We start from the raw sequence: 121,896 nt of genomic DNA on the forward strand, positions 1-121,896 counted from the left end.
TGTAATGCGAATCCTCGAACAGAGCTGGTTTATAAATTCTGTGGGGTGGAGCAAGCTGAGAATGTTTCAGAATTCAACCAAAATTATGCGAATGCAGTTGTAGCTATGGAACCCGAGATGAGATCCAACAAATTCTCAATTTATGGAGAAGGGTTTGCTCCCAATCGAATTTATGTTTTGGCTCAATGTATGGATGATCTCTCTAAGGAAGATTGTCAGATTTGTTTTTCTACCATCAAAACCCAATTGCCTGGTTGTTTTCCCCATACCAGCGGTCGCGTTTTCTTCGATGGCTGTTTCATGAGATTCGAGAACTATAGCTTCTTTTATGAATCCTCTTCTCCCCATGACGTTAAAGTAATTTCTCTTTCCCCCCTTTTTCCTTTTCTTCCTAATTTTCTTATGTTTTAGTGAAGCTTATCTTATGTTAAATGTGATTTTCCGGTAAAAGGGATAATTGAACCGCCTTGGCACTCCATGTAGCTCCATCCTTGATTAGAAATGTTTTCATCTGAATAAGGCTGTGTATGGTCGGGTCGATGATCGTTATCGATTTAACTATTAAGGTTTCATACACACAAAAAGAAATCACTTAGAATCAAAGTGACAAACCAAATGAACCACGCACGTGAGTTGACAATTGCATTTTGTTCAAAAACAAACACTGGCATCTTGTAGAATAATCAAGAGTGACGGACAATCAAAAATAAAAAGTATGAAATTAAATCTCAAGTCAAGGACTTTATATACCGAATGATATTAATATTTTATTAATTTAAACCTGATTAACCCGTTAGAGCTTATAATCCGATATAAAAAATAAAATCAAAACCATCATCCAAACTGCTAAATAAATAACTCATTATTTAGATTAGGAGAAGGTATAGTTTTATATACTTAATTATATCCTCAACACGCTCTCTCACATGATCAAATATTGAGCAAAGCACACGGAAATTCTTTTAGAGAATGGGTGGCAGTGTGTGTCTGTTTTGATTCCATACATGTTTGAAGTGTGACCTCATCTAAAAGTTAAGCTATCAAGGAAGGTTTCACTTTTATTTAACTATATGTTTAACAAACTTGACAATGGCTAGCTTGTTTTTGGTCCTCATGGTTATCTTTTTTTGGTTAAATTTGAATAAAGAGATGCAGTGATGCAGTGAACTTGAAGAATGATCAATTTAGGGATGTGGCTACCAAAGTCATCAAGGATGTGGTAACCATGGCCCCAGTTCACAGTGGATATGCAGAAGGACAAAGGAAAGCTTATGGCTTATCAGTTTATGGCATGGCTAACTGCTGGAATACTTTGGATGAAAAATCATGTTCTGATTGCCTATCAAACGCAAGCACAGCTGTTCTTGATTGTTTGCCATCCATTGAGGCACGCTCCCTTAGCGTTGGCTGCTATTTTCGTTACTCAGAGTTTGAATCTAGCGATGGTTCAAATTTCTTACTTAATACTAAAGGTCAGGTGTACATCTCATGCCTGCTCTTGAGAAATTTTTTCATGGGAATTTAATCATGTTGTGTATAGTATCTTTAGACAATCAGCATATTTCATCTTGTTACAGCATGTTAAGTATTCTTTCGATCTCCAGGTAACTATATTTGACCCGCTTTAACTAGTTAACTCTAGTTATCTGTCTTTGTAAGTAAGTTAACCAAATAGTGTAAAATAATTGTACCCTTTTAGTGCACAAAAGCAAAACTCACTTAAGAAGGAATTCATTTTGCAGGAGCTATTTACATGTACCTTATATTTATTGTTGTTGCTGTTGGTGTATGCATAGTGGCTATTCTGGTTGGATATATTGTGGGCACAACTCTCCATGAAAAACGAGTGAAACACCAGACGAAACATAATGGTAATCCATCGGATCTTGAGTCATCTGTTATGAAAAGGAGTCTGCATTTCAAATATTCAACACTGGAGAAATCCACAGACAACTTCAGTGAAGAACGCAAGATTGGCCAAGGTGGATTTGGTGAAGTCTTTAAAGTATAAAAGCATACTATTTCCTTTTCTTTTCTTTTTTCTCACCCCTATTTTGCTCCTCTGCTTTGACAATGTTAGTTCTGCTAAATAAGTGTTGAATATTTCTGAAGTAGGGGACTTTGCCAGATGGTAGAGAAATTGCTATCAAACGGATGTTTTTAACTACCAAAATTCAGAATGAAGAGATATCGAATGAGATAGACATTATTGGACAAGCCCAACACCAGAATTTGGTTCGTTTTCTTGGTTGTTGTTTCACTGATGATGATAGCTTTCTTATCTATGAGTATCTGGAAAATAGAAGCCTTGATCTGATCTTATTCGGTATGTATTTTGTTCTTAAGATCTTTAATTCTTCTCCTCCTTAAAAGGATAGAAACAATGCTAAGTCATTTGTAACTAGAAGTTAGGTATTATCCTACTTACTCCATTTTCTTGACTATATGCATGGAAGAAAGATCCAAAGAAGAAGGAAGACTTGGATTGGAAGAAAAGGCTCAGGATAATCGAAGGGACAGCTGAAGGTTTAGAATACCTTCACAATGATTGTCAAGTTCGAATCATTCACAGAGACATCAAACCTAGTAACATCTTACTAGACTTGAAATATCGTCCCAAAATTGCAGATTTTGGTCTTGCCAGGTTAGTGCATTTACTTTATGCATTGCTTTCTAAAAGTCGGGTCTTCTTAGTCGTGTTCGAGATTTATTTCACCAAGAAGTATGGACGAGCTTAAATGGAGCAACATGGACAATGAGAATTCATATATCTGACTTCAACTTGCTTGGAATTGTTGTTTGTTGTGTTGTTGGGCTTGCCAGGTTTAATATCAGGGACAAAGGAAGTGCACCTCTTGTCATTGCAGGCACATTGTATGTAATGAAGCACTTTAATTTAGATTAACCTCTTACCATTCTTCGTTTTGTCCTAGCCCGTGCTAATCCATATACCTGCAGTGGATACATGGCTCCGGAGTACCTTGCTCAAGGAAAATTAACAGACAAAGTGGATGTTTATAGCTTTGGAGTTCTTATCCTGGAAATAGTAAGCGGAAGGGAGATTAACAAAATTCCAGCTGATGACACTCTTGACACCCTTGTAACCATTGTAATTTCCCCTCAACACTTTCTTTTTTCGCATTTACTTCTAGAGTAGTAAAAAGTGTATACACAAAGCAGGTCTTTTATAAGGTAAATACACGTAAATCTCCATGATAATATTTGTAATTGATGACTAACCTGCTATGACAAGTTCAACTACCTCGATCATGTAAAAAAATATGGATTTCACTGGGTATGTTATTGTTGTTATATTTCTAAGTTTGACATTACTTGTTAATTTAACGTGCAGGCTTGGAGACATTTCAAGGAGAAAAGGGCATCTCGGATAATAGATCCGAGCATGGAGATAGAAGATGTGGATGAAGTACTAAGGGTGGTTCAAATTGCCCTGCTATGTACTCAAGAGTCACCTATTATGCGTCCAGATATGACAACAATTATTAAACTACTTACACAAGAAAAACTAGAAGTGCCTCTTCCTTCAAAGCCTCCTTTCATTGAGGATTCATTTTATGGTTCCGAACGAGATAACTCTATTCATCAGCATCATCCCTCTGCATCATCAGTTGATTCTTGCAGATATTATGACACACACCAAGATCATGGCTCTTTTCATCGTCATCGTCATCATCCCTCTGCATCGATTGATTCTTATTATGAAACGGAAAGTGTTTTAGGATGACAAGGATACTCTCTTGTTTGAAATTTATGGCCTCTGCAAAGACAGACTTAGCCATTCGATTTCACGAGGAGAATGAAGAATTCTTCAGAGCTCGGATCAGACAATTTCGGAGCTTATTATGAAGCTATCCGCCTGTAAAATGAGCCTATTCCTTTCCCAGCTATGCGCTAGTGCAGTGCTTTGATCAATAACGGCTAAATCCTGGAATGCTGAAAAGATCAGATAACTAGATAATAAGTTATGTATACTAACCGTATAATGTTTTTTTTAAAAAATAATGTCACTATATAGCAATGGTAGTTACCAATTTTTACAAGATTACCGATTAATGTTTATAATAGAAATTTCACTTTTAATACAAGTGACCTTAATGGTATTTTACCTACAATGATACATATAGAACACATCATAAAAGGAAAAAGAAAATCAAAGGAGACTGATTTTGTAGTTCAGTACAAACATTATTTTTGTTGTATTGGTTTGAATAAAGAAGAAAAATGTTTAAATTGTGGCATTTAGTTAGTGGAAGTCGAGAAAAAAGACTAATGATTTTCACACATTTTATTAAATATGGTGGCATAAATGTGTTAATAAGCACCAATCATAACTCTAAATTGCCTATAAATAGGCATCTCCACCATGAAGACATAACAACAAAAATATAGAGAAATAAATGTGAGATTTAGAGAATTTTCTCTTGGAGATCTCTTGGGTGTAATATTTTAGGTATTTGAGTGTGAGAAAAATATTGTGTCTTATATGGTTGTAACAATTTTCATACAGTGAATATTTTTCTAGGTGGTCTATGGTTTTTATCCAATTGGGGAGTTTTTCATGTTAAATTTTTGGGTTGTTATTCTCTTTAAATTTCTCTATTATTTTCTGCTTGAAGGCGGTCCGGAAGGGATGGAAAAATAGTTGGAGTTTTACCCAACAAGTGGCTTCAGAGCTTTGTCTGATCTTCCACTTCAGAAAAAAAATTTGAATTAGAATTATTGTTTTTAAGCAGAAGTTTCGTCCTGGTGGAGTAGCAAGTGAAATCTGATTCTAGTGGAGTTTGCTATTCTGGTGGAGTTGCTTTGGGGTACTTGTATGTTTGGTAATAATGAGAATAAGTACAATCTAAAGAGGTTTTGTCTAAAGAAAGACTTAGTATTTAAGTGTATCCATTGTGATCCACCTTTTTTTTCTAAAACTAATTTAGTGGGTACTTTTCATTGCTATTGTTCATTTATTAGTACTGATTAGCAAGATGGGGACAAAATTTGAAATTGAGAAATTTGATGGGAGAATTAATTTTGGTTTGTGGCGAGTGCAAGTCAAGAATGTGTTAGTCCAATTTGAATTACACAAGGCGTATAAAGGGAGACCAACTAGCGGAAAAGATGACAAGTGTTCAGAAAAATCTAAAAGTAGTGAAGACTCGAAAAAATCCAAAATTATTGGTGAAGAATGGGAAGAGCTAGACATGAAAGCGGCAAGTCAGATTCGCTTGTGTTTAGCTAAAAATGTTCTTGCTAATGTGATTGAATTGCCTACAACAAAGGAGTTGTGGAAGAAACTTGAAAAATTGTACCAAACCAAAAGTATTTCAAATAGGCTATATTTGAAGGAGCAATTTCATAAATTGCAAATGGATAAAGGTACAACTATTTCTGATCATCTGAGTGTTTTGAATGAGATTGTTTTTGAATTAGAATCAATTGGAGTGAAAATTAATGATGAGTAGAAGGCATTTCGACTCATCTGGTCTCTTCCATCTTCCTATAAGCACATGCAACCCATTTTAATGTATGAAAAGGAAATGTGATTTTCTCGAAAGTGACGAGCAAATTGATTTCTGAGAAAAAAAGATTGAAGAATAAAAAGGCAAAAGGGAAGCCCGGTGCACTAAAGTTCTCGCTATGCGCGGGATCCGGGGAAGTGTCTGACCACAAGGGTCTATTAAACACAGTCTTACCTTGCATTTCTGTCAGAGGCTGTTTCCAAGGCTTGAACTTGTGACCTCCTGGTCACATGGCAGCAACTTTATGAAAAATCTCAAGAAAATTCAACTCTTGTTGTTAAAGAAAAATGGAAGCAAAATAAATTCTCCAAGAAGAAGGTCGTTTGTTGGGATTGTGGTCAACCAGGACATATTAGGAGTAAATGTCCAAATAATGGGGCTAGTTCGGCTGGAAGCTCCAAAGAAAATGCCGCCAATGTTGTCTTCCTAGAAAAAGGAGATGATATTCTTTTGTAAGAAAGATGAAAATCCTCATGGCATAAATGCTATCTTTAGAATTGTCATGGAAGATGATGTTTAATTGGTAGCCGGTCTACAAGTTTACACATGGACATTGATTGATAGGTGATGTAAGGTGTGTGGTGGAAAGGATGTCGATGGCTAATGAACTCTCATGAAATCAATAAAAGGGTTGTATCATAAGTTATTAGCAAGTTTTTTCGACATGAGCCGAAACTAAAATTCTTGAAATTGGGAAGTGATTTCAAGTGAAAATTCTTGGATTGGTGATATTCAATCTGAGTGGAGGTACTCTTTATGGTGAGGATATGATAATTCTTGATATTAGAATTATAATTATTGGTAGCAGACAATGTGAAGGTTACAGTTGTGCATGGTTGGCTGAGTTTAGAATCAGTTGGAGAACTCATTCTGTTATGTGTAGCTGGACAACTGTAAAAGCCAACGAGTTACATTTTTCTTCTTTCTCAAAGGTGCAGATTTGTTGTATTTGTTTGAATAAAGAAGAAAAATGTCAAAATGTCAAGAAAGAAGGCTAATGGTTTTCATACATTTTATCAAATATAGTGGCATAATTGTGTTCGTAAGCATCAACCATGGCACTAAATTACCTATAAATAGGCATCTCCACCATGAACACATAACAACAAAAATCTAGAGTTACATTTGAGATTTAGAGAATTTTCTCTTGTTGATCTCTTGGGTGTAGTATTTTAGGTATTTGGGTGTGTGAGAAAAATATTGTGTATTATAATATGATTGTAACAATTTTCATATAGTGAATATTTTTCTGGATGATCCGTGATTTTTTCTTCAATTTGAAAGTTTTCCACGTTAAATCTTTGTGTTGTTATTCTCTTTAAATTTCTATGTTATTTTCTACTTGAAGACGGTCCAAAAGAGGTGGGAAACAATCCGTGTTTTTCCCAACAATTTTAGTTATACGAACTTTTCCACATGAGATCTTAGAAGGGAAATTTTCTTTCTTTTCAAATTACAAGTGCCCGACAGAGACATCATTTAAACCACAACTACGTAAGGGCAGTCATTTTCAGCAGCTCAATTAATGGGGATAGCTTAATTTGGTAGCACTGTCAAACTACAAAAGGAAATGGGACAAGTATGCTTAGAAATTGACTTCATTTTGTTTGGTCCTTCCATTAATAGACGTAGATTATTTTCCTTTGAAAATCCGTGTACGTATTGTTAAGGTGACTCAGGTAATACTGAGGAGGGTCGGACCCTTTTTCTACTTGTCTAAATAGCGCATAGCTAACATGATCATTTTTTAATGCATCGTTAATCAAACAATAAGTAGAAATAAGTAGGATTAACAACATATTTTTATTGTTAAGCGATAGAAGTATTTGGCCAATATGAGAGTACTAAGTGCCCGTTTAAGTTAGCCAACCCATTTTTTCAAAATAAATAGTTATGTATTTGAATAAATGTGTTAGAAATAATAATCAATTAATGTGTTTAATAAAAAAATATTGATAAACACTTTTTTATATTTAAATGAATGAAATGTCTTCAAAACTATTTTCAAAAAAAAACATAAATTTAAAAGTATTTTTATATCGAAAAGGATGAAGAACAAAAATAGATTGAGAAATAATTAAATATATTATAAACTCCTCAAAAGAGTATTTTGGAAATTACAAATAAAACAGAAAAGACTGGACCAAACTAAAAATGCTTATAAGTTATAAACATTAAGATTGATTTTAATTGACAAGCACTTTTGATATGTTTGCTATACCCTTTCTAAGAATAACTATAGCCATAGTAAAGATTGTTCTTCTTTCCAAGTGTTTGTTTTTCCTACTCATTATGTTTGCATGTTTGATATTTTCTCTCTTGAACTCTCCATAAGCGTAAACCAATGTGATTTCAAAGGCACTACCTTTACCAAATGTGTCAAGCTAGTAGCTCTCATTTCAACATCAAGAATTAGTAGGAGAAAAGATGGACATTCTATTTTCCGGTTTGGGCCCTTAAATGACGTCCAAGAAATTGTGTCCATATATTCATATCATACCAAGGTATCTTCCTTTTTATGGGATATGTCCATATGGTGTTTGAAATACAGAGTAACCGTTTTCCCTTTCGTCAGAGAATGTCATTGCACTTGTTAGATTCTCCGCTCTTAAAAAAAATAATTCAACAATTAATAATATATTTTGTGTATTCCCACAGAGTTAGGTCTGAAGAAGATAGAGTGTACGCAGACCTTACTTACATCTCAGAGATGAGGAAGCGAGGTTGTTTTTGATAGACCTTTGGCTCAAGACAAAAATAAATTAAAGAAAGACGTAACTAAAGTACAAGAGACAACATGTAGTAACAAAATAACAGATAGTAGTTGAACATTACTACAATCAAATAATACTATAATCGAACTACATGAAACAACAATATCAATAAAATTGAAGAACAAGAAACTACAAGCATAGCCCTAAGACTACTAGTCATTAAGCGCACCAAGATAATACACTCCTACTTACTAGCATGAACACACTTGTACCTACTAACCTTCTATCATAATTCGTATCTTTCACATCTTCCTATTAAAGGTCATGTCCTTAGTAAGTCGCAACTGCACCATTTCCGGTCTAATCACCTCTCCTCAATATTAATTCGATCTGACTCCGCCTCTCTCGAATTCATCCTTAGCATCTCTCATACCTCCACACTGAAGCATCCATGCTTCTTTTCATCATAGACCCAAACTATCTCAACCTCACTTTCCACATTTTATCTTCTACAGAAATCACTCTCAAAACATAATTTTTTAAAAGAACTTGTGTACCAACACTCGTGTTTGTATATGAATATTAGCTATTTCATTTTAATGAGGCGATTTACATGATTCAACATTATGTTAGAGCACATAATTTATTTTTGATTCAAGTCGATTACTATGTATCCCATTTAAAAATTTATGTGGTCGGACCAAAAAGAAGAAAACAACTAAGATTCTACATTTCTCATACTCCCTCCATTCCATTTTAGTTGTCATGTTGTGTTTTTCAAGAGTCAAACTATATGAGCTTTGACTAATATTTTAAGATATATATTTTTATCATATTGATATAAAAAAAATTGTAACTTATAGTACTTTTAGTATAGTTTTTTAATACCTAATTTTTACTTTATAATATTGAGTTAAAATAATATAATTTAACTTTAAAAATTAGTTAAATTGACATTCGAAAAGCGCAACACAATTAAAATGAAATTGAGGAAGTACTATTAATAATAATAATAGTCAAAATAGAGATGCAAGAATCAAACAAATTTAATTCTGTGAATAGAATAATTCTTAAGACTAAATAAAACAAGTTGATGGAGTCAATAGAAGATTACAAGTTTAACTCCTCCATGTAACTTTAAATCCATCTTCAATCCATTTTGCGGAAGAAAAGTCACAATAGACTTGCTACATAGGCGCATGCAGCATCACGAGTCACAACGTTGAATTCATTTAATCGAATAAATTTATGTGTTTATACTAAGTGGACAAATCCTTTTGTCCATGAAAACTTTTTAGTACTTTTTATCTAAGCTTAATTTAAACTATCATGATTGACTATAAAAAAAATTCATAACCAAATATAATTTATTTTTCAAATATTAATTTTCACTTAGAAAGTAAAAGTTTTTTTTTAAAAAATTTCACAATTTCACTTGTAAGCTCTGTTTTCTCATCCTTCACTACTATTAATACTTGATCAATTGTTCCAACTTCAATTCACTCTATAGCGCGCCATGGAACAAAAGCAATCACAGTCGAAAATTGATCACTCTCTTAATAATTTCTGTATAGCCGTAGATTCTGATCACAAAGCCACAGAATTTCGCCCATTTTCATTATCTTCACCTCACATGCGAGCTTTCCACCTCGCATGGCTCTCTCTTTTTTCTTGCTTCTTCTCTACTTTCTCAATCCCTCCACTTCTCGAAGTCATTCGTAAGGACCTCAATCTCAACCAAACAGATATCGGCAGAGCCGGAATCGCCTCTTTCATCGGTTCCATTTTCTCCCGCCTCGCTATGGGACCCGCCTGTGACGTGTTCGGTCCACGTCTCGCCTCCGCCACCCTGTCACTCCTTACTGTTCCGGTAGTACTCTCGACTTCTCTAATCTCCTCCGCGAAAAGCTTCATATTAGTTCGATTCCTCATCGGATTTTGCTTGGCGAATTTCGTAGCGAGTCAATTTTGGATGAGCTCTATGTTCTCCGGATGTGTTGTTGGGCTTGCTAATGGATTCGCTGCTGGATGGGCAAATGTTGGCTCTGGCGTTACTCAATTAGTCATGCCGCTCGTATATACTCTGTTCACTACCTGCTTTAACATCCCTTCGTTCATTTCATGGCGTATTGCATTTATTTTCCCAGCGATATTTCAAACGGCGACGGCAATTTTGGTACTCGTATACGGCCAGGACTTGCCTGATGGGACCTACAAACGTAAAATTACAAATAACCAAAGTGAAAATTTTCTCAGCGTGCTTTTCAACGGGCTAAAGAATTACAGGGGGTGGATATTGGGATTGACGTATGGATTTTGCTTTGGAGTTGAATTGACTACGGATAATATAATAGCAGAGTATTTTTACGATCGGTTTCATGTGAATATTGAAATGGCAGGGGCGATTGCGTCGAGCTTTGGTCTAGCGAATTGTGTGTCGAGGCCTGTGGGCGGGATTATTTCTGATAAAATGGGGAAGAGATTTGGGATGAGAGGGCGGCTGTGGAGTTTGTGGACGGTGCAGACGATGGCTGGATTGTTGTGCGTGCTGCTTGGCCGAGTGAATACGGTTGGGGTGTCTGTTCTGGTTATGGCCTGCTTTTCTCTGTTTGTTCAAGCTGCTTCGGGACTCACGTTTGGCATTGTACCATTCGTATCCAAAAGGTAAATTTATAAATTAACTTTAAACTTTTCATTTGACATTTGACAGCGACAGAAACTTTTTTATGATATAGTATTTTTAGATCACAAATAAACTCCATTTCCAATCAAACGTTTCCCATAAATTGATAGCCAGTTAAACTTTGAACAGCTTAAGAATTATGGTAAGTCCTTTTAAGTGTGGGTGACAGAAGGGAAATTGAAGTTCTCTTCCTCTTTGTACTGCAAAAACTAAGTTTTCGACTAGGACAGGAGAGGGTTGAATCCTCTTATCGCGATGACAGAAGAAGCGGTAACTCATTTGAATATTCACCCGAGTTTATACGTAGGAAGCAAATCCAAAAGTGTAAGAAAAAAATAAAATATTTTCATACTTATAATCTAAAATAAATTTTGAATATATGTGTTCATAGACGAGTTTGATAGCTCAATTTAGTAACTTTAACTTAGATATTATATTTATATTGAATTTTTTTATCTTATACATATAAATAAAAAAAAATCAAATTTAATGAGTTTTTTTTTATTGATTTTCAAAACATAACTCTATTGCAATAGAAAACTAAACAGGAAAATAACTTCAACCACATAGTTGTTTATTATAAATATAGGAGAAAAATGTCAAAAAACATCTAAATTATTCCCCTGAGTTTTATACCTAAACTATTGGGAGTGTAAGTTTTGGTGATGTGGGATAATAAAAATATTTTATATTTTATTTTATAATTTTTAATTTCTAATAATTTATTTAATTTTTATCAATGTGGAATGTTTTGTCTATGTGGAGTGTGATGTGACAAATTTTTTTAGATGAAAGAGAGAGTGCAGTACACACACAATGATGAGAATAGAATAAAAAAAAGGTATGTTTCTTAAACTAATAAGTAATAGTTTAGATATAAAACTCACATTTTCAATAGTTTAAGTTTGAAACTCGTGAAATAGTTGACACTTTATCGCTAAATATAGACAGAAAAATAACTTTAGCGAGAGCCAACTTGTAGCATAGGCTTAGGAATCTCTTAACCTATGTTTATTGAAGTATGTGTCAAAATTCAAATTGATGAAATCACAAGCGTATCTATAAATAATCTATAGACATTTTAGTAGAAATATTAACCTAGAAACTTTATAATAAAATATGATACTCCTAGAGATCTTTCTAAAATATATCCTTCAATCAAGAAATTTTTTAGATATGTATAACTTGGAAAAAAAATTAGTCCATTGATTTATTATTTTACTTTATATTCGAGCTAAATATTTAATTATTAAATATGTGGGTCACCTTAAAGTCTAGAAGGAATGTGAATATTTCAATATCTTTCTATAATTCAAAACTTATGAATTCAAAGTTTTAATTTCATTTTATGGAAATACTAATAGGAAAAACTACACAAAATAGATTAATTGAAACTATTTATCTAAATTGAATTCAATCTAAATTATTTACCCTTAATAGATTCATGACCCAAATTATTTAACCTCTTAAACCACTTTCTCTCTTTTAATTCTCTGCATGACATCATGCTGACGTCGGCAACACTGATAACACTGCTCCTCTTTGATACCATGAGAGTATATATATATTCTGATCGTATCAAGCAGTTTCGCTGAAGCACTGATTCTTTCTTCTTGATATTATCAGAGTATATATATACTCTCATGGTATCAAACGTGTATTTACATCAGTGTTCCTTGTTTGTTCCTCTTTGATACCATTAGAGTATATAAAATACGTTGATGGTATCAAGCAATCTATCAAGCAGTTTCTTCTTAATATCATTAGAGTATAATATGCTCTGATGGTATCAAGAAGGAAGAAATAGTGCTTCAGCGAAACTGTTTGATATCAACAGCGTATATTATATACTCTCATGGTATCAAATGCGCGCGATAGTTAAAAACAAGACGTATAAAAGTAATGGAGTATCCAATGGTAAATAGTTTTTTTTTTGGTATAACAATAATTATCCCTTACTAATATCCTATTTGGATATGATTTGAAATCATAATTTGAAATTGTATTGATTTAAAGCGGAAATTAATTTATTTGGACATAGAATTCAAATTTCCTAAGTTATAATTTTTTTCTTATAAACATGAAACTCATGATTTATTAAAACTATCAAAACTTTCTATTCCTATACAATCTTACTAATAAATTATAGTTCATAAAATACGCATCGAAATATGGCGAGAACTAATAAATCGCATATTTTTATGTTCATATAAATATTGTGATTACATATTATTATAAACTTTCAAGTATATATACATAAATTTATAAAATTTTACTAATACCATAAATCAACAATAGTAATAACTATCTATTATTAAAATCCGAAATCACATGATGCAGACCGTCTCTTTACATCGAGTATGAGTCCTTTTTTTCCACAAAATTTAAAATTATAATTTTATTTATTTTGTAAAATATAAATTTATAAGTCAAATTTTTATATATATTTTTTAAAAATAAAATCTCAATTTTAAATTTCAAAATTCCACTTTTAGAAAAGTTTAAATTTTGTGAAAATTTTATAAATAAGCATTGATTTAAATTTAAATTTGAAATTTGACACCCAAATCTTACCGTCAAGCGCCTACCAAGTATCTTTGTAGATATATCATCTTCATTAGTTAAAATATCCTAAGAGTGATGACTGGGAGACTCGATAGCGGCATGTTACGTAGAGGAAAAGGTCGGTAGGGTTTAAAAGTTGTGAATGGAAAATGAAGAGTCGTAGCTTTTATGAAAAATTGTGACCTTTTTAAAAGATTGTAATTTTTTGTAAAGGGTAGTGACTTTTTTAAATGGTTGTGGTCTTTTTGATAAGACATAATAAATACATATTCACACTATTATTTATTAATTATAAATAGAGAATTTTTCTCACATTTTTCAACAATGAATTTCTGGATTTCTTTTTCTACTATTAAATCAGTATTCTAAGTGTACTTTATTGCTATTGCGTAATTCGTTGACCTCGTAGTTTAAGGTATCGATATACCGATGAGTAAGATCGTTTTATGCTGGAATGATATATTTAATTAACTTCAGGTACTTGAGGAAAATAATTTCCTTAAGAACACACTTTGTATTTAGTGGGCTCGATTTTCTTCTTTTGAGAAAGATATTTTGTATATTATTGCTAATTTGTTTCAAATTTTTATTTCTTTAATGGTTTTAAGTTTCTAATTTTAAAAATATTTTTTAAACTTTGTTATTTTTTACCAAATTATTCAAAATTATTATTTTAAATATTTTAGTAATACAGGTTGAGCAGCCACAACAGCACCTACTGAAGTCGATTTTAAAAGCTTAGTCATACTAATTATGATTCAGAATAGGACACGTAGAGTTAGAAACCAGCTCAATGGATTAATATCCACATGCATTTTTTAATTTATAGCCGTAAAAAGATCAACTCATTTCTAAGTAATTTGTCCTGTTCTAGTTGATGTATTTGGAGTGATCGATTGGTACAGGTCCTTAGGAGTGATATCAGGCGTGACAGGAAGTGGAGGGACTTTAGGCGCAGTGATAACACAGCTGCTGCTATTTTCAGGTTCCACCAAATTCTCAACCCAAACGAGTATATCAATCATGGGCCTAATGATGCTCCTCTTTACTCTGCCAATTACACTTATCTACTTTCCTAGGTGGGGTGGAATGTTTTGTGCTTCTTCAAATATTGATGAAAACTACCACCTACTACATTAACACTCACGTTGGATCCAAATATTAAATCGACTACTAAAGTATATATGTGAAAAGTATGTTATATATATAGCTAGGAGTTTAAATAGCAATTTGTATTGATTGTGTTATTTATATTGTTATATATGAGTAGTTAGTTATTGGTGATATCGGTGTTTGGAGTATTGTTTATAATACAAAATTATTAGATATCATATACAATATTTTTTTGGGGTAGACTGCAATTTGTTTACGAAAAATATCGAGCAAGTGGCTTATAAATATCATGGAAAAACTCCCTTATAGATATACATCCTTATCATATTTACTAATTATTTCGTATAATTTGAAATAATTACATATTGTCTGATTAATTAATAATTCTACTAGACTTCAAGTCAGATACGCCTAAATACATGTATTTTTACAATCAGATACACTGAAATAGGGAGATAGGCGAGCGAGATAGGAGGGAGTCGAACGAGATAGTCTATGTATCCCAAATTCATTTGAATCACACTAGATATATGTATCTGGGATACCAAATACAATTTGAAATACAAATACGTGGGGAGAGAGACGAGCGAGAGAGGGAGAGAGGCAAGCGAGAGAGTCAGATACATGCAAATCTACTTGGATACGGTGTACCTGAAATAAATTACACCTAAGTTTGACCCCATAAATTCGGGATACATGTATCTGGAAGAGGAAGATACACGTATCCAAGGCCCAAAATATGATAAGAAATGTAATATTGCAAACTAGCATGAATCTAAGTAATTAGCTCATAAAATAATGTGATTTGTGTTGTTTACCCAAATATCATGACAAAAGAAGGAATATTCAAGGCCCAAAAAGGTTATGGACAATTATATTGGGCCATCAAGTCTACCGTTACTTCCTGGACCAATGTTGAGGACTCAATAAAGTTCGGATCAATATAGCCTCCAATCTGCTCCGACCTTGAGCATCAATTCTAAGGTCAAATACTATGGATGACATTGGCTTTGAGTACACTTTTTTTTCTTGAGGATGTTAGCCGGGGCGGAAGGAGAGTGTTAGCTATGGGGGATTTCGTACGAATTCTTAATTTATTTTAAAATTTTATTCAATATATACAGATTATTAATTTAAAATTCAGAATTCATAAAATTCTAAGTACACGATAATTCTAACATTAGAAAAAAAATGGAAACAGTAAAGATCACTTTGAGTTTGAATCTTGTTAACGCGTCACTCATCATAAAATACCTTTGTGTGCTTAGCTCAAGAAAATAAATTATATTTTCTGAATGCGTAAGAATAGCTCAAGAAAATAAATTATATTTTCTGAATGCGTAAGAATGTACAGCGGCCCTAAAATAAATAAAAATGCCTTATATATTATAATAGGTTAAACTTTTGGGGAAAATGATTATTATTACCAGACTCCAAATTTTGGTACCTTTAAATTGATCAGCTTGATGAAGTCTAAATTATTGTCCTGAGCTACTACCAAACGTCCAAACCCAAAATATAAATAAAAGAAAAGAAAAGAAGATTATTCCAAAAAGTGGATGTGATCGGGCTAAAAAAAAAAAAGCAAATCTTTTAATACTCTCCTTATCATTGTATATGACATGTTATTAGGGTTGGAGCCGCACCTAGAATCGAGGGTGTTTATTCGAAGTCTCTTAAGATGAAAATTATTGTTGAAGAATGACAAAAGGTTTTAATATTAGTAATTAATGAGATGTGTAGACTCTTTATAAGGCTGGGCAATTTCCTCTATTTGATCTAGTTTTTGGGGCGTAAGTTAGGCCTATGACCTAGTTTAACATGGTATCAAAGCAAGACTAGTTTCACCCAATGTTGGGCCCCTGAAATTAAAATTATCCGCGCACAAGATGCTAAACACTGGACGTGAGGTGGGGTGTTGAAGAATGACAAAAAGTCCACATTGATGGTTAACGAGGTGGGTGGACTCTTTATAAGGCTTGGACAATCCTCCTCCCTTTGAGCTAGCTTTTGGGGTGTAAGTTACGCGTATGACATAATTTAACAATTATATTATTTATTCATAATTTAAATTATTTTTTTTATGTATATATGATAGATATTGGATCTACTATGACTTCTCTGTGTGTTGGCTCTTCATATTTTAAACCCCTTAGTAAAAATTTTGACTCTGTCACTCCATGCCATCATATTAGAATTATTTGTTTCCTTATTTGTTTGTGATGAGCTAGGTACCTCCTTTTATATCTAAACACACAAACAAAAGAACGTGAGCTTATAATTTGCATAGGTGGTCGGCGATTATCAAAAGCATATTTCTTTATGTTATATAGTCTCTATATATAAATTTTAACCAACTTTCAATCGAAAATTCCTTAATGACGAGCTAGAATTAATAGGTTTATTTAAGCCCCACCTTTTTTCTATTATTCTTTTTTTAAAAAAAAACTTCTAAAAACTAGCAGAAGTAATACTTTTATAAAGATGCTAATTGAAAGTTGAAACCATCATATACAGAATCTAGGGTATATCTTAATTCCTAAAGCTAGCATATATATCAATATATTATGCAGGAATTCAAATAAAAATACAATAGACATAAAATAATGAAATAAATTGAAAATGTAGTTGGGGTCAGAGGCATATACTATATAAATAATAAAAAATTAAAGCTCCAATAATCCACTTCCTAATCATTAGCAGCACATTTCCTTTGACCTTTTGTGATTACTATATATTTTTTCTGCAGCCCTTTTCTAAGCTAGTGTCTATTAATTTTCTTAAAATTTAATTAATTACAAACAGCCTCTGGCAGAAATGCAAGGTAAGGCTGCGTACAACAGACCCTTGTGGTCGGGTCCTACCCCGGACTCTGCGCATAGCGGGAGCTTAAGTGCACCGGGCTACCCTTTTTTTTTACAAAACACACAAGATGTGTGATAATTGATGATGTATCTCGAGGCAAATTCAAAATTTGAAGGTATAAATACTTTATTCAATTATTCAATTTAAGTATATACAGTGAAGTGAGGCTATAGTCTGTGATTATATTTATATGGAGTAATTGATGTGATGCGATGTCATTTTATGTATATCGACACTTGCGAATAATAATAGGCACAAACAAATATTTATATATATCGATATAAACTCATATTTTAATTTCTTGATCTGTCCCTTGATATGCGATATGCAATGCAACGGGCATGCGTGTTAGGTACTTTTCTTTTCTTTCAAGATTCGATTTTATATATATAGGAACCAATTAAATAGCGCATCAGTAAGATGTGACAATGATAATATGGAAATTCAATATTTCTAAATTTTTCTTATCTTAACTTTATTAAAATAAATTATGAGCTAAATTTCAATCGAAATGGATATGGTTAACCTTCACAATAAAAAATTGGCCTCAATAATTGATTTCCTTTGATTAATAATCTATAAAGTATGGATTCATGTATCTCAAAAATATGAAAATGCTTACATAAATTACTATTTTATTTACGATGATGAGAGATTTCCACAATCAGAATGGATTCCCACCTCCCAAAAAGAAGAAGCCCTTAATTAATACTTCATAATTGCGACTCATTATTTAATCCCTTCACCACTAACTTAAGCACTGCTTTGAAAAATTAGGAAAAAAACAAAAAATAAATAAATAAGGAGAGGAGAGGTGCTTGATAATTGAAATGTCCCACGTTAATGAATGAATGAATTCTGAATTTTTTATAAGCTTTGAATAATTTTTTTGTTGTTTGAGTTATCTTTTGAAGTATGTTAAATCAAATTCGACATGATATCAAATTTAGGTCCAATGTGAGACCCTAAAAAATTAAAGAGTTGCGATGGGTGAAAAATACCCTTAATCCATTAATATGCACGCACTAGTCCAGCCAAGTGGAACCTCTGATGTTTGGATTCGAGAAAGGTGATGAATGGAATGTGCGCAATTCTTCTTATTTACGCTAATTTTGGGGCTGTGAATTACGTTCAAGACCTAATTAAATGATTCAATAAAATAAATATATTTATTGTTAACCATAATAAAGTGATAATTATGTATATTCATACACATGACAGTTATTGTATACACATGACATGTATTTATCAGGACGTCAAACTAAAATCACCATCCATCCATACAATTAACAAAAAAGATTATTTTGTAGTTTCTTGCTATATATTTCAAGAAAGTTAACTCGATTAATCAGAGAATTCCTTTTTGTACCATATATGGCGGAAATAACTATCTAATTCAATGTAATCTCGAATTGGCATCGGACACGTGACCATTTAAAAGTTAGCTACTAGTACACTATATGTACCAAAAAAAAAAGAAGAGGAAAGATAAAAACAAATGATTTTTTTTCATGATGACATGTGTTTTCTATGATTTTTTGTCAATTTTATTATTTGTATCTTAATTAATTTTCTATGTTAGTAAATACATAGTTCTTAGTGGTAGTATGCAGAATTTTACTTCAAGTTTGTATCAACATTTCAAGAAATAAGCTAATAAATAAATTCTATAATGACAAGCTGCATCATTTTTATTATATTTATATCTAGCATTTTTATTTTTCATTATTATCTAAAGATACATGTCTAAAAAATAAATAAATTATAAAACTGGTGTCTTTTGACACCGCTTACGACGCGACAAGGTATATCAGTGTGTTGAGAATATAATTTAAGTAAAATAAAAGTGCTCAATTTCACAAGTTAGGTTTTTAGATGAAGATCAAACACTTCAACTGGCATGGCTCATGAATATAGAATCAAGCCCATGTACATAAAAAGACTGTTAATAATATAATTAAGTAAATAAAAATATGTTTTCAGCTTTTCACTAATAATTGTGATTGTCCCTTTCCACCACACTTATTTAATTTGTATAGTACAAAGTGTTACTACAGAAATTCAACTTTTTTTCAGACAACTACTGATAACATCCTATTTGTCTAGCATTACTGAAAGGGACAGATTATTGAACTATTCGTGTAAATATTATCCGTCCTCTCATGAAAGATTTTGGATCAGTGAATTGACATTATTGTTCACATGGACACAAAAAGATTGTAAGACTTCAATAATAGAGGCTATGATGTTTTTAGGTGAGCTCAATAATACAACCTAATGTTTTTTTATCAACTAGATTTGAGGAATATCCATGTATATGGTAGGTGGAGTGATTTTTTTCTATATGAACCTTCGACAAGAATTTTACTTTTCAATTTATATGATTTAATTTGGATTTACATAAAATTTAAGAAATAAAAAGATATTTTTAAAATTTATGGTCTAAAATAAGTCATTAATATTTGTATGGTTATAAATCATTTTATTGAGGATAAAATAAATATTTTTAAAGTTTAATCATTATTAAATATAAAAATGTGTCTTTTTTAGATTGATTATTTGGGTGTCTTCCTTTAAAGATAACATACACCAATCACCCACTATCAATAAAGTGTTAATGCAACATCGAGCACAAAATTAGCTCAATACCACGAACACTCAGGTCTTTGATTCACCAAAAATGGACTATGACATTAGAAAAAGAGTTCTTTCTTATATGTAAAGACATATGGAGAGTTTCTTTATGTGTATTTCTGCCAAAGCTCAAATGTGTCAATCGGAAAATCATACTTATAGGCTATATATGCTAAACAATGAAACTAATAGGAAACCATATAATCAAAAAGACACAACTCATACGTAAATAGAAATGTATCATTCTTCTTGAAATATAATTCTTTTTTCAAACGTCTATATATCACGTATGCATGATTTAGTCAAGTGGAAAAAATAAACAGTAAAAGAGTATATGAAAATAGTAAGCGGCACTTGTTATGTTGTTGTAAAATACTATTCCTAATTTTCAAAGAAATGAAAGTTGAATTTGCTGAACCAAACAAATAGAATGAAACAAATAGCATAAAAACAAAAAGGACAATATTCACAAATCGTATGACATAATTGACTCTGCAAGCCTGCGTGCTTCGGTTTCTAATTTCCTGTTCATTTGATTATTTATTTAAGGAAGATAGGGTAAAATTGAAAATAAAAATTTATCTTAATTTATTCAGTATAAATCAAAGACATGTTTTATACTATGCCTTGTGTATTTCACTTTTAGTACAATGAATTAAACATCTATCAATAAAAATACATCATAATTTTGTCATTATTTAATTAACTTGTTTCGCTATTAAACAACCCCTAGTGATTTAAGCTACATTTATGTTTAGTAACTAGTAATATCATTTTACATTATCGGTATAATTAATCAGCTATAACAGTTTATTACTATGTATGTCAACAACAACAGCCTACCATGTGTGAAATTTCACAAAGTTACGAGGTTTGAGGAGGATAGAGTGTATGCAATTATATCCCCACCTCAAAGGTAGAGAGGTTATTTCTGACAATCCTTGGCTCAAGAAAAAATAGTCTAGCAAAAGAAACAGATAATAGCAAAAAACAACAAATAGTAATATAACAAAAATACGATAATCGAGGTACAAGGAATCAACATATAGTATCAGAAATCGAAGGTCAAGAAACTACAAAAGCAATAGTATGACTACTAATATAAACGGATAAAATAAGACAACAGACTGCTACCTACTAACCTTATTTTATATACATCCTAATATGTGTCTATATCTAAGATCGTGTTCTGGTAAGTTGAAATTACATCATGTCATATTTAATCACCTTTGTCCAATACTTTTTCGGTCATCCTCTATCTCTCATGAAAACCATCTATAGTGAACCTTTAACACCTCCGCTTTGGGTCATCCATCCAACTTCTCTTCACATGTCTGAACCATCTCAATGTTGCTTTCTGCATCTTATCCTCCATCGAAGACAGTACATTCCCACCTTCTCCCAAATATCTTAATTGCTATGTATGCAGTTCAACTATACCAGACTTATTATACAATGTATCTACGATTGTAGGTTAACTTAATATGTTATCAAAGCCCAAATTCAATTGGCCTAGTATAACGAAGGCAGGTGATAGTGTTAGGCTTGGTTTACTTCTCCTTACGATCTTATAGACCCACACATACAAAAAAATCTAGTTGCGGACTTTGGTTGCAAAAATTGATATCTGTATCGTGATGGACCACAAGTTAAGGAACTTAGTTTGATGGCGAGATTGTTGGGTGTGTGAGTAAATTCCCACATTGGTAGCTGAAAAGATTGAGAAGCTACATATAAGGTGTAGGATCTCCTAATGGTGTGAGGTGTTTTGGAAAAAACTTTGCAGGTTTGCCCCAAGCGGACAATATCACATTATTTTAAGAGTATTTTAAGATCATTTTAGCCCAACAACTGGTATCAGAGCCCAGTTTCAGTAGACGAGTATGATGAAGTCAAATCATGGTGTGTGACTCGATTTACTTCCCTTACGAGCTTAGAGACTCACACATACAAAAAGAAGCTATTTGCGTTCTTTGATTGCCATAAAATACTCAGATGATGTGGGGGCATACAGTGGATGATCATGATGATGGATCAAAGACTCACATTGGTGCCTGAAAAGATTGGGAAAATATATATATAAGATATACGATCTCTTAATAGTTTGGGGCCTTCTAGGAAAAATCATACGGACTTCGCCAAAAGCAGACAAAATCACACTGTATTAAGAATATTTTGAACCACTTTAACCCAAGAAATTTGAATTACCCAAAAAATAATAGTATACTTTTAATTAATTACTAAATTAGGCCTACAATACTATACCAGTCGCATCCGTGCTTCTTTTGTTTGTTCTTGTTCTTCTGAGAGGGACAGTAATTAATTTTTGAAGCATCAAAAGTGTGGTATTGTTTTGTATGTACTCAAAAATTGAATGTGAAGCAAGAACATATCATGACAGTATACAATAATCTCTAATTAAATTGGAGTATAATTAAAAGTCGGCAGGGGCTTTACAGTCACTAATATTGTTAATTAATTATTGCAACCCCGTCCCTATTTATTATGGTTGGTCTTTTTGCTTTCCATTCACTTATGTAATGTTGTAATATATACTTATTGCCTTCTAGCTCTTCTTTCTCTCTCAACTTTTTGTTCTAGGGTTTTCTTCCCTTTCAACTCTTTTTTTTTTTTTTAAATCTAATGGTGAAATATTCTTTAATCATAGGAGAATCAAGGGACAAAGCTTGAAAATTTGTCACAACACCAAGAAGATCAAGAGGTATCACAAGCTCTATATAGTTATCTTCTTCTTTTTTCCGTACTCTTTAATATGTTTCCCTTTCAATTTCTATATATATGTAAGATGTAGATCTATATGTATATTACCTTTAGACGTTTTCATATATATATATATGGATGTGTTTAATTGGCATATTTTGATAAGGAGAGTCAAATGAAATAACACTTGTGTAACTTTTAGATTTTGTACGTATAATTTGCTCTAAAAAAAAGTCTTGTTTTGCGGAACTTTAATTTGCAGGTGGAATATATGTCAGAATAAAATCATAAGAGACTTTAGAAGTAGTAGTAAGTCCACATGTCATGTTCACCACTAGAAAGGGAATCAATGATTGATAGAATTTTATAGCTAAACAATAAAAATTTCATGTTAATTTCATTTAATAATGGACTATAAGAAACTTCAATGAGGTAGAAGTTTTTTAACGATGGATTACCTAGAAATTATCGATAAACTCCGTAGCTAATTCTATATTTTCTTGTAGTGATTTGGCTAGCTATTGATGACTTAACTTCCCCAGACGCCAAATTAATTAGAGGCTCAATTTGAGTGTGATTTTAGTTTGATCCGATCTCATAAATTGGAGGATTTTTCCTGGTTTAATATGTTTAAGAAAATATTAATGATCACCCTTTTTGTAATTATTTAAATGTATAAAGCAGAACTAGCAACAAGGGAAAAAGAGGCTGAATATATATATATATATATATGATCAAAACTACAAGTTTGTTGCTGATTGAGCCAAATATATACAAAAATATACGAGTAGCTAGTAATTAATTTAAATTTAGTACTCAAGCAACTGCACGACAAAACACTTTAATTAAGGATTAATAACAATTAATTAGGTGTTTCTCATCACACTTTTGAGAAGATCTATCTCCAGTAGAAGGAAAATGGATGTAAGTTTGATGTTAGAAATAATGTTACCGAAATATTTTATCCTCGTGTTTTTCCTTTAATATATATGTTCCGGAAAAAAAGAGGGGAGTATTTCATTAGCTTCAATCTTTAGTGTGTATATAGGTATCATGTATATTTTGATTGAATTAGTGACAAAAGAAAAAATGTCAGTGGTTATTATCAGTATTTCAATTAGAATATGTTGTTCGCCATGCGATGTTTTTTCAAATAGCTAGTTTGGTAGAATTGAAATGGGAAAATCATATTTTATACCACAAATTTTTCATTGATTCATGATGAAAACAACCTATATTTCTAGTGTTGCGGATGAATTTATGTTTTGTGAACTAATAGTGTGAAACAATTTATTTGACTATCATGTTGTGTTAATCCGATATAAAATAAGAATAAGTACCTCTACATATCAATTATCAAGTATGCTATTGTAACATGAAAATAGAGTAATAGAATATCACTTAACATATTAGAATTTGAAATTTAAGTTTTTGCACTGACATATATATAGTATAAGATTCTTTAATACCATCATGTTAATTCAATCGACATACAACAATAAGTACTTTTAACTCTTCATAGAACGCATGATATGGCGATAATTTCAAAAATAAAATAATCTATTATAACATGTTAAATTAATCTAATGATGCGAAAATATGACTATATAACTTAAACTCATTGCGAATTAACACAAATTCGCAATTTCTTTACTTAAGCAGGATGTCTTCTACCTGCAGCTACTCTAATCCTCCATGCGCGGCTTGCAAATTCTTGAGAAGAAAATGCTTGCCAAGTTGCGTTTTTGCACCTTATTTTCCTCCTGGGGAGCCAATAAAGTTCACAACGGTACACAAAGTATTCGGGGCCAGCAATGTGAGCAAGCTCTTGAACGAAATCGAGCCTCATCAGAGAGAAGATGCAGTCAATTCTCTAGCTTATGAAGCTGAGGCGCGGTTAAAAGATCCTGTCTATGGATGTGTAGGAGCAATTTCAGTTCTTCAAAGGCAAGTAATTCGCCTCCAGAAGGAACTCGATGCCACGAATGCTGATTTAATGCGATACGCGAATTATGAACAAGTTAATAATAATCAACAAATGGTAAATCATCAAGAAAGGAATAATTTTCAATATGGGAGAAAAATGGTTAATCATGGTTACTATAATTATACTTCTGCATGGAACAATGGTATTTCAGGAGATCACAACAATATTGGTACTGATAATTGTACTGATGGTGGAAGGTGAGGAATTGAAGTCCAGAATCACTAATTAAGTTGATTTTGGTAATTAACTTTGAATGTACAAAATAAATATTGTATATTTGGTGGATTATTGAGTGTTAATCGTACGTTATATAGGTGGAGATATATGTTCGATTTATGCTAAAATAATGTAGGCTTAACTATCAAGGTATTGTTGTATTTGTTCCAATCTTTGAGGCCCAGAGTTGATCATCAGTTGAATTCTTGAAACCGCATGATGCCTTTAACTTTTTTCTCTCATTTCAATGTGAGGTCGACTTAAAGACAACACGATGTGTACTGAAATAGCGTATGAAATTAAGATCATATATACATTATCCCAAAAATTCTTACTTTTTTGAATCTTTTTTCTTTTACCTTACTACTAAGTCAATAGCGTATGAAATTAGTTGTCTACTGTAGCAGGATCCGGAAAGCAAAAGTTGTTCATGTCGGGAATTATCAACTTGAACCCGCCTTTAATTTACCGTAAAAAAATGTTAGATTGAGTTAGGTCCAAGATCTATCATAGTATCAAAATAAGGCTTTTACTATTACGTCTCCAAATAATAGATTGTTCATGCATTGAATACCAGACACTATTTGGGCGTGCCGGGGATGATGAATGAAATTAGACCCTTACGATAGTTTGTGCACGCATTCAGTACTGGATAGTGTCTAGGTGTGCAAGGGGTGATGAATTATTCCCACATTAAAGATAGATGAGTTCCTTGAACTGTTATATGATCTTGAACAATCCTCCCCTAATAAGCTAATTTTTGAATTAATTAAATTACTTAATCATTTAAATACCTAGTAGCATTGTTGAAATTACTATCATATGATCACCAAAGAGAATGATTTAGGGAATTTATTAATGTTGATGCCAAAATATGAATTTCAAATGCACAAATGAAAGTGAGACGCAGGCTCATGTAAACGAAAATTGGAAAGTGACGATCGACCGCACCCTTCCTTCAAACAATAAAATAATTAAAGACAGAGGATATGAACAAAAAATAAAAATAAGCAAGAGTATGATAGAAGTCATCTATTAGGAAAATGTTTTGGGGGATAATTATTGGACTGAATAATTCGATGGTCTAATTTATGAGATATGTACAAAGTATATTAGATAGTAATATATACCTTATATTAAAATATACATATAATATGTATATTTAAACAAAAATATACTTTGGTGATGTTTATGTTATCAAAAAAATAATTTAATTTTTTTAAAAAAGTGACTTTTCTCCTTCGAGGGCAAAAATATGTTATCCTTTATATATATAGCCGCCCCTATACTAACAAAGATTCCAATGTCCATTTTAGTGATGCTTAGCGCCCGTTTGGATCTGCCTACTTTAGGTATTTTGTAACAACCCCTAAAATGTTGTATGTCGGTATTTCAATTCTCGACGAAAATAATACAGCCTCTGTATTTTGGGCATAACTTTTCATAAGTTGGTCCAAATTAGGTGATTCAAATTTCTGGGTAATCACAACATCCTTACCTACAACTTTCATGAAGAACATAACTTCAAATTCGGAGTATAAGTAGGTCAAATAAATTAATCTTTGCAAGATATAGTGCTGTGACGGAATTGAGTGTTGATAGAAGAAAATTCATATCTCACTGTAGGTTGCTCCAAATTGGTTGATTCTTGAATGATATGAAACTAGACTTCCATATCTACAATTCTTATGAAGACACCAAATCCTAATAAGAAATTTATCTTATTTAAACGTAGCTTCGAAAACGAGTATTCTGTTAAAAAGAACTCATCTTACCTACCATGGAAACATCTAGATGCATTTGACATCATGCATGACATAAATTGTCCTCCATTTAACATCATCCATGACATCAATATATTCCATTAAATTTTCAGATTTTTCTTTATAATTATTTTATTTATAGTTAGGTCCCTCTTTCCCACCTATAAATACCCACCTTATTTCCTCATTTTATTCATCAAGCTTTCTTAAGCATTTCTTCTCTCTATATACTTCTTCTCAAATATAGTTTTAGTTTTAGTAGTATAAAAATACTACTCCGGTGATTCTTATACTCCGGGTAGTACACAAAACGCTCCGGCGAGAAGAAAAGGCTAGGGGTCCAAGAGTGTTCCAATTCGGAGTAAACCTTCGGATTTAAGGTATGTAAGGCTTTCATACCATCAGATTGAGTTCGTCCATGCGCCCAATATTTAAATTCATTATAATTGAGTTATAGTTGAGTTTTATCCAAATCTTGAATTCTAAATGAATTAATTCTTCTTCTATTGAGTTAGATATATTTATGCATTAATATTATTATTATTGTTATCTCTCATATTATTGGAATTATTGTTCATGGCTACTTTCCCATGAATCCTAATTGATTTGATGTTCATGAATATTTTTACACATGTTTTGAGTAAAGATGTTGGCTTTTTATTATTTTTATTGATAAAAAGAGAGTTATATGAATTAATACTATATATGTATTTTATTGAGTTTTGAAAGAGCAAAAGAGTTGAATTTGAATGAATTTGAGAAAATGATATTTTGAGCAAGATGTTTTGATGAGATGTAAATGATGTTTTTGGAAGTATAATGATTGATGAACATGAAATGAGATGAGTTTGATGATTTAAATTAAAGTCCAATGAGACTAGATGATGAGTTTAATATGAGCACATATTTTGGAAGTAGTATTGAGCACCGAGTTGGGTAAGAGTTTAATTGACTCAAACCTCATAACTACGTAGCCAGCGTAGGATGGAGGCTATGCCTCTTAAGTCCCAAAAAGAGGACTTTGATGAATGGATCCAAGATGGTGATGTCCTTTACCCTGGCAAGGTATTGGATGGATGTGGCAACGACATCGCTTCGTTGTATCATCGCTAGCTCATAAGTGATGGTTGTCGGTTAGAGAAACTCCCACTGAGTAAGCATTGCTTATTACTATTATTTTTATTATTATATTTTAAACTTGCATTACATATTCATGTTGAGATGATGTTGAGTTCTGGGCTGAGTTTTCTTGAGAGGAGTTTTTTTGATATCTAACATTACCTTCCTGCCATTTTACATACTCGTACATTCCACGTACTGACGTCATTCGACCTGCATCGTTTTATGATGCAGATACAGGTGTTAGAGATCCTCAACAGGCGCATCGTTGAAGATCATTTCTTTTCAGCTATTTGGTGAGTCCTTCTTGTATTCGAAGGAACTCCTTATCCTTTTATTATTGTTGAGTGTGATGTTTCTTTTGAGGTAGCCATGGATATGTCATTGGCACCATCTAAGAGTATTAGAGGCTTCATAGACAGAGTCTGATGATGTAATCGGAGTAGTTCTCCTTAGAAACTACTTCTTATAAGAATTATCTATTTTTCCTTTGATTATGACAAGCCCACATTAGTATTCTTAAGTCTTCCGCTGATGAATAAATAAGAAATGAGACCAAGTGGTTCTCTCGGAAGCCAGAAATGGTTTCTGAGTGCCGGCCACGCCTAGGGTACCCTCTCGGGGCGTGACATATTTTTAAGTCAAAATAAATTTTAAGCAATTTTGAAGTGTTTGAGTAATATTAAAAAGTGTTTATAAATATTTATTTTTAAGCCAAAATAACAAAAATAAGTCAAAAGTCATAAATTAAAAATTCTAACTTATGATTTTTGAGTTATAAGTCATAAGTCAAAAGTCGGTCCAAACAAGTCATTAGTCCGTTGCGATTGTGTGCTATACAAGCTAGTGTCAATGAGTACGGACAAATCAATTACTACTAGTTCCTTTCAATTTATTTGTTTCAGTTATTATTTGGACGGTTAAAATATATATTTTTTAACAAGTAAGGCGATTAATAGTACTTTTTATATAGTTTCTAAATATGTAAAAAATAAAATAGTAAATTTTATAATTGAATTCACATCAAACATTAGTTAATTTGACTTTCTTATATATATGTAGTTAAAATTCATTAAAAATTAGCACGACCTTAGGGCTCCCACATGGACATTTGCACTCCATCTTGCAATTCAGATTGGGTTGAAGGGGCATAGAATTGAAATGATGGAAATAATATATTGAACTATTTTAGTCCAATGACTAGTATCAGAGTCTAGATTTAGTGAGACGAGCATGACGGAGATTGCCGATGATATGAGGCTTGGTTAAAGTTCTCTTACATGTCATGCCCCAAACTTAAAAAGACGTGATAGACACCCGGTGTCTCGAGCAAACCATACATAACTCGCTTAATTATACTCCTGAACCTCTTGGGCTGACAAGGCCTCTACATAAACAAATGCATTCAATTCATTTTTTCCCATTTTTTACAAGGTGGTTAAACCCCTTGCTATGGACTTCATCATTTCTGTACATAGTTTGAATTCTCCAACGCCTAATCTTGCTCACCAGTTGCCTGTAAAGCTCACGTCAACAAATTTTCTGCTTTTAAATATATAATTATTCAATTCAATATTTCAAGTTGTCTTACTTTATTTTTTAGTCTGTTAATTAAAAAAGAATATCTCACTTCTTTTTTTGGTAATTCTTCTTATGAACACCTATCATAAATAGTCTCTTAACTATAGGAGTAGGTCTAAAATGGTCTCTTAGGTACACACTTATCGGATTTAGTCTTTTAACTATTTAAAAATTTATCATGTTTGGTTCCTTAACTATACACTTACCGATTTTAGTCCCTTAACAATACACTTATCAGTTACTGATTTTAGTCCTTTAAGTATTCAAATAGTTATCAGGTTTGATCTCTTATCCATTTTTACACAAATTTAGATATATATTAACGGAATTTATGCATCAATGAAATTAAATCATTAACCTATTTTTCAGTTGTTTCTCTCTCCCGCTATTTTTTCTTCAAATTACTCTTATGAAAAGAACCTTACCTCAACGATTCAAAATAAAATTCATGAGAAAAGAAAATATAAGTCATAGTTTTATTCAACAGAGAATAAGATAAATCATATTATTGCTATTAACAACTTGAATATACCAAAATTTATTATAAAAAGGAAAAAACTACTACCCGTTAGGTGTGGGGACAGATTTATTTATATTTAATAGAAACGAATTTCTTACCGTAAGAATAAAATTAAAATGTCTATTCTCACATGTTTTTATTCCAAATTTTGTACTCCAACGACTTTATTGAAGGAAATTTATTTAATTATTCAGGAATTGAAATTTCTAAAATGGTAGATTTGCAACTTTTATTAGTTTTTCTAAATTTGAAATAGATCGATTTTATTATTCTGTTCGCTTTATTTTACGTAGAGAAATTTGAGTAATAAGATAAAATCTCTTATTTTTCTTTTGTATGAAAAATAAAATTAAAAAATTTGTGATGATTATGTATTGTTGCTAAAGAAGGGAACACAACATATTCAAGTCATTAGCAACAATAATATGCTTCATTTTATCCTCCATTGAATAAAATTAGGACTTATATCTTCTTTTCTCATTAATTTAATTTTCAATCGTTGAGGTTATTATTCTTTTCATAAGGGTAATTTGAAGGGGGGGAATGTAGCGGGAAGAGAGAAACAACTGAAAAAATGGGTTAAAGATTTTATTTCACGAATGGATGAGTTCCGTTAATATAAATCTAAGTTATTTGTATAAAAATGGATAAGAGACCAAATCTAATAACTATTTAAATATTTAAAGGACTAAAACCTGTAAGTGTATAGTTAAAGGACTAAAATCGATAAATATATAGTTAAGAGACCAAATATGATAAGTTTTTGAATTGTTCAAGAACTAAATCCAGTAAATGTATAGTTAATGGACCATTTTAGACCTACTCTTATAGTTAATGAACTATTTATGATATTCAGAAAAATAAAATGAAATAAAGGGAGTAATATATATTCATATATATTACTGTCTAGAGCTGGTGAACTGATTGGATTGATGCATATTCTTCAGAAGCAACATCAATATGCATGCATTAATTCAAGTACAAAGCAAGTATTTGTTCTGATGTGTTTGTGCTTTTATCTCATTCTTTGTTTCCTAAAATACAACAATAGCCTAAAAGGTATTTTTTTTTATAAAAAAGATAGAAAAAGAAATTAACCAAACATGTTACAAAAGTACTATACATGTATTCAATATTCATAATCAAACAAATAGAGATGTCTTGTTCAGAACATGACATTAGTGTCAAGTGTCACCTTCACTAGGCCATGGACTTGTCTTCTATTTTGGATGAATCCCTTATGGTTTGCTCCAGCTTGATTCGATTAGTCTTAATAATTAACTTGTACTTTAAGCTTTTGCTTTACCAACTCCTTGATATTTGACAGTTTTTATTTTAAGAAGCTATTCCAATATTTTAAAAAGAAAACTTGTTACATCAAAGGAGAAAAAGGATCAAAAATGGAAATTATTAAGCTACCTTCGTAACAAGTTGAATTTGTACCATGAAAATTATGAGTATTAGAAAAAAAAATTGTAATCAAAGTGTAAAAATGATTTATGAACTGTGTTTGGCCATTAATATAAATTGAAGTTGTTGTTTTATCTTTTGCGAATAATTTAAAGTGAAAACAGTTTTTTGGTGTTATTCAAATTTCAAAAAAAAAATGAAATTCAACTTCAAGTTGAATTTTGAAATGATATGATCAAACGTGTTTTTCGAGAGTTCTAACTCCCGGAAAAAAAAGGTAAAAATATTTCATGGTCAAACACCTCCTAAAGGATAAGAAAAAGATGACTTGATATATAGTCTAAAATTTAATTTCATCCTTACACCACAACTTTTACTAAATATGAATAATATATGCATGCATGCCAAAGAAGCGAATAGCGACAACAACAATAACTACACTTCAATCCTCAAATAAATTAACGTCGACTAATGAGAATTCATTATGAATTAACAAGTTTAAAACTAATACACAAAAAAGTCTTTGAAGAATCATTTTCTTCTCGTCAAATTATAAAAAACTACTATACTTATTTTTTTGCTCAAACGTTTTGTATGTATAAATGCAATGGACCAGCAGGAATGGGGACGAACACTAAGAATAAATGAAAAGGATATGCTGACTATTAATTCATTTAATTAATATTAGCATTTATTATTAATAATAGATAATATTATTATTATTATATGGTCAACAAGGGTGGGCGATACGGGCCCGATAGTGTGAAACACCCATGTGTGATCAAAAAGAAAACAAGGTATCCGAGGCTCAACTATAACATTTTACCTGAAATTTAATTAAAGAATGAAAAAATTATATTATTTAAATTTCAAATTTAAAAATAAAAAGAAAAGGAAAAATTGTCAACATATATTTGGATATGAACATCTTGTATGACTTTATACTATTACGGAATTATCAATTGACTCACGAACTTAAATAAAAATTAAGGATCACTTATAATGATTTGTGGAACTTGACTTGACATAATAAAATGAGAAACTTGGGCATTTTCACTAAAAATTCATTTTTAAGAGAGAACGATTCCATTTGACAACCCTTTTCATTTAATCTATCCTCATTTCACGCTGAAAAAAAAGACACTCAATTTAGTTACGGAACTACTACATTCATTTCACATTTGAATTTTGTATATGAAAAAAAAATCGGTTGAAAGTGTCATTTCTAAATAGGCCGTGCAGTTTGCGATTTGAATTTAGTTGAAACTCCAATGTGATATCTGAACACCGGATAAAAAATTAAAATTAAATTAAATTTAGTATGATAATTTTTTTAGTTTACCACTTCTAGAGGATGTTAGAAAAAAAGATTAATGCTACCCAATCCGTTTCAATTTCTTTATCTAGTTTTTATTTGATACAAAGTTTTAAAAAATAAAAATTTGAATCTTGTGTTTATAAATTAAATATGTGTAGAATTGATCAAAATATCTTTTAATCTTAAATATAGGGGTGTTCACGGTTTAGGTAAAAATTGATCCGAATCGAAAAATCAAACCAAACCGTTCAAATAAATCGATTTTTTATTTGGTTTGTTTTACATGTTAAAAAATCGATAATATTTGATTTGGTTTTGATTTTGTTAAAAAAATGAAGAAATAACTGAACCGACAAATTATATACATATTTTTCTTATAATTATATATATATAATATATATTATTTTTTATGCAAAAAATACAACACGTTAATTTAAAATAGTAAAGTATGATACGTCTTTTTTTGTACAACCATATCATTAGCTTATGTATTATTCAGTAAGTTTATGTTGTTTAGTACATTGGATTAACTAATAAAATAAGCTGAAAGTTAAACATAATTAAAGTTCCGGTATAAGATTCAAAATGGCAAGAAGACAATTTTTTTTATTGAATTATTGTCTTTTTTTTCTCTTTTGAATTTATCTTTTATTTTATTTTTGTGTATGGTTAATAACCGAATAACCAAATCAAACCTAACCGAATAACCAAACTAAACCAAACCGAAACCGATAACAGCCAAACTGATGGATGTATATTTTATTTGATTTGATTTGGTTATAATAGTTTTTAAATCGATTAAATTGGTTTGGTTTTGATTTTGACCAATAACCAACCTAAACCGATTCTTGAACACCCCTACTTAAATATACTACGTGGAAAGTGAAAATTTAAAAATTACCAAAAAAAAAGTTTCTTTTAGAAATGAATCTAAAAAGGTGAAACGAATAAATTGAAATGAATAGGGTATAAAATACTACTCCCTTTGTCCTATTTTATGTGGCCCCATTTGATTGGGCACGAAATTTATGAAATAAGAAAATATTTTGTTAGATTTACCAAAGTGACCTTATTAAAGCTTCCGTTTAGTTGACTTTTATTCACAATAAAACATTAAATAAGACCCAATGAGCACAAAATGGGAATATTAGTCATCAAATAAGTAAATATAACATTATTTTTGAGATGAAGTAAAACAGAAAGAATGTTTGACAACCTTTTTCTTTTAATCTATCCTCAATCCACACGAAAAAAAAACTGAATTTATTTACCGGACTGCTACATTCTTAATTAAATATTTCGGATTTGAGTTTTGGGTATAAAGAAAATCTTGTTGGGAGTGTCATTTTCGAATAGATTCTACAGTGCGCGATCCGTATTTATTTGGGACTTCAAACATCGAATAGGAAACCCCAAAAAATTAAATTAAGTTTGATAAAAAAAATTAGTTTACCATTTCTAGAGAATCTTAGAAAAAAGATTAATGCTACTCAATCCGTTTTAATTTCTTTGTCTAATTTTTACTTGATACAAAGTTTAAGAAAATAAAAATTTTGAATCTTGTGTTTATAAATTAATTATGTGTAGAATTGATCAAAATATCTTTTAATTTAAAATATACTATGTGAAAAAATTAAAATTAAATAATTACTAAAAAAAAAAGATTCGTTTAGAAATGGATTTAAAAATGTAAAACGAATAAATTGAAATGAACAGAGTATAAAATACTACTCCCTATGTCCTAATTTATGAGTCCCCATTTAATCGAGCATGAAATTTAGGAAATAAAAAAAGCCTTTATTAGATTTACCTAATTGACCTTATTAAAGCTTACGTTTAGTCCACTATTCTTCACAATAAAACATTAAGTAGGATCCAATTGCACAAAATGGGAATAATAGTTATCAAATAATTAAATATAACATTATTTTTTAGATGAAATAAAACGGAAAGAGTGTCATACCTTTTATTTCATTGTACGTGAGACTCTTTTCTCATATGACAAAGGATAATGATAAATTTTTAATTTTCATATTTAAAAAATAATTACATTTTTATTTATTTTTCTTACCTTAATAGCATCTCTTTACAATCACAAATATCATGAGTTATTTCTAAAAGTCTTCACTTTTTTTTTTTGTTGGGGAGAGAAAATTATAGACATGGCGGCTGAGTGGGCTTGGGCACAGTGGGTATGTATCGAATCGGAGGTTTTTTTAAATACTATCAATTAAATTTATCGATTTTTGGTTTTAAATACATTAAATCGATAATTAAATCAATAAAATATTTGTTATTAATTTTTGATTTTCAGTTTTTGATCTTTAACGATTCAATTTTTGATTTACCTAATAAGAAAAAAAAACTCTTAAAACAAATATATAAATCCTTGAGTTGCAGTCGTAGCAAATTACAAACTCTTGCCGTTGAACCTAAAGTGGCAAAGCCTAAAGGATAAATACTAAAATACTAAATATTAAATAATATTACATAGTGATTAACTCATTATAAATTTATATTAATATTTTTTGTTTGATATTTGTGTATGAGTAAAAAACTAAAAATTAAATTAGTATACTATTATAATTTTAATGAGTTATATCGATTTATCCAATAACTCAATATTATAAAATCAACACCGAAAAAATAACACAATAATTATTTTTTACAAAATCAATAAACAACGCTTAACCCAATAACCAAATAGCAATAAGAGCCCATTTGGATTGGCTTTAAGTTGGTCAAAATCAACTTAAAGCCCCTTTTTAGCTTTTGAACGTGTTTGCCTAATGCTAACTTTAAGCCATAAAGTTCTTAAAGTCAGTCAAAACTGAAAAGTTAGGATTTCTAACTTTTTTTTTCTAGTGCTTAAAGCCATTTTGTTTGACCATGGAAATTACTTTTATATCCCTTATATTTTAACTAAATTCCCAAACTACCCTTTTTATTCTTTTAACCCTAAAATTCAAACACTTATTTTCAACATAAGCACTTTTATCCAAACACTCAACTGCTTATTTATAAAAATAACTTTCAGCACTTCAAAGTTCTAAAAGCACTTCATACCTAAAAATTACTTTTTTTAAGCCCATTCAAACGGGCTCTAAATCAATAACACTTTTTTAGATTCGATTTATTGATAAGTTCGATTTTTGCACACCCCTGGGCCCGCGGCTAGGGGCATCCGAAGGGAAAATAATGATACAAAAGATGGGTAAAACCGGAAAGTAAAAAACCAACAATGGCGGGAAAGAGAGCCGTTGCTCTTCTAGACACCAAAAAACTAGCGCGAAAAATCTAAAATTTCCAGTTGCCCATTGCCCGAAATTTTACGGGCAGCCCACTCTTTTTTCTGTCCCCTTCCCCTTCCCCGCCCCCCCCCCCCCCAAAATAAATAGAAAAAATCTTTCTGTATATATTTATTAAGATTCTTTATGAATCTCATATTTTTTCTCTTAATAATAATTGCTTCAAAGTTCAATCTCCTCTAACTTTTTTCCCTTTCGTTTTAGCGCCTTTCCCCCCCAAATTTCTTTCATTCAAAGTCTTCAAAAAAAAAAGGCCATTTTTAGTTACTTTGAAATCCTCTGTTTTTCTGTCTGCTTTGCTTGGACAAAGTTTCAATCTTTACAGAGCTTAAGATCTTTTTTTTCACAATTTGGGGTTGTGGGGTTTTGTTTAAAACATGGGATTTTCAAAAAAAATTAAAGTAGAAGGAAACAAAGAAGAAAACAAGAAATGGGTAATTGCTGGAATTGCGATTCTTGCTCCTTTGAGATCAATTTCAACTAAACCCAGAGATGATTCTGAAGATGAAGAGGAGTTTTCAACAACTCCGACGGCGAGAAGTTCAAGGATACCGGAAAGACTTCAATGTCCACCGGCGCCGATGAAACGCCGGACAAAATCCATGTGTCATTATAATAGTGGTAGGGAGTTTTTCAATCCACCTGACCTTGAATCTGTATTTATACGCCATGTTGAGAGAGCTAATTAAGCTAATATGTGTAAAAGGGCCAAAAACCAAAATGGAATTAAAAAGTGGCCCTTTTTGTTTTTGTTCTGTTTCTTTCTTCTAGTTTTTTTTTTTTTTTTTTGAGTTTAGTAAGTTTTATTAGGTTAGTTTGTTAGGTTCAAGTTGATGGTGATAATGTAATATACAAACTAGATATGTTTTTTTTTTCAAAGTAGCTAATTTAGTTTGTAGTTCTTTTTTTTTTCTTCCAATGAGAATATGAAAAATCTCAATTTGCAAGACTCTTTGATTTCTACTTTTCTTGTTTCTTTGCGAGTGAAACTGGTTCACATTTTGCACAACTTTTGGCTTTCTATTTTCCATTTTTCTATATGTAAAACAGGTCAAAAAAGTTTATCTCAATTTGCAAGACTTTTGCTGTCTACTATTCTTGTTTCCTTATGTAAACTTGGTTTAAAAAATGTATCCCAATTTGCACGACTTTTGCTGTCTACTATACTTGTTTCTATATTTTCAAATGTTGACATGTTGTCATTATAAATTAAAGATATATAATGTATCAAATTGTTTTTTAATTTTAAGAGAGAAGTATTGAAAACACATCTAAATTTGTTGTAGATTATTAGTTTTATTTTCAAATTATTGATAGTTTTAAAAATATACCTTAGTTATACTCAATTTTGCAACATGAGTGAAGCATACCTTTAAATTTTAGCTAAGTTTGGGAGTGTTTTCAACATTCTTTTTGATTTTTTTTATTAAGAGTCTTATGCTACTACAAGAATTGAAGACCACTTGTTATGTTATGTGGTAGATTAAGAGTGTATCTAAATTTAGTTAGTCAATAGAAAAGTGTTTTTAAAGTTGACAATAATTTGAAGACGAAACTAATAATTTGCATCAACTTGGGGTATTTTTTCAATACTTCTCTCTTAATCTCATAATCTAAAATATGGAAAGTTGAAACTAAAAAAATGTCAAGTAAAATAATTCAAATAAAAAAGAGTGTCATCTATTTTATTTTATGTGACACTATTTTGACTTGATATGATATTTAAAAAAAAATTTGAAATTTATAATTTAAATAATTTTAATATTTATATCGTTATAAATTATTTTATTTCGCAAAATCATACTAAAAGAAAAGAGTGTCATATCAAATCAGATGAAGGTAGTAGCAAGAGTTTTGCGCTTTGCTTTCCTTATTTCTATACTTGTATACAAATACTAAAGTTTAAGAAAAATGATATTTTTATAGATTTTATCTTTACTTTATAAATGGTGTGAACTTAGAGATGTTATTTTTAAGATAGCTTTGAATCAAATAAAGCAAAGCAAATTTGGGTGCTTTATGATAATCTTCTTATTCGTAGTATTCTTATTTTTTTCACCTACTTCAATTTTGCAACTCCATTTTTCAAATATAAACAAACAGATGCACGTGGATTTTAAACAAATAGAGGAAAAAAACAAAAGTGGCCGAATATATCTATAAATTAACTAAAGGTAAAATCTTTTTCATGGCTGTACTGCACGGATGCTGTCTTCACCAAATTCACTGACCAATTTTACTCCTATGAAGTTGTACTTTTTCAGCACATATCAAAAATATATTTTTATAATTATAAAATATGTCATTAAATAAAAAATAAAAGTTATAAAAATTTAAAAAAATCAATTATTTATAAAAGTACTACTTCTACCTTTGTCCTAATTCATGTGTCATCGTCTTTTTAAAAATTTTGTTACAAAAATAATACTTTATCACTTTTTTATAACTATAAATACTTTAGCTTTAAAATTTTATTTTTTACACTAATGATATCACCACATAAATATTTAAGATTTCTTTTAAAAATTAAATTTCAAAAAAGATTCTCGTTAATTTTTTTTTTATATCAAGTTAAATACCTATTCACAATAAGTTATATATCTTTGAAGTAGAGATAAGGTATATGTTGAGAATGAAGAAGGTTGACAGCTGGATCAAGTGACATGGCAGCTGACATAGTCCAGTGTCTAAGCACAATTATGTTAGCTAACTAATTATGATTAACAGAGTTAGTTAGTAGTTAGAAATAGCTTAATGAGATTAGTTAGAAGATACTTGTATATATAGATGTCCAGATTCATTGAATGATGAAAGAGAAAATTTTCCAATTCAAAGCTCTCTCCTAAAAATCAATTCCCTTTATTTTGAGTTCTAGCTCAGCTGCAGATTTCCTCCATAAATGGAAGTGATGTATGCACATGAATTCTAATATAGTATCAGAGCTACGGAAAAGTGTATGAACAGATCTTAAGTCTGGAATCGAGAAAGTCGACTGATAGGCATCATCCTTTTTCATGCTTCATCCTTCTTCGTGCTTCAACAAATTGTATGATAGGTTGCAGAAATGGTGATCGAAGAAAACACTATTTCTGAAAGAAATTCGAACACATTACCAGTTATAGATCATCATCATCCTTTGCACCTGCAGGCATGTGACACTCCAAGTAACAATTTGATCTCCTTTACTTTGACTGATCCTGAAAAATATGTGATTTGGATTAGATCGATGAGAATCGATTTAGTAGGCAAAAGTAAGCTAGAATTTGCTGATGAAAGACATACTAAGGACAAATTTTATGTTTCGCTGCATAAACTTTGGGAAAAATGTAATGCAATGGTTTTACCATGAATAATGAATGTTGTGAGCAAGGAGCTACTGAGTGGAATCATGTATGCATCTAGTGCACACAAAGTTTGGACAGACTTAAAAGAAAGACTAGATAAGGTTGACGGATCAAAGGTGTTTCATTTACATACAGAAATTAATCACTTAACTCAGGGTACTTCTTCTATATCAAGTTATTTTTCAAAGATGAAAGAACTCTGGGAAGAATTTGATGCTCTTATGTCATGCCCTAGGTGTGAATGTGCAGAGTCTAAGAAATATGTTGAGCATTTTGAGTATCAACGTCTGTTACAGTTTTTGATGGGGCTCAATGAGTCATATAGTCAATGTCGAAGTCAAATTATGACGATGGCGACTCCAACTCCATGTTTGAACAAAGCTTACTCTATGATAATATCTGAAGAAGGTCGAAGATCTCTGGGAAAATCAGTGCATGTAATAGATTCAATTGATACAACAACTTTGTTTAGCAATAGAGTAACTAGAAATAATCACAATCTTGATAACAACTTTCGTGATTCAGAAACAAATTTTAAGCCAAGAAGGAACGATGATATATATTGTAAGCATTGTCACATTAGAGGATATTCAAAGGCTCAATGCTGGAAGGTGCATGGGTACCCTGATTCGGAAGGAAAGAGAAGAACAAATGGCCACAATGGAAGTGGTTACTCATTTGGGAGATACAATCTTGATGTTAATGTGGTAGCACATGATGACCAACAAACACAGAAGGAATCAACTCTTCAGTGCATGGTCATGAACATGCTACTGCAAATTAAAATACAGGGATCTTGTTTACTCAAGAACAATATGAACAATTATTAAAGTTTATCAATAAGGATAATGTGACAGATGAGAAACATGTGACAATATAATCTACTCCTTTCTAGATAAACATAACATTGATTATGTTAAGTAGATAGTAGATTCAAGTGCCACATATCACATGATATACAATAAAGAGTTACTTAGTAAAGTAAAAACTATAAGTGCCACGCATGAGCAAGCCAAGCTACTCACTAAGACTGCCCAAGCTACTCATGCCAAGCAGAAGACAAGTGCAACTTCCTGAAGGCAACACCATTGAGATTGCTTGTATAGGTTCATGTAATATGAAGAATGGAGATAAACTTACTAATGTCTTGTGCATACCAAAGTTCCAATATAACCTGCTATTAGTTTCAAAACTGACCAAGGACTTAAGGTAGTTTATCACTTTCTATCCTGACTTGTGCATTATGCAGTACCTTCACAGTGGAAAAGTGAGGGGGATTGGTAAGATAGTTGATGGATTGTACAGGATGCAGTTGCAGCTGAGGGACTACCAACAAGTCACAATAGCAGTTGTACAATCAATACACCATGGTTAGATTGAAGACTTGATCACTTGGCACAAAAGACTAGGACATGCTCCTACCAAAGTATTGAATAAAATTTCTAATAGGAAGTTTAGTACAAATAGCAGCACAATAAAAGGTTGCACCATCAATCCACTAGCTAGACAAGGGAGATAACCATTTCCTAATAGCAATAATAGACTTACTATACCTTTAGAAATGATATGGGGACCCTATAGGGTGTGTAATCATGATGGCAGCTGATTTTTTCTTACTCTAGTCGATGACTATAGTATAATGACATGGATTTTTTTGCTGAAGTTGAAAAGTGATGTAATTGTCATCCTGAAACATTTTTTTACTCTAATAAAGACTCAATTTGGTGCAAACATTAAGGTGTTTAGGAGTGATAATGGTACTGAGTTTTTCAATGTTGAATGTAATGCTTTATTCTAATCACATTGGGTAATTCATCAAAGCTCTTGTGTATATTCTCCTCAACAGAATGGTTTGGTAGAAAGAAAGCACAAACACATTTTACAAATAGCCAGGGACATCAGACTCCAGGCCCATTTACCTCTTAAATTTTGGGGTGAATGTGTCTACAATGCAATATATGTTATTGACAGAATTTCACTGTTTGTCCTAAATGGGAAATCATCCTTTGATTTATTGCACGAGTCCCTCTTTGTTACATATGAGGACTATTGGATGTCTATGCTTTGCTACTGTAGTACCAGGTGGAGACAAGTTTGGTCCTAAGACAATAGGAGCAGTCTTCATGGGAGACTCTACAACCCAAAAGGGATACAAATTATACAACTTATTAACTAACACCTTCTTTGTTAGCAGGGATGTCATTTTTCAAGAAACTATATTACCTTTTCGGTTACTGAAATCTAGTCAACTACAATTATTCCCAAATGGAGTCTTACACATTGATTCAGAGCCTACTCTTTCACCTCCTATTGTTGACATCACTGCAGATCTGCCTCCTACTCATGCAACACCTTCTCCATTAGAAGTTGTTGTTGATTTAGTTTTTGCTCCAATACAGCCTCTTCACATAGATCCTCTATTTGATGGGAATGTTAGAAGATCATCTAGATAAAAGTTTAAACCACAATGGATGCGGGAGTATATATGTTCCTACACTAATCCTTCTAATATTTGTTTGTATTTTATGTCTAACTACATCTCACATAGTGGCATGTCTGCTCTATATTAGTCTTTCTTAACATCCATGATTGCTTTACAAGAACCTCCAAATTATGCTAAAGCTTCTTTGGATCCACAATGGATCTTGGCCATGAACAAAGAATTTCAGGTATTGCAATCCAATTAAACTTGGTCCTTAGTGGATCTACCACTAGGCAAGATTCTCATTAGATGTAAGTGGGTATATAAGATCAAGTACAATACTAATAGTGAGGTTAAAAGATACAAAGCTAGATTAGTGGCTAAAAGTTACAATCAGAAAGAGGAATTGGACTACCAAGAAATATTTTCTCCTGTAGTAAAGATGGTTACAGTAAGAGTTGTCCTTGCTCTAGCTGCTGCTCATAATTGGGTACTCCATCAAATGGATTTTTATAATGCATTCATGGAAGGGGACTTACTAGAAGAGGTCTATATGCACATTCCTTAGGAATTTCCCAGTCAGGGGGAGAAGGTCTGTAGACTGTACAAATTCCTAGATAGTTTGAAACAGGCCTCGAGACAATGGAATTTGAAACTTACTAAAGCCTTGATTAGTTCTGAATTTACTCAAAGTCACTTTGACTATTCATTATTCACAAGAAAGTTGGAAGAAAAGGTGGTGATAATTCTATTCTATGTAGATGGCATCCTGATTACAGAAAATGATCAACAGTTGATTGTGGAGGCAAAGTAGGTGTCACGCCCCGAGAGGGTACCCTAGGCGTGGCCGGCACTCAGAAACCATCTCTGGCCTCTAAGAGAACCACTTGGTCTCATCACTTATTCGTTCATCAGTGGAAGACTTAATAAGAATACTTATATGGGCTCTCCATTAACAACATCTCATGAAAGAAGAAGTTTTTAGAAGAAGTAGTTTCAAAGGAGAACTACTCCAATTACATCATTAAACTCTGTCTATGAAGCCTCTAATACTCTTAGATGGTGCCAATGACATGTCCATGGCTACCTCAAAAGAAACATCATACTCAACAATAATAAAAGGATAAGGAGTTCCTTCGAATACAAGAAGGACTCACCAAATAGCCGAAAAGAAATGATCTTCAACGATGTGCCTATTGAGGATCTCTAAAACCTATAAATGCATCATAAAACGATGCAGGTCGAATGACGTCAGTACGTGGAATGTACGAGTATGTAAAATGGCAGGAAGGTAAGGACAGATATCAAGATACTCCTCTCAATAAAACTCAACTCAGAAATCAACATCATCTCAACATCAATATGTAATGCAAGTTTAAAATATAATAATAAAATAATAGTAATAAGAAATGCTTACTCAGTTGGGAGTTTCTCTAACCGACAACCATCACTTATGAGCTAGCGATGATACAATGAAGCGATGTTGTTGCCACATCCATCCAATACCTTGCCAGGGTAAAGGACATCACCTTCTTGGATCCACTCATCAAAGTCCTCTTTTTGGGACTCAAGAGGCATAGCCTCCATCCTACGCTGGCTACGTAGTTCTGGGGTTTGAGTCAATTAAACTCTTGCCCAACTCGGTGCTCAATACTACTCCCAAAATATGTGCTCATATTAAACTCATCATCTAGTCTCATTGGACTTTAATTTAAATCATCAAACTCATCTCATTTCATGTTCATCAATCATTATACTTCCAAAAACATCATTTACATCTCATCAAAATATCTTGCTCAAAATATCATTTGCTCAAATTCATTCAAACTCAACTCTTTTGCTCTTTCAAAACTCAATAAAATACATATATAGTATTAATTCATATAACTTTCTTTTTATCAATGAAAATAATAAAAAGCCAATATCTTTACTCAAAATATTTATAAAAATATTCATGAACATCAAATCAATTAGGATTCATGGGAAAGTAGCCATGAATAATAATTTCAATAATATGAGAGATAACAATAATAATATTAATGCATAAATATATCAAACTCAATAGAAGAAGAATTAATTTATTTAGAATTCAAGATTTGAATAGAACTCAACTATAACTCAATTATAATGAATTTAAATATTGGGCGCATGGACGAACTCAATCCAATGCTATGAAAGCCTTACATACCTTAAATCCGAAGGTTTACTCCGAATTGGAACACTCTTGGACCCCTAGCCTTTTCTTCTCGCCGGAGCGTTTTGTGTACTACCCGGAGTATAAGAATCACCGGAGTAGTATTTTTATACTACTAAAACTAAAACTATATTTGAGAAGAAGTATATAGAGACAAGAAATGCTTAAGAAAGCTTGATGAATAAAATGAGGAAATAAGGTGGGTATTTATAGGTGGGAAAGAGGGACCTAACAATAAATAAAATAATTATAAAGAAAAATCTGAAAATTTAATGGAATATATTGATGTCATGGATGATGTTAAATGGAGGACAATTTATGTCATGCATGATGTCAAATGTATCTAGATCTTTCCATGGTAGGTAAGATGAGTTCTTTTTAACAGAATACTCATTTTCAAAGCTGCGTTTGAATAAGATAAATTCCTTATTAGGATTTGGTGTCTTCATAAGAATTGTAGATATGGAAGTTTAGTTTCATATCGTTCAAGAATCAACCAATTTGGAGCAACCTACAGTGAGATATGAATTTTCTTCTATAAATACTCAATTCTATTACAGTACTATATCTTGCAAAGATTAATTTATTTGACCTACTTATACTCTGAATCTTAAGATATGTTCTTCATGAAAGTTGTAGGTAAGGATGTTGTGGTTACCCAAAAATTTGAATCACCTAATTTGGACCAACCTATGAAAAGTTATGCCCAAAATACAGAGGCTGTATTATTTTCGTCGAGAATTGAAATACCGACATACAACATTTTAGGGGTTGTTACAGTAGGCTTTACATCTCAATTTCAAATTAAGAATTTAGGTGAAATGAAGTATTTCCTTGGGATTGAGATAGCAAGATCAAAACATGGGATACTAATGAATCAAAGGAGGTTTGCATTAGAGTTAATTACTGAGTTGGGACTTTTTGGTGCAAGACCAGTGACAACACCAATGGAGTTCAATAAAAAGCCGGCCACAGCTGAGTTAGATGAACATATGGGGCTGCAAGATGATGACAAGCTGGAAGATGCAGGACCATATAGAAGATTGGTTGGAAAGCTCTTGTATCTCAATATGACCAGGCTAGACATAGCATATGCCATTCATACACTTAGTTTATGCATTGTCCAAAGAAGTCACACATGGAAACAACCTTGATTGTTGTAAAATACATCAAGAATGCTTCAGGCCTAGGAGTTCTTATGAGTGCAAAACAGTCAAATGAAATCATAGGTTTCTGTGGTGCTGATTGGGCAGCTTGTCCCATATCTAGGAGATCAGTCACAGGTTATGTAATGAAGCTTGGAGACTCATTGATATCATGGAAATCCAAGAAGCAAATAATTGTGTCAAGGAGCTCAACTGAAGCAGAGTATAGAAGTATGGCATCAGGAGTATCAGAGATATTGTGGTTAGTTGGTTTGTGTAAGGAGTTGAATGTGAAAGTACAATTACCATTTACTTTACACAATGACAGCAAATCAGCCATACAAATTGCTGCAAATTTCATATTCCATGAGAGAACTAAGCACATAGAGATTGATTTCCATTTCATAAGGGACAAAATACATGATGGAATCATCAAGACTAAATATGTGACATCAAAGGATCAGGAGGCGGATCTGTTCACTAAAGCTTTAGGAAAGGGCAGCATAACTATCTTGTAGGCAAGCTAGGGATGCTTAACTTGTTTTCACCCACTAGCTTGAGGGGGAGTGTTGAGAATGAAGAAGGTTGACAGCTGGATCAAGTGACATGGCAGCTGCACATGGTCCAATGACTAAGAACAATTATGTTAGTTAATTAATTATGGTTAAGAGAGTTAGTTAGTAGTTATAAATAGCTTAATGAGATTAGTTAGACGATACTTGTATATATAGATGTCCAGATTCATTGAATGATGAAATAGAAAATTTCTCAATTCAAAGCTCTCTCCTAAAATCAATTCCCTCTATTTTGAGTTCTAGCTCAGCTGCAGATTTCCTCCATAAATGAAAGTGATGCATGCACATGAATTCTAATAGTATGCGTATATTTATTTTCTCCAAATCTTACTTTTGTGAGATTATATTTACTTATTGTTATTATTTCTGTATATATCAAATTAAATAGTGTTACATGAGATAGTAAGGAGGAATTATCTCTTTTTTCTCTTCAAGGGAGGATTTGAAAAGGAAAAAAAGAAAAACTTTCCTTGGCTCCAAGTACTTTTTTGTAGCATTTTGAAAATAGCCTCTTTAGTCTTTCTATGTGTCCCACTTATGTCCCCACAACACCTGAAAATGTATATTGGCAAATCCAACTTCTCCTCGTAAAAATGTCACACTGGTAATTAAAAGACAAACAGATGCATAATGAAGATGTACTGTAAGAGAATCCTATGTGGGGTAACTATACAAAAAAATAATTGTTTGTTATTGAAATTAATGCACACCACTTTTATGACAAGAAAAAGTTTCCCTTTATTCTATTATTGAGTAAGTTTCGCTTTTATTGTCAATCATGTATTAATAAAAATAACACATGTATTTGTTTTATGTATTAATATTATTTTGTTTAATATATTTTTTTATGCCATGAATAACTAATGCAAGGGATGATCGGGCGCCCGATAATAGATAGATGACTATATAGTCAAAGTCTCCAATCTAAATAGAATAGGTTAAGTTACACATATGTAAACATCAACTAGACTTCAATGGTTAACAACCACCTATTTCTTTGAAACATCAAATCCAGCATAGGATGAATTCTACGTTAGTAAACGAAGAAACATTGGCATTAGTTATACACTCAATGGTGTACAATCGCGGAGCCACCTTGTGGTTAGGGGATTCATTCGACCCCATTTCGACAGAAAATTATATTATTTATACATGTTTAAAATAATTTTTTATGTATAGATAATAGATGTTGAACCCCCTTCGACTAGTTCGTGTGTCTACTTTTTCAGATTTTGAACCCTCTTAATCAAAATCCTGGCTCCTCTATTGATTGTGTACTAAGATGTGTATTACTAATACCATGAATTTTTAGGTACTAGTAATGTAAGAGGGAATGTAATGTATGCATTAATATGGTTAAAAACTCAAATACCCCTCAAAACACCTTTTACATCTTTTTCACCATAATTATGGCGGATATCTTTGTAAATAAATATTTTTATACCATGCATTTTATTTTTGGTACACCAAACCAAATAATGCGTGAGAAATATCTATGTATAGTTAATACAATTATAACTAATACAAACATTACTAATACACTCTATTTCACATCATTTTTATACATTCTACCAAACCACTCTAATAGAGAGATTGACAAAATTCAAAAACTTCAAATATTATCTCGCATGTCCAAATGGGGTCGTTAATGTATTGTTAAATCAACGCTCTTTAGGGAAATGACTTAACCAGCCAATTAAAGTGATTAATTAGTGTATCAAACTTGTCTCCTCCCAATGTAAGGTGGTAATTAATTCAACCTAAAATAAAGATTAAAGAAAGTATCCTAGGGATCAGAGAGGTTTAGCATAGCAAATTCATAATCTGCAATCGTAACAAAAGTTGGGACCTTACTTTGTCAGATAACTAAAACATTGTTTAATTTAAAAGAGTTAACAGTACAATTTTTAAATTTTTTGGCATTATCAAGTCACCTAATATGATATTGGAAGCAGAACCTTATCAAGGGTGATTAAAAATAATAGTAGTTTATTTTTGTATCTAGACAATTCAATAATGAATTATATATACACAATTTTTCGGCTAATGAAATTAAAATTGAACTCTTTCGAAAATAATATTAAAATTAGGTTAGTGTAACAAAATAAAATATATTTATTTTGATTAAATCCAATTTTAAAAGTGCAATAGAGTTTAATGAAGTACGCAGGGCATGACGTTGATTGTTTTCACGGGAACGAAGAATAAAAAGAAGTGTACTTACCTTAGGATAAGTGTGATTTGTTATCAACTGGCATGTGGAGCAGTGGTGGACTATTTCATTTTTAATCAGAGGTCTCGAATTTAAAATTTAGATATGAAGAAAATTATATTTAAAATGTTATCTTTGAATGAGCAGGAAAACACGTAATTCAAATTTAATCGAAATTTCAATTCAGATTTCAAACACCACACACAAAAAAGTGTGAATTGTTACCTCGTTGGGAGCACCTTTTATTCCCCTCTTTTTTAATCTTATCTTCAAACACACACACACACAAAAAAAAAAAAAAAAAAAAAAAAAAAAAAAAAAAAAAACTCTAAATTATTGAGCATCTATATAAGAGAGATTAAGTGAGCAGTTTGAATATAAAAATTATAAATTTTGAAAGAAAAGAAAAGGAAGGAGTGGAATTGAGTACTCATTTTTAAATTAAAAATAATATTTGAAAATTAAAATTATATTTTGACATAATTACAAATGAAGATTGTTTTTGAAGTGAAAATAATTTTTATATAGTATTTTTATATAATTTACGAACATTTAAATTTTAAATATTAAATTATTTTAATTTTAATTTAATTTTAAAAATTAATCAAATTAACTTTCATGAAATCTGAAGTTAAAATTTGAAGCTTGATTACCTTTTGATTTTCACTCATTTCATCAAAAGAATTTACGTAGTCCCTTTGTGGCACATTTTCTATTTAAATTTGTCTCAAGAAATATCACTTCTCAATAATTAAAAATAATTTTATTTTATTTCTTTATCTTTAATGAAATAATTTATAATAACATAAATATCTAAAATTAATTTTAAATGACAAATTTCCAAAGTTTTTTTATTATACTTTGTGTCAAATTTTACGAAGCCATAAAAATTGAAATGAAAAGAGTACTCCCTCTGTTCATTTTTACTTGTTCGCTATTCTAATAATAAATTTTTACTTTTACTTATTACTTTTAACATATCAAAAAAAAATATTTTTTATTCTTAGCACTAATTACTTATTTCTCAAATTATTTTTCTAAGACATAATACTAAACATTGAAGGGGGCCTTGGAGTAACTGATAAAGTTGCTGCCATGTGACCAGGAGGTCACGGGTTCAAGCCTTGGAAACAGCCTCTGGCAGAATTGCAAGTTAAGGCTGCATACAATAGACACTTGCGGTCAGGCCGTTCCTCGAATTCCGTGCATAGCGAAAAATTTAGTGCACCGGACTGCCCTTTTTATAATACTAAACATTAATTAATTGGTGTAGTATGATAAAAATATTCATTTCAATTATTTATATTGTTAATGAGTGTGCCAAATTTAAATATAATAAATAAAAAAGAATGAAGAAAATAACAATATTTTACGCAGAGAAATTTTTTTAAAAAAAATATACTACATAAAAATTAATTCATACATTACTACTATATCCATAACTCTAATCAACCACTCCAGTTGAATGATGAACTTTGATTAAAATCAAGATAAGATTTAAATTCATCTCATTTTCATTTGGCTATTGCCAAATTTGTACAATGGAAGAGTTAGTGTGTTTGATCAATCATTATCTGTTTTGGTGTGGGGACACTGATTTTATTAGTCAATGAAGAAAGATATATAATTAATTTGAATCTACTCAAATATGTAAACTACAGTAGACATATAAGGGTTAAGATTTCTATTGATTGGCCTAACATAGTTAAAATTTAAGTTTTAAAAATTGGCACAGACCAATTTTTGAATTTTTGGGACTATACCATACACAAGACTTTAAAAAGAAAAATCCAAGTATAATAAATGTCAAAGCACAATTTCAAAATCTCATTTTTTTTAAGTTTTAAATTTAACTTCATGATCTATGACTAAGCGGGAGCTAAATATGTTATGAGATTTGTGTTTAGAGGTGTGCATTCATGGCTATCCATGCTCTCTCCTAAAACCATATTATATCAATGTTATACTAATATCTATTCAAAGCTACTTATATAGTGCAACGATTGTTGGATGTATTGCCCTCTATAATTGAGTTTGAGGATTCCATTCTAATGTCGATATTAATCTTTTGTTTAATTAAATACTCTCTTCTAATTTGTTTCATGTTGGTTTGGTTTGATCAGACAGAACATGATATATTTGTAGCGTATTGAATACGTGATTCTAAATAGAAAGTTATGGAGGTTGCGAATTAGACTAGCAGGTTAGTAGATAGTTGAGTGTCACCTAATTTCTTCTATGTATTGTTATTATTTTTCTTCTATGTATTGTTATTATTACTTTTTTTATTATCTTACTCTTAGATTTTAGTATTATTCATTGTATCATTTTCTTCGATTATCATAGTATTTATTATGGCCACTACTTCTTTCTCCATTATTTTCATACTTGATTTGATATGTTTTACTTGAACCGGAGGTAAAGTTGCGTATACTCTATCTTCTTCAGATCTCACTTGTATAATTACACTAAATATATTAATAACAAGAATAAATTAAAAATTAAATTATAAATTATCTCTTGATTTTTCAAATAGGAATCCAAACAATATCTTAGTGAAATATAAGAGGAATCCAAGGGAAAGTGTGGAAAGAATAAGGAGGGTATGTATGCCATTGTAAATAATGGGCCTTAAAGGAATCCTATGGAACAATCGCTCAGAAAATGATGTGTAGAGTACATTGTTTGTCAAGTGTGAACACTGAACACAACAGCACACTTCCCAATTTTCAAAAAAGCAAAACATTTTCTATTTTATTTTATAGATAGATAAATTTATGTTTATTTAATTACAACTCATTTGGCGGGAACCTGAAAACATAAACTTTCAATGTTATATATGCACTATGAGTAACTTGATTAATATTGAAATTTATGTATTTAATATTACAATTACGTATCTGATAAATATATATATATATATATATATATGGAATATTCTAACCAACCGGCACACGTAAAGAAACGAAGACGATGATAGATCCACAAATGCACTCCCAATTCCATTTTGCTAGTATATAAATACAAAAAGAAAGGAAAATTACAGTGCATCAACAAGGATACACTAGTGTATGAATACACAAGACCCAACATGGAAGATGAACCATACAAATGTATATGTATGTCGCACTGTTCCATGTCCAAAGAGACTCAACCCAGTTCCAGAAGTCACCAACTCTTGCATTGTCAAGACCTACTAAAGCTCCTTTCCACAAATAATAAGCTACAGGTGGAAAAACCAGAAATATTAATACTACATTGCATGCTGCCCTAATAAATGACTTCGAGGTTTTAGCTTTAGTATCGAGCCTCAAGGGTCTAGCCATTAAACACATAGGGACCAGCATAAGTGCACCGAGTTCTGCGGTTGCAAAGTTTATGACTGACATTATGCAAAGTCCAGTACAGGCAGCAGCAATGGTGACAGATTTTAAAAGAGTCCATTCCATTCCTTGAGTTTGGTTCATGTGTAGAAGAGAAAAGGAGGAACCCAGAATCGCTTGCAAGATCAAGAGGGTAAATGCTGAAAGGACAATCCAGATTAAAAGGTTGGTCAGAGGTGGTGAATCTCGTACTAGAGACAGAAAATGTGGAAGTAATGTTACAACGGCACCCCAAAAGTGGACAATAAACACGGTCTTCGCTGCATGAAGCCATATCCAGGAACGAAACGTTATGGCTGGGAAAGCAGAAGAAGCTGGAGAAGATGTGACCTTGTTTTCCATCCCAGAATTCCTTCTGGTAGAATCAGCGAAAAGTGAAGCTGCGACCATTGGTAGAGGAGCAACAAGCAAGGCAAATGGTATCATGTAGACTCCAACTGACACAAATTTATTTGGAGATGTCAAAAGATAAAGAAAAAATGACTGGTGAAACTTCTCAAGCAGATTATTTACCGAACGGATCACTCCTTCAACCAATCTGCAATAGGATTAGAAATTTGGAAAGACAAATCAGCTGTGATATTAATACAATATATATTGGGGGGGGGGGGGGGGGAGAGGATGTCCAATCATTAGCAAACAAAAAACCACTTCTAGTATTCCAAATTGACCCTCCCTTTTTTGTTCAGGGGATAGCGCTAAAATGACCATCCTTCTCTAGTAATAGCATTCCTTATCCTGTTTTGTCCTCTTTTTTACTTGATGAGTCCATTTTTGTCCTTCCAAAAAGAGTTTAAATAAACCTTGAAAAATATAAGGTTTATCCCCAGAAAGTAAGATAGCATTGAACATTTTGTGAGGGTTAAGAATTAAAATTGGTAAGAAGTGAAGAACACGCTTCTTCAGAGTGATGCAAACATGATATTTACAGTATTTATTATAATTAAGCTGAAATTAATGTTACTAACTCAAACCTCCAACACACGAATTAATCAACCATAAAAGAATTAATTTGCCACACTCAATTTCATATAAGATTACTCTAGTAATCTACTAAGAAAGTTGAGAAAAAAAGAAGAGAAGCCCTGAATTCAAAGTAGCAGCAGAAAAGGACTTGCACATTGGATGAAAAAAAAAGTCATATTTGAAGGAAAAGAATAAGTAAATCAAAAGAAGTAGAGGAACATAAGTAGTAAAAGAATAGACGTCACAAACTCAAAATGAATAAGAGGACAACAAAGATAACGTTCGATCATACATGAGAGATGAATCCTATTACTCAAATAGAAAAATGCCATTTTTCCCCTTTACTTTTAAATCTATTAAACTTAGATTTCAAGAATCCACCTTTTCTTGTTTATAATGGTAACAATTCTTATTCAGATCATTATTGACCAAACACATACTTCTCTTAAACACACATGGATTCACCCATGAAGCAATAATCCTGTGCTTTGCATGTTTTTTTGTCACTAAGAGGTAGCTATTAATAACATTGGGGGAGGGAAGGGCATTGAATACAGACCTGCCACCTTGCAAAAGTAACTCGTTTGGTCGGTTTTTGTAGTTTGCTACACGTTTTGATGAGATCTCCATAGTAATGGCATCAACTTGATAATCTCGAAAAACACCATGAGGACCTGTGGGAACACCCAGTGCCTAAAATAAAGTAAGAGTTGCAACATATGATCACAAATCCAACAGAGTAATTTACCTAACGTTCAGATGTACAAAGACCGATTTTTCTTATTGAAATGTTTTAGTGATTGAAACTTGTAGCCTCCACCAAATGGAAGGACACACAATCCAACCACCAACAACCCACAATTCTGCTTCTGGAGGGTTGTTTTGAAAGCATGCACCAGTAAAAGTGTTACCTCTTAGGTGTTAACAAAGAAGTGTCATCTTGAAGTATATACCTGATTATATAATGAGCTAGCAAGTGTAGCAGTGCCTTCAATATATTCTGCAACAGAAATACCAAAGTTCCATCGGGGATTCAAACTTCTAGCCACTGTGCCCAGTTTGTAAAACAGTTCAGCCAGACTTCTCAACCACCAAGAGTCAAGCAATGACCCTAATTTTTCAACCTTCACCCGTAATCGCTGCCCATTTACAGCCAAATAGTTCACAACATTGATCAGATCAAGGTTTGGCATCTGTCCATTGGATGCTTCAGCATATAAATTGAGAACATCTCTCTCTGCTTTCTCACTGCCATCTGTAACCTTTATGACAAGGGCAGCAGCCATTGTGCCAGCACGTAGAAAATCATTATGTCTCTTACTTCCTGTTGTTGGACTCACATTTGATTCAAATAGACTTCTTCCAGAACCATCAAATGATGGTGTGTGATACTCTCTTAGCCATGCAGCAACTGCAGCATATTCCCCGTGTTGTGAATCCGCAGCAAGCCATATGATATCTTTAGCTAACCACGTCACTCGAGTGAGCAGGGAGAAAATTGAGTATGCAATACCTAGTGATAAAGCCTCACCCATGCTGGGCTTAACAGAATTATAAGGGGTCACCAATACAATAGCCTCCTTCCCATCACCACGTGGAGCTCTTATAAATCCAACTGTATTCATACCATATGATGAAGAAGTATAATTCTCCTGAACTATTCCTTGATCAGGATTGGAGAAAAAATGCAGAGGGTTAAACTTATTCACTTGAGGTAGGAACTTATGAAAATTAACTTCACCGCCCAAATCCGTAATATGTTGTGCTACCAATTCTTGGATTCCTCTACATCCATGAAACAAAAGAATGATTTAGATATAGATATAGAGTAGAATTAGGCTGTCAAAAGTAGAGATAAAAAAATAACGACTTAAAGAGGTACTACTGATCTCAAATAAACTCTTCCTACTTCCCCCTTAGACACCTCAATGTATGTGCAATGGTTTATGTTGGTGAAAAGCTTCCTATTAAGTTATTGTCTGAAGATTCTGTTTTGCCCCATTATCAAATAAGTAGAAGAAGACATAAGAAACAAGGGGCATAAACAGTCAGAACCTTAATTGCACAATGCTATTTAGGGCACAAAACATGTAAAGGAAACCCTACAGACTCTGTGCTATAACTAGCTTTCCCTGCCAACATAGTACAAATAGAAAAGGAAGTTCCTTATCATGTGATCATCTAGAAAGAGTGTACACTCCTCACCATTTCAAGGACATCAGTAGTTTTCGTTAGAAAAACTCAGTCAGCACAGAAACAATGTTCAGTTATCATTGGTCAACTGGTTTCTTCTAAGGGCCTAGTCTACATTAGAAGAAAGCAACATGGACACATGGAGGAAAAATATCTGGCATAAATAATGTTGAGACAAATACATACATGCTTGAGCTATCAGTTTTGAAATCAAAGCTAACGACCTTGTTCACAAACATTCTAGCCCGTGAAACATCATCATTCGACAGCATGGGACTTGCAGAACCTGCAAAATGATGGTCCAAACCAAGGTTAAGGGGGAGATTTTTTGTAGCAGTGAGCACTAGAGCTGGACATTCATAGAAAGAACAAGAGAAGACTTACAATGTCAACATAAAACTACCGTTCTATCAATCAACTACAAATCAAACCTACATTAGTTATGTCGGTTATGCAATCCTCTATATTCGCGCTACTCTCTTCAAGCCTATTCATTCTAAAACTGAATAATTAACTTTATTCCAACTCAAGAGGCAAAAGTCCTTGCATGAACAAAAACTAAAATTTACGAACATGAACAGTTCTGCTCAACTCATCATGGCAAGAGCTCAATGCCATTAAGACAAGCTACCGTTTACATTTTTCGTGACCTAAAGTTAGTGGACTTCGAGATTCTGAAGGAATAGCAGGATAACTAACCAGGCATAAGGGCATTTTCGGAAATGTAGGTGTTCTTGGCGAGAACAGGCAAAAGCAACAGAGCAAAAACTCCAGCTGCGCAGCAAGCCACACTGAATACATACCAAAATGCAAGACTAATCAGTGAATAACTCAAAACCTTTAAACCCTTCATTCATATGCTTAATTTACTACTTCACAACTAACAAAAAAAGAGTGTAAGCGAGTAAACCTAACGATGAAACTGTGAGAGATAAGGAAGAGGCCAAGACGGATGATTGGTCGAGGCTTCGCCTTCGCTAGCTCAGCATCCGCCATCGTCTCCATCGGCGTCGATAATTCCTCCTTTCTCTCTCTTCGAATTCGGATCTAATCTTCACTCTTTGCTCTATTCATTGCTTCATAGTTGTATTCAAACGACGTCGGATGGGTTGAACTGTTGAATTGGGATCCGGCGGGTTAATTGGGTTTTCGGGTCAATCAACTTCCGATTCAAGACTCTTTGCCGCTAATATTTAATTGAAAAAAGGATTAAAATGTCCTTAATGAACAAAAATGTTTTTTATTTATAGTTTAGTCCAAAAAATGTCTTGATCGTTAATATTTTGATCTAAAAATATCCTTATTATTATAAAATGGGTCAAAAATATTCTTTTCCGAATAAATATATATTTTTTTAAAAAATAAATCTTAATCCTTTTAAAAATATTACTTTTACAGAACTATAAAAACCTTGTTTGGATGGTTGTTACCCGCTGTATTATATTGTATTGTTAGTTTAAATACAATTTTTATTTTGATTGTTACTTAAATTCTATCTTATCGTATCGTTTAAATCTATCGTTAGATAACGACAGAAAGACCCATTTTATGTATCGACCGATTTGGCGTGGTCGCGTCTCTACCTTTATATTTTTTTTCTCATTTTGTCTTTATTTATTATTTAATAATTATATTTCATCTTTTACTCTACCTTTTCATAGTAATTCTACCTTGTGCCATGCTTTTCTTGTAAGATTTATTATTTGAATCATGGATGTGTGACATTATGTAACGACGGAGAACGATACAATCAATCCAAATATTGTATTCATTAAAACAATATAGTACGATACAATACAACACAATACAATACGATACATTATGAAACAATACGTAACAACCATCCAAACAAAGTGTAAATTGAGGACATTTTTGTTCATTTCACATAATTTAAGAATATTTTTAACCCTTTATTTTATTTTTTATGCTTTTGTCCTTGTTTCAGCTTTTTTCTCTTAATTGTTTTTTTGTTTTCGCTCGATATTTGAAATTTGTATTTAAAATTGTTCATAGTGTTAAAAGTTTTGTCATTTTCTAGAAATATGATATCTAAATAATATTTATGTATCAAGAAGTTACTAAAATTTAATTAATGGTTCAAAAAATATTTATTTATCCGTCACTTTCTCTTTTTTTAATAAGATTCAAAGAGCTTACAGCTAAAAGTTAGAAATTCTTTTTTGATTTAAGAACAGTTTTGGATCAGCCTTTCTCTGGTAAGCAGTCTTTTTCTTTCAAATAAAAGTTTATGTTTGTTATTATCTAAAAAAAAAATAGTATTGTGTTAAACTATTCAAATGTTTGACATGATTTGTAAGCGAATTTTAATCTTGTAGAAAATTTGGATATGCGTGTCATTTATCAGTCCGATCCATTTTTAACAAGTAGTTAAATATAAGGGTATTTTACTTAAATTCTATAATAAAAAATTTCAATTATAATTTATTCTGATTTTTTTGGTAATTATTCGAATTTTCTCTTTTTTTTCAGATTTTTGATACAGACGAATGAAGCTGATACATCGCGATTTGATACATAAGTCTTTTTCATGATGGGTCGCTAGTTGATACAAACCAAACATTGTAATATCAATAAAACTTATGAATCAGCTTATAACACCTAATATATCATGAACACAACAAAAATAGCAGTAAAACTTAAGTTTTACTGATACATTTTGTGTTTGGTTTGTATCAACTAGCGATGTATCATGAAAAAAATTTATGTATCAAATCGTGATGTATCAGCATCATTTTTATGCATCAGAAGAGGGATTTTTGAATTTTTTACAAATAATAGGAAATAATTGAAAATATAAAAATATAAGGTGTGTAATTTAATAATCTTTCCTAAATAATAAAGGAATTAGACATTTTATTCAATTTGATCTAATCCATTTCCAACTCTTAACATTCAATTTCTCCCGCTTCTAATATCACTGCTGATTTAAATTGTTAAACCGCCTCAAAATTGAGAACAACTCATTAATAAGATTCATGAATACGTTACGTTAACACATGAATTTACAGTGCCATAAGGCTCAAGGAATTCTAGCGCTCGTTAGACCTTAGATGTTAGTCAAATCCATATAGCATAATAATTTACTACATTATGGGTGTGTTTGGTAGGGAGGAATTTTTTTTCAATTTTCTCATGTTTGATTAAATTAAATGTTTTGAAAAATGTTTTTCAAATCAATGTATTTTCCTCAAATGCAAGGAAAATAACTTCGCTTAAAAGCACAATGAAAACATTTTCCAAAACCATTTTGAACCTTATACCTCAACTTTACATCCTAATTTAAGTCTCGGATATCGATTTACAATACTAATCCTAGATCTGACTGGGGTCGGGGTCGAGTCGGAATCGAGTGTCGAGTCTTGGGGGTCGTGTTCGGGTCGAGAGTCGGGGTCGGATCTCGGGTCGAGGTCAGGTGTCGGGGTCAGATTATATAAAATATATTTTCTAAAAAATATTTTTCATTCACGAATCATACACTAAGAAATATTTACCACTCACTAATTAAACATGAAAAAATAAGTTAGAAAACCAACTTATTTTCCAAGAAAACACTTTATAGGAAAACATTTCCTTCGTACCAATTACACCCTATAAGTAGAATATTTTATTTTTTTTACGTTGCTTTGGTGCATTTTTATATTTTTGCATCATCATTTAGGTTCCGAACTCCTTAAATTAACGTTACTGGTTTAATTTATATTTGTTTTGATCTAACCTTAAAATCAAACTAACTATGATTGTTGACATGTATCTATCAACTAAAGACACAATGTCTCGTATAATGGTCCATGTCTATCAGAAATCAAACAGATTTTTCAACCTATTATCTGTCAAAATATCTATACGTGAATGACAATTATTTTCTTTTGTTGATAAAATAACAATCTCACATTTTAATATATTTCCAAACTTATGTGACCTTAATATAAATAAAATTACTCCTAAATACTTCAACATATATATATAAAAGTAAACACACAAAAAAGCACTGTGAGTATGTCTATACAACATTTTAATAAACATCTCCACAGGAACACATTTATAATCATAAAATATTATAATTAGTATATTTATATATTAAAATTAATTTTTAAAAAATATAGAATCAAATCAAATATCATCATTTCTTCATATTGAAAATCAAATCAAATCAAACCAAATCAAGTCAAGAAATATGCCATTTCGACTTTTGTTTGATTCATTTCCCTAAATCCTAAATATATGCCTTACAAAGAAACTAGTCGGAGTATATCAAATCCTAAATTGACAAGGGAATTTTTGTGAATTTCCATACTTAAAGAAAACAAGACAGATATTTTTTTTATGGCAAAGGGAATGTTCCGTATAATTTGTTTGTAGGCTATTTATAATTTTTTTTTTTAAATATTTATAATAAGAGATTGTTTCATATTTAAAAATATTAATTGAATACGTAAATAACCAAAATCTCATTTCCTCTAGTTAATTAATGGAAAGGATAATGATATTGATTGATATAAGCATGTATCCTTGATTACAGACATCGTGGCTCACACACTGTCTCTTCTCTTTTCCAACGCGTGACAAGGCAGGGCATGCACCATGTCTTTAGGTTTACTAATGAACCATCAATTGCTAAATTAAATTTTTAATATGTTCATGAGGAGAAACAATTTTTATAGGATAATAACATTTATTGTGTTTGAATAATTTATAATATAATATATATTATTATATTTGATTATTTATAAAATTATATTACAATCTAATTTGGTTAGAGGCATATCAAACAAGAGTGGTTGCTTAGGCAGTAAGCATTTTCCTTCTCCAATTTTAAGATTTTGAATTCATCAAATGTGCGAAAGAGGTGAGAGCTCCTAGAAGGAATTAAAAAAAAAGAGAGGATAGAGGTGGATTCAAAAATAAATATTATGGTTCAATAGCTTCTTAGATTTTTGTTTTTGAAGTTATAGGTGCATATATACTATTTATTGCAATTTTAATAAATTTATGTTCTAGAGTAAAAATATTGGGTTCAAAATAATTTAATGTCGTAATATTAAATCCTCCTCTGAATATACAGAACATAACAATACAAACTTAACATAACATATTTAAATGAAAGAAATTAATAATTATGATACATTTATAAATATATATTATAAACAGAGAAATCAAAAGTTCACATTTCAATTAATTGAATATTTAATATGTTGAGTTTGATATCATAAAGACTAATATCTGAGTTTATAAATAATTGAAAAATCAAAAATATTATCAACCATACTTTTACTTTAGGTTTGTAAGTAATTAACGTGTGTCCTCCCATATGTACACTTAATTTTCTGTTTGGACTAAGCACATAATATAATTTTTTTAAAAAAACAAATGACGATAAAACTTGAATTCAAGAGTTATATTCTCTCCGTTCATTTTTAATTGACCACTATTTTAATAAATAGATTTTTGTTTTTAATGTATAAAAAAAAATTCTTCATGTTTTATATTTAACATTAATTATTTATTGCCTAAATATTTTTTCAAGATCTAACACTAAATATTAATTAATTGAAATAGCATAATAAAATAGTTATTTAATTATTATTTTCTTATTCAATATATCAAATCTAAATATAATAAATAAAAATGAGCGAAAAAATATATATTCCAATATCACGTTAAATCGTGCCATAATCTCATGATTAGGTGACCAAAAAAGAAAGTAAACTACAGAAATAGAGTAAAATAGTCTTGAGGTCATGATGGACAAGAAAACATTAAGGTAAATATTCAATAATTATTCCACAATGATGCACAAATATAGGCGTGCTGTCTATACGTTGACCTATGTTCTTATAGAATCAATTACTTTGTTACTACTACGCCTTTTTTTTTTTTTTGGGGGGGGGGGGGGGGGGGTCCATACGGGATAAAGTTTTATACGACGTTCTAGTATAATAACTTGTACTGAAAAGATAAATTGTACTAGGTAAATTTTATGCATGAGTTTAATCTAAAAAATATGTAGGAGTTTCGAATTTGTGACCTCTCATTTGATATCACCTGCTCAATTAACTCAACCGTCCTTAAAAATTTACTACTTTCTTCGTCCCATATTAATTGTCATATATACTAAAAATAGTTGTTCCAAAATAGTTGTCAATTTAAACAATCAAGAGAGAATTAATTATATATTTTCAACTTTACCATTAACATTAATTATTGGAGATTTTTCAGATATGTCAAACCTTTTAAGCATAATTACTCCATATGGATATAGTTTTTCTAATTACTTATAATGACAAACATAAATTTGTCATTATACAAATGTTGTAGCGAATTATACAAACGTTATATCCATAAACTATTTGTATACCAAAATATACAAATACTGATATACATATGTATTTATATATCTGGCAAAAGAGATTGAGAGATAGGATGAGAGAGGCGAGCGAGATTGAGAAAGGGAGGAGAGAGGCGAGCGAGAGACGAATTGTATATGTATATCTGTCAAAAATTTATATATATGTAACTGGTATACATATGTATTTTTATATCTGCCAAGCGAGATTGAGAGAGAGGAGGAGAGAGACGATCGAGATTTAGAGAGGGAGGAGAGAGGCAAGTGAGATTGAGAGAGGGAGGTGAGAGGCGAATTGTATATGTATATTTGTCAGAAAAATTGTATAATGATAACTGATATACATATGTATTGTATATCTGGCAGCGAGATTTGCCATACCGCGTAAATATGTTTGATGCGAGCAGTAATTAGTTTAAACTATACCCTAAACGCGTAATATAGTAGTAAAGTTTGTCATACCGCGTAATTTTTTCTTAATTATTTTAGTATTAAGACACATAAATAGATAAAGATCAAAGAATTAATAAGGGATATATTAATCAAATAAAGGTCCTAATTAATATTTTCTTCAGAATTGTACAAAATCTTATCATGACAACTAAAATGAGAGGGAGGGGGTATTATTTTTACCAACCGGACAATATTGACCGGCGGTGCACATGCAGCGGTTCTAGTAATTCACATGCGTACATGTGACGCCTCCGCAATAGTAGTTAATGTTTAAGTTTCGACCTAATTAATTAATTAATGGTGCCGCTCAATCCTGTAATTAAAAATTTACTCTAACCTATTATAAAAAAAAAAAACCAAATTATGTCAGTTTAATTTAATTAAAGTAAAAATATATATTAATCGTATGTAAAACAAGAATAACATATTTATTAATCTGACACATATAGCGAACGCACGTAAATTTTCCTATTCCCTTTTGCTTTCGTTATTGTTATATCATACTAATCACAAGTTTATCCCGAATGGGACATGTTAATTCGGCACTGCCCCTTCAGTCTTAATTTATGTGATACTTTTTAATTCTAAAGAGTGAATTGACTAATATTTAAAATTAAAATAAATTAAATCAACACAATATTTTAAAAATAAAATTAATTATTTAAAACTATACTAAAATATTATAAATTGTCATTTTTCTTATATCGCTATCATGGAAAAAAATATTTTAAAATATTAATTTATAGTCACATGATTTAAATATCAAAAAGCAAAAAATATCACATAAAAACAAGGAGAGTAATGAAATTGCAATTGGAGTAACAAAAAATGTTTTGAGCTTTGATTATTGGAATTCAATGAATTGTTCCATCAAGGACTCTCATATGGTATTTGAAATAGTAGTTTTATTTTAAAGAATCAATAGTTATTTCATTCATTATTCTTTCTTAAAACTTTAAAAATTTATATTACTTGAATTTGGACTTGTCATTTTTTTTCCTTTCTATGAGCTTTCAAAGGAATTAAGAGTGGTTACCATCAGAATAATTCTCTCTTATCTCTTATAATTAGATTAAATGAAAACCAAAAATGCATTTTTAATAATTTGTTTATACTATATTAGGCGATAAAAAAATTCATTCCATCTATCGCATTAATTTATAATCAGTTAGCTTATAAAATCCTTATACTCATTTTAAGTAAATAGATTCTTTTAGTTTTTCATAAAAATAAATTTTAGACGTTTGCAAATCATGAAAATAAGGAAATAAAAAACAACATTTTTTAATCTTTTAAAGATTGCTCCATAGAAATACGATGAGAAGACTTTAGCAATAAAAAATAAACAAAAATAGGTTTTGCTTTAGCAAAAAAAAAATAAAAACAAACGAAAATAAGCAATCGGCATTTCTTATTTCAAAATTGCCTGCAATTTAGGATGAGGAAGGATTTTCGTCTATGTGAATTTAGTTAATACTTTATATATGGTTTTGATTGAAATTTTTGTACACATCCTCTAATTAGAGAAAACAAGGCCAATGTTTTTTAAAAGTAATAAATGACTTTATATTTTCTAAAAATATCAGATAGTTTAAATCACATTGGCCAAACGACTAGCACTATTTCTCTTAATGAAACATTAACTACTTTGGTCTGTGGGTAATATAATATTACTATTCCATCAAGTTTTTGCCGGTTGTCTTTTTTGATAATAATTTCTTTTAATTTCTCTTATGATTTGTGAATTTTTTAGATAACAATTTTTTTTTAGACAAATTGAAATTTTTATGAGTAAATGTTAAATCAACAACAACAATAACATACTCAATGTACTTTTACTAAGATCTAAAGAGGTTAATATATACGCAAATCTATTTCTACTTGTGATAAGTAAAGCGAGAAAACGTTAGAACCATGATATAAAATTTTATAAATTATGTAAACATTAGAAGTCAGTCTAATACTTGTGTGTAATGTTGAGCGATATATAAATAAATATTAAATTAAAATTTAATATTATATAAAAAAGTAATTTCTCAAAGATTATATTTTATATGACTTTAAAAATATAAACAAAATCTAAATAGTAATCCAATTTATTCTTCTTATAATTATTTTTGCATAAATCAATCATTTATTTCAACTTAACCGGAAAATCCTGTTAGATTAACAACATAAAAATAGTTCTTTATACGCTAATTAAAATGAGTTTCAATCAAAATGTTTTCTTTTTTGGTAGTAAGGAACCATAGTCGTTAACTTTATGTGTTTTCTGGGTAAACTTCATTTCAATCTAATAATCTGTAAATCATCGAACAAATATAAATTGCATTAACAAGCCCGTACAACAAACTCAATTTAAATAGGAAAGTCCTTCTAAAGTAACAACATAAAACTAATTGAGTTTGAATTGAAATGTTTTTTTATTTTCTGATAATAAGGAATCGCAGTCACTATCTTTCATGTGCTTTTTGGGTAAACTTCATTGAATCACTGTAGACAAATATAAATTGCATTAGCAAATTTCATATAACAAATTCGAGCAAAAAATACATGCAAATATTAATAATATGAAATCTAAAATAACTCATTTAAAAGATCTCTGCTCAGTCAATTCGGTCGCTATTAGAGTGGCTTAAAATGGAATTTTAATAAGGATATCCCCACATCCGGTTTAATTGCCCTCCGTACTCCGAACAAAGTTGTAGTGCCAATATTAATATGCATTTCCAGCCTTCTCTCTCACACACAGTGATAAGTTACACAGTATACATATTTTTGTATTTTACGATAAAGAAAGAAGCTTTCTATACTACTACTCCCAGTTCGGTATAAGAAGCAAGAAAAAGAATTGAAAGGTAAAGCAGAAAGACAATTAGTAACATTTTTTTTTCTTTTAATTTCTCTTAAAGGTGAAGACAGCTTTTCTCGAATCAATTGGCTTTAGCTTTGCTTTGTTTCTCTGTCTTTTGCTTTGCTTCTGAGTTTTCTTTCATTCTTTCATTCATTCATACATACAACTTTCTCTCCTTTTCTTGTGTTTCTTTTTCTTCTCCATTGTTAATTGCTCTTCAAACCCCATTACCCCACTAAACCCCAACTCACTAATTCACCAGAAAATTATATTACTCACCATCTTTCTTGTTTTTTTTGGATCGGATCTGAAAAAGAACTCAGAAAAAGGAGTTACATAGTAAAGATTGTTTCACTTTTGGAGGGAGTTCTTGAAAGGGTCTCTTTGTTGAGTCTCAACAGTAATGAAAGATTAATTCTCTGGTCTCACTTCTTTAATCAGGTAATAATCAAGAACCCTTTTTTTCTGTTATTTGTTTTGATTATTGTGGAATTGTGGGAAGAAGTAAAGAAGGAAACTTAAGAGAACCATGCAAGAAGTTTTAAAGTTTTTGCCTTTTTGGTTTATGTTCTTTTCTGGATTTGCGTTTAGTTTTTCGTCAATTGATTCTGCCTAGTGTAACTTAATTAGTAATGTAGTCTCTGTTGAGAAAGATCTTTGATTTCTGCTGTCATGCAATTGGGTTGTTGAAATCTAATTTTTAAGTTTTCTTTGATTTTAAAGCATTTTTCTGTTCATTGGAACGAAATGAACCCGGATAGAGTGTAATAGTTGAAGGGTAGTATTCATACATTTGTATTGAGACGTAGTTGATTGATTGACCAGTTACAAGTGAAGTGTTGAGACGTAGTGGATTGAGTGATTAGTTTCAAGTTAAGTATTGAGACGTAGTTGATCGATTGATTAGTTACAAGTTAAGTATTGAGACATAGTTGATAGATTGATTTAAGTAGTTTTTTTTTTTTGGGTTAGTAGGGTTATTGTCAATGTTATTGCACCCCTCTTATTTATCTGTCAAAGATTCCTTCAGATTTGTGTAAGGATTTTGTGCTGGTAATAGAACCAATTCCATTAGGAAAAAACTTTGTTCAAAATGGCTTAAGTGTTTATTTTGTCTCATAGAGTAATTTAAGCTAATACTCTCATTTTTTGTGGTACAATGGCTGTGTCTAGGCCAAAGAGCATAATGGAGTCACTTGTTGAAGGAATCAGTTCCTTACCAAACAGTCACACTCACTTCACTGCTATTAAGGGTAGCACATCTTCAGCTTCCAGGACGAGTCGTCCTCCCCATCCAACATCAATGAGACAATCTAGATGTAAAGAGTTGTCATTCGATCCAATAGCTATTGACATTGGGTCAAAGGCAGCTGATACCCCAACAGGGTCGGTGGCTGCTTCCAAGAGTTCGCATAAATCATCCAGTGATCGTATAAAGAGGGATGATGTCTCTGACACGAGGAGACACCATTCTGAATCGACTAAAGGAAAAGAGTGTCAGGGAATAGAAGATGCTCTTGGTCAACCATCAGAAGAATGTTCACTGGACCGGGTATTAATCTTTGAAAACAAATCATCTATCAAGGATCCACTTCATGATAACAAGCACACTACGTCAGGTGGCTATGTGGAGCGCAGGGATTTTATGTTACATGCTGTTGCCAGAGGAGATGCTGACCTCCTAAATGGTCAGTTAACATCTCAATCTGGAATAAGCTATTGTCCTAGTCCTCAGAACAGCTTTTATACTGCCGCGCAGTACATAGAACCCAAACAAAGTTTCACCACTACAGAAGTCATCAGTGAATGTGCTAGCAGCATGGGCAAGTCTGGTGGAAGTGGTGATGTTAGCAACTCATGCGATATCAGTGAGAGCAGAAAAACAAGCTTCTACAGAGGCAGCACAGGTAGCGATCTTAGTGATGAAAGCAGCTCTACTAGTTTCGGCAGTACAATATATAAACCTCATCAGGCAAATGATACAAGGTGGGATGCAATTCAAGCCATTAGATCTATTGATGGAACACTGGGCTTCAACCATTTCAGACTTCTGAAGAGATTGGGAGGTGGTGATATAGGAAATGTTTTTCTAGCTGAATTGATTGGCACAAGAGATTATTTTGCCATGAAAGTGATGGACAATGCAGCTCTAGAGAGTCGCAAGAAAACTGTGAGAGCTCAGACTGAACGAGAGATATTACAGTCTCTGGATCATCCTTTCCTACCAACACTATATTCACACTTTGAAACAGACAAATTTTCTTGCTTGGTGATGGAATTCTGCCCTGGAGGAGATTTGCATGCACTTCGGCAAAGACAGCCAGGAAAGTTTTTTCCTGAGCATGCTGCCAGGTTAGGCTAGTTTCTGAAATGCATAGATGTTGATGTTGTAGCTATTTTACTTAAATCTCCTTTCAGCTGGAAGTGTTTTATTTTGTCCATGTATCTATATATTCAGGACATCTTTGACCTGATTATCAGGTTTGACGGTCAATAAGTTAGTTCTTGCTGCAATCTTAATGATCAAAGTATGTTACATTGATTTCCCAATAAACTGGTCTCTATCATATTTGATTGTTTTTAGCAATGTTAACATATTTTCTTTCTTGAAACCTGCATATATCATTGATAATTTGATATAAGGGCTCTCAAGAAACCCTATCAAATTGGAATTTCTTTTCATCTATTGCATAAGAGAGGTCCTGGATAAATTGTAGCATGGCTAGAATGTTATTTTTTAGCTACTTCTGTCGCATTTAGTGGTCTTGCGGTTCAAACCACGATGATGAGAGCTGAGATAACCTGCACTATGCTTGTCACAATTCACTTGTTTTTACCCCACTTGTTTGCCTTGATGTGAATTGAGTTAAACAGATTGCTTATTCTATGTAGCTTTCTTCTCTTTTACTTAATATTGAGCTCATACTGATCCTTGTCTTTTATCCATTATATGCAATTACTGCATTTAGATTATATTATTTTCCAATATACTTGTTAATATTCATCAGTACATCATTCGTTAAGAAATGAAAACTGATTGGCATAGGGTTTATAATGTTGGTTATTAGCTATTAGCTCTGCTAGAGTGTCATAGATAATGGAGTAGTTATCTCAACTCAAGATTTGTTTATTCATTGAAGATTCAGAAATCCAGTCTTTGATGATTTTGTAAATGGTCTGTGTTTGTTGTTATCCATATCATGGACAAAAGTTACTAGGATGCCCATGCATCTTGATCAGTGATGTTAACTTGCACTTGTTATGTTGTTTTGGAGTATAGGTTTTATGTAGCAGAAATTCTCCTTGCTCTAGAATACCTGCACATGCTTGGGATCATTTATAGAGATCTTAAACCAGAGAATGTTTTGGTTCGAGAAGATGGTCATATAATGCTGTCTGATTTTGACCTCTCCTTGAGGTGTGCTGTGAGTCCAACATTGGTTAAATCCTCAAATTCAAGCTTAGAGTCGAAGACTTCATCATACTGTGTCCAGCCTGCTTGTATTGAGCCATCTTGTGTAATCCAGCCTGCATGTTTTTCACCGCGTTTCCTAAGGCCCAAGAAAGGAAAGAAGACGAAACAGAAATCTGAGATGCACAATCAAGTGAGCCCCCTTCCAGAGCTCATGGCTGAACCGACAAATGCTCGATCCATGTCTTTCGTGGGGACACATGAGTACCTTGCTCCAGAAATCATTAAAGGCGAGGGGCATGGTAGTGCTGTTGATTGGTGGACATTCGGAATCTTCCTCTATGAGCTCTTGTTTGGGCAAACACCTTTTAAAGGAGCAGGCAACAGAGCCACCTTGTTTAATGTCGTTGGCCAGCCCCTGAGATTCCCTTCATCTCCCAGTGTTAGTTTTGCTGCAAGGGACTTGATAAGAGGTCTACTTGTGAAAGAGCCGCAGCATCGCTTAGCATATAGGCGGGGGGCTACAGAAATTAAACAGCACCCATTCTTTCAGAGCGTTAATTGGGCACTTATCCGGTGTGCTAGCCCTCCAGATGTACCAAAGCCGTTTGTGCTACATGATGCACCCAGAGCACCAGCAACAACGGGTCCAGGTGTTGATGTGAAACCTACTGATAATTATTTTGAGATTGATTTCTTCTGAGTTAACTTGTTTTCTCAGGAGTTTAAGTCCATGTCGCCTTATATGATGAAGATCCTTTAGGAAGAACATCAATTCATTGTTCCTTTCTTATGAAAATGTAAAGTGCATACTGTCCTGAAATGCAAATGCATAGGAATTGGATTATCGAATGCCACTTTTTTCTCATATCTTCTTCATTTGTCCAACTCGATGAAATGGCTTCTTCTTGTTGTTGTCTACTTCTCTGGTCCATAAAGATATTTTAGGTGTCAATGGCCAAGTATTATACGGAGGAGTGAAATGTGTGAAGCATGAGGCTTATAAAGGTGAGATTTGCTGCTGGTGACTTTTTAGCGGTTCCACTTATGAATGAAAAGAGGAAATTGACAAATGAATTGGACTGAAGCACATAAAGAGGCAAAACTATGCAAGTCTTTTTTGGAAGATGACTTTTCATCATCATTACCATCAATCATCCAATCACCTCTACAATTACAACCACCACGTCAGCCATTACCATCAATCATCCAATCACCTCTACAATTACAACCATCGTTAGTCACTGTCACGCCAATCACCTCTATCATTACAACTATCGGTATTACTACCAACCACCATCACATTATTTGTAAGTACACCGCCACCACAACCAAGGATGTACAAGTTTGTTACTGTACTTATTAACATTGCATACAAATTTCTTTTAACGTAAGTATTTTATAAAATTCTTTTCTACTAATGTAGAATGAGTTTTCATAAAGTCAAATTGTTCTCTAACCTAATATTAAGTAGAGAGTTGTGTGACCCTGACCTAGTGTTAAGCAACTGGATTTCTAATTACAAGACAAGAAATTAGTCAAATAATAGATTCCTTCTATTTTTATTCACAAATCACACCTACCGGCTACCATTAACATTTAGAAAAGTGGGTAGCTGGAATTTAGCCTGTCGCCCACAACACGCACCTTAAAATTATTCTCAAGGGACTGGGCCCCAACAAGCCTTTTTTATTTTTGCTTTTTCCCCTTTGATTTTAAATCTTCTTTTTTTAAAAAAATTAAAATAGACATAACACATAAATATGTTATTTAACTTGACATCAACTGACACGTATGTCTTTTAATTTGGGATGTACACTAATAAATATTTTAATTATATAAAGTTGAACAAGTATACACATGTGTCTTATGTGACATAGTACACGTAGGATGTTACGTAGGACGTGAATTGTCACGTATGATATGTATGTCTACTTATTCAACTCTATTTAAGTTCAAATATATACTTGTGCACATCCCAAATTGAAGAACATAAATATCAGATGAGGTCAAGTTAAATGATACATTTATTTATTATGCTTTCTTTTCAGAGAAATTTTTGATATTTTGATTATTCATTTCAACATTTTTTTTAAGAAAAAATAAATCGGTTGACTGAAAAATTAAAATTTACAACATCGGTAGAATTTTTAAGAAATAAATTTTTCTAGAGAAAGTATTTGTAATTTTTTTTAATAAGTTGAAAAAATTTAAAAATATTTATCCAAAAAGAAAAAGGAAAAGGATCAAAAATACTCCTCAGTTTTCATTTATTAATTAATTTTATCTTTATCATTAAAATCAAGTTATTGTTATTCCTACCGCAAAGTCAACACATATACCTTTGATTCGGATGAAATCTCTCAAATTGACTTCAATTACCCAATTTCAGTCAAAGTTATTTGTTTAAAACGAATTTTCAACTAACCCGACTTACAACTCATTTAATTAAAATTCAAATCAAATTAAATCCAAAAATCACCTACCAAAATCCAAATATAATTTTCAATTCACCCTCAAAATTTGCTGAGCACCTTTATCCTTTCCCACATTTTGGTCCACTGATCTTCCTTCATTTCTCTAAGAAAGTTCAGAAGGTACCCTTTCTTTACAGCATCAGATGAATGGACAAACACACAAAACTCTGAGTAATCAAGAACATCTTCGAATGGAAGCTCAATATCATCACTAATTATTACCGGAACACAGTGCCTAGCAATGGCATCAAAGAGACGATTTGAAGATGGAGTGTCTCCAGCAATATTCAGGCAGAATTTCTCTGTTTTTTCAGGAGATGACATGAGAGAAAGTGAATTATTGAGGGACGCGGTGACATTAAGTTCCTATTGAAGATTTAACCTTCAAACAACCCTTCTTCTTCTGTTTTTTTTTTCCTCTTCTCTCTTGCTTTTAGTTTTTCTTTTCTTCTTCCTTTAGATTAGTTTCTTGAAGAAGGGTTTAATTTCTAACTGCATTGTAAATGTGCAAGTGTTCTAATGAAGAAGTTCCTTCAGATTTTGCGTTCTTTCCCTCTTTCGTTTTACGGATTACAGCAAGAAAAGTAGGAGAAATAACATAAGGATCAGATATTAGATTCATAGAATCTTTGAGTGATTTCATTCTAAAGGAACAAAATTAGGGTAAAGGTGCTCAACAAATTTTGAGGGTGAATTGAAAATTATATTTGGGTTTTGGTGCTAGATTTGTGAATTTAATTTGATTTGAATTTTAATTAAATGAGTTGCCGATTGGGTGAGATGAAAATTTGTTTTAAATGGATAATTTCCATCCAAATTAAAGGTATATGTGTTAACTTTGTAGACGATAGGATATAAGAATAACTTAATTTGAATGATAAAAGTAAAATTAACTAAAAAATAAAAATTAAGGGTATTTGACCCTTTTCCAAAAAAAAAATGGTGATTATGAGTTCTGCAACATAAAGACCAAATGTACTCGTCAAAACTTCCTGCTACTTAAAATACTCCAATTGGCTCGTTCTCTCCACGTTCCCATTTTACTTTCTCTACTCTCTCTCTCTCTGCGAATCCTAACAAACACCGATGGCCGGAAACTCGGAGGAAGACATCGTCTCCGACGACGTTAAGTTTGGGTTCCAGCGCCCAGAGATGTATGATTTGAAGCTTGCCGGTACCGCTACCGTCTATGATCGTCACGTATTTCTCTGCTACAAATCACATGAAACTTGGCCTTCTCACCTTGAATCCTCCGACTCCGATCCACTTCCGAAACTATTTGCTGCTACTCTTAAAGCTCGCAAGGACGATATCAAACTCAAGGTTAGTGGTTTATCAACTAATTACATAAGTCAACGGCGTTAGTAATGAACTTCGCCTCTATTGGATTTAGTTTCTGATTCAGAAATTAGCATATAGGTTATTTTGGATCTAGTATGGGTAAAACATTGTTTATAACTTATAGGACACGAAATGTTCCAAGTTTAATACGAAGTATAAGAATTCTTAGCTGGTCGATTAGAATGCACAATTAGTACATTTACGTTATTAGCTTTTCAAATGTATATTGGATAAAATTTTAGTATACAATAGAAGAATTTCACTTCGGTAATCAATTAGGATGCTGTCAGTAGTTTTACGATTTTAGCTTTGCAAGTGTGATGCTGAGTTTAATGCGTTTATTGTCTCGGTGATTGTTTGTGGTAGACTGTTCTGACGATTTGCGAAGTGCGTGAAGACATTGGACTATCGGATGGAGATGTTCTGATTTTTCCTGAAATGATCAAATACAGGTAGTTTTCGACATTCTTCTATGTTCTTTTATATATCATTGTATTATTCTGTGTGTAGTAGACTAGTAGTGATGAAATACATAACTAGTCTGTCTGAAATCTAGAAAACAAAAATAAACATCATGAATTTTACTTGATTCTTTTTTCCTCACAACATTATGTTATTTTGGAAGAAATTAGTCTTGTATGATTAAATACCACACTGCTGTACCTGTACTCTTCTATCTCATAGAGTAATATTTTGGCACTTTTGGCATCTTGAGATTCAGATTAAGTTAACTTTTAACCAACATTTAAAAATATACTTTTTTTCGTATGAGTTGTAATGTATACTAGTATTTTTTGAGTAGTTTCTCAATATCTCAATTTGAGTGTAAAATAAATGAATTAATGTAGTTTGATTTAATTCTTTTTTTTTTAGATTTGACTTTGTTAGCAAAAAGTGACAAACTAGTTAGGACCAAAGGTTCACTTTTTTAATTACCTCATGATTTTGTTGAAACATATTTGACCTAAACATTGTATGCATCTCCAAACATTACCTTACCTTGAGCTTGAGTTTATGTATGGTTCTTTTAATCAAGGAATTTGAAGGAGTCAGATGTTGATGCTTTTGTTGAAGATGTGCTTGTGAGTGGCAAGCCGTGGACTTTTGGACCGCAGGAGCCAATAAGTGGTTCTTATATTTTTGTCTGTTCCCACAATAATCGAGATCGAAGGTGTGGTGTATGTGGACCAATTCTGATTGAGGAATTCAGCAAGGCTATTGAGTCCAAGGACTTGAAAAACGAAGTTCATGTTACTGCTTGTTCACATGTTGGTGGCCACAAGTATGCTGGTAATGTGATAATCTTCAGTACTGATAAAGAAGAGGAAATTGCTGGGCATTGGTAAGAGCTAATTATATACTTATTGAGGTGTTCTTTTAGTTTCCATCAGTTTCTTGACCAATTCATTAGTATGTGGCATGTTAAATGGATCAAAGTGGAGAAGCTCCTCATTAGAATGTCTATTATAGATATGTTATATGTGGTCCATTGTCATAATGCAGGTATGGCTATGTTACCCCAGATGAGGTACCTATTTTGCTTGATGAGCATATCAGAGAGGGAAAAATCCTTGAACGACTTTGGAGGTTTGTATTGGATGTGCTTTGCTTTTGTTTCTCATTTGCACAATTTGGGGTTTGGTTTGCTCTATATTTGTTATAAATTCTTCATTTAACTTTAGGGAGGTTTGGCCCTTGTCCACTTAATCTTAAGGAAATATTCCCGATGTTTTTCTTGGTAAAAGTGCTTATAAGAAATAGATTTTACTCTTCTGCTTTGGTTTTCTCAATGTTATGATCAGAAATTAGGCGAGCGTTTGCCTGGAAAAAGAGTCTGCTCTGCACATTACCTTTTTTCATCAATCATCTCACTACATGCTAACTCGCTTGAGTAAACCTTGGTTTAGACATTCAGTGATATTAGTTATACAATGGTTATTTTCTTAATCCTCAAACCAAATGTTGGAATCATTTTTCTTAATACCTCCAACCAAATGACCCTCGAAGCCTGAAACAGAGAATATAGACTTTGTCCTAACTTGGTACTCTTTTAGATGTTATTGAATTCCTATTGCTCATAGATGTTACAAATTTGGCAAAATTTGGTTCAGTCCATTTATTTTTCTGGTGTAGGTTGGCGTGGTAAGAATAGTAATGTCCCCCTTATATTATGATTATGATCCTTATTAAAGAAAAATGATTTGATCACTCCCTTACTCTTATTTGGAAATTCATCTCATAAATCTAACTAATGTCTACAAATATCATGTATGTTGAACGAATGTGGTTGGCTGGACAAGCAACCTTGTAGATTAGTAGACGTGCATACAAGTTGGGCTCAGACGCCACCTATCCTAAAATAAAGTATACATAAATACATAAGCACAGATGCATACACAGACACATATCATGTATGTTGAAGCCCTATATAAAAACCACCTATTCTAGATTATCTTTTTGCTGTTTCCTTAACAAAACCACTCACTGTGACTTTAATGTTAACTTGAACTTAGCCAAACTCAATTGCGTTATTTGCACCAAGGTTAAGAATAGGTCAATCACTGGCATCACAAATAGAAAATTTGCTAGTGATTACAAGATAATGTTCTATAATTGCTTCATCTGCTCCTGTTGCCAAATTTTTCATAAAAGGTAATCATAATAAAATTTAGTTCATAGTTTTTTTCATGCTTGATCACGAGCTTTGCTTGTGAAAAGCTTTAATGATTGTATGTTAATTAATAAACTATCGTGATCAAAAGTAAATAAAGAGTGGTAGAAGATAATGGATCTTTGCTCTTGTTAGTGGATTTTTTTTTTTTCTGTTGCTTTTTTGCTGGTGATGGATGCCTATTCTCAGCATTCAATTTGAAGACAGTTATGAATGTCATTGTGGGTGGGAAATGTTAGATTAATTTTGCTGGCTAGTTATGTAATAGAGTGCCAAAGATGATGCCTTTCCTATTACAGAACAGTGAATTTCTGGCATTTTAAATCTTCGAATTTGATCTCTGTAAGTTTCAGTTGGAAGCAATTTGTTAAGCAGTTTTAAAGTTAAATATTTGCTCCTTTTCTCTTAGTATTTGGAGTACAGTTGTGATACACTTTACCCTGGTTAACTATAGGGGCCAAATGGGACTGCATGCTGAGATAACTGATAAGGTGAATGAGCAGAGTGTTCCTAATGGAACTACTGTGGACAAAAAAGGAAATGTGCCTGTAGAAACTGCTAGTCAGGGCTGCTGTCAAGGTGCTGCAGGATTTTCTTGTTGTAGAGATGCAAATGCTGAGGGAAAAGAGGTAGAGAAGGGACAGGCAAGACTTCCAACCTGTTTCAGAAAATGGGATAAGCCTGAAGTTTACACAGCCATTGGCGTGGTTGGAGCAGTGGCTTTTGTTGCTGTTGCTTATGGATTTTACAAGAAGTCACACTGAAATGTCGTCAAGAAAGTGTATGCATCCAGATGTTCTTTTTAGAGGGTAATGATGTAATTCTAGACCATGACATTTGCTACGTGTTAGGTGTGAATTTTTCGGAGGGAGCAAAACATAAATGCAGAATATGTCCGACTGTGGAGATGAGCTCCTCTTGTTCTCTTCAAGTGAGCCACTCTAAAAGGCCACTTAGTTACACAATTGTTACTTACTACATATACCTGCAGGTTTAGTCTATACTTTTAAAAGGTGCTTTAAACTCCAGGTGTGGAGGTCTTGCTTCCTGGTGGTTTTGGTTAAAGATGAATAATAAGATCAGCACGGTTTTTGGGGTGTTGCATGTCTTGTTGCAAAAGTTTGTGGAAGTTGAAGTTGCTTTGTACATGAATTTTACTTTATACTTTTCATTTGATCTATTCCTCAAACTAATATTTCAATTCTGAACTTCAATATTTGGAACATATTAAAATATTATTTTATAGCCAAAACAAGCTTTAACAGCTTGAAACAATTTTGCTGATCGTAGAATATTAATCTGGCAGATGTTTTAAATGCAAGTGCAACTTCAAGAACATATTTTTCTTTATTTCTGTCCTTTAAGAAAATTGGAAATAATTGAAGGGTATTCCCACTTACCAAATACGGAAACTAACTCATCCCCTTATTTCTTTTTCTCTCTCTCTATTTTCCTATTTTCACCCTAAACAAACATTTCTGAGCTAAAAAAGAGAAGGAAATGATAACTAATGAGCTAAAAAGATAGGAAATGTATTTTACCTTGTCATACTGTAGTGTAGGATAAAATGATTACCCGCCAAGAAACTATATAAATGCTATAAGTTTATGTGCAGATATTATTATATACTAGCAATCATACAAGATTGGTCATGAACCCCTTTCCAAAACTCAGAAAGAAAATGAATTGTACTCAGCTAATATCAACACAACTTGAACAATCCATCACATGAAAATGTCATGTTCTAAGTTTTGAAATCATTTCCTCCAAGAGAGCTACTGATATCCCTTCTGGTTCTCCTACTTGCTCAATCTGTCTCATAATCTGCTCCAATAGCACAATATTCCTCGGCTGTTTAGTCGTTTGGCAGCAATTTGAACAGTCTCTTAGAAGCAAAAGCAATCTTTTCGCCTTGTCTCTTGCTCTCCTTGTCCCATCAACGCTCAACTGAAGCAATGCTGCCATTGCTCCTTCCCTTAAGATCATTCCTCTGTATCTGTCTCTGCAGCTATCACATATTAGGAGTAGAATAGCCACTGCATGTTCTTTACATTGTCTTGAACCTGTTGAGACGTAATACAATCAAGTAATTAACATTCTGCACTCTCTAACAACTTAAGCTTTTAGGTAATATAGTCACATAGTTCTACTGGTATCAGAGTAGACAAGAGGTAGTAGGTTCAAATCATGGTACCACTCGAAATTTTTAAAAAAAAATACTTTCACGTGGTTAATCTATGATAAAGAATCAGACTCGCATGAGAGGCATAATAACATTAAGTCTGTAGAAGTGTACTACTATCTCTAACGACTTAAAAACTTTTAGATGAGATGATCAAGCAATTAACCTTCCTCCATGGCCTTCACCAAACACTGGATTGCTCCCTCTGTTCCTGCAGCTTCCTCTAGTGCAATTCTTGATGAAGAAACAAGATTCTCTAGCAACGACACGGCTTTTTCCATCACCAACTCCGAGGCAAGGTTGATTAGTCTGATCAAGGTAGCTACCCCTCCATATGAAACAATGGAAGGGATGAGCTGATTGCAAGTTGAAAGATTATGAAGTGTTGACAAGATGTCCAAATTAGCCTGCAAGCTTATGTTGTTGTAGGATTGTGAATTTAACAATTCAAGTAGAAGTGGGATAGCCCCAAATGAAGCAATTGCTAGCTTGTTTGAACCACAAGAAGAGAGGGTCAAGAGAAATGCCATTCCTAGCTCTACTAAAAATTCGTTTTCGCCTTGAATCACATTTAATAACACTGTTATAGCTCCTGATTTTGCTATTAGCATCTTGTTCCTGCAACAATTAACAAGAATTTTCACAATTTCAGTTCTGAAAATTAAACAGGTATCGATACACTCCTATTCACTAATATGTTTGGTATAACGGAAGTCATTTTTCATGAAAAATATTTTTCTTGAAAATGACTTCTGTCGTACCAAACAGACCCCTGAATGAAGTATGCGCGCTAACCTTTCACTGCGAAATGCTATGCTAAGCAGAGCAAAGAGTGCAGCTTCAATGGTTTCATAATCCTTAGTACTCAACATCAAAATCAATGGAGGAACAACGCCTTTTTCAACTGTGTTGTGCCTTTGCTTGCTGGAAAATTGAACAAGTTGTCTTGCAGCAAGGAGTTGTGCTTGTATATCACCAAAGAGGAGAGCTTCCAACACCATTTCTTCCATGGCTTGGAAACCCCCTCTGCCCCCTTCAGTCACCACTTGTTTGTTTATCAATATTTTGTTTCTCTTTTATATGTGTTAAGGGTAGTAAGTATATTGGGTTGCTTCAAGAGTATGTAAGGTGTGTGCCTTTTCAAGATTCTCCTTTTAATTTGATCTATATTTCTTGATTGGAAGCAATTCCCTTTTCAACTCTTCTATTTTTACTTGACTATCTTAGGTGGAAATACCTTGGCTTGAATCTTTAACTTCCCTCTTATGCAAGAAACTGTTGTCAGCTTTATCTCCTAGTTAACTTATTATCAAGAGATCCCCCATCCCCTAGTATATGTGATCATCGTGTCCTTTATTTTTATTTAAAAGTGTCGCATTTAATTTCTGAATATGAAATCATCTTTGATAGGTAGCACTTTATCATCTAAAGTGGGACTTCTACAAATATGGATCATTAGCCAGACATAGAGTGCATGCTGGATACTAACCAAAAAAGAAAAAAGAAAAATGTGTGCAAAAATATAATTTATCTTTGATGTATAATGACTTTAAGATTTTAATCTATATTAGCTGGTGAATGAACTTGAAACACATTATCCATGTAAATAGCATTGGGTTCATAGGTAGATTTAGAAATTTTTGGGTTATGCCTTTTGGATCACAATCTTTATAATTTACTGGGTTCTGAATATATTTCATACAAATTTTAATAACATAAATATTAGGATTGAACCAAAAGCATTGAGTTCTCCCGACCCATAATTATAATGATAGCTCCGACCCTTAATTGAGTCACCCTACATAAGCGGAGCCACCTTACAGTCAGGGATTAATTCGAATCCTCTTTAATAAAAAAATATACTATTTATACATGATTAAAATATTTTTATATGTATATATAGTATATATCGAACCTTCATCGGCTAATTTATTAATCTATTTTTTTAAAATTTTAAACTCCTTATTAAAAATTCTGAGTTCATCACTAAATACCTATTTTAAAAAGGCATTAATCTTGGTTTGCCTTGTAAAATGGAACATTACATAGTCAGCAAAGCAAAATCAAAGGAAAGCAGCCGTTATCCGCCGTAATTGTAGCTTTTTGACTCATACATTATCTCAAAAGATACAACAAAGAATTAAAATTCTGAACAGTACATAAATTTTCACTTAATTAGACAACATGCTTTACATGATTCAACTTAGTTTTATAAAGATAATTAAAGGGAGGCCCTACGACAAGTCCAATCATCACACACATATATATAAATCAACGAACTTGAAAATGAAGAAACTATGTTACCGACATAAAATTGAATTAATACTATATAATAAAAGTGTTACTAGTATATTTAATACTTTTACTTTTACTAGCTAACAAAGGAAATATTAACTTGATACACTGATAATATTGTTTTACAACTAAAAACTCTTATCAACTGAGTATGTTTGGAAAAGAAGTACATGTAGTTTCTCCAACAAACAAACAAGAAACATGTGGCAGAGATATGTAAAAAACAGTTTCATGAGGTAATTTTTCTAAGCCACATGATATTTTTGAAATTTAAAACTCAGTTTTAAATTCATTTTTAATTAACAAAAATGATAAATCTACACCATTTGTTAAATGACGAGGATATAGTTGCACTATTTGTTAGATGACAGGGTATATATGTATCATTTTTTTAACGAGGGATGTATTTGTTCTAAATCGCAAAGTTGAAGAATATATTTATCCCTTTTTCCCTTAATAATATAATATGATATAATATTAAACTTTAAAAAATAATTTCAAACGTTCCACTGGACTGCGAATTTAATCTATTTGTCATATTTTAGAGGTAAATTTGGGCCAATCAATAATAATAATAATTAAAAAAAATACATTTAGGACCAAATCCAACCAAAGAATAAACTTATTTTATTTTTTATAATTGAAGAACATTTTAACCCTTCTTTCTAATTTAAAATAAATAATAAAATAAGCTGAAATTACCAAAAGGACAGACAACCAAAAAACTCTTTATCAACTTTGATTTTTTGCTGGTTGGTAAGATATCAACTAGTATGTAAATAGTGTATACACAACATATCCCCTGTAACATGTTTTAAGCTACTAAAGAATTTGTCAATATATACATATTGACGTTTGGTCATAAATATCTTCTTTTTTTTTTTAAAAAAAAAAATCGTTTATATATTACATTGCTTTTTAACTTAACTTTTACATATATTTTTAAAAATATCACTCAATTTATATTTAAGATATTTATATTTTAAAAAATTATTAAATTCACGATTTAAAATAAATTGTCGATATTAGTATTGCTACAAAACATAACATTAAAAATAAAACAAAAAAAAATTATATATTAAAGAAAAGTATCACATATAAAAGATCTGAATTTACTCGTGTTATTTGAAAAATCATTCTTCTAAGTAGCAACGTAAATATGGCACTAAGCAAATTTAACAAGTGTCATCTTCGTGTGATTCCTGGTTGATTTTTTTCTACGATATGCCCAATATTTTTATTAGAGTCCGATTATTCAAATTCTTGATATTATGATTGTCTTTATATATATATAATCATGACAAATTGGAAACATGTTATTTAGTCTTTTAAAGGCACAATTCATAAATATGCTTTTTAATTTGGCCTTATTTCATAATTATGCTCTTCAATTATGGGTGTGCACAAATAGACACTTAAACTTGTATAAAATTAAATAAGTAGATACACGTGTCCTACATGGCACAATACATATAGGATGCTACAAAGGACACAAAATTGTTATGTAGGATAAATGCGTCTATTTATTTAAGTTTTGGATAGTTAAAGTGTCTACTTGTACACTAGTAATTGCCAGCTGAAACCAAATTAAGAGTCACAGCTATTTTAAATAAAAGTCAAAACTTAAACAACAAACTACATAGAAGAAACTTAAGAAATGCCTGTCTATAGCAGAACCTTTTAGTACAAAAGTCTACTTGAAAATGAAACAGACAATTACAAGTTCATAGAATCCTATGAAAAACGTTTATAAATAAGGAAAATGATATTTTCCTGCAAATTACTCTAATGCAGTACTATTAGAAAACGAGGAATTAGCAACAAATAAAATATCGTAGCTAAACAATAAAAAAACACATGCTAATTTCATTTAGCTACGAATTATAAGCAACGGGTCATAAGAAAATTCAATTAGCTAGGAGTGTTTTACTGATAGATTATCTACCGATTGTCGATAAATTTCGTAGTTAATTCTATGTTTTCGTATAGTTTGTTTATATTGAAATAAATCTTCTTTTATTGAGAGCTAGAACCTATATTGTTTAATTTAGTTTAATTTGATAATTCTTCTTGTTTTCAAGGAACTTATCAGAAAACAATCCTAATACCACCTTAAGCATGCTTACCATATTAATGACATTTGATAATAAATTACAAGCAAGTTAATACTAGCACGAAACTAAAATTTTCAAGCATGCATGATGTTGGAGCATTTACATTTAATATTAAACTTAAAACTATATCCTTCCTTCTCTTAAAAACTTGTTTCTTACTTAAAAGTGTTACGATTACTATCAAAGGTTGCGATGAAGTGGTAATATTTATCCAATTATCTTTTAAAGATTTTAAATTTGTTGAATCTTAAAAATTAAGTCGATAATAGAATTTGTTTGGAGTACTTTATTTATAGGGTGACTTCAACTAATTCTAACCCAAAACGATTATTGAACGTCGGGTCCTGAATAGGGGCGGAGCCACCTTGAGTTAAGGGATTCATCTGAACTCTCTTTGACGAAAAATTATATTATTTATATATAATTAAAATAAATTTTTATATATATAGTAGATATCGAGCCTCTTTAACTAGTTTATGAGTCTACTCATCAGATTTTGAATTCCCTAACTAAAAATTTCAACTCCACTACTCGTTCAAAAGAATTAAAAAGGAAAAAAAAGTGCTTATGGACTATGGTCTCTTGCTTTATATGATTTGGCAATATTATTTTGGTATGATGTGACACAAACTTGGTATTTTTTAATAGTCTACTGCTATTTTGATTTGATGTGACACATATATGTTTATTTAATGGGAGTCATATATAGATTACACCAAGGCATGCATGAGGTGTAGTTTTTTTTTCAGTTTCTAAATGTGCGCCTTCAATTATTGGTTATATAAAACCATGATTGGCATTTGCCATGAGTTGGGCGTTTCAAATTTATCCCATTTTCAAGTTAGTGATAAGGATAAATGTTAATTTTCATCCTGTAAATCAATCTATAGTATTAGAGATGTTATCATATTTGTCAAAGATAAAAGTATATGATTTTCGAACAATAAAACATATATCCATCTATAAATTCGTAACAGAAAAGGATTAAGAATATCTTTGATGCATTAGAAATGACTTAATATCAACCTTTTTTTATTTATTGGATTTCAATAGCTTTTTAATGTTAATTTTTGAGTTAAAAATACCTTCTTGTTTTTTATCTATTCAATTTTAGTTTTGTTTAACGTTATTTTTTTGGATGTGAACGCCCTTCTTTTTAATAAATTTATAAAATGATATATGTGAGACTTTAATTAATCAAATCTGGGGTCTGACTTCGACTATAAATAATCAAATTTGTCTATGTTTATCCAAATAACAAAAAACTATTTATTCGTACCCAATTTCTTTAATGTTTCGCGTCTTGCGACTGAATGGATTGAAAAATTAACAATATCTTCTCATTTGAAGTTGTGATTTATACTTCAACATTCAATCTAGGGCCTCACCATGACTTCCAATTTGAAACTCGATGTTTGAGCTGGTACCCGACCCCAATCCTAACATCCGAACTGGTACACAACCCCAACGATCGATTCGGGATTCAAACTTGAGACCAAATTCAAGACTTGACCTCGACTCTTGATTCGAGAATCAGGACCTGACATTCGACCACGATTTCAACATCCAAACCTAGACATGATCCCGACGATCGATTTAGAATTCGATTTTGACGTTCGATATGTGACCTGACCTGACCCCGACTCTCGTTCGGCGACGTGACATTTGAATTAGACCGCCCCCGACATCGATATTCAATCCCAATGACTAATCTGGGATCCGATCTCAACACCCAAATCAAGATCCGACTTTCGAATCAAGACCCAATCCTGAAACCTGAGACCCAGCAATTGGATCTCGAATCAAGGTCGGGAGTCGGATCCCAAATTAAAAATGAGGACTCAGACACTGTATTAGTATCAGGAATCGATACCGAGACTTGAGTTAGGATGAAAAGTTGAGGCATGATGTTTTTATCTTACATTTTCGGGGTAGTTCATTTTTTTAAAAATTTGAGGAAAATAAATTGAAGCGGAAAACATGTTTCAAAATTTTTAAGCCAACCAAACATAAGAAAATTGAAAAAAATACCTTCATACCAAACACACTAATAAAATAATTCATAGTCACACATACATCTATGATTTATTTTAAATTATGAATTTCAAATTTTTTTTTAAAAAAATTTGTGTTAAATTAAACTACATCACATAATGAAATGTAGGACAAAGAAAGTAATAATTTTTTTTAACTTCCACCTGATGTCAAATACTTGTATTTAAACTCGATTATATCCAGATTTGCATCCTATAAAGCTTTATTTTTTATTTAAAAAAATTTCGTATTCAAAACTTAAATCCGAAATTTGTGATTAAAGATTACATCTCACAAGTAAGAATCAGAATTTATTTGGTCCCTTCCGTCGCCCACTACGCGTCCACATCCACCGCCCCCCTCTTCTCCAAGAATTTCTCTGTCTGTCTATTTTTTTAATAATATTAAAAAAAAGGGTAGAAAGTCGTACAGAAAACGCTAAATGTACGACATGGATTTGTCATGAGTAGAAGTTGGTGGCCAGTTCTTCCATTTTTTCTGCACAATAATAATCAACACTCGATCGCTTCCAAAACAATTTTAAAATGTGAGTTTAGTTTTTTGATTTACTATATTATAATTCGTCCTTTCTCTTTAGCGGTTCAGTTTCAGCCATTTGTTCACAATAATAAATATATTTCTGTGCTTATCGCCTACCACTTTGCGTTTCCAGGTTTATTTTTCTCATTTCTTACTTATTTTTTGTCTTTTTCTGATTTTATGTTCTACGTGTTTAATTATTATAAACTGCTTGCTTCTTGTAGAATTTGATCAGTATCGAAGAACAAAATTGCCGTGAAAAATTAATTATGTCGTCGAACATAATTCACGACGGAGATGGATCGCTTTCGCGAATCGTATTGAAGGAGCATACTGGATCAACTGCTGAGGTTTTTTTGAATTTTCTAATTTCCTTTTTCCAAGTTTATTCGCAAAATTATGACTATTTGTGCTGGATAATTGTGAGAATTTTCTTTTGTATTTAGTTTATGAGGGCTTTTGACTGTGTTCTCCCAAATAACGACTGTTTGTGCTGCATAATTATGATTAAGCTTCTCCTTTCGGTTCTTTACATGCTTGTTTTTAGTTCATGAGATTCACGGATTTGTACATTTCTAAAGCTTGACGAATGCTAGGATTATTCACTGAATTCTGATCATCCCACGGTCTAGTTGATTTCTTCAAATAGATTTGATGGACAGAGTTACCTGATAGCTGTTGCTCGCTGGTGGGAGGTAGCAGGTGATACCACAGTTTATCATTTCTTTTTATGGAAGATATTAGGTTTAATATCTCAAGCCTTACCTTTAGCTGAAGCCAGGGCGGAGCCACCTTACAGTCAATTCGTACCCCCTTCGATAAAAAATTATAATAGTTATATATGTTTAAAATATTTTTTTATGTATATTTAGTAGATATCGAACTCCCTTCGGCTAGTTCATGTGTCTACTTTTCAGATTTTAAACTCCTTACTAAAAATTTTGGGTCCGCCACTGGCTGAAACCTGTTGATGAAAGTGTTTTGGTTTCTCCACAACTCAAAATCCTAAGTTTGATATTCATCTCAGTGACTTCTGAACTTCATCTTTGCACTTGTAGTTTGTTAATTAGTTTGATTTTGGTATTGGAATGCCTGCTTTCAAAACTGAAATATCACCTCATGGCTGAATTATGGCTTTATTTTTCCTATCTCAAACATTTAATCCAGACGTTTCCAAAACTACATACTCCTAATTGGATGGTGAGCAACCTCTTGATTATAATATCAAATGGAACAGTTAATTAAGAGATGGACTACTTCCATTGAATCTCTAAAGGCACAGTGCTTGCTTAAGCTTAAATAGTTGACAGAAGATAACAAATCAGATTGGAAATATTTTCCTTAGCTTTTTTTGTTTTCGTTCATATTAATTTTTATCTCAACCAATGTTATACCTTGGGCCTTTCAATTACTGTTGATTTTTGTCGTTGTCTTGCTAATGGATTAATCGTTCTTATATATGGTCTTGTTTTGAACTTTAGTGTTTACCGAGTGAACTTTAGTGTTTAGGGGGTTGGTGTTATTTAGTCAGAACTCTGTGGCTCTGAATGCTTTTGGGGCAATAATGAAGTGGTAAGAACTTGGAATCTCCATTGTACCAATGAAAAGCTCTTCACTGTCCATTTAACTTAAAGATGATGTGCTACCTTCTTAAATTGTCATGTGGAGGATCCTCTATTAACCCCTGAATGGAAAGATCCAAATGCATGAAGTATACATGGCTTTATGGCCAGGTCAAATATCACGAATTGGTTGTGAGACTACAATGATGCTGAGTTTTATGGGTCGAAAAATAATAAAAGGTTCTGTTTTATAGGGACTTTTATCTTTTCCTTCATGTTAGCTAATTCTATTACATATTCTCTGCTGCAGGTGCTTTTTCAGGGTGGCCAAGTTGTTTCTTGGAAGAATGAACGAAGAGAAGAACTGCTGTTCAGGAGTAGTAAGGTCTAAAATTGTTCACTAAACTTGTTCTGAACTTTGATTATCTCATTCCAATGCATTTGATGAATGTTCTTAGTGAAAACAGATTGCGAATGTCAAACCTTCCTGTATATACCTAAGTAGCATATTCTGTTTTCTGCTACTCTTTGGATTGCATTTTGTTGTATGACATGCATGCAAGCACAAAGCTTTTGTGACTAAATGCTATCAATTTTACGTGTCAATGCAACAGTTCCATTCATAGTCATGGTTGTCTTACAATTTTTGTGAATATGATAGTTGTCTTATCTGGAAGTTAACAATTTTGGACATTTGGATTTGCACCTTCGGCGGGATCGTCTTCAGTTTTGACTCCATATTTGAAGATATGGGGCTCTCAACTTGAATTAAGATCAATATATGAATTACCAAAAAATAAATTTCTAAGGTTTGGAGTTAGGAGGACCACTGTTGAAATTGGAGTTTAAAGAACGAAACTGAAAAATACTCTCTCCTTGGAGAATTCTATGGTAAGGACACATGATGAATTGCTTATGTATAGTAAAGATTGAATTGCTTTGGTCACTTGTGTCTTCACTTGGTCTACCATACTTCTGAAACCAACTAATTGACTGGCCTCTCCAGCATTGTGCAGTGCGATGAGCAACATCTGATCAGTACCTAAATCATGCGCTCACTTCTACACCATATCAAATAGGACTCACATCTGACATGTCTTATGAGAGGGCTTTCCTTTAAGCAATTTTACGCCACCTTCTACTAGGATTCAGAGGTTAGAACGGCTGATCAATGTATAATCTATGATGTGTTCATCACTGAATAGGTATCCAGCGACTTAAGAGAAAGTATAACGAGCTCTTCAGTAGAGTCCATAAAAAGCAAAATTTATCCTCTTATGCAGGGTGAAATGCCATTTGATTATCTAGAGATGTCAAATCTCTCGAGGAATGTTGAGCTTAGTTCAAATCAGCAAAGCATAGAATGTTGACTATAGTCCATATTGCTTGTGTAAACATAACTGTGACTTTGGTATAAGGAAACTTCTTCAGGTTTCAAATATGTAAAATTACTAGATCTCTCACATAACTTGATCTGCTTGTATGTTTGAACATACAGCTCACATTCGAGATATTGACTTTAGATCATTGTTCGTTCATTTATATTGCCAGCACGATACTTCTATAGCCGTTTTCTCTTATTATTGTCCTGACTATGGGTTCTTGCACTGTCTCGTAGACCCTGTGGAAACCTCCTAAAGCCATCAGAGGCGGAATACCTATCAGCTTCCCACAGGTTGGCCGACAAACTGAACTAGCAATTTTGGGGTTCTTTCCTTTTCAGTTTTGCATCTTAACTATAAATGTGTATTGTAGTTTGGAAGTTTTGGTTCATTAGAGCGACATGGTTTTGCAAGAAACAGAGTGTGGTCTTTGGACAATTCTCCTTCTCCTTTACTTCCAGCAAACAGTCAGTCAACTGTGGATCTCATCTTGAAATCCACAGAAGAGGATCTGAAGACTTGGCCGCATAGGTGGGGAGAATACATGGTCGTACATTCTATTAGCTGATAGTAATGCACTATCCCCAAGTCAACAAATTTATCAAGATCTACAATGGTAACCCTATTCTTGTATGGCAGGTTTGAATTGCGGCTACGTATTTCTCTCAGTGCTGGCAAGCTGACGTTGATCCCTCGTGTGAGGAATATAGATACCAAGCCATTCTCATTCACGTTCTCTCTGCGTAATTATTTATCTGTTTCTGATATCAGGTTTGCCTTGTTGGTTCGCTAGTTATTTTTCTGGTAACAAGTTGGAACTTTTAATAGCTATACTATTTTCCCTTTTTAGGGGTCCTTGCAATGAATTCAGACTTACACTTTAATATATCTTGCTCGTTAAATCATGAACTGTTCAAAAAAAAAATATAGCTGAACTTCGCTAGATACGTCACTATCCTTTTCAGATAGGTGATGCAGTTTGATTTGCAGTGAAGTGCGGGTTGAGGGCTTGGAGACACTTGACTACTTCGATAATTTGCAGCAGGGAGAAAGGTACACAGAGCAGGCAGATGCAATCACATTTGATAGTGAGGTAATATTACTATGTTAGGCTTGTTATCCTTATTTCTCAGATGATAGACACCTTGATTTGTATTCAGGACTACTAGGTGCCAGAGGAGCTTCTCTTAGATCACTTCAGTAAATGCTTGGTGTTTTGAATTTTTTAAATTTCATTCAAAAGAGGAGTTCATTTCTCACTATTATTTTGCTGATCTAGACCTTTTCATTTTGTTAGACGGATAGGGTATATCTGAGCACACCAACAAAAACTGCCATTATAGACCACGAGAAGAAGAGAACTTATGTCCTTCAGAAAGAAGGAATGGCAGATGCTGGTATGGTGATTAATACCTTTTTTTCTTTCAATTTTTTGATCCCTTTTTCTCTCTTATCCCCATCGAGTATTTTAAGTGTAATATGGATGTGATATGCAGTTGTTTGGAATCCTTGGGACAAAAAGGCCAAGTCTCTCACAGATTTAGGTGATGAAGATTACAAGAAAATGCTGTGTGTGGATTCTGCTGCTGTTGAAACTCCCATTATCTTAAAACCCTCTGAGGAGTGGAAGGGGCGGCAAGAGCTCTCTACAGTATCTTCAAGTTATTGCAGTGGACAATTGGACCCTAGGAAAGTTCTTTATGGCTAATCTCATCCACGGTCTGATTGATATCTATGAGTTTATTTTTGTATACTATATGCGCCTTTTGCTGTTCTGCAAACACATATTCATGCTCAGTTTTTCAGTTCCTGAAGGGTTAAATTTAACTAACATTACTGGATCTATTATATGAGATTATGACCACATAATTGCAGTTGCAGATTGCTCGCAGAATTTCCTCTGCTTCTTTTTTCATACTGTGAGATATCTTATATGATTTTTTCATAGCATAAACTTTCCTGAGTCAGGAAAGCCTTTTTGGTGTTGCAATAGTTCAATGAATGACTAATTTGAATAGCAGAAATAATATCATCTAGATAATAAGCATATAATGCTAGAGTTGAGAGAGAGATACCATGGTTTGGGGTGGGGGTGCTGGGTTGAAGCTTGCATAATAGAAGTTGTGCACTGTCTGCTCTATGAAAACTCAACCATGGTCATTCTTTTATAGAGCAATTATTCATCAGTTCAAATTCACCAGCTTATTCTTTAACAACCTAGACTAGAAAATGCTAGAAACCCACTACTTAGAACAGAGAGAGCATGGATGCCCCGAACTTCTCCTTGGCTTCTTTGTCAAATGGATCATCACCTAAATACATGTAGATGAAAGCCCTGCAGAGTAGTTCACTTTCCACCTTGCTCACAATCTCACCCTTTACTGCATTTAGTTAAAGTTGAGGTTTAGTCAAGTTTGGCATTCAAATTGATGGCATGAAATTGTTAAGAACTACGTTTACCTTTGGTCTGAAGAACATATCCTGGAAGCCTTGAAATCTCAATTACAGAACCAGAAGTAAGCTTTATGTCATCAGATGCTTCGCCCATGATCCTAATATAACAAAAGGATATTAGAGTTTAAGCATTCAAGTTATGGCTGAATAGCAATTTAAATTAGTCATAGTACTTCTTTGTGAGCTCTTCGTTCTTCCCACCAGTGAGCTTCTTGATGGCAGCTCCGAGGCCCTCATCAAAGTTCTTTCTTACCATGCTCATGGTTAGGTTAGAGAAAACAATTACCAACCGCATCATCATTCCCAAATCACTATCAATCACCATTTGGTACATTTCCTTTGTTGGTTTTGATGGTGCTTTCCCAATCTTGGACTGCATAAGGTCTTTCAGTTTCTCGTTGTCTGCATATATTCCTGCAGCCAAATAATCAGGAGTGGTTAATTTGCAAAAGACCAGTTTTTGTAGCTATCCCCTATTAGAAAGAGATTGAATTAGATTAGAACATAAATCAAGAAGATATATTTGATGGTGTATTACCAAAACCATAGATTTTAATGCCCATGCCAAGCATGCTTTTCTTCCTTACACCTACAGCTTTCAACTGCTTTCCATCTTCAAGCTTGACAGCAAAAGAGACTCCAGTTTTAGGTTCAACTTCAACTGGAATTTCCTCCTCTTTGAAAGCTGCACAATTGGGTTCTTTCTCCGGATCACTTTTGGCTTCATTAGGCTTCTCTTGTGTTGTTTCTGTAGTCTTTGGTTCATCTTCAAACGTCTTCTCCTTCGCCATTGTTGACTTCAAAGCAAGACCACTCTTGGGATCGATTTCAACTGCATCAATCTTGGCAGTGACATCTTCCATGGTGGTCGGCATTTTTACACTGATGATGATTATAGGCCAAGAGGAAGATAGATATGAATTATGTTTCTGTTTTGCTGTGGTTTGAAGATTCAAGGTGAAATGAGGTTTATATAGGGAGAAATTTGCCAGAGGTCTACTGTAATTCATTGATGTCTCATGCAAGTGGAGTCTCATTTTGCACAGAGAAGGGATGCCTCTCTTCGTCCTTCCTCGGTATGAGCACTGAGATAAAGAGAGGTAAATGGTACTCTCCGGGTTCAGTTTGATTAATTACGAAATTTAAACTAAATACGTCTTTAATGTACAAAATACCCTTTGAATATTGCCGTGAATTAGAGAGTTATCAAATATAGGATAAAACATTCATTTTAAAACAATGTAAAAAGAGAACACACTTAAATCGAAAGCTAAGTACATATTATTATGGAACCCTATTATTATCTAATCCCTTCGTCTCAAATTATCTGTTGTGATTTCTAAAAATAATTAATTATTTGTCATTTTAGAAGTTTAAGATAAAATTAATTGTATTTTTTTTCATTCTATCCTTAATAATAATTGTTCTTGATTACAAACACTTCAATAGTATAATGTATAGTTATTTATGAAGCAAGATTATATCCTAAAATATAAATTAAGATAAAATAACCAAAATCTCCTTCTAATTAATATTTTATTAAAAGGCGTGTATGTAAAAAAAAAAAGAAGATAATTTGAGATAGAGGGTGTACGATAGCTCATTAGTGTGGTTTTATCTCCTTGCATTAGTTGCATATTTTTACGCTGTGGGGAACACATTTCAAGGACCTTGGCTTTCATAAATGTATGATCTCTTTTCGATGTGATATGTTCATTTCAAACAATTTCAAGGTGATGGATAAATGCTGACGGAATATGATTAAAAAAATATTGTAAATTTAAGTTCTATACATGCACTGGTCCATAAGTTTTCATCGTGTCCAAATGCTAAATTGATACAAGTGCTGCTACACCAAATTCTTCGTTTTGGGACTTTTTGCTCCGATACGTGGAATCAAATACTAGTTAAAATGTCATCAAATTATATGATGTAGTGGATAAAGTTATTTTTTCTTTAATCAGAAATTTTGAGTTTGAGTCTTTGGTATAAAATTTTTTTTTGGTAGGGAACGCTTACCCCTAAATGAGATTTTACGTTGTGCGAATTCGAATTAGTTGGGCTTCAATGCAGATATCGAACATCGAATGAAAAATAAAAAACACACTAGTTAAAATGACTGTAACTCGATAGAAAATGAAGGTAAATTACTTGATTATCTCCTTTGGTTTGGTGAAAGTAGTACATTTACCCATCTCTTGATATTTTTCGTTTATTGAGAATCATTTCGATTAATTTTTTTGAAGTAAAATTAAATTAGATCAATTGAATATTTTATTATTTAAATTAAATATTCAAAAACTATATGTAAAATATTATAAATTGGCGATTCTTCTCATATATGATGGGAAAAAATACATTTTGTCCAAAACAGATCCATAAATTAAAAAAAAATAGAACATTTAGAGAACTTGTCTACCATTACCATAATTGATGCTTCTTCATCCACCTTCGGAAACACAAAAATAATGAAGTCCATCGAAACATACATCCATGGCCTTTCAAGAATGGGAAGAGGGTGCAACAAACCTGCTTCCTTTTTGCGTTTTATGTCTTGTCCCTTTGGCATACATAACAAGTCCTCACATAAGCTTTGATATCAGCTATTATCTTTGGCCAAAAATACACACGACATAGTTGGGCTTCATAATTCATACAATTTTGAATTTGGAGAAACAAAAAATGTCACATAAATTGAGATAGATGAGTAAAAGACTTAGTTTTGAATATTCAAATTACTTTTATATATATGTTTGACCAAAATTTGTTATTATTAAATGCATTTAGTAATGAAGATACCTCTTTCTTTCTGCATTTTGCTTATTTATAAATATTTGAATATTATTACCTTTTCTAAAAAAAATATCTTCTGATTTTGTAATTATTAATTATTCTCATAAGCACAACAGAACATTCACAATTAGATTGGCAGCTATTAAATTTCATACTTAATCTGAGTCTCAAATAGCACTACTTAATTATGTTTTATCATATTTGTTCCGTGTCTGATATAAATACCCTTTGATTTAAAAAATCTAATTTTAAATAGCTAAATTAAAAAAGAAAAAGAAATTATTAGTCTAAGCAAGTCTCTAACAGGGTAGCAGTAACAAAAAAAAACAGAAAGATAATACGAAAGATGGTCAAAATATAAACAAATTTACATTTTTTTGGAAATCATATAAAAAATTACAGTATAATTCAGAAATTTTAATTAAAAGTTTCAATAGTATATGAAAAGATTTTCAACAAGTACTTCACTATGTTCATATAATCATCGCTTCATTTTTGTTGCATGTCCAACATATATATTTGATAATTCTACGTATACAATTTTCAATTATTTGAGTTATTGAATTTTTTAAATTTTAAGCTTTAATGCGATGTTTCTACTAGCTATCAAGCCACTTTTGAAAATTTTAATTACCTGAATTTATTTTTATAGCAAACATGATACGATAACTTATTAAAAGATAATTACTACTATATCAAAGAAATTTAAATTTGAAAAATATTTAGTTACTACTATACAAATATGCTTATATAATCAAACATACAACAACAACAACAACAACAAACCCAATATAGTCCCATAATGTGGGGTCTGGGGAGGGTAGAGTGTACGTAGACCTAACCCCACCTTGAAAGGTAGAGCGGCTATTTCCGAAAGACCCTCGGCTTTAAGAGAGGACAAGATAAAAGGTCAGATAGGGGCAAACATATAGAAAACAAGATGAAAGCAGGAATAGCAAAAGGGAAAGTCGTGGTAGAGTGGTACGGGAAGAAGGAGGCATAACTACAATAAATAAATAAATAAGATAAGATAAGATAAGATAGATAAGACAGTCAAAGTACAACGGCGCCACAACTATAAACAACAATATAATGCAGAAATCAAAAGGCAATAAACAATGAGCAGAACTACAACTACTATGGTGCAAAAGATGAATCACTTAGCCTTTAATCCTAATCTGAGTCCTCCACAAAGGAAATTATAGTGCGCTAATGCGCCTACTAATAGGGTAGGATAACGCGACTATGTACTAGCCTTCTACCCGAATGCGGGTCCTCCACACACTCCTATCTAAGGTCATGTCCTCGGTAAGCTGTAACTGCGCCATGTCTTGTCTAATCACATCTCTTCAATATTTCTTCGGCCTACCCCTACCTCTTCTGAAGCCATCCATGGCCAACCTCTCACACCTCCTCACTGGGGCATCTGTGTCTCTCCTCTTCACATGCCCAAACCACCTAAGTCGCATTTCCCGCATCTTGTCTTCCACTGAGGCTACTCCTACCTTATCCCGAATAGCCTCGTTTCTAATCCTGTCGCTCCTGGTATGCCCACACATCCATCTCAACATTCTCATCTCGGCTACTTTCATCTTTTGGACGTGAGAGACCTTAATTGGCCAACACTCTGCCCCATATAACATAGCTGGTCTAACAACCACTTTGTAGAACTTGCCCTTAAGTTGTGGTGGCACCTTCTTGTCACAGAGCACCCCGGAAGCGAGCCTCCATTTCATCCCCCCTGCCCCAATACGATGTGTGACATCGTCGTCAATCTCCCCGCTGCCTTGCATGATAGACCCCAGGTACTTGAAACTACCTTTCTTTTGGATGGCCTGGTCACCAAGCATAACTTCCGCGCCAACCTCATGGGGTGTCTCACTGAACTTGCACTCTAAGTACTCTGTCTTGGTCCTACTCAGCTTAAACCCTTTAGACTCCAAGGTGTGTCTCCAATCCTCCAGCTTAGCGTTAACTCCGCTACGAGTCTCATCGATCAGGACTATATCGTCCGCAAAAAGCATACACCATGGCACCTCACCTTGAATTTGTCGCGTCAATACATCCATCACCAAGGCAAATAAAAACGGACTAAGGGCTGATCCTTGATGTAACCCCATCACAACTGGGAAGTGCTCTGAGTCTCCTCCTACTGTCCTTACCCTGGTTTTGGCGCCCTCATACATATCCTTGATCACTCTAATGTACGCCGCCGGTACACCTTTAGCCTCCAAACATCTCCATAGTATTTCTCGTGGAACTTTATCGTAAGCCTTTTCTAGATCAATGAATACCATATGCAAGTCTCTCTTTCTCTCCCTACACTGCTCCACCAGTCTCCTCATAAGATGGATAGCTTCAGTAGTTGAGCGTCCCGGCATAAATCCAAACTGGTTCTCTGAAATAGTATATAATCAAACATAATGCTTGGAATACACGTAATATACTGTGACAACATCAAAGTGCAAACATTATAAACACACAACACACATTTTCCATATGAAGTGCAACAATAATATTACGAAAAATGTGACAAAAGTTCAATTACAACTCTATGGTTATTGCCTCTCCTATCATTAAATCTCACGATTCTTTTACTGTGTCTTTCATCCCCTTGAAAGCGCGAATTGATCTTTATGGCTAAGATAATGTTTTCCGGGAAAATGTTACAAAAGTAATCTATGGATTGTTCAAGTTTAACCCATAGTAAACTAGAGTATGAGCACTAGAATTCCATCCCAGATAAAAAAGGGACAGAGTATGTCTACATGGTTGATGCTAGGAAGGAGTAAGTCGACTAGCAGTACCAAAATAACGATCTCCGAATTCTCCCATACCAGGAATCACATGTAGGTCCTTGTTAAGGGTTGTGTCAATCTCTGATGTTACAATCTTCAATCTTGGATATTTTTTGCATACAGTATGTAGTCCCTCAGGAGCCTGCATCCAAATATTAGTCGTTTTGGTTAACTCAATTTGTTTCACTTACAAAATAACGAGTCAGGAATTGAGTTTTGATTTACACAATATTGTGAGTTAAAGTATGATTTATTACTCACCGATATAAGGTTTAAGAAAACGATGTTAGACTCTGGTACACCTTTACTAAGCAGCACAGAAATAGCTTTCACCGCAGAATTCCCTAGAAAGTAATTCATTGGTTAATAAGTGGACAAAGTTATTCAGGAATTTGTTGATTGATAGAAAGCAAAGCATTTCCAACCTGAAGCAAGAACTGGATCAAGCAGCAATACATGCCGACTTGCAATATCTGATGGTAGCTTCTCGTAGATCAACTGTAATGTTACGTTGCTCAGATCAGTAAGAAGAAACTGCATTTTTTCTTCTTAATGTTCTGCTAGTATTAAATTCTCTGTTATTGGAGATTTTTATAAGTTTTAGCTAGAGAAATTTTGTAATGTATGGATTAGAAACAACTCGTTATGTGTTTTATTGAGTGCCAGAATTCATATCAGTCGAACTATTTTTGCTCATCATATTTTTAGCAAAAGCAATTCTAACATAAAGAAAAGAGACTGGTAATTGGTATGACTAACCTGTCTGCCACTTTTACCCTCTCCGTGGATTAGAATTTTTCCGATTTTGATTCCCTTGCAGCAAGCCCTCAATGCATTTTCCATGCTTTCTCCACTGCAGCGCAAACCATGTCAACTTCCAATTTGTTTATTACTACTTATAATCTAAAAGGCATTGGAATGACAGGCTATTCTCGATAACTATAGTCCAATACCAAACAGAAACTGTCTGGAATATATATGCTGTAAATGCTGCCCATTCTATAATAGAGTAGGAAATAACTACGTACCTTCTAATGATCGAGACTCCACACAAACGTTTACAGAAAACGACTCCACTATAAACAGATCCTGCAAAAGAGGAAAACACAATTCTTTCACCGAGTTCCTGTTTATAGATTTTGAATACATCAGGCTAAGTTCCTACATAAAGTAAACTATTTATAGCAAGATTAATTTTAGTCATTTTTTGTGCCTATTTTAAAGCAAATGAGAATAGGAGAGTTACCTGTAGGAGTGATTATCTGCTTCTCAGTAAAGGGAAGGTGACCAAGACCATGCTCCACAACCTCAAAAATGAGTAAGAAAAAAAAAACATATTTCACAACATGCTCAGAAGATAATTCATTGACATAAGATAGAAATAATCATACCAAGCGAATAAGGCGATCTGCATAAAAAACAAAGTCATGCTTGGTTGTTTTTGCATTTCGCACAAGTGTATGCATCCCACGTATCTAGAAAATGGACAAGAGTTATGGGACTGTTCCACCTTGGTCTTCAAGAATGTTGAAGCACAGATCAAGATACTTTAGCAAATTCAAAAAAATGTACAGTACTTGAATTGGAGTGCGATCAAGAAGACAACCTGAAGAGAGACGTACCTGAAATGTAGAATGTATAACGAATACATTAGAGTATATTTTGCAAAGATCATGTTGTCCAAGCTTTGTACGAATGTGTTGAACTATCAAATCGATTGCAACATCATTATCTGCTCCTCGAGGAATTATTACATCAGCATATTTCTTTGTTGGACGAATGAAGTCCTCAAAACCAGGTTTAACGTGTTTGGCATACTGCATGTCATATAAGCATAATTAGCTTGTCTAATTTAAATTTCAAAATGAATCAAGTAATACAGAACCCAAAGTATGTGAATCATATAAAACTTCACAACTACCTGATATCAAATTAGCATCATAGCTATGAGTAGCGAAAGGTTATTCAAATTCTTGTCTTACATATACCTACGCGATATATGTTCTGTCACGTACATTGAATTATTTAACTAGGTGAAAATTCCTATTGGCATCAATTCTGGTAACATAAGGTAAACTATAGGACCGTATAGCAGATTACCCGTGTAAATAGCGGTCCAAAAGGACCTCCTAACACAACTTTCCTTTACCTCTTATTAGTGCATGAGGTATTAACTACAGAAGCATGTCTGTCATTTGTATAAAAAATACTATGTACATTGTTTACTCGTGGATTTAACTTATATACATTGACAACATAAAGAACTATTTACACTATTGAGTCTATCTTAACCTGTCACAGATAACCTGACTTGTCTTATGTACAAAAGAACTGCTAACTTGGTGACCTGCCACACTCAGGACCAACAGAAAATCCAAAACTGTTAAGTGCAAAAGAACTGCTAACCTGATCTAGCACATTCAGGATGTTTCTGTTCCTCTCAACAGTATCCCGTCGTATCCTCCTGGCCAGACGCACGTCAGAGTCTGCATTTATGAACACACTAACATTTTACGGAGCAATATGCAAATATGTCCTTAAAGGCTTCAAAGTAGAGAATTCAGTTGCAATTTCAAAAGTAATGTACATTGTACTCAAGTAAATTATCTGATAATAATTGTTATCGCCAAGATCAGGATGTAGGCTCGCAAGCTTATAATTTCTCCCTGTGTTAATTCTCTACCTTGGATGAAAAAATTCAGAGGAGGAAACTATTGACAAAATTTAGTGTAGGTTTCTCATCTCTTGTCTGACTTTAAACGTGACTTCGGAATGAGGAAGGGATGTTAAGGTCAGTTAGAGAAGAACCTGAATCAACAAAGATTTTCATGTTCATGAGATCACGTATACGAGTATCATGCAGAATAAGAATTCCATCTAAAATGATGACATCTGAGGGATTGACCTGCATTTGATTAGAAAAAAATGTATTAGAGAATCATCTGCATTTGAAGTTTGAAACTTCAAAATGAAAGTTGTGAAGGCATAATACGAAAAACAATGTAACGTCAACTTAAATCCGTGGCCAGGGAAGATGAATATATTACCACACGAGCTGGTTCGATGCTCCTATGGCACTTGAAATCATAATTAGGAATGTGAATTGCTTGTCCATGTTTTAATTTTTCCATACACGAAAGCAGAAGCTCTGTATTAAAGGCATCTGAAAAGAATGCATGATTAAACAAACAAACTTTCAATAGAAAACCTATTCAAGAAATATTTACTATTGAGTTTGAAACTTCAACATTTAGTCCCTACCAGGATGATCAAAGTTGTGTTCGTGAACTTTCTCTAACTGCTCTGCAGTTAATGGATGATAAAATGCTTCCTGAAAGTTAAAATTAGGTTGATCAAGTCTTAGAAGATGAAAAGTTATATATTAAAAGGACATTAAGACTCGATTCTCATATTACAAAGTGAAAGCGCATAGCCGGTAGAAAAGTTAGCAGGATATTACTTGATTGATTACTACAACTCGTTGATTCTGAAGCTGCGAAATAATCATATTGCAAACAGTTGTCTTTCCAGATGCAGTCCCTCCAGCTACACCTTCACAATTTCAATAGTTCCTTAACGATTAAAAAGTGCACAGATAGATATGAAATACCAATTGGACAAAAAAGATTCGCAGGCATACAACGGCCAATATCATCTATCTCTTAGACATTCGATACCAATCAATCAACTACTCATCAATCCCAAACTAGTTGAGCTCAGCTATACGAATTCTTTATAACCTGTCCACTCTATTTGAGCTATTAACATTAGCTTTTTTCACATTTAATTGCATACTAAAATGTGTAACAAATATTAGTTCTGAACCAATATTTCTAAAAGTGTGACGGATTCAATGATAAGAACCTTAAAGGTTGAATTCATCACGCGAGGATAGAGCCTTACCAATAACAAAAGGTACTTTCAACACGATTTGTGCAGCGTCTGTGGAAGCATTTGATTGGCTATTCAAAGTAGAAGCCATTTGAGAATCCATCGATCGAGCTATCCTACAAAATCAACGTACGTGATTGATCTCTTAGGCTGAATCTTAAAAAAAAAAATCGTTAAATATTTTTTTTTGTATGATAGTCTTCCTAGATAAACAATGAGAAATTTTTGGATGAAAATTTACCTCTTAGAGATTGATGAAATTATTTTTTCATTTGAACTTGCTCCGTGGAGTGCCCATGGTAAAAAGAAGAGTGAGAACACTGTTTGGGTGATTTTATTGTTAATTTGTTGTGCATTGTGGAAGAAGCAAACTGAATGAGCAAAAAAATCTCATGTTGTTTTGTTTGGATGCTTATTTATTATTTGCATTTATGTACTATTATTTTGGACATCTATCTCATTTATTATTGACTTTAACTAATATTCATCTAGATATGAATTTTTACAATATGACATTACTTTTAGAAATTGTAGCAGTCTAGCAGGTTACATGTTTCACTTTTTAAAATTATGAAGTCTTCATAGAGATTTACACGATCGATAAACAATATCATTAAGAATTTTAATATGGAAGTTTAATTTACCTCTTAACATCTGATGAAATTAGTTTTTATTTGAGTTCGTTCTGAGGACACTACTAAAAAAATTCAACCTCAAAAACCAACGTCATAAGGTCAATTTTTTTATATTTATAATTTATACGTAATATCGCTATTTTAATTTGTTTGTCTTATTTTTCTTTTTAGTCCGTTTCAAAAAAAAATATTTTTTAATTTTAATTTTCTATATGGCATGTTTAAAGAATTTTTACACTATCATATTACTTTTATATATTATAGCAGGTAACATATTTTACTTTTTTAAATTATTAAGTTTCTATAAAAATTGTTACACGGTCTATAAATAATATCACAAAAAAAGCACAGATGCAATTGGAAATTACTGAGAAATAAAAAAAGCAAAACATCATATCAAAAACTTTTAAAATGTAAAACCTACTTTTGACAAATTAATATATAATTTTCTTATATTTTATGGACCAAGTTAAGTACAAAATATGTCTGAAGAAGATAATTCTAACCCCACCTCCCAACTCCTTTGCAGATGTATATTCAATAGTACATTGATCTTTTGGGAACACTTTTTTTTTGTTCCAAAAGCCAACAATAGATCAGAGTTCCCCACCAGAATCCAGCTTTCATTCCTGAAACATAGAGAATTTTCCAAGCCGAAAATCAGTTAAAACTATTGAAAAATAGTCCCAACATTGTCATTGACAAATTAGACATATACAACACATTTGTCATGAGGATGCCTCAGCCAGTTCCTAGCAATGACTTGCTGCTACATTATGGGACCATGAATGAAACGAGGAGTCCATTTGCGAAGAAAAAAATACATACCAAAAAAAATGTCACTAAATTGTTAACTTCTCGCGCCAAAATTTCTTTCTTGTGATTAGAATTCTTTCTTCGCTCAAGCAGAGAGCATCAGTCCGTGGTTCTACCTCTGATGACCATCCATCCCATTTTAGAGCAGTCAAGAATTTTATTACGAAGTTTATTATATGAGGCTTGTCCCTTATAATGATGAATCCTTCTGGCCTTAGAATACGGTCCATCTCAATAAGTAGATCATCTATGCTGCAGCCTCGATCTTCTGTCTCCGAGAGGATCATCCATGCATGAAGTAGGTCATACGTGCGTGGATACGTTGAAAATGATTCACACCTAATTATATATGATGGTTAGTCTTCAGCAATTTGAAGGCACAACTTATAAGGGGTATATATTGCAAGACTACAACATCATCATTCAAACAACAAAAATGCTTCGATATACTGCACTTGGAAGTTGGAAGTTGTGGAAATATAGATGGAAGGGTTGGTGTATAAGGCACAAGGCATTTACATAAAAGGAAGAATAAATTCATTATCATGTCGAAAATGTGATGATAAAAGCTACAAAACCATTTCTAGAACCAAATTCTCATAGTAGTTGAAAATAGTCTCTTTTTTCTTGGAAAGCCCAGTTATACAAGGCCTTATTGGCGGTTATTGTTTTTAGTTATTAGTTTGTAAGTTCTAAGCTACTATTGTTTCTATCTGACTTCATGTGAAAACAAAAGGGAAAACATCATTTTTAGGCTTTAAACAAAAGGAAGACATAATAATCTTGGGACATCTACTAAAGGCTTCAGTCAATTTTTTTTTTTTTTTGTTTTGACAAGGACCTAAGACTTCAGTTAATCAGCTGCAGCAAATAATAGGAAATATCGTCATAGTTAATTTAACATTTGGAGATCTGGTTTCACATATAGCAATCTGGTGTATGACAGACAATATCTTTCCATTGGGGGAGCATACCAATAGCTAATTCTGATACATGCAGCTAAAAGCCCGATATTTTCCCCCAGAATCATTTCATCAAGTCAAAACGCAAAAGATGAGGAAGAAGTTGAATTTTTTTGCATTTCCGTTACCATCTGTTACAGAACTCCTATCTGTACAACTATATAATTCGACCTATTATTTTACTGTTTCAAATTAGAATTTAAAGCTATTAACACACACACTCAGAATTGTAGGTGGGAAATGAGAGATATAATTGATTAAGTCTATAAAGAAGTGCATGAAGTCTTTAACAAGCTATGGGGATAAACTTGAAAGGAGCAAATAGGGATTAGCATATATCATTCACTATAAATTCATCATTATTTATTTCTATTTTCTTTCATCCTCAACTTAAGTAATTTTATAAAGATCAAGCTCCTCTTCTGTAAATTTATTTTAAAAAAAGAGCCATATAAATCATTGGTAATCTGCCAATTACTAACAGCTAGATATGTAATAAATAAGAATGAATTTTGCATTCCTAAGATTGGGAAGGTAAGCAGTTAGCAGTAGGGTGACCATATGCCACAAAAACAGAGGAGTTATATCCATGGGAACAGGGAACGAGGATGCAAAGAGAACAATATCTGAAAGAGTTGAAAGTAGCGCACCAGTCGTGAACTGTTCCAATTAAGCCTCGATCATAAATTATTTTCAATCTCGATGACATATTAACAGGAGCAACATTCATCACCCAAATGTCCTTATCCTTTAGTGCAGCTGCAAACCCACCGAGGTTTGAGTTCATGTCCATCACATTCCTAACTGAGTTCTTTGGGATAACAGACTTCATCTGCTTCCAATAGTCAACTACTCTGTCATGCCATACGTTCTGGAAAATCACATTTATAAAAAGTTAACAGACAAAATAAACAAGAAACAGAAATCATTAAATAAAAATCCAACAGAAATACTGACTTCACTGATTTGAGAAACTTACAGTGTCTTTAAGGAATTCGTCCAAAGTGACACCAATTTCCTCCAAGCGAGGTGGCGGAGCCATAAGCCTCCGTGGCCAAGGTTCTAGCCCAGTCCCTTTTTCCTTATGCACCTCTTCAATAACAAATAATAGAAAACTTATCAGACTAAAAAAGAATATTAAGAATTTGTGATCTCCTTGCTAGAAGTAGTTGATTTAACATGAAATAGTCACTGAGAATGACAGCTCATGTGAACTGTCACTTCTTCCATTTTTTAAATTTTTTTTTGATGAGTGTGAGTTGCCACTTTTAAAACAATCACATATTATCCAAATCCAAAAGCAGCTATTGCCGCCACAGTATAAGCAGAAAAGTTTATCATTTATCGGAAGGATACATATGTTCAGCCATTCAAGACATGGATTGAAGAATATGGACATGGCAGTTGCACACTTACTCGATGAGTAAGGAGTGATGCAAGCTTTCATCGGTACATTCCAAGCTTCATCGGGATCACCATCAGACATGCACAAGGGAGGTTGGGTCCCTCGACTTCTCTTCATATAACAGCTGTTACTCAGAGGTTTAGCCCATATCACAGTTTGGTCTCTCCTTGAAACAACTCTCCAACACATTCTTCTCAATAGATCATACATTGCATTCCAAATTCTTCGATTCTCAGCATCATGTGCATAAGCTTCTGGTGAAGAGTACACAAAATAACCACCTGGTCTGAGCAATCTGTCAAGTTCCAAGAGAAGAATGCCATCTCTCTGGAGCCAATCGATTCTACATCGTGAACAATGTGCCAACTCAAATGACCTGCTAGGATAAGGTAGTCTTTTGGTGCCCAAGACTCCTAGTGTAGATGGGATTCCCCTTTCCAAAGCAAACTGTATTTGATTCTCATGCACATCATTAGGAGCAAGCGACATAGCTATAATATCATGGGAAAGAAGATATGCCCCAAAGCTCGCAACACCACAGCCAACGTCAAGAACATTTCTTATGTTTCCACCGTTGCTGAGTTTTTCACCAGGTAATTTAAGCATCTACACAAGCACATAACAAGACCATAGAATTATAATACAATTACTATAAACAAATCGACCCGCAACATAAGTAGAATTAAGCTTAATCACCCCTGCAATTGCTGCAATGTATATGTCAGCTCCATAATGGAAATGTGTTCCTCCGCCAGGGAATTTTATCTTGTCTCCATCCACAACCATCCAGTTTTGGTCCGACTTCTCTTGTGCAAGATGTGTATGGGGTATGTTTGCTTTCCACACTTGGTCTCTACTAGCTGGCCATCTAATTGGGATCTGGAAATCTAACAAGGATTACCTCCTTGGCATCAAAACTAGACAGAAACAATAACAATAGCAATATCTAAAAGTAACCTCAGTAATGCACAAGAGGACAAATAATAAACAAATTGAGTAAAGGGAATCAATTCAAGCTCATCAATAACCGAATTCCTACATGGTTTTGTACATTCCCTTAACAAAAAATCAGGAAAAAAAAAGGCAATCAATTGCTGACCTTGTAACCAGCTGGAGGTGGGATAAGACAGTTGTAACGACGTTGAGGAGGAGGACAATGCCTCTCATAATGCTCCATAACAGTCAAATTGAGCCTTAATCTCAATTGATATATCAAATTTCTGTCAAGGCAAGGTATCAACTCCGAGTAGGTCGTATCACAAACCTAAAATGATAGTTTTAAAAGGAAGAACAAAACAAGAAAATCAAATCAAAATCTTAACAAAAGCACAGTCAAAATGCAAACTTCACAAACATCATGCATACAGGAATACTTTTTGGAACTTCAATTTCTTGATCTTCCATATCCATATCCATGCGGCCATGGTAAGAAATCCCAGTGACTGGATCAGAACCATCGTCAATAGCTAAAGGGTCACGCGCTATAGGAAGACCAGGAGCCATAAACGAACAGTTATAAAGACAAACCAAACCCAAGAACACAATCATCCCAAATAAAACATATTTCAGCAACTTGGGTCTATGAGGTAACTCTTTCTTTTGCTTCATTTTTAACAAAAACCAAAAAAAAACACCCACTTCAAGATTTCTGCTTTACTCAAATGGGGTTCTTTAAAAAACACTCAAATCCCAAGTAACAGATGCAGATCCATTTCTGGCATACCAAGCAAAGAATCAAGACTGTTCAGTATCCATAAAAGGAGTTCCCAAGATTCACTTTTTACAATTTCAGGGCTTTATTAGAGTCAGTAGTAGGAATATGTGAGAATTTTGGATTTCTGGGAGTTTCAGCTCACTGTGGGTTGGCTACTGTTTGGTGCCGCTTTTAGGCAAAAGACGATAAAGTAGCGGTGTAGATCAAATACAATGAGTCGTTTGGTTCCTATTGGCTATTGAAATTTGGACATGAAGAAAAATCATGTTGACCTTTGTCTTCTTTTTGCCTACTTTTAATGAGTTTAAAAAGTAATATTTGTATAATCACATTACTTAAAAGAATTAATTACAACTAAATTTTAATAAATATTACTAACTAATTAATTTACAACTACATGTTAATTAATATATGAAATAATTTTTGTGTATCAATGTATATGACTTAAATTTCTTTTAAATTAGGGGTATACAAATTTCCAAAAAACACATGAATTTTTTTCTCTCCATAAGTAGTCCAATGCTTGGGGGTGGGAGTTTAGGCAATTTGGATAATTTGATTTATATTTTTTATTGTTGACTTAAAGAGTTAATTTTTTAGGTTCGATTTCAAATTAATTGATGTGGATATTTTGATTTTTCGATTTTTAATCTATAAGTTGAGTTGCTTCTTTTTCTTCTTATAAAAATGAATATCTAAATCAAGTATTCATATTAAATTACCCTAATAGTTCACTATGATTATTCAAATAAAGTGGACAAGCAATGAAATCACTATTAAAGAAATGCCATGGAGATATTAATAAGGCTATAATAATTAACAATAGTAAAAACATTTCCAAACAGAAAGTATTTTGATAATAACTAAATAAATTAGTAATAATATGTATGTGTTGATGTCCAATGGGTAGGGTATTAGACTTATTAGTATTGGAGATATAAGTAAATGATTAACATATAACAAGTAGTACCATATACAAGGTACAAAAAAAAATCAAATATCCAAAAATTTGAAGTTCCTAATTCAATATCCAACTCGAAGTTCAAAAAATTTAAAACTTGTATCCAAATTCAAATTGCAAAATAGAAAATTTTGAATTCGATTTAAATTTCGAATTTGCTCAAATTATGTTTACTCCTACGGATGCCACAATATAGCAATTAAGTTGATTTTTCAAGTGTATACGATAAAATGAGTCAAATAAAATTTATTTGCATCCTATCTTTATATACAATTAATAAATATAAGTCATAATATTTTTTATTTATATATTTATCACTTAATTATAATTAAAAAATACATATCTTCACTTTAATTTGTAATTAAAAAATTAAATTATATAATTTGACGTAAACATCACGCTATATCAAAATAAGTTTTTATCATTTGCAGGATTTTTCAGAAAGGAAATAAAGAAGAATGGGATTTTGGGTTGCTTTTCATTTTCTGGAATTATTCTGCAGCTTGAGGTTAGGGACCAACATAGATTATAGTGCACTAGTAAAACTGATTTATTTTTAATTAAAATATTTTAATTCGAATTTTTAATATAAAAAAATTATATTAAAAATATTACAATTCGAATTTAATCGATTTCAATACGGACGACTTTTGAAAAAAAAAAAAAAGGTAACGGGGAAGGGGTTGTGGCCGTGTGGGGTAAGCTTTAGGAAAATGCTTCTTTATAAAAGTCACGCGCTAGGGTTCAGACAGCTGATTTTTGGTCCTTTCCACCTATCAGAAGCACACGTGTTTAACACGACAAATTCTATTACTGTTTTGATCTTATGATGCTGACTCAGCTGCCTAATAATCCTTCCATTCCATCTTTTTCTTTTTCTTTTTCTTTTTCTCCGTTTTTTTTTTCCTTCTATTTTATGAAATTTGCCATAAATAGAAAAAGGGATGGAAGAATAACAAAAAGGAGCTTTTGGCGGCAAAGAATTTTTCATTTCAATATTGTTATTCTTTAAAATAAAAAAAGTTAAAAATATCTTTAAATTATTATAGAAGATACCTTTCGTCCGTCAACTTTTTCGCTCACCTTTTTAGCTTATTTTTGTCCTTAAAATTAATAGATCTATTATTTATTTTATTTTATTGTTTATTTCTCTTTTTTATTTTTAAAATAACAAATGAGGCTCAAATCTGTAATAATTGACGTGTGAGAGGTGGGTTGTAATAAAAATTGGAAAAGGTAGAGGTAGGCCAAAGAAAAGTAGGGAAAGTGATTAGATAGGACATGATACAATTTCAACTTACCGAAGACATGACCCTAAAAAAGGTTTGGAGGTCGAGAAATAGGATAGAAAGTAGTAAGTAATCAAGTGGTTCCACACTTTTATGAGAGAAAGGCAAAGGGGGCTAGCTCCTCCAATGGGATTATTGTTGTTGTATTTCATAATTGCATAATTTCTTATTTTTTGATGTGTATTACTATTTGTTGCTTGTTATAATATTTTTTTTGTAACCATACTTTGAAAAACTTTTCTTTTGATCCCTGTCTATCGAAAACAACCACTTTGCTCCATAAAATAGAGATAAAATATGCTTATATTTCACATTTTTTAGACTTCACTTGTGAAATTACAAGACGTATAAAACAAAATTCAAAATGAAATATATTTGATCATTCTCGCAAAGTTCTGGGGTATATATGATTTTTCTCACACAAGACTATTATTTTTTTGATTTCTTTAATTCAATGACTAATTTGTGTTGTTATGAAATGTATATATATTCATTAAATGAATGTCCATAAACATTTACCAAGTTACATGAACCTTTTTGTAGATTACAATATATCTATTAATCTAGCCATTTAATACCCTTTCTACATCTCTTTTCTAAGATATATTGTTTTATGTTTATTCCATTAGCTATGAATTTACAACACATCAATACAAAACTCATCAATTTCATCTCCACTTGCAAGTGAAGGTTAGTTTTCTTCTCTAAGAAATACATAGCTCCCATACCTGTGTGTTGAATATTTATTTTACAGAAGAATTAAAATAACTAGAGATTCGGTTATATGGAGTATGTAACCAAATGAAAGAAACATTATCATGAACATGCAACATCACTCACTAGTGCTATTTGATCCTACAGCTTTTTTGGTGAATTTTTTCTTCTTTTTCCTCTTGTGGTGAAGTAGCCAAAGGTTGATATACCCTTCAATAAAGGTATATCAGAACATTTTCCCTTGAATGTTTAAAGTTGATTTCTTGGACTACTCTACCAAAATCGAACCTAATTCGACTTTATCATTTTAATATGTTCGATTCAATAATCGGATTTTTATCAAATCATGAATCACCTTACTTGAGTGAATGAATGCAACCATCAAATTGTAACCTCGACAGTACAAGAAATTTTATTCTAACTTGATTCATCTTTAATGGATTTTCTTATAAAATCTTGGTTAAACATAAAACTGAAGCATAAAAACTATATAAATTGAGAAAGCTAAATTAAATATTTTTCCAGTGAAATAAGAATTCTGGCGGTGTAATCTTCGAGGTCAGATGAAGCGCCCAAAACTCACGATTAAATCGTATGATAATTAATTCATAATAACATATGAGTGAATTTAATAAAACTCTAAGGACTCGTTTGGTGTGAGGCATAAGATATAATAATCTCGAGATAAAATGCAAGATTGTATCCTGCGTTTGGTTGAAAGTATTAGGTAATCCTAGGATTATTAATCTCACCATTTATACCTTACGATGGGATAAGTTATCCATATACATGATGGAATGACTTATCTCAGGATAATTAATCTCGAGATAACTTGTTCCCAACCAAACGACTCCTAATTATGATATATCGTATGACTATTAATTCAGAATGCTTAGTATATCTACAAGAGAACGTCATAACGTTGTTATGTTTTAAAATGGAAGCGGCCACATGCTTAACATTTAAACTTTTTCATTTGCTTCTTTCTACAAAGTTTATATGATCAGAATATTTGCAACGTTTTATATTTATAATGTCAAGCTTCTCAAAGTGTGTGAAACTGGCCTCTCATCAATTACACCTCTTCAACTAGATAAGCAGTAACTAATGACAAAGTTTCACCAGGTGCATAACAAACCATTGGGCAATTTACAATTGTTGATACCTGAATCATCAAATGTTAGTTTGTCTACATGTCAAAGGCCCAAAACTGACTGGCACCCTACACAACCATTAAATATGTGGTGGTGTCAAGGCTGAGTTCTTTCTACACCGACCAACATTGGCCTACAAACAGTGAACTCTTTCAACAAGAAGATTTGCCCCATGTACAGTTTGGTTAAGTCTTTCTGCAGCGTGTGAGCATTAAAGGCCATACCTGATTCGTGATAGAACTATCAGGACCCAAAGTCTCATGAAGGGCCTTGTCAGTTGTCGCCACTTAGTATTACACCTAGCAGAGTCTCTTGGCATTTTCAACTGTTTCAATGTAGAAATACAATCTCCAGAGTGTCGCTTTGTCCTACAATAACCCATAGGAAACTTAGGAAACCGGTCACTTGGAGAAATTAAGCACACAATTGCCAAAAAAAAAAAAAAAAAGCTTACCTCATTTTCTAAATCAACATGCACCTCACTGCAAGAATGTTTCTCTACTTGCTTACCACGGCAGAAAATCTGGACAACGCGATCAAGATTCTTAGGTGGAAGGTTCCGTATTAGCTGCCGAAGGTGGTGTTTTTCAGGTAAGGTCATTAACCTGCCAAAGGTAATTGAATTCCCCATAGAAAAATTTCAGGACAAATCTGACGAGCAACAATCCAACAAAAAATACCGAGATATCATGTATTATACGACACCAATTAATCAACTTTGCATCATGCCAAATTAATTGAGATCTGTCATACGGATACTCTATAATCACTCTTCCCTATTCGAGGCCCTTCTAAAATAACAATTAAGGAATCAGACCCTGCCCTGCACGATCAAACTACAGAGCTCCAATTTACAAGTTGATGCTCCACCACTGAACTACAGCAGCCCAAAACATCTACCAGACATTCTACTATTGTCTTCTAAAGGATTTTTGCATGAGTCAGGCTTCTAATTCTGTCATGCTTCTTATGGACAGAAATTTACGTAGCTACAGAAGTGCAAATAATTCACACCAAAGCCATCATCTAATTGGGCATAACAAACCTGGGCAACATATTGTAATTGTAACAAGACCAAACATGACAAAATCAGATACATTAAGGCACTCACACAGTTGTAACCTTTAAACACACAAACTCGTCGTTATACACTTGTCAGACACTGAACACCAACAGAACCCTTCTTTCCTTCTTTTTTTAGTGAAGAAGAATTTCTTTAAAAGGCATCAAGAAGATGCTCACAAAATTACAGGGAATAAAAGGAGTTGCGCTGTTAATCTATTTCCTTCAGATCTATAATAGAATCTTTATCAGAGAATATAAAACAGGAATAGAACAGAATAACGTGGATCCTACTAATAAACTTAGACAAAGTATAAAATTGTCATACTTATTAACCCCGGACATTTTAGATTCTTTCTTAAACTAAAGGATGTGTTGTAGGAGTTGAATATTGTCAGAGATAATATAATCTATTAAGTATGAAATGGATAAAAACATATTGTATCCTTTGTATTAAACTAGTTAATAGAGATTTTTAACAGACTAAAACCATACTAATTTGCAGAAAGACAAATTCATGTCCCTTGCTTTTTAAGTACTGTGCGTTGCATCCACACAATTGGACAAATGGTCAACTAAGGGAAAATTCAATTCAATTAGGTCTCCTTTTGATTAGAATCTAATTTAATACGTGAAACCAAGATGTGGTTGAAAATGTTGTTACCACACAGCAATCGTTAAATCGCTAGTAGAATATGCTTAAATGGGACATTATGCGGCATCTTCAGCCCGTTACATACTATATCCATTATTTAACTTTTTTTCATACTAGTCCTTTCCGGGAAAGAAGACCACTCCCCTGAAATGGCACAATCTATCATAACCGAGAAGGCTAAATTAACATGTAATGATGCTATACATTTCAGAATTTGAAATGACATCTTTTTTTCTTCAAACAATTTGATATGACATCTTTATACTATTTCCAATCTTCCAACTTTGGTTTTAACATATCTTTATTGAAATTAAATGTAACATCACATTCGAACTTTCTTCTCTTAAACATTTGAAAAGTCAGCAGGAATACATAATAATTGATCAAATTATTTGGATTTATTTTAAGGTTGGGTAAAGCCAGGTAAAGTGCACACCCAACAAGACACACCTCAAACTGAATAAAGTCCCAACAACTCAATATGCTAGCACGCCCTATAGGACTATGAGAGCAACATACCAGCCCTGTTTGTTATGGTTTTCCTAAAATGAACAGCCAAATTATAGTAACATTTAATTCCAATCAATATCTCAGGCGTTCACATTTTAACCAACAAACAAGCATTATATAACACAAATTATAATATTGTTTTGAATCTTCTATGAAATTTAGGTTTCAGAGAAGATTTAGAAGCAAAGCCCATCCAACTTGTTAAAATTCAGCTTCCTAGGGTTCTTGTACGCCAAACAAACAAAACAGAAAAGAAAACAACAATAAATGAAACAAATTTGAAATGAGAACTTCAATTTTTCATGTATCTTCCAAGTATAAAAGAACTAACAAAACATACTAAAATGGGAACAGCAAATAATCAAACTTCCAATATGTTGTGAAATACCTGCAATTCGACATAACGATATCAAGAAGTTCTTCAAGCTTCTCCTCCATGTACTCAAGCTGGCATATTGTCCAACCACAATTTAGAAATAGCTAACAAAATTACTAAAACCAGTAAAACTCCTGATAGAGAAGACTCAAGCTCCAGCCAAGTTACCGTCGCTAAAAGTTCATCACAATGCTTCTTCATCACACTCTCGACCTTTGCGCTATCATTTTGTAGCAAAAACTGCAAATCATTGTGGACCTGGAAAATGGGAGTAGGGATAATGAAACATTTCTTTGCAACTAAATCAATTCAACATTCTAAACAAAAGCATAGCGAAAATGTTAGTTCAGCTGAATAATCGAAGCTTCATTCTTCACCAGTAAAACTCCTCCCACCTGAGAGAGAGAGAGAGTAAAGCCAGCCTAGAAAAATGCACCAGAGAGAGAGAGATGGATCTTACATCCCCGTCTTCAGGAGTTGCTCCAGCATTTGAACCCAATTCATTTTGATCCTTCTTTGCAAGGGATTCTTTTACCTGTTCACCTTCGAATTTTTTAACATCATTCGACGTATCTCCTCTAGATGGAGAGATATTCAAGCCTTCTCTTCGTGAATCCTGCATTTAAGGAGTCGAAGAAAGTGTCAAATATATTTCTGTAAATAAAGCCAAAAGGTGGGGTGACACTGAGGCAGTGAATTGTTTCACCCATAGATAGCCGGATGAAGGAAGACCCTCAGGTCTGTTTGGAGGGAAGGAAAGCATTCCCATCACCCAACCAAACCAAAATATGAAGTCTAACATAACACAAATTTTCATTTAGCATTATAGCCAATGAAGTTCAGGTTGGGATGTTCTTCCATCATACTAACTTATCAAGTACTGCTCTAATATCTTCTTTTGCCCTACCCTATAATACTACTTTTACCTGTAACTCGTTGCTAGATAGATAAGGACTGAATTGTGCAAAACAAATTTTAGCTTATCATTTAAAAATTGGCCAGTCAAAAAGATTATTATAAGAATTGGCCAGTCAAAACAACAACATACCCATAGTTAGTATTCCCACAAGTGGAGCCTAGGGAGGGTAGAGTATACGCAAACCTTACCCCTATGATAGAGAGGTTATTTTCGAAAGACACTCGGTTCAAGAAAAACCATTTCAAAGTAGGTCGGGAAAAGAAATAGTGGAAGCGAAAAGCCATAGAAAAACTATAGAAAGCATGTCAAAGCATTCTGAAAAAGGAACAGTAGTTACAACAAATGACACAGTAATCGAAGTACAAGAAACAAGAAATAGTAACAAAAATCGAAGAACAAGAATTGGCTAGTCAAAACCCCGAAATAAGCCCGGACTTGCCCTGTCTAATTCATTTAAAAAGGGGCCTGGGTCAATTGCTTCTTCCACTTCACAGTTCACAAGAATAATCTGGCCCGAGAAGGCATGTTTAAAGTGTGCTTGAACCTGCGGCCTACACACCCTCCACTTTGGTGTTCCGTCCACACCGACCGTATTAACACGTATAGTTAAGCAAAGTGACGCTCTCCTGGATAAATTGGTTAAGGCATTGGAAAGAATTTATGCTCCCTAATTACAACTATTTACAGCTCAAAAAAGAATTAACATCATTTCTGCTTTTCTTTTTTACCAAATTTACAGAAAGAAAAACAAATCTCCACAATCTTTTATAATCAAGACATCCCCAAAAGCCAACTTGGGTGCACGGTCCAAAACTTGGTGGACAATGAACTCGCCCTTTTACCCTTCTTCACTTCAATATCAGGCTTTTATAGATAAGAGTTTGAACTCATGACGTGCATCTAATTCACATTAGGCGTTGCCCTCTTACCAGTGAAAGAAAGTCCGGAGAGCAAATCTCAACAAAATATATGGCCAAAAGGTTATTAAAGACTCCTAATACAGGGACGTTTATGGGTCACTTTTTTAAAACAACTACCACACTCTGTACAAGTAACCTGTAATGTTAAGCCTCAAATTTCTTTTGAAAATTGAACAGAAGCTTCCAAAAGATAGCATGTCCTAAATGAAACATGAAAACACTTGTTAATTCTTTAAAAGAAATAAAAAATGAAACCACTTACTGAGAGAGGGGATGCTTTGAGCTTCTTCTGAGGACGGTTCCCTTGATCAGAGTCAGATACAGCACCAGGTACAGCTAATAAACTTTCTTTGTACCTTAGGCATGACCGCAACTGACATACGGAAAATACAGGATCCAGAATCTACATTAAAATTTCCGGAGTGAAAATTATATTAATATAATCCAAATAATTGTTGAGAAAGTCAGCTGGCTTTCTATCATTAATTGTATATTCTTTGCTTAGAAATGATCACACAATTCACCTATTGGCACATCTAACATTTATCTTTTGTTATTGTTACATCTTTATGAGCAAAGAGGAGAATCATTGATTGGAAAGCAATGACCACTTCCCACAACTATAATGGCACAGGCTGAGACACAACTTCTTACAACATAGACACGCTCAGACTCATATATCATAAAAATACTACTCCTGTTTTATATTACTTGGCCCCTATTGACCTGACACACGCCTTAAGAAAGCTTTAACTAGAGGTGTATTTTATTAAACTAACCTTATTAATGATATTTTGGAACTTTAAATTTGACTACTACTACTTTATGTAGTTATTTAATACCAAGGATAGAAAGAAAAAGATCTAATAAAATTCTCTCGATCTCATAAATTGAACAAGTAAATTGGAACAACTATTTTTAGTATGGGGCCAGCTAACATGAAACAGAGGGAGTATAAAAGTAACACCCATTCTAGAAATAGGCAAGTATAGGGAGAACGTTGAGTCATGTGCAATGTAGGTGAAGGGAAAAGCGGGTAGTGTGTACCTCGTCAACTTCCCATGAAAGGGCAACAACACTTTGCCGAAGCAACAACTTCAATCTTTCCTTTCCAAAGTTCGAAACATGTGATCCAAAACAATCAGAAAATAAGGAAGCAGAACCACCAGTATATCTAAACTCTTTGGCGAAATAGCCATCCATACTACTATTCTTTTCTTCGACAGCACCATTTACTTTCCCAGATTTCTCAAATATCTGATCTGAAATTGGAAGAAAATCTTCATCCTGAGAAATTAACTCAGCCACCTCAGATGCAAAAAGCCCAAAGTAATCTGGTCCCTTTCTGTTGCATTCAGTCGAAGCAACCCGGCCCATTTAAGATAATAGCTTCAATGCCAACTTTAGCACTGAATTACTATTGGATTAGTGGTGGTAGCACTCACAAAAGTGTTACTGCAAAGCAAAAACAAAACCAGGTTGACTGCTAAGTTGCCAGAGTAACACAGAGGGAGCTCTTCACAATCAAGAAAATAAAGTAGCTAACATAAATATAAACTAGACATGGGGTTGTGTCGTATATATTGAAAGACAAGGATTACAACAACTATATTCCCACAAGTGGGGTCTAGGAAGAGCGAGGTATATGCGGACCTTATCCCTACCTTTGAGGAGTAGAGTGGTTGTTCCAATAGACCCTCGGCTCAAGAAAATTATTTTCAAAAGGTTTGAAAAAAAAAAGCAAGATTAAAACATCAAGATAAAATACTTAAGTAATTAAAGTATAGATAGTACGAATATTAAGGATAACCAAAGAAAAAGAAACCATAATAGTAATAAAATTGAAGATTAAGATAATGCTAGCATACTAGTAATAATATTGAATAGTAAGGGAACAGAGAGAAGTTTCAATCTAGGACCCTGCTCTACCACTATAATAAGAAAACAATCTACTATCTACTAACCGTCTATTATAACCCTCGACCTCCACATTTTTCTATGTAGGGACATGTTCTCGATGATCCGCAAATGAGTCATGTCATGTTGAATCACTTCCCCCAAATTCTTTTTCGGTCTACCTCTACCTCCCCTCAAACCAATCACCGTCAGCCTCTCACACCTCCTTATTGGGCATCTATGCTCCTCCTCCGCACATGCCTGAACCATCAAAGTCTCGCTTTCCACATCTTGTCCACCACAACAACTACTCCTACCCTGCCCCGTATTTTGTCTCTTCTAGAATGACCGCACATTCATCAAAGCATCATCATTTCTAGTACCTTCATCATCTGAAGGTGTGAATTCTTAACTGCCCAACATCTCACCCCACAACATAGTCAATCTAACAACCACTCAATATAACTTGCCTTTAAGTCTCGATGACACTTTCTTACCACATAGGACACCAGATGCAAGCCTTCATTTCATCCACTCCGCGCAAATCTGATAAGCAACATCCTCATCGATCTCCCCATTTCTTTGAAATATAGACTCAAGATATTTGAAGCTTCATTTCTGGGAGATGTCTAGTAACTCAATCCTCAATTTCCCATCCACCTCTTGTGATGCGACACTAAACTTGCACTCTATGTACTTTGTTTTAGTCGTGCTCAACCTGAAGCCAATAGACTATAAAGTTTGTCTCCATATCTCTAATTTATCATCAACTTTGTCGCATGTCTCATCGATCAATATTATGTCATCTGAGGCAAATAATAGATTGAGAGTTGATCCTTGGTGCAATCCCATATCGACCAGAAAGTGTTTTGAGTCTCTTCCTACTGTCCTCACTCAAGTCTTGGCTCTATCATACATGTCCTAGCTCTCTAATGCAAGTGCTAATGCATGTCACAGGTATACCTTAGACTCTAAGTATCTCTACGAAACCTCCCTAGGGACTTTATTGTATGCCTCTTCTACATCAATGAACACCATTATCTTAGTCTTTTTGCCTCTCCATGTACTGTTCCAACAATCTCCTCAAGAGGTGAATGGTTTCCGTAGTCGATTACCCCGACATGAATCCAAATTGGTGCTTAGATATAGACACATTCCTCCTCATCCTCATCGTGATCACCCTATCCCTAACTTTCATAGTATGGTAGAGTAGTTTGATACCACTATAGATATTGCAATTTTGGATATTGTCCTTGTTCTTGTACAACACAATATTGTACTCCACCTCTATTCTTCGATCATTCTAGTCATCTTGAAATGACATTAAACAATCTAGTTAACCCCTCTAAACTCATGTTGACTGCGCTCTTCCAGAACTCGACAAAAATCTCAATCTCGTTTGGCCCGATCGCTTCTCCCCCTCACATCTTACAAATTGCCCCCTTAACCTCCTCAAACTTAATACATCTGCAGACCTTATCATTACCTCTTCAAGGGAGAGAGGTTGTTTTCGAAAGATACTCGGCTCAAGTAAATTAAAACAGTAATTAAAAGAAAAACATGACAATTAATAGCAAAGTAATGCGGAATTAGGGAGCATATATGCAAGGAACCGTAACAATAACAAGGTCACCTAAACACACAGTAAACCACATGAATATGCTAATACTACGACCAACACAAAGCTCAAAACTCCCACCCAACCAAAGACATAAATAGGCTAGTAATACGAACAACTCTCAACTACCTACTACCTTTCTACCATTATCCGCGACCTCCATACCCTTATATCTAAGATCATATCTTCAATAAAATGAAGATGTGTCATATCCTGCCTCACCTCCTGAATATTTCTTTTACTTTTTTTTGATCCCTCTATATCTGGCCTCCCACACCTCCTTATTGGGACATCCACACATCTCCTCTTCATATGCCCAAACTATATCAATCTCCCTTCCCTTTTCTTGTCCATCACGAAGGTCACTCCTACTTTGTCTCGAATTTCCTCATTTTTAATCATATCGCTCCTAATATGCGCACACATCCATCTCAACATCCTCATTTCCATCACTTGTATCTTCTAAACCTGAGAGTTCTTAACTGGTCAACACTCCACCCTATACAATAAAGTTGATCTAACCATCACTCTATAAAACTTACCTTAAAGTTTTAGTGGTACCTTTTGGTCACACAAGAAGTCAGATGCAAGCCTCCATTTCATCCATATCGCACCAATACAATATGTAGCATCATCGTCAATCTCCCTATTTATGTAGATCAGAGACCCCAAATATTTAAATCTCTCTCTTAGGGTTAACTTGAGTATCAAGTCTCACTTCCACAGTTGCCTCACGCGTCACATCATTGAATTTACACTTCAAATACTATGTCTTGATCCTATTCAAACTGAACCCTTTAGACTCTAAAGTTTGCCTCCATGCCTCCAATCTATCATTAATTTCACTGTGAGTTTCCTCGATCAAAACAATGTCATCACAAATAACATACACAAAGACACCTCACCCCAAATAGGCCGCGACGGTTTATCTATCACCAAGGCAAACAAAAATGAGTTCAACATTGACCCCTGGTACAACCCCATCTCAAATGGAAGTGCTCTGAGTATCCTCCTATTTTTCTTACCCGAGTCTTGGCTCCATCATACATGTCCTTTATCTTTCTAATGTAAGCCATCGATACATCTTTAGACTCCAAACATCTTCAAAATACTTCTCTCAAGACTTAGTCGTAGACCTTTTCAAGGTTGATGAACAACAAATGCAAATCTCTTTTCCTCCCCTATATTTCTGCATTAGTCTCCTCACAAGATGGACGACTTCAGTAATTGAACACCCTGGCATGAATCCAAACTAGTTCTCAAAATGGACACATCCCTCCTCACCCTCATTTCCACCACCCTCTCCTTAACTTTCAAAGTGTTGCAAGGTGTTGCTCAACAGTTTAATACTTCTGTAATTGTTGCAGTTCTGAATATCACCTTTTCACTTGAACAAAAGAATCATAATATTATACTCTTTCCATTCATCGGGCATTTTAGCAGTTTTAAAAATGACATTAATCAACCTAGTCAACCACTCCAGACCCGCCATGTCTGTGATCTTCCAAAACTCTACCAAAATTTCATCCAGTCTAATTGCTCTATCTCGGCTCATCTTACGCATTGCACCCTTAACCTCCTCAATCTTAAAACACCTACAATAACCAAAATCTCGTTAACTCTCTCGGTTCCCTAAAATCACCCAATACAATTTCCCTGTCCCCTTTTTCATTCAAGATTCTATGAAAGTATCATTGTCACATTCCTCTAATATGTGCCTCTTCCACTAGTAGTTTACCGTCCTCATCCTTGATGCATTCACTTAATCCAAGTTCCGAGCCTTCCTCTCTCGCCTTGTCGAGCTTGTACAATTTCTTATCCATGTCTTCGTCACCCAACTTGACATACAAGTGTTCGTAAAATGCCATTTTTGCCTTTGTGATCACCAACTTCACGTCTTTTTTGTCGCCTTACAGCTTACCGTGTTAGTCCACCTCTTCTCCTCATATTTGCTTTCCACCAATTTAGCATAAGCAACCTTCTTTTCTTTTACTTTGTCTCATAGGTCTTTATTCCACCACCAATCCCTTCGATGGCCATAAAATTTGCCCCTCAAAAACCTTACATTTCTCTAGTTGCTTCCTTAATGCAACTATTGTCTTATCCCACATGGTGTCCTCATCACCACTACTCCCCAAGCCTTCATCACCTCTAACTTCTCCCCTATCTCCCAAGCTCTAGCAGGGGTCAAGCCACCCTATTTGATCCTTAGTCAGTCATACAAAGTCTTCTTCTTCCCTTCCCTCTTAATCCCCAAGTCCATCACCACGAGTTTATGTTGGGTATTAAGATTCTCACCCGGAATAACCTTAATTCTTACAAAGACCTCTATACCCCTTCCAACGAAGCAATCAATTTGAGTTCTGGCCACCGTGCTATTAAAGATAACCAAGTGATCCTTCTTCAGAATGCATGAATTAGCTATCACCAACTCGAAAGTTCTAGCAAAATCCAAAAGTGATGCTCTTCCTCCATTTCTAACCCCAAAACCAAAACAACCATGCACACCGTCAAAACCACTAGTGGTTGACGTAATCTGACCATTAAAAATCTCCACCAATGAATAACTTCTTGAAATGAGGTATATGCCTCACCACCTCATCCAAATTCTCCTAGAAGCATCTTGACGTCCTCCTCTAAGTCCACTTGCGGCACGTAAGCGTTCAAAGTAAGCACTCTAATGACTAGCATAACCGTCAATACCCTGTCATTGATCCTCCTAACCTCCACCACCTGCTCCCTATGCTCTAGGGGTGTACAAAGGTAGGTTTGGTTTGACTTTTCATTAAAAAATAACCAGACAAATTATGTCTTTTTATTAAACTTATAAATCAAATCAAACCAATCTAACGTCAATTTTTTTTATTTTGATTTTAGTCGGTTCTTTCGATTTTCTCAATTTTTTGATTTTTTTACAATTACACGTGATTGAAAAAGAGATCAAATTGAAGAGGTTGTTCCCTTGATTGTGTGATTTAATGCCACATTTGAAGTTCTCAAATGAAGGTTGTTCCCTTGATCGTGTGATTATATTGCTTAATGGTATCTCAAAGACACTTGAATAAATAAAATTGATTAAAATAAGATGTACAATGGCATCTTCAAAACATTGACTTATAATAATATATCAAAAACTCATGAAAAGACACAACGCATGTCAATTTTTTTAGTCATAGACCAAATATGAAATAATATATGTAAAGTTCATGGGTTCAAGCTTTGAAAACAGCCTCTAGCAGAAATGCAAGATAAGGTTGCGTGCAATAGACCCTTGTGGTCAGACCCTTCCCCGAACTCTGCGCATAACAAGAGCTTTAGTGCATCAGGCTGCCTTTTTTTAAACAATAAAAGTTATAAACTAATTTAAGAAATACTTACAAAGAATATTATAATAAATATTTTTTTGTGTATAAAAAAAATTATATGTATTATGTTTGTTCAGTTTAGATTTGATTTGACTTTTTCTATTAATACCAAACCAAGCCAACAATGAACGGTTTATTTTTTCAATGCGAAACCAACCAATTCAAACTACAAGTCATTTTTTTGGTCGGTTCGACTTGGTTCGTCTATTCGGTTTGACTTGACTGATTGACTTGTACAGCCCTACTGAGCTCCTCATCTACTAAAAATCCTACTCTATTCCTATCCCTAGAGCCTCCTAAGTACCATAACTTAAACTTGTCCAAATCCCAAACCTTGGGACCTATCCACTTGATCTCCTAAACGCAAGCTATGTTAATCTTCCTCTTTTCAAAAAACTTCACTAGCTCTATGGACTTACCCGTCAAAGTCCATATGTTCCAAGACCCTACACTTAGCCTGGAGGATCCTTTAACTATGAGGTCTCAAGTTCAAATTTCAGCAAAGACAAAAACACTAGTTGATTTCTTCTCATGTGTCTTATCCTTGATAGACAAGTTACTTGATGCATGTTGTTGGTGGAAGGTAACAGATATCACAGAAAATTAGTGGAGGTATGTACAGCTAGACCAGACACCACAGTTATAGAAAAACAACATCGATAATGAATTCTACCTAACACTATGATTTTGCTTGAACTCATCAAGCTCGAGCGACTAGGCAATTATTAAGGCAAGGTGTTATTGTACTACAAGTTGAATGGCTTGAATGAAGATGAAGCAAAAACATAAGTGGACACACGAGAAATTACATTGATTTATGAAAAAAGGATAGTTAGAGCCTGCTTGGCTTAACTTATCTAAAGCAGTTTATAAGCCAAAAAAATAAGTTGGCCCCAACTTATTTTTTTGGCTTATAAGCTGCTTTAGATAAGCTCAGCCAAACAGATCCAATTATTTTTTGGGGCTTATTTTAAGTACAAAATGGCTTTAAGTTGACCAGTCAAACACTCAAAAAAGTTGAAAACAGATTATAGTTTTCATCAACTTATAAGTCAATCCAAACGGGCTCTTAGGGTGCAAATCAAGTTGTACAATTGCCTCTAGGATATAGTTGAACTAAAAATCTAATCACATTGAGCACAAACAAAACAATTTTTTTGGACATTTCATAGTTAGTGTTTTTTTAATCGTGATATTGGTGTCAGCTTACGCACCCCTCGACTAATCCTTTACCCAAAGGGTACAAGAATGGTGCCCTCAATTTAACCTGCTCGCCCCAATCTAGTTTTCCTCACTAAAAACATCACGAGGTACCTGCTACCTTCCTAATCATCCTCAATCAGCAGATCATCCCAATCTAGTTGTTCTTACTAAGAACAACATGAGGTACCTGCTACCTTTCCACCAACACAGTTACCTAATAATTCAATTCATCAAGGTTTGGACAAATGAAGAATTGAACCTAAAGCCTCATGGTCACCAAACCACCACTTCATTTACCAATAGGTTGCTTTCTAGAAGTCAAGCTAAGGATCATGTGAATTAGTAGCTATTGTCTAGACCAATATACAAGAAATCTACTAAATATCTATAAATATTTTACTATCAATCTAATTATTATTAAAATATTAACTTGAGTATGTTATAGGAATCCATAAACTTCAAATACTAGATCCGTCTCTGCCTTAGTTGGTGTTGTTTATGTTGAAAATAACTCTTGTAGTCTGGGATTCCCACTTTAGAAATTGAATAACAAATATCAAGAGCTAAGTTGAACAGGATCCATTCGGATAAATAACCGGAAACCCTAGTTAACCCAATCAATCCAAAATGACTGAGATCAAATCCAACATCAGGAAATACAAACCTTATAGACGAAAACAAAATCCATACTTCAACTTGAAAAGAATAGTCTCGAGCAGTAAGTCGGAAAATCCTTCCTCTTCTACTTCTTCGTTCTGGGAGTTTCACTTTTTCCTCTCCCCTAGTGAAATACTAACTGCGCGTTGCAAAACCCGAACAGTGATCACCTGATACGTAACTGAATAAAAAAAGTTATTTTTTTGTTGATGTTAAATTCTAAGGACTATTTCGCCATAAAAATTTCTACTTTTACACAAACACAGATTCACTTTTTATTTGAAAAGAAATTTTATGTGAATTTGAACAAATCTAAGGTATATTAATTTCCAAAAAAAAAAAAAAAAGGTCTTATTTTGACATGCTTTCCCGACTTTTTGGCAAGGGGCACAAAATATATGTATGTCGAATTTATGTTAGATTGAGACTTCATTCGGATAGGAGTTCTCACTATCAATATTATTTATATATTCAGGGTTCGAACTCTATTCCATTACTTCTCTCATTTGTAAATTAAAATTAAATAACTTATTTAGTTAAACTTTTAAAAAATTAAAATAATTATTTTAAAAAATTATACTTTCTGAAATGTATTTTTTCCATTACAATTTACATGATAACATTTGATTTTCACTTTTGACCTATATTCCTGATATAAAAGAAAGAAGCCTTTAGCAATTACTAAGAAAGTAATCGACATAAAAAGTATATCTTTTTTAAAAAAAATTATAGTTTAAACAAAATCTTAGAAGGCTTTTGGATATGTAAAATGGGATTTTTGATTTCAAATCATCGTTTGAACATGCTATTTGGAATCATGATTTCAAATTTTAAATTTTTCAAAAAGCAAGATTTATAATTTTAAGTTGTTTTAAATGTAAAACTTTACTCATAAGTCTATTTTGTTTTAAAAAATATTTCATCTAAAATTTTACACAAAAAAATTATATTTGATGTGAAGAAATT

At 32.8% G+C, this 121,896-nt stretch overlaps 13 protein-coding genes across 19 annotated transcripts in view; 7 read left to right on the forward strand and 6 right to left on the reverse strand.

The window, feature by feature from the left end:
* The window catches only part of LOC129875126 (cysteine-rich receptor-like protein kinase 46), a 4,209-nt gene extending 178 nt beyond the window's left edge, over nt 1–4,031 (forward strand). Inside the window, exons 1-8 of one of the 2 annotated variants that reach the window (XM_055950560.1) lie at nt 1–357; nt 1,148–1,472; nt 1,743–2,005; nt 2,116–2,326; nt 2,461–2,644; nt 2,824–2,874; nt 2,959–3,109; nt 3,353–4,031. The exon at nt 1–357 is cut by the window's left edge and continues 178 nt beyond it. In XM_055950560.1, coding sequence (XP_055806535.1) covers nt 1–357; nt 1,148–1,472; nt 1,743–2,005; nt 2,116–2,326; nt 2,461–2,644; nt 2,824–2,874; nt 2,959–3,109; nt 3,353–3,745 — 1,935 coding nt within the window. In that variant the 3' untranslated portion in view covers nt 3,746–4,031. The remainder of the gene's footprint in view (nt 358–1,147; nt 1,473–1,742; nt 2,006–2,115; nt 2,327–2,460; nt 2,645–2,823; nt 2,875–2,958; nt 3,110–3,352) is intronic. The other variant, XM_055950561.1, reaches the window with a different exon arrangement.
* Nucleotides 4,032–9,699: 5,668 nt separating this feature from the next.
* LOC129875233 (high affinity nitrate transporter 2.7) lies at nt 9,700–14,825 on the forward strand. Its single transcript, XM_055950682.1, has 2 exons — nt 9,700–10,909; nt 14,399–14,825. The coding sequence occupies exons 1-2, from the start codon at nt 9,762–9,764 to the stop codon at nt 14,631–14,633; spliced, it is 1,383 nt and encodes a 460-aa protein (XP_055806657.1). The 5' UTR covers nt 9,700–9,761; the 3' UTR covers nt 14,634–14,825.
* Nucleotides 14,826–22,638: 7,813 nt separating this feature from the next.
* On the forward strand, nt 22,639–25,200 carry LOC129873885 (LOB domain-containing protein 25-like). Its single transcript, XM_055949070.1, has 2 exons — nt 22,639–22,827; nt 24,489–25,200. Exon 2 carries the CDS (start codon nt 24,490–24,492, stop codon nt 25,012–25,014), a length of 525 nt encoding a protein of 174 aa, XP_055805045.1. The 5' UTR covers nt 22,639–22,827; nt 24,489; the 3' UTR covers nt 25,015–25,200.
* A 10,991-nt stretch (nt 25,201–36,191) lies between these two features.
* On the forward strand, nt 36,192–37,083 carry LOC129874018 (cyclin-dependent protein kinase inhibitor SMR6-like). The gene has a single exon (XM_055949234.1). It carries the CDS (start codon nt 36,426–36,428, stop codon nt 36,735–36,737), a length of 312 nt encoding a protein of 103 aa, XP_055805209.1. The 5' UTR covers nt 36,192–36,425; the 3' UTR covers nt 36,738–37,083.
* A 13,834-nt stretch (nt 37,084–50,917) lies between these two features.
* On the reverse strand, nt 50,918–55,596 carry LOC129873780 (uncharacterized). The gene is made up of 6 exons (XM_055948954.1): nt 55,393–55,596; nt 55,182–55,273; nt 54,669–54,768; nt 53,243–54,074; nt 52,849–52,982; nt 50,918–51,861 (listed from the first exon to the last, which is right to left on the reverse strand). The coding sequence occupies exons 1-6, from the start codon at nt 55,485–55,487 to the stop codon at nt 50,991–50,993; spliced, it is 2,124 nt and encodes a 707-aa protein (XP_055804929.1). The 5' UTR covers nt 55,488–55,596; the 3' UTR covers nt 50,918–50,990.
* An 8,384-nt stretch (nt 55,597–63,980) lies between these two features.
* On the forward strand, nt 63,981–68,433 carry LOC129874421 (serine/threonine-protein kinase D6PKL1-like). Of its 4 annotated transcripts, none has more exons than XM_055949709.1 (4): nt 63,982–64,157; nt 64,470–64,594; nt 65,327–66,505; nt 67,434–68,433. In XM_055949709.1, the coding sequence occupies exons 3-4, from the start codon at nt 65,340–65,342 to the stop codon at nt 68,266–68,268; spliced, it is 2,001 nt and encodes a 666-aa protein (XP_055805684.1). In that variant the 5' UTR covers nt 63,982–64,157; nt 64,470–64,594; nt 65,327–65,339; the 3' UTR covers nt 68,269–68,433. The 4 variants fall into 4 exon arrangements, with proteins under 4 accessions (XP_055805686.1, XP_055805684.1, XP_055805685.1 ...); XM_055949710.1 differs by having other exon boundaries at nt 64,477–64,594; XM_055949711.1 differs by lacking the exon at nt 64,470–64,594 and having other exon boundaries at nt 63,981–64,157.
* A 2,552-nt stretch (nt 68,434–70,985) lies between these two features.
* LOC129873676 (altered inheritance of mitochondria protein 32-like) lies at nt 70,986–75,158 on the forward strand. The gene is made up of 5 exons (XM_055948812.1): nt 70,986–71,365; nt 71,750–71,835; nt 72,420–72,725; nt 72,887–72,970; nt 74,509–75,158. The coding sequence occupies exons 1-5, from the start codon at nt 71,129–71,131 to the stop codon at nt 74,816–74,818; spliced, it is 1,023 nt and encodes a 340-aa protein (XP_055804787.1). The 5' UTR covers nt 70,986–71,128; the 3' UTR covers nt 74,819–75,158.
* Nucleotides 75,159–75,429: 271 nt separating this feature from the next.
* On the reverse strand, nt 75,430–77,449 carry LOC129873797 (U-box domain-containing protein 4). The gene is made up of 3 exons (XM_055948982.1): nt 77,032–77,449; nt 76,403–76,854; nt 75,430–76,117 (listed from the first exon to the last, which is right to left on the reverse strand). Exons 1-3 carry the CDS (start codon nt 77,244–77,246, stop codon nt 75,792–75,794), a joined length of 993 nt encoding a protein of 330 aa, XP_055804957.1. The 5' UTR covers nt 77,247–77,449; the 3' UTR covers nt 75,430–75,791.
* A 5,627-nt stretch (nt 77,450–83,076) lies between these two features.
* On the forward strand, nt 83,077–88,057 carry LOC129873933 (putative glucose-6-phosphate 1-epimerase). 2 transcript variants are annotated; one of them, XM_055949127.1, is made up of 9 exons: nt 83,077–83,226; nt 83,444–83,569; nt 85,092–85,166; nt 86,400–86,456; nt 86,537–86,694; nt 86,803–86,934; nt 87,154–87,256; nt 87,461–87,560; nt 87,660–88,057. In XM_055949127.1, the coding sequence occupies exons 2-9, from the start codon at nt 83,489–83,491 to the stop codon at nt 87,869–87,871; spliced, it is 918 nt and encodes a 305-aa protein (XP_055805102.1). In that variant the 5' UTR covers nt 83,077–83,226; nt 83,444–83,488; the 3' UTR covers nt 87,872–88,057. The 2 variants fall into 2 exon arrangements, with proteins under 2 accessions (XP_055805102.1, XP_055805103.1); XM_055949128.1 differs by lacking the exon at nt 83,077–83,226 and adding an exon at nt 83,233–83,352.
* Nucleotides 88,058–88,306: 249 nt separating this feature from the next.
* LOC129874213 (chalcone isomerase-like protein 1) lies at nt 88,307–89,882 on the reverse strand. The gene is made up of 4 exons (XM_055949468.1): nt 89,156–89,882; nt 88,791–89,031; nt 88,624–88,715; nt 88,307–88,544 (listed from the first exon to the last, which is right to left on the reverse strand). The coding sequence occupies exons 1-4, from the start codon at nt 89,652–89,654 to the stop codon at nt 88,411–88,413; spliced, it is 966 nt and encodes a 321-aa protein (XP_055805443.1). The 5' UTR covers nt 89,655–89,882; the 3' UTR covers nt 88,307–88,410.
* Nucleotides 89,883–93,868: 3,986 nt separating this feature from the next.
* Nucleotides 93,869–98,384, reverse strand: LOC129873878 (uridine kinase-like protein 5). The gene is made up of 15 exons (XM_055949064.1): nt 98,341–98,384; nt 98,112–98,215; nt 97,669–97,760; nt 97,470–97,539; nt 97,256–97,371; nt 97,017–97,113; nt 96,615–96,694; nt 95,831–96,025; nt 95,600–95,683; nt 95,455–95,515; nt 95,237–95,297; nt 94,968–95,061; nt 94,634–94,706; nt 94,470–94,552; nt 93,869–94,350 (listed from the first exon to the last, which is right to left on the reverse strand). Exons 2-15 carry the CDS (start codon nt 98,200–98,202, stop codon nt 94,189–94,191), a joined length of 1,359 nt encoding a protein of 452 aa, XP_055805039.1. The 5' UTR covers nt 98,203–98,215; nt 98,341–98,384; the 3' UTR covers nt 93,869–94,188.
* Nucleotides 98,385–99,163: 779 nt separating this feature from the next.
* On the reverse strand, nt 99,164–103,857 carry LOC129873270 (probable methyltransferase PMT9). 2 transcript variants are annotated; one of them, XM_055948329.1, is made up of 8 exons: nt 103,283–103,857; nt 103,017–103,181; nt 102,614–102,796; nt 101,929–102,523; nt 101,492–101,604; nt 101,163–101,383; nt 99,563–99,889; nt 99,164–99,363 (listed from the first exon to the last, which is right to left on the reverse strand). In XM_055948329.1, the coding sequence occupies exons 1-7, from the start codon at nt 103,523–103,525 to the stop codon at nt 99,577–99,579; spliced, it is 1,833 nt and encodes a 610-aa protein (XP_055804304.1). In that variant the 5' UTR covers nt 103,526–103,857; the 3' UTR covers nt 99,164–99,363; nt 99,563–99,576. The 2 variants fall into 2 exon arrangements, with proteins under 2 accessions (XP_055804304.1, XP_055804306.1); XM_055948331.1 differs by having other exon boundaries at nt 103,291–103,507.
* A 3,789-nt stretch (nt 103,858–107,646) lies between these two features.
* On the reverse strand, nt 107,647–121,185 carry LOC129873441 (uncharacterized). The gene is made up of 8 exons (XM_055948541.1): nt 120,938–121,185; nt 113,239–113,646; nt 112,454–112,594; nt 110,813–110,968; nt 110,521–110,610; nt 110,365–110,423; nt 108,204–108,354; nt 107,647–108,117 (listed from the first exon to the last, which is right to left on the reverse strand). Exons 2-8 carry the CDS (start codon nt 113,566–113,568, stop codon nt 108,049–108,051), a joined length of 996 nt encoding a protein of 331 aa, XP_055804516.1. The 5' UTR covers nt 113,569–113,646; nt 120,938–121,185; the 3' UTR covers nt 107,647–108,048.
* Nucleotides 121,186–121,896: the final 711 nt, after the last annotated feature.

The sequence above is a fragment of the Solanum dulcamara genome, chromosome 11 (genome assembly GCF_947179165.1).
Source record: "Solanum dulcamara chromosome 11, daSolDulc1.2, whole genome shotgun sequence".
NCBI lineage: Eukaryota > Viridiplantae > Streptophyta > Magnoliopsida > Solanales > Solanaceae > Solanum > Solanum dulcamara.

What these genes read in the sequence shown, in the direction of transcription:
- LOC129875233 (XM_055950682.1), top strand. Translation starts at nt 9,762, where the DNA reads ATGGAACAAAAGCAATCACAGTCGAAAATTGATCACTCTCTTAATAAT. An exon ending in GTACCATTCGTATCCAAAAG is followed by an intron (nt 10,910 to 14,398) that starts GTAAATTTATAA and finishes CGATTGGTACAG; the next exon opens with GTCCTTAGGAGTGATATCAG.
- LOC129873885 (XM_055949070.1), top strand. Translation starts at nt 24,490, where the DNA reads ATGTCTTCTACCTGCAGCTACTCTAATCCTCCATGCGCGGCTTGCAAA.
- LOC129874018 (XM_055949234.1), top strand. Translation starts at nt 36,426, where the DNA reads ATGGGATTTTCAAAAAAAATTAAAGTAGAAGGAAACAAAGAAGAAAAC.
- LOC129873780 (XM_055948954.1), bottom strand. Translation starts at nt 55,487, where the DNA reads ATGGAGACGATGGCGGATGCTGAGCTAGCGAAGGCGAAGCCTCGACCA. An exon ending in TCTCACAGTTTCATCGTTAG is followed by an intron (nt 55,274 to 55,392) that starts GTTTACTCGCTT and finishes GTATGTATTCAG; the next exon opens with TGTGGCTTGCTGCGCAGCTG. An exon ending in CGAAAATGCCCTTATGCCTG is followed by an intron (nt 54,769 to 55,181) that starts GTTAGTTATCCT and finishes ATCATTTTGCAG; the next exon opens with GTTCTGCAAGTCCCATGCTG.
- LOC129874421 (XM_055949711.1), top strand. Translation starts at nt 65,340, where the DNA reads ATGGAGTCACTTGTTGAAGGAATCAGTTCCTTACCAAACAGTCACACT. An exon ending in TTTCCTGAGCATGCTGCCAG is followed by an intron (nt 66,506 to 67,433) that starts GTTAGGCTAGTT and finishes TTTGGAGTATAG; the next exon opens with GTTTTATGTAGCAGAAATTC.
- LOC129873676 (XM_055948812.1), top strand. Translation starts at nt 71,129, where the DNA reads ATGGCCGGAAACTCGGAGGAAGACATCGTCTCCGACGACGTTAAGTTT. An exon ending in CCTGAAATGATCAAATACAG is followed by an intron (nt 71,836 to 72,419) that starts GTAGTTTTCGAC and finishes CTTTTAATCAAG; the next exon opens with GAATTTGAAGGAGTCAGATG. An exon ending in GAGGAAATTGCTGGGCATTG is followed by an intron (nt 72,726 to 72,886) that starts GTAAGAGCTAAT and finishes GTCATAATGCAG; the next exon opens with GTATGGCTATGTTACCCCAG.
- LOC129873797 (XM_055948982.1), bottom strand. Translation starts at nt 77,246, where the DNA reads ATGGAAGAAATGGTGTTGGAAGCTCTCCTCTTTGGTGATATACAAGCA. An exon ending in ATAGCATTTCGCAGTGAAAG is followed by an intron (nt 76,855 to 77,031) that starts GTTAGCGCGCAT and finishes TAATTGTTGCAG; the next exon opens with GAACAAGATGCTAATAGCAA. An exon ending in GGTGAAGGCCATGGAGGAAG is followed by an intron (nt 76,118 to 76,402) that starts GTTAATTGCTTG and finishes ACGTCTCAACAG; the next exon opens with GTTCAAGACAATGTAAAGAA.
- LOC129873933 (XM_055949127.1), top strand. Translation starts at nt 83,489, where the DNA reads ATGTCGTCGAACATAATTCACGACGGAGATGGATCGCTTTCGCGAATC. An exon ending in TGCTGTTCAGGAGTAGTAAG is followed by an intron (nt 85,167 to 86,399) that starts GTCTAAAATTGT and finishes ACTGTCTCGTAG; the next exon opens with ACCCTGTGGAAACCTCCTAA. An exon ending in CAATCACATTTGATAGTGAG is followed by an intron (nt 87,257 to 87,460) that starts GTAATATTACTA and finishes TCATTTTGTTAG; the next exon opens with ACGGATAGGGTATATCTGAG.
- LOC129874213 (XM_055949468.1), bottom strand. Translation starts at nt 89,654, where the DNA reads ATGAGACTCCACTTGCATGAGACATCAATGAATTACAGTAGACCTCTG. An exon ending in AACGAAGAGCTCACAAAGAA is followed by an intron (nt 88,716 to 88,790) that starts GTACTATGACTA and finishes TTGTTATATTAG; the next exon opens with GATCATGGGCGAAGCATCTG. An exon ending in ATATGTTCTTCAGACCAAAG is followed by an intron (nt 88,545 to 88,623) that starts GTAAACGTAGTT and finishes AACTAAATGCAG; the next exon opens with TAAAGGGTGAGATTGTGAGC.
- LOC129873878 (XM_055949064.1), bottom strand. Translation starts at nt 98,202, where the DNA reads ATGGATTCTCAAATGGCTTCTACTTTGAATAGCCAATCAAATGCTTCC. An exon ending in GAAAGTACCTTTTGTTATTG is followed by an intron (nt 97,761 to 98,111) that starts GTAAGGCTCTAT and finishes GAAATTGTGAAG; the next exon opens with GTGTAGCTGGAGGGACTGCA. An exon ending in TCCTGAATGTGCTAGATCAG is followed by an intron (nt 96,026 to 96,614) that starts GTTAGCAGTTCT and finishes TATGACATGCAG; the next exon opens with TATGCCAAACACGTTAAACC.
- LOC129873270 (XM_055948329.1), bottom strand. Translation starts at nt 103,525, where the DNA reads ATGAAGCAAAAGAAAGAGTTACCTCATAGACCCAAGTTGCTGAAATAT. An exon ending in AAGTTCCAAAAAGTATTCCT is followed by an intron (nt 103,182 to 103,282) that starts GTATGCATGATG and finishes CTATCATTTTAG; the next exon opens with GTTTGTGATACGACCTACTC. An exon ending in ATTGGAACAGTTCACGACTG is followed by an intron (nt 99,890 to 101,162) that starts GTGCGCTACTTT and finishes ATATATAATTAG; the next exon opens with GTGTGAATCATTTTCAACGT.
- LOC129873441 (XM_055948541.1), bottom strand. Translation starts at nt 113,568, where the DNA reads ATGGGCCGGGTTGCTTCGACTGAATGCAACAGAAAGGGACCAGATTAC. An exon ending in TCAAAGCATCCCCTCTCTCA is followed by an intron (nt 110,969 to 112,453) that starts GTAAGTGGTTTC and finishes CCTTAAATGCAG; the next exon opens with GATTCACGAAGAGAAGGCTT. An exon ending in ATCGTTATGTCGAATTGCAG is followed by an intron (nt 108,355 to 110,364) that starts GTATTTCACAAC and finishes TACCTTTGGCAG; the next exon opens with GTTAATGACCTTACCTGAAA.